The sequence below is a fragment of the Bubalus bubalis genome, chromosome 7 (assembly GCF_019923935.1).
Source record: "Bubalus bubalis isolate 160015118507 breed Murrah chromosome 7, NDDB_SH_1, whole genome shotgun sequence".
Classification (NCBI taxonomy): Eukaryota; Metazoa; Chordata; class Mammalia; order Artiodactyla; family Bovidae; genus Bubalus; species Bubalus bubalis.
Window position 1 is genome coordinate 3,079,273 of NC_059163.1, and position 128,247 is coordinate 3,207,519.

General features: G+C 55.0%; 2 protein-coding genes and 1 non-coding gene across 13 annotated transcripts; 1 reads left to right on the plus strand and 2 right to left on the minus strand.

The window, feature by feature from the left end:
* Positions 1 to 1,174: 1,174 nt before the first annotated feature.
* Positions 1,175 to 28,454, minus strand: TRMT44 (tRNA methyltransferase 44 homolog). Of its 2 annotated transcripts, XM_044945577.2 has the most exons (12): positions 28,173 to 28,453; positions 27,754 to 28,139; positions 25,497 to 25,611; positions 22,703 to 22,922; positions 20,272 to 20,340; positions 19,079 to 19,186; positions 17,969 to 18,040; positions 13,600 to 13,706; positions 12,440 to 12,623; positions 9,856 to 10,273; positions 7,512 to 7,628; positions 1,175 to 1,851 (listed from the first exon to the last, which is right to left on the minus strand). In XM_044945577.2, the coding sequence occupies exons 1-12, from the start codon at positions 28,406 to 28,408 to the stop codon at positions 1,619 to 1,621; spliced, it is 2,265 nt and encodes a 754-aa protein (XP_044801512.2). In that variant the 5' UTR covers positions 28,409 to 28,453; the 3' UTR covers positions 1,175 to 1,618. The 2 variants fall into 2 exon arrangements, with proteins under 2 accessions (XP_044801512.2, XP_006075918.3); XM_006075856.4 differs by having other exon boundaries at positions 27,754 to 28,454.
* Positions 28,455 to 45,230: 16,776 nt separating this feature from the next.
* TRNAF-AAA lies at positions 45,231 to 45,302 on the minus strand. The gene has a single exon. It is a non-coding gene; the product is annotated as a tRNA-Phe (tRNA).
* Positions 45,303 to 49,750: 4,448 nt separating this feature from the next.
* ACOX3 (acyl-CoA oxidase 3, pristanoyl) lies at positions 49,751 to 98,275 on the plus strand. Of its 10 annotated transcripts, none has more exons than XM_044945578.2 (20): positions 49,751 to 49,910; positions 50,297 to 50,510; positions 53,575 to 53,734; positions 54,037 to 54,270; positions 55,264 to 55,338; positions 55,842 to 55,931; positions 58,847 to 58,990; positions 67,079 to 67,167; positions 74,021 to 74,117; positions 76,088 to 76,270; positions 77,921 to 78,043; positions 79,608 to 79,728; positions 82,051 to 82,173; positions 82,417 to 82,530; positions 83,061 to 83,234; positions 86,967 to 87,082; positions 90,866 to 91,040; positions 92,516 to 92,583; positions 94,967 to 95,053; positions 97,606 to 98,275. In XM_044945578.2, the coding sequence occupies exons 3-20, from the start codon at positions 53,591 to 53,593 to the stop codon at positions 97,723 to 97,725; spliced, it is 2,277 nt and encodes a 758-aa protein (XP_044801513.2). In that variant the 5' UTR covers positions 49,751 to 49,910; positions 50,297 to 50,510; positions 53,575 to 53,590; the 3' UTR covers positions 97,726 to 98,275. The 10 variants fall into 10 exon arrangements, 9 of the variants coding, with proteins under 9 accessions (XP_044801513.2, XP_025146334.3, XP_025146337.3 ...); XM_044945579.2 differs by having other exon boundaries at positions 49,757 to 49,910; positions 50,229 to 50,510; XM_025290552.3 differs by lacking the exon at positions 50,297 to 50,510 and having other exon boundaries at positions 49,756 to 49,910.
* The last annotated feature ends 29,972 nt before the right edge of the window (positions 98,276 to 128,247 follow it).

A 128,247-nucleotide genomic window follows, 5' to 3' on the forward strand; every position in this document is an offset into this window, starting at 1 on the left:
CCCCTGGACAGCAAGGAGATCACTCCTGAGAGCCCCCTGGACAGCAAGGAGATCACTCCTGAGAGCCCCCTGGACAGCAAGGAGATCACTCCTGAGAGCCCCCTGGACAGCAAGGAGATCACTCCTGAGAGCCCCCTGGACAGCAAGGAGATCACTCCTGAGAGCCCCCTGGACAGCAAGGAGATCACTCCTGAGAGCCCCCTGGACAGCAAGGAGATCACTCCTGAGAGCCCCCTGGACAGCAAGATCACTCCAGCAATGAACATGAACTTGGGCGAACTCCGGGAGACGGGGAGGGGCAGGGAGGCCTGGCGTGCGGCTGCCCATGGGGTCGCCAAGAGGTGGACACGACTGGACAACACCAGGCTTACCTCCACCAGGAGTGGAGTACTGAGTCTCAGGTGGATGGAGGCTGGGCCTGCACAGGGTGGACCACGCGAGCCTCCCACCTTCACAAGGCTGGTGTTCACATTCCCATCTCACAGACAGGAAAACTGAGACTCCCTAGCCTGCCCAAGGCACAGAGCTCAGAGGAGGGGGCCCACATTCAGACCAAGGTCTGCTTGGGCCAGTTTTGTTTTCTCAACACTGAGCTGGCTGCCTTTTTGTGCCCTGAACCTGTGCCCTCTGCCTCTCTGGTGGACAGTACATCCGGCCAACGATGCCTAGGTGTAGGGCAAGAAGCAGAAAGGCCCCACACCTGGGGCAAATGCCCAGCAGCCCTCACCCGGGTAAGCTGCCTGGATGTGCCAGGAACTGCAGCTCTGTGGCTTCAAGGATGGACACCCCTCATCTCTGGCAACAACAGCTCAGAGGCTGAGCAGGGCTCAGAGGCTCCGAGGACCTGGGCTCCTCCCAGCGGCCCTCGCCCCCAACAAGCCAACTCCGCCCATTCCTGGAGCCTGGCTGGGCACCTGCTGGCTGGCCTGTCCCTGACCCGACTACCACGGTGTGGGAGGTGGGGGGCGGGACCCTGGCCTCCTGGGGGTCTTCCTTACAGCGGGGGCCTCACACCTCTCGGCAGCTCCCTCAGGCTGCCCTGAGCAGAAAGGAATGGGCTTTCTCATCCCCCATGAATGAACCCAGGGCGCCCCCAGGAGGAACCCTCCACAGGGAGAGGCCGGTGGACACATTCCTGAAAATCAGGGGGTGCAACAGAGTCATCGACAAGGCCTTCTGTGTAAAACTGTCAACAATTTACAACAGAAGCACATCATCAGGATTTTTTTTTTCTCCTGGAATCAAGAGTCAACAGTATCTGAGGGGCGAAGACCTAGCACAGGAGGAAGCCGGCCCCCAGGCGGCTAGTGGTGGGGGGTCGGGGGTCGAGAAGGGCCGGCTCAAGTCTTTCCTGCACCTGAGGCCGTGGCTCTGCGACTCTTCGCGACCCCATGGACTGCAGCCCACCAGGCTCCTCCGTCCATGGGATCTTCCAGGCGAGAGCACTGGAGTGGGGTGCCATTGCCTTCTCCGGAGGCCGTGGCTCTGCCTGCTGTAAAGACGCAGAGCAGGAGCGACGCCAGCATTGGGGCGGAGGACGGGGGAGGATCGCAGGGTCTGCAGAGCGTGGTCGGATGACCTCCACCGCGGCCAGGACGCAAGCCCCCCGCTCGGCCCCTCACAGAGCCGGCTTTTTCTTCTTGGTGCGGGGCGCCGGCCGCAGCTCCCCAGGCCCGTGGGCGAATGGGCAGCAGTCCGCAGGCAGGACGCAGCCATCGGGGTGATGAGCGAAGAACCAACAGATGCGGGTTTTGAAGGTGTCGGAGGACGGCCTCCGCTTCGCCTCCGGTTCCTCCTGCTTCCGCGGCCTCTCCTCCCTCCAGTCGCGGATGCGCACGCGCCCATGCAGAACTGGGGTTGGAACAAAGAGAAGAGACGCGGCAGAGTTAGCTGCGGGCCGTGGGCTCCCGGGGTGGGGTGGGGGGGCGTGGGGTGGGGCGGGGGTGGGAGAGGGCTCTGTGGGTGCAGGCGTCCCAGGCTGGGGGCACAGCCCCCAGGAGGCGTGGCAGGGGAGGCAGATCGAGCTCCTTACCCGCCTGAGGCCTGCAGTCCCCCCTAAAGTGGAGCCGGAGGCAGGGGTGAGGGGGAAGGAGGGCAGGGTGGAAGCGCGGGGCTGGGGGTGGTCAGGAGGAGCTGCCAGACACCCTGGGGAGAGGCGAGGAGCCTGTGCCTGAGACCCTGGTGATGACAAGACCAGAGTGACCACAGAGGGCTGGGCAGCACGGGTACCAGCTCGAGGGACGGGGCTAAGGACCGAGCGACCACGAGCATGGTCCTGATACGGGCAGGACATCGGGACATCTGCGAGGCAGCCCTGGCCCCGAGGACTCACGGCCACATCACAAACAGAAGGCGGAGTGAGACGGGGTGGGGTCCTTTCTGGCCGGTGAAGACCAGGGGAGAGGTTTACAACCAGAGAAAGTCGGGGCTCGAGGCAGCCCTGTGGCGGGCGCTGGGTGGCGGAGTGACCGCAGAGCTGGGTGGCTGAAGGGCCCTGGGGAGGGGTGCGCCCGTCAGCTGACCATTGCCTAGCAGCCTCCTGAGCTGGTGCCCCGACTCACGGAAGCTGCTCCGAGGGCTTCCACTGGCCATCACCCTGTCCCAAGTCAACATCCCCACAGAAATGGGCTGAAGTAGCCAAGCCCTGGTGGTTTCCCCTGGAAGCGCTAAAACCACGTGGAGACACAACGGCTCTGGGAGAAATAAAGGCCGCTCACTGAACAAATCTGGCTCCCCAACTTCTAAGGAAAACTTCAAAGTGGGAATGAAAGCTTGAATTTCCCCTGCAGATTGCCTCCTGTTATTGCAATAATGGGACTGCCTGTCTCTGGAGACTGATGATTTATTAAAACTGACCCTCGAAGCCAGAGGAAGGAAGCGCAGAGGCGCCTCTGTGTGTGGAGGACACAACGAGGGATTCAGCCTCGGCACGGCCGACAAGCACCTACGAAGGGCCAGGCAGGCCCCACTCTTGGCGGGGCGGAACAAACAGCTTGGCTCCCCGGCCTGAGAGCCGGGCAGGAAGCCACGGCCTTCATGGTGTGCCCACAGCAGCCCCTCCTGGTGCAGCCAGGAATGACATGGCCGGCCGGAGCAGGGTGCCCGGGGCGCCCCCTGCTCCACACACGCAGGGGGAGCCCCGGGGCGAGGCGCCCCCAAACTCCAGCAGTGTGCATCCGAAAGACGGGGGCCCCTCACTGCCTGGATGGGGTGCAAGGCACCCCCAAACTCCAGCAGTGTGCATCTGAAAGATGGGGGGCCCCTCACTGCCTGGACAGGGTGTGAGGTGCCCCCAAACTCCAGCAGTGTGCATCCAAAAGATGGGGGGCCCTCACTGCCTGGACAGGGTGCGAGACGTCCCCAAACTCCAGCCATGTGCATCCGAAAGACGGGGGCCCCTCACTGCCTGGACAGGGTGCGAGATGTCCCCAAACCCCAGCAGTGTGCATCCGAAAGATGGGGGGCCCTCACTGCCTGGACAGGGTGCGAGACGTCCCCAAACTCCAGCCATGTGCATCAGAAAGACGGGGGGCCCCTCACTGCCTGGACAGGGTGCGAGATGTCCCCAAACTCCAGCAGTGTGCATCCGAACGACGGGGGGCCCCCTCACTGCCTGGACGGGGTGCGAGGCGCCCCCAACTTCCAGCAGTGTACATCAAAGACGGAGGTCTCTCACTGCTTAGACGGGATACAAGGCACCCCCAAACTCCAGCAGTGTGCATCCGAAAGATGGGGGGCCCTCACTGCCTGGACAGGGTGCGAGACGTCCCCAAACTCCAGCAGTATGCATCCGAAAGACGGGGGGCCCTCACTGCCTGGACAGGGTGCGAGGTGCCCCCAAACTCCAGCAGTGTGCCTAAAAGACGGGGACCCCTCACTGCCTGGATGGGGTGCGAGGTGCCCCCAAACTCCAGCAGTGTGCATCCGAAAGACGGGGGCCCCTCACTGCCTAGACGGGATGCAAGGCACCCCCAAACTCCAGCAGTGTGCACCCAAAAGACGGGGGGCCCTCACTGCCTGGACGGGATGCAAGGCACCCCCAAACTCCAGCAGTGTGCATCCAAAAGGCGAGGGGCCCCTCACTGCCTGGACAGGGTGCAAGACATCCCCAAACTCCAGCAGTGTGCATCCGAAAGACGGGGGGGCCCCCTCACTGCCTGGACAGGGCGCGAGGCACCCCCAAACTCCAGCAGTGTGCATCAGAAAGACGGGGGCCCCTCACTGCCTGGACGGGGTGCAAGGGCCCCCAAACTCCAGCAGTGTGCATCCGAAAGGCAGCCTCCCGCCCCCATCCCTGGACAGGCTCAAGAGAAATTTGGGGGAAGACAGTGAGGGGTTTGCTGCAACCAAAAGTAGGGACAGACCCTGGCGTCCAGAAAGCGGCTGGTCCCCGCCCCTCAGGGCCGGCAGGCTTGCAGCAGGCCCTCCACTGACCGCGTTTCTGGAGCCGTCCCTGCAGGGTCGGGAGAAGGGGTCCAGACAGGACTCGTAAGGCTGGGAGAGTGGGTGCTCAGGACGAGGGGCGGCCCCCGAGAGGGCAGAGGCCAGAGGCCAGGGCGCCCCGGGGCCGGGATGGCTGATGGCCCCTCCATCCCCCAGGACATGGCCGCCTCTGTGCCCCCCACCCCCTGCCTGGGCAGGCCTGTGCCCTGCGTGTGTGCCCCTCCAGCCAGCTCTCGGGCCAGAAGCAGCCTTTCCCCGGGTGGAAACATGCCCTGATTTTCAGGGCGTCACAGGCAGGAAACGGGCCGTGCCAGGTCACTCTCTGCCCACCCGAGCCCATCGCCTCCCGCGAGTGCGAGCCCTGCGGACTCACGAACCCACAGCTCTGCCCCTCCACCATTTCTGACCACAGACGTCGCCTGGACCAAAATATCCTGAGGAAACGGCAGGAGGTCTCCCAGAAACTCTCTGTGGTGGTTTAGTCGCTCAGTCATGTCCGATGCTTTGCGACCCCATGGAGTGTAGCCCGCCAAGCTTCTCTGTCCATGGCATTCTCCAGACAAGAACACTGGAGTGGGTAGCCTATTCCTCCTCCAGCAGATCTTCCCGACCCAGGAATCGAATGAGGGTCTCCTGCATGGCAGGCAGATTCTTTACCAGCTGAGCTACCAGGGAAGCCCCAGAAACTCTCTGCAGAGGTAAATTTACTGGGTGCTGGGGTGCGCGCGGCAGCACCCGTTCTGGGGTCTGTCTCAGCCAAGTGACCAGCCCCGCCCCCGACTCATTGGACACCCTGGGCTGGGGACTGCCCTCCCTAGCTGGGTCCGCATCCTCAAGGCTGGGCGAGGACACCAGCCCGGCCCACGAGAGGCTCAGCGCAGGCGGAACTGAAAGGTCTGAAACTGCCTTCACCTCCTCACTCGTGTAACCGTGACTGGAAAACCAGCCATGTTAGTTAAAAAAAAAAATCTACAGAGAAAAGCCTGAGCTCAGGCATATTTATTGCGTGACTGGGAGCAGCATGTTTACTGGCACTCAACACCCAGGCCTCTGACTCAAAAGTGTTTCCAGAAATAAATGAATATGCCCCTCAATGCCAACCACACAGAAAGCAATCATGCACACGTGTATTTATGATGGGGGAAAAAAGACACGATTTCATGAAATCAAACCAAAAGTGCACCAGGAACAGCAGAGGGCAGAGTAGCGCCCGGCATGGTGATTTTTAAGCCGCTGAAGCTCTGTACAGCAGAGCCCGGCCAGCGGGGACGCCCCCGCATCTCCACTCACCAGTGGGCTGCCCGCCACAAGCACCCTGGAGCCGCAGCTCCTCCGCAGACCCCCCCACCCTTGCAGCAGGAGCGCTTAGTCCAAGTGGAGATGAAAACAGCCCCGGAAGGCCAGCCAGGCCACCCAGAGGCACCGCGGGCATGACCACCCGCGCGCTCCTCCTGGGGGTGCTTAAGGGCTGCGGGAGGAGTCGGAGGTTGTGCTCCAGCCCTGCGCCTCCCCCCACCCACCCTGGCCCCATGCTGCTGCTGCTGCTAAGTCGCTTCAGTCGTGTCCGACTCTGTGCGACCCCAAAGACGGCAGCCCACCAGGCTCCCCCGTCCCTGGGATTCTCCAGGCAAGAACACTGGAGTGGGTTGCCATTTCCTTCTCCAATGCATGAAAGTGAAAAGTGAACGTGAAGTCGCTCAGTCGTGTCCGACTCTTCACCACCCCATGGACTGCAGCCCACCAGACTCCTCCGTCCATGAGATTTTCCAGGCTAGAGTACTGGAGTGGGGTGCCATTGCCTTCTCCATCGGCCGCATGAGAGGACCACAAAGGCGGGCTGGGAGGGGCACTCGCCCACCCCTGGGGCTTGGATGGCTGCCCGTGTCCCGGCTCGGGACCCACGGGCCCTGCCCCCTCAGCTCAGGGCCCTGTGTGCAGAGGTCTCAGGAAGCCAGGCCCTCCTCCACATGGTCACAGGGGAGTCACCTCGCCCTCGCCGGTCAGAGGCCCAAGGGCCGCAGCCTGCCAGCCCCAACCACGCCCACCCCCTGCCCCTTCCCACACGCTGCTCCCTCTGCCCGAAACGCTTCTCCTTGTCCCGCTTGGCACGACCAGCGCAGACGCCGCGTCCTGAGCGCAAGTGTCCCTGACAGGCCTCCCTGGGCAGGGACGTCACCCATGACACAGGGCAGCGCAAGGAGACGCCCACTGACTTCAAAGCCACACACGAAGTACTTAGGAGTGAAGAGTACGCCAGCTGCGGTGTGCTGTAAGATACTTCCAGAAAAAAGAAAGTACACACAACCAACCACGGACCCCCTGGCGGAGGGGTCTGCAGAAGCCCCCTTGTGCGGCTGAAGGTAAACAGGCCTCCTCTGAGCCCCGGTGCCATGTACACATCTGTGACACACCCCCAGCAGACCGCAGGGAGGGCGGGGACTGCTCCCCACCCTGCAGAGCCCGCAGCCGGCGTGGAGGAGACTGCGGACCCGGGCCCTCCTGCTGCTCGCCTGGAACCGGGGGCGGCAGGGCAGGGCTGGCTGGGAGCTCAGGGTGCTTCCAGTCTACAGGCAGCCAGAGGCCAAAGCAAAGCAGGTACCCGAGCGCCACCAGAAATGCTCCAAGACAGGAGGCCCCACCAGCAGGCTCGTCCCTCCAAGGGCGAAGGGGCGCACCCTGGACAGGGTGGGGCTGAGCCTGGGGCCAAGGCAGAGGCCGGGGGCATCAGAGAGACAGCAGTGTGACCCACGCACCATCCCCACGTGAGATGTACATGAGGGAGCCACGATCTGGCTCCAGACTCCTCTAAGATGGAGTCACTTCCTCAGAAAGGGGACGGGGGCCCCCCAGGGCTGGAGCTGGGGCTGCAGGGCAGAGTCATTCCTCAGGAAGGGGACGGGGCCTCCCCAGGGCCGGAGCTAGGGGCGCAGGGCAGACAGAGTCATTCCTCAGGAAGGGGACGGGGCCCCCCCAGGGCTGGAGCTTGGGGCGCAGGGCAGACAGAGTCATTCCTCAGGAAGGGGACGGGGGCCCCAGGGCCGGCCCTGGGGTGCACAGCCGCGCCTCACCTTGGAACACCTGCGGGCTGTTCCTCAGCAGCGTCTGCAGGCCCCCGCACTCCCGCTTCAGCCTCTGCAGAGTCTCCCGGTCCAGCTCCCCGGCCACCTCCGCCAAGGACAGGCTCCCTGTGGGAGATGGGGTTGCCCCCAAACATGAGAGCCGTAATTGAGCCCGCAGCTCCTCTGCGGCACACAGCCAGTCGGCCCCTCCACGGAGCGCGGCTCCAGCACGGGCTGCCACTCAGGGCCGGGAGGGCAGGGCCACCCACCAGCGACCCCCAAGCCCCGCTGAGAGGATCAGGGGAAAATTAAATGCAGGCCCAGACAGTCCTTGCTGCCCCCGGGGCTGCCCCTCAGGGGCTCCCCGACGCAGGCTCATACACACGGCCCCGCACGCTGCCTCTGGCTAGCCCTTCCACATGTGTGTGTCCCGACCGGACCTCCGGGGCCAGCCCACTCCCTTCCACCCCATGTGCCCTTGGCCAGGCTGTGGAGGGCAGACACCAGGCCCTGGGTCAACGAGCCCTGGAGACAGACCTACTCACTGGTCATGCAGGGCTCAGACACACGGGGGTACTGGGCCCGGGGTCACCAATTCCAGTGACTAAGGTGGGGAGCCTGCAGCTCTGGGGCTAAGGGTTCCCCTGCCAGCACCAGGCAGACTTCTCACTGCTGGCCAGGCAGCCAGAGCGCCCCAGGGTGGGCCGACCCTCGAAGACCTACATGGGGAGGGGGGCTGCCTGGCTCCCTGCCATCTCCAGCAGGCGGGTGGCCTGAGACCCCATCCCTGGAGCCACCACCACCCCGTACCCCCGCACGAACCCAGGAAGAGACCCCGTGCTCACTCACTGACAGGGCGTCCCACCCCAGGCAGAGGCCAGCACCTCTTGCGCGCAATCATATAAAAGGGCCCCCAGAGGAGCGGGCCGTCCTGGGAACTAAGGGTCAAAGGCCTTACTTTCAGCGTCGCCCACAGGCCTGGAGGCTCTGGGCCCTTCGAGACCCCACGTGGAGCCCACCCCCCGATTCCTCCTTGTCCAGCCTGGCCTGCCTCTGCAGGGTGCCCCGAGGAGTGGGTGCTGAACCCCAGAACTCCTCAGAGCCCCCGGGCCTCGTCCATAATTACCTTGCGGTCAGCCACCTGAACTGGGCCCCCAAGAGGCTCTCCTGGCCAGACGGCCACAGGGTCGGGGATCCCTGGAGGGGACAGGCTTGATGGTGCTGCCACGTCGCACAGACACAGGGGATGGGAGGGGTGTTGCGGTGAAGGAAGAAACTCGGGGCTATGCCCTCCATGTCGGGGGCCGGGGGAGACCTGCTGTTCACCACCGCTGGTCTGGCCCAACCACGGGGCCAGCGGGCAGCACCCCCGACTGACGGCGGGGCCTCGGCCTCCTCCCCGAAGGGCGAGCACCCCGCTCCCGGGCAGCCTCACAGAAGCCTCCAGTGGCGACAGGCGCCTTCCATCAGCCCGTCTGAACACTCCTGATAACTAGATCCCTGGTTCTTTAAGTGAGGAAGTCAGTGTTACTCGCTCAGTCGTGCCTGACTCTTTGCGACCGAACCCAGGTCTCCTGCACTGCAGGCAGATTCTTTACCAACTGAGCTACAAAGGGAGCCCCCTGGCCCTTTCGAGAGCCACAGATTCCAGCACGCTACTCACCCTATGAGAGCAATCAGATACAAACGTCTCCCTTTCATCTCTGGCAGCCAGCAACCTGGCTTTCTGTTTGTATCATTTCAATAAATAGAAAACAAGGAGCTCTGGACCCTGAGACTTCCCCGTGACCTCAGCTTCCTCCTCTGAGGCACCAAGGTTCTGTGTGTTAATAGAACCACAAGGAAGAGGGTTTTCTAATGAGCTTGTGAGAAGCCTCACCGCTTCCTTAAAATACACTTAATTTAAAAAGACCATATGGTTTCATGGTGGCTCAGATGATAAAGAATCTGCCTGCAATGCAGGACGGAGAAGGCAATGGCACCCCACTCCAGTACTCTTGCCTGGAAAATCCCATGGACGGAGGAGCCTGGTGGGCTGCCGTCTATGGGGTCGCACAGAGTCGGACACGACTGAAGTGACTTAGCAGCAGCAGCAATGCAGGACACGTGGGTTCGATCCCTGGGTCAGGAAGACCTCTTGGAGAAGGGCAACCCCCTCTGGTATCCTTGCCTGGAGAATCCCATGGACAGAAGAGCCTGGCAGGCCACAGTCCATGGGGTTGCAAAGAGTCAGACATAGCTGAGCGACTAAGCAGATGTACACACGTACATATAGTTTCACACTCGGTCTGAAGAAGAGAAGAAGGAAGGAGTTCCTGCCTGGCACCCAGGGGAAGCTGGGGCTGGCGGTTACCTCCTCGATTCCAGGCCTGCACACTCCCGTCTGCAGGACTTCTCCTTCCCAGCAACAAGTGCGCCACTTGCAAAACCACTTGGTCCACAAACTCTCGAGGAAGGGCGGCGCAGTTCCTCAGGCGCTCGGCTTTCTCCCGGGGCTGAAATCCTGACAGCCAGAGTCCTTCTGCTGGGGCTCTGGCCCCTTGCTGGCCAGCTCCAGCCTCCGCTGTGTGTGTGGGCTGGGCGTCCAGGGCTCCATGCCCCTTGGGGCCAGGGGCGCTGCTGGGAGTGGCCTCAGGGGGCGGAGGGGCAGGACCCCCGCTGCAGGGGCTCCCGGGGCAGCCCCGCCTGCTGTTAATGTAGCGGGTCCTCTCCTCATCCACGGAAGCCTCTCTGGCAGGCGGGTATGTCCTGGACTTCCCGATGAGACAGACCTGCACGTGGAGAGCAGAGAAGGGCTTTAACAGGTCCCAGCGCTACTTCCCCACGTAATTCTCTCATCCTGGAGAACAAACTCCTCAAGGCTTAGGGACCTATGTTGACAGGAATCCTTATTTTACAAACAAATACCAGCATCAGTGACCTCAAAATAAGCAACGAACAGCAAAAGCCCACAGAAAACCTCACTACTCAGACTCCCACGGCACCTAACAAACATACAGACCAAGGTCGCCTTTACTGAGCCAACCGGTCTCGCCCCATCTTGAACACGTTGATGTGTCAGCCCTCACTGCGCACCCCCCGCCCCACACACAGAGCCTGACGGGAACCCCCAGAGCCTCGAGGGGCAGCCTCGCTGGTGGGGGGGGTGCATGTGTGCCCCCAGCAGAGCGCCGGGCACTGCGTGGATGCCCTGTTCACACTGCACGTCCCCCCCATGCGGCCAGACGCAGGCTGCCCTGGAGCAAGAGGACCGGTCTGCAGATGCCGCCACGGGGACGGTGTCTCTGGACGTCCTCCGCGGGCCTGAACCTGATGGAAGTGCCTCCGGTCACATCGGAGCCCTCACTGCTCTGCAGCCGCGCCACCCGCCGACTGTGCCGCCCCGGGCAGGTGACGAGCTCCGTGCACGTGGAGGGAGAGCGCTGGACCTGTGTTCAGTCCTTGATTAACGGCTGCTGCGTGTGGACACCGAGGCTTGCATCCAACCCCCGAACCAGCAATCTATATGAAAACTGAGGCTCCGAGAGGTTGAGCAAGGGCCTGCGGTCTCCAGCTCCCAGTAACGGCAAATGCAAACACTGGAACTGTAGGATCCCTGCACATACACAACCCAAGCTCCGTGTGCGTTGCGTGCTAAGTCGCTTCACTTGTGTCCGACTCTTTTGCAACCCCCCGGACTGTAGCCCACCAGGTTCTATCCATGGAATTCTCCAAGCAAGAACACTGCAGTGGGTGGCCATTTCCTTCTCCAGGGGATCTTTCCGACCCAGGGATCGAACCTGGGTCTCTCATGTCTCCTGCATTGCCAGGAGGGTTCTTTTACCTCTGGCGCCAACTGGGAAGCCCGAACGCTAGCCAAATTCAATTCTAACCTCAGAAGGCTGTGACTTGCCAAGATAGAGGGCATTTGACAGGATGACACGAAGGCTCTAAGGTGAGTGCTAAAGGACGTTTCCAAAACGATTCTGAGCAGCGATAGCGATGGTGTGCCTGAAGCCGACTGAGGGGCCAGCGCCGCCTGGGGCTGCCGCTCCTCCCGGCCTGGCAGCGCCGCCTGGGGCTGCCGCTCCTCCCGGCCTGGCAGCGCCGCCTGGGGCTGCCGCTCCTCCCGGCCTGGCAGCGCCTGTGCCGCCCTGAGTGCGCTTACAGCAAGTGGTGGGGCCCAGAGTTAAGCTCCATCTCCACCTCTCACCGCTGTCAGGCCGTGAAGCTGAGATCTGGATGATGGGCTTTTGTGTGTGCGTATTTTTTTAAAAGCACTGACAATCTAGAGTCTCACGGAAGAAAGTGATCAGAGGTTAACATAAATCCGATGTCAACACTTGCCCTGACTCCCAGAGGTTCAAGCCCCCTGAGTGGTGAGCAGGTCGGCCCCGACCGTCTGGCAGGATGACAGGCAGTGCAAGGGTCAATATCTCCCTGGACAAATTCATTTCAAGTAAATCTGAATTAATGAGGCTTTTAAAGAGGAAAATTTGAAATTATTCTTAAGTTTGGAAGTAATTTGAGCCCATTATTTGGGAGTCTAAGTCCATGGTGTTGCAAAGAGTCAGACACGACTGAGTGACTGAACTGAAGTCCAAACTTAAAGCATTCAGCCTCCGGCACCACTGAGCCCACAAACCAAAGCCAAGCTGACCTGACTCTGGGAGGTGCCCGAGGGCCACTCGCCGCCTTTGGGGAGGAGATGGGGACCAGGCGAGGGCTCCTGCAGGGGCCACTGGCCTGGAGACGGGGGTCCAGAATGCCTGTGCGGGAGGGACCGCAGACGCAGCGAGCCCCGGAAGCCACTGGCGCCATGCTGGGGGCCGCCGGTCAGAACCCACACCTCTGGGCATCACCGACTCGTCTACGGGTCTGTGACAAGGACGGCCTCACGCTTTCCATCTAAACGCCACACGTGCCCGCAGAGGACAGCCCCGGTGGCCGGCACACACCCGCTTGGTGGAAGGGATCCGAAGACAGTCCTCCTCCACGTGGAAGCCGCAGGCCGAGCCCACCTCGGTGATGAAGTCCAGGTACCCTCGGTACTGCGTCTTGCTGCTCTGCGTCCGCTGGAACTTCCCGACGAAGTCAAAGAAGCAGCAGGGCAGGACGAAGAAGCGGCAGTCGTAGGAAGACCTTCAGAGACAACCGGCGACACGGATGCTCAAAGTCCCGAACAGGCTCGGTGAGGAAAATGCCGCGGAGCCGCACGGCGGTGGTGTGTGCGGCAAATGCCGCGGAGAGCCACATGGCTGCGGTGGTGTGTGCGGCAAAATGCAAATGGTGCGCTACTGGCTAGCGGTGCTTTTCATATAAAAAAAGGAATCCCAGCTTTCCTCAGGTCAGATTCTACAAACAACGTGCACAGGACCTTTTCAATAGAATATGAGTGTAATTACTTTTATAAAAAATGTGATCATCAGCTGGAACCTAACACTTGCTGATGCACTTGGAGACTGCGGCTGTGGACACGGAATCTCAGAGGCAGGCACCACAAGGTTACGGCCTGCTGCTTGGCCTATGCTGCTCTTAAAAAGTCCACATTACGCTTCGTGAAATAAAGTCGGACAGAGAAAGACAAATACTGTGTACTATCACTTGTATGCCGAATCAAAAACAAACCGATAACAAAGCAGCAGAAAATAACAAAGGGGCAGACTGACAGATGTACAGAATGAAGCGGTGGTCACCATGGGGACAGCGGGGTTGGCGGGGGAGCAAGGCAGGGGTGGGGGAGAAAAGAGATCCAGACGACTCTGTAAGCTAAACGAGACACAGGATATGCTGTGCAGCACAGCATTTCATGATAGTTTATGATATAAAATATTCTATATTTATGGAGAAGGAAATGGCAACCCACTCCAGTGTTTTTGCCTGGAGAATCCCAGGGACGGAGGAGCCTGGTGGGCTGCCGCCTATGGGGTTGCACAGAGTCGGACATGACTGAAGCGACTTAGCAGTAGCAGCAATACACCATCATCTCGACAAGGTGAACTAGCCACGTTTAAGTGCTCAACAGCCACGAGCAGCCAGAAGCTATGGGTCTGGACAGCGAGACTGAGGCAACGGGACATCCCCAGCCACCACGGTGCCAAGAGGCCCACCAGCTCACCTGGCCGCGATGACTGGAATCCATGGCGTCAGCTCATCAGAATGGTTACCGATGAGCCAGTCGACATCAGGGAAAAGGGTCTTATCATTTGGTGTGATTGCACTTTCCTAAAAGAAAGACACAGAACAAGACTGAACGTCTAGTCCATGAAAGCAGAGCACGGGAGAAGACAAAGGCCACAGCCCCTGCAGAACCGCAGCTGCCCGGAGCAGGTCTCAGCCCCTCGGGGCTGTGGGTCTTCACCTGCGAAGGTAAAAAGCTGGGCCAGGAGTGAGGAAGGCATGTGCCCAGCCCAGGCTCGCCTGAGGGTATAGGAAATGGCAACTTCGAGCATCATTACCCGAGGAGCGACCACCACCCTTCTGAATGCGCATGAGCTGCTCATAATTAAAAACACCCTTTTACATGAAGGAGATGGGGGACACGTGAACTGCCTTACTTTTGGCAGAGGATGGGGGCAGGGAAGGCTTCCCAGGCGGCACTAACTGTAAAGAAGCTGCCTGCCAACCAAGAGATGGATGCCAACCAAGAGACGGGCGCCGACCAAGAGACGGGCGCCGACCAAGAGACGGACGCCGACCAAGAGACGGACGCCGACCAAGAGATGGACGCCAACCAAGAGACGGACAACATGCGGGCCTGACCCCCGGTCAGGGAGAGCCCTGGAGGAGGAAACGCGACCCCGCTGCAGCATTCTTGCTTGGACGATCCCCAGGACAGAGCAGTCTGGAGGGCTGCAGTCCACAGGGTTGCAAGAGTCGGACACGACTGAAGCGACTTAGGAGTGCGCACACGGGAGCAAGAAATGGCCTGCAGAGCGAGCAGAAAGCAGGGAGGTCTGAGGCTGACCTGATGCGTAGCCTGATGCATTTACACAACCTCGACAGTCCATCAACCCACAGTCTGAAGCGCATCAATGAAAAGAGAAAGCACAGGAAGAATTTATAGACCCAGTGTACAGCAGCCTTTGCTACTAAAATACGATCTTGTGTGAACACTCGGGCAGCAAGCTTTTACCCATGGAACAAGCATGGTCACCACTGGGATGATTTCTGTGGTTAAGCTGGGAACAGCTTGTTTTTATGATTGAAGAACTTTCAGTGAACACCTATCCCTTCTGCTAGTTAATTAGCAGGCCTTCATTAATTACTTCATTAATTACTAAAGTCAACAGTCTCAATAGTTAATCTGTCAGTAAGAACTGGAGAGACAAAAGAGTCTATACAGCCACTCAAAATCCTAATTTTAAAACTGAAGAACACAGCCCCCAAGGCAAGCAAGCAAAGCCCCACCTGTTTCAGAAAAAAGCTTTAATTGAAAATTTGAATATAGAAAACTGCAATAATTCTTTTGAAACAGAGTTTTACAAACAAAATTAAGACATTTTGTGATCATCACACTGCTGTTATCAAAAGCACATGTTTTTTCCTTAACCATCTCTAGCTTACAATCAAATGAGGCATCAGAAAAAAAAAAGCTGTATCACAGACTTGGCCTCTGAGTGTCCAGACTGCACCTGTTCATGGAGATCACTTGTTTACTAGGAAACAGACAAGCATTGAGCACTTGTGTATGGACACACACACACACAAATGGGGCATTAGCTAATAGCTAATAATAATAAAAAGACTGAAATAACGCCATTTACAGCAACATGAATGGAACTAGAAATTATCATAGTCAGTGCAGCAAGTCAGATAAAAACAAACATCAGGTGGGATCACTTACATGTAGTATCTAAAATACAACATAAATGAACTTATTTCCAGAACGGACAGAGACTCACGGACACAGCAAACGAACGTATGGTCACCAAAGGGGAACGGGGCGGGGAGCGGTAAGTGATGGGTTTGGGATTAGCGTGTACAGCCCACTGCGCACACAGCAGATAAGCAACACGCCCGCTGCACCCACACTCCACACCCCGCAGCAAGCCGTAACGGGACAGGGCGTGGAAATATACACAGCAATGACCGAATCCCTGGACTGTACAAAAGAAACTAACCCAACATTACCGTTCCCTGGACACTCAAGACAGTAAAGAATCTGCCTGCAATGCAGGAGACCCGGGTTCAATCCCTGGCTTGGGAAGATCCCCTGGAGAAGGGAGTAGCTACCCACTCCAGTATTCTTGCCTGGAGAATCCCATGGACAGAGGAGCCTGGTGGGCTACAGCCCACGGGTTGCAAAGAGTTGGACATGACTGAGCAACTAACACTTTCATACTTAAACTTGAAAAAAAAAAGGCCCCCAAAGTCAAAAAAGTAGAATCCTCTACCTGTCCTGCAAGGGGCACAGCATGCCGGCCAGCTCCCATAGAGACAGGACTTGAACAGACAGCCTACTCAACTGCTATCTGAACTTTCCACGTGAAGAAGTTATCCTGCTTCCTCACCTGGGACACATGGGATTGTGATATCAACCATGTTACTCCCTTAGCTTTGATCATCAGCCTCGTATTGCAGTTCAGAGCCCAACTTCATTACCTGTGTAAGAATATATGGTCCGTGTATGCATCTGCAGAGCCCCCCTAGCAGGAGTCCGTTCCCTGCTTTACCGGAGTTCTTCAAACCTGAGGCTTTTTAGATGTTCTCATGTGTTGTAATGTATGAACATATCCCTGTTGCTAAGTCATGTCTGATTCTTTGCGACCCCATGGACTGTAGCCTGCCAGGCTCCTCCGTCCATGGGATTCTTCAGGCAAGAATCCTGGAGTGGGTTGCCATGCCCTCCTCCAGGGGATCTTCTTGACCTTGGGGTCGAACCTTTGTCTCTTGCAGAGCAGGGAGATTCTTTACCCACTGAGCCATCAGGGAAACCCTGTTTGACTATATGAGCAAGTGCAAACCCTCGTATCATAAAGCAGAGTGTAAATATATAATGAAAACCTGAGCAAGTAAAGAGGTGTCGAGCAGCTGCAATAAATGGCACTTCCTCCAACCTTTTTAATTTTTGGCAACAGTACTCTCACCTTTACAAGAAAGGCGAAGAGAAAATACAGCCTTGAGAACTTTGTTTTCTATTCACAGGTGAAATAATATATTGGAGATTTGTTTCAAACACAGTGAGGCTAATGCTGGGGCTATGGGGGAGGGGAGATGAGACAGAAGAAGCACTGCTGAGCTGGCCCCTGAGTTTCTGGGATTTACTACAAGCTTCTCTCCACTTCTACAGGTTCCTGACGTCCTCCACACTGAAAAGTAAATGCTTCTCCCACTTGTCAGTCAGCGTCCTGTCCTCATGCAGAAGAGAGGTGGTGTCCTCGCCACAGCCACGCACCTTATCAGCTCGGGGACGAGGGTCTGGAGGCGATGTGGGTGTCTGGCAGCAGAAGCCCCCACGGCACTCCAGAGCCAAGGACGGAGCCCCAAGGCCAGGCGCTCCCCTGCTGACCTGGAGGTCTGGATGAGAAGCCAAGGCTGGGAAACGCTGGAGCCCAGACCTGCCAGGTGGGTGCTATGGGGGAGATTCCCACCTGCCTGCCCCCAAGAGACCTCCCTGTCTGACAGCTTGGACCTGCTCTGGACCTCGGTGGGGCTGACTGCAGCCCTGCGGCCACAGCTGAGACCTGGCCGCCAGACAGCTGGAAGCCATCATGCTGCCTCCACGAGACATCCGCACATCCGCAGGCCAGCCCTGCCCGCACCTCTGTGCTCCCTTCCTCTGACTCCCTGACAACTTGTCCCTACCTAGAGGCCTCTCCTGGCTACCCTGCTCAGAGCAGGACTACCCATGCTGCCCCCAGCCCTGACCCAGTCCCTGCAGGGAGGGCACCCACTGCCAAAGGAATGTTTCAGCTGCAGCCTGCGGCAGGCTCCAGAATGGATGCCCCCAAAGCAGCTGCAGAAGACCCGGGGCCAAGACAGCACCTTCACTCCGGAGGCCAGCACCCTCCCTTCAGTATAACCGGAGGCAGGGGAGTCTAAGGGGACATCCTCTCTTCAGTATAATCGGAGGCAGGGAAGGTCTAAAGTCAGTGTCCCTCTTTCAATATAACCGGAGGCAGGGGAGTCTAAGGGGGCGTCCTCCCTTCAGTATAATCGGAGGCAGGGAAGTCTAAGGGGGCGTCCTCCCTTTAGTATAATTGAAGGCAGGGAAGTCTAAGGGGGTGTCCTCCCTTCAGTATAATAGGCAGGGGAGTCTAAGGGGGCATCCTTCCTTCAATATAATCAGAGGCAGGGAAGGTCTAAAGTCAGTGTCCCTCTTTCAATATAACCGGAGGCAGGGAAGTCTCGGGGGCATCCTCCATTCAAGCCTCCGAGCAGGGAGCCGAGTGTGGACTGCTGCGTTACCGGCACCTCTGACTGGCCCCCCACACAGACTCTCTCCTGGAAACAACCACACCGGGGACCGCCTGCTGAGCCAGTACCTCCAGGCGGGTCTGGGGTCCGTACATGTCCCAGATTTTTCTTCTTCGGACGTCTATCCCTCGGCCTGGATGCTGAAACGATGAATTTCAAGAACCAAAGGTTAAGGTGGGAACGTCGTCAGGAATGAGCGAGAACAAACCAAATGCCACGGGGACGGCTCCCTGAGAGGTGCAGGGCCCCGAGCTGCTGAGAAACAGATGCTTTCGGCCCGGGGCCCAGACACAACCCTGGCTACGGCGCCTTCACGAGGTGAGGCCTGGAGACACCGCCAGGCTCACTCGCAGCCCCGGGCGACACGCCTCCCTTAAAGGGAGCTGCCGCCTCTGCGCTCAGCCAACCTCAGCTCCGGGCCCGCCTCTCGTCCAGCCCAGACAAGCCCTGCTCCGGGGTCCCGAGCACCCAATGCACCCCGACCACCCGCAGCTCTCCCCGGGCCCCACCCCCGGCTCCCAGTCACTATGCGACGTGCTAACACCACAGACAGGCTGTTCCAGGGCCCCCAGACTCTTTCTATCAAGCACCTCAGAAGGCGGCCCTAACAACCTCACCCCAAAGTCCCGCAGGCGAGGACACGCGTGTTCGTCCACAAGGCAGGACGGTACGGCCCTGGGGGCAGGGGGCAGTGGGCACTGCCACCTGTGTGCCCGGAACCTCTCCTGGGGCCAGGGCAGCTCCCGGTTCTCACAGCCTCTGCTTCACAACCAAGAAAATGGCTGCAGAACTGAGCATCACAGCTTCACACGTGTGTTCAGTTCACAGGCGCTGGCCCGTCCCCTGAGCTAGACCCCAAGCAGAGCTGCCCTCGCCCCTTCCCCTCCCCGCACCTTGAAATGCTGGGTTTTACAAAGAAAGCACCAAAAAGAACACCCCTGCTGCTGAAAGGGTGTCATTCACAGGCCGCCTGTCCCCGAGGACCCTCTTCTCGTCCAACGAGGCGGCTGCCTCACCCTCCCATGGACAGGCTACCTCCTCGACAGCGTCACCAATAGCCACTGCACCTCTGACAGCCCAGCCGCCTCCGAACCCAGGTTGCGCCGGCAGAGAAAGGCCTCGTGCTGGATGTGAAGACGCCCTAGAAAGGTCTAGAGACGGCCCCCAGCGTGCTTTACCCCCTCGCTGCTCAAGATGTGGACCAGGAGGCCGTTCCCGCAGCCGAGGTCCACGAAGGACTGCCGGGCGGTCTCTCCCCGTTCGGCTCTCTCTTCCTCCCAGAGGATCTAAAGTCAACAGGAAAAACAAGGTCAGTCTGTGGTGCGCTCTGCCCCGGAGTAATTCACACACAAGGCCACGTGGGACTGCAGTGCCCTCCCAGGAGAGGCGGAGAGGCCTCCGGGGCTGGGGCCCCACACAGGTGTCGCCCAGGTGAGCAGAGGGAGGTGGGGACGGCCCCCCGCTCACCCGAGGTGGCGCGCGCACTGGACCTCCTCGTCTCCCACCCCGAGCCCACGCGCGCGCGCAGTCAGCTCTGGGCGGGAGTTTTACAGATCACTGTTAGTTCCTTCCGGACTTCTTTAAGTTCTTCCGGTTTTGTATACTTTGAGAGGCCTTATTACTTCCAAGACTGAGAGAATTACAGTTGAAAGGAATCCAGAGATAGTCTAGACATTTCTAGACATTTCATAGATAAGGAATCCCAGACTATCAAGCTAAAGGGTGTGCCCACGTCCAGGTGGTCAGCAAGCTGGCCAGGAAGGCCATGAGCCTGAGTCACCTGATGTGAGGGTGGAGGCAGGAGCTCGTCAGATGGGCCCCCCAAGGGCTCCCCAACGCCAGCTGGTGCCTCCGTGTTGACTAGTAATTTGGAAAAAATCGAATTCCTGTTGGTTCACAATCCAAACTTGTTCTACATTCACACAAAAGCACCATGTAAAACTTAAAAAAAAATTACACGTGTATTCAACCTTGACAAGTGAAAATCACTCAGTCGTGTCCAACTCTTTATGACCCCACGGACTATACAGTCCATGGAATTCTCCATGAATACTGGAGTGGGTAGCCTTTCCCTTCTCCAGGTGAATCTTCCCAACCCAGGGATCGAACCCAGGTCTCCCGCATTGCAAGTGGATTTTTTACCAGCTGAGCCACAAGGGAAGCCCAAGAATACTGGAGTGGGTGGCCTTTCTCTTCTCCAGGGAATCTTCCCAACCCAGGGATTGAACCAGGGGTCTCCTGCATTGCAGGCAGATTCTTTACCAACCAAGCTATCAGGGAAGCCCAACCTTGACAAACAGAACTATAAAAACCCTGAGCTGCCGCAGGCAACCCTCCACCCTTCACCCACTCAGGTCACATACAGTCTTACCAGCAGGTAGGCAGCAATAGCCACATCTTCATATACAAACTTCTCAGGGTCAGTGACTTCAGGCCACACCTACAAAATTATCAAGAGCATCTGTAAATTTTCACCGTACCTGTGTACCAGGACACATGGAGAGCAATGGAGTTCAAAGCAAGATTTCAGAATAAAGACACTTAGATGAGGCCACTGGACATCAAAAGAAAAGGCTCAGCTACGTTACCTGCACCCCCCACCCTCAAAGACTGAGTCTGATAAACAAGGAATCGAGGGGTGGGGGTATCAAGGAAGCCAAGGAGCAGGGGTCATGGGGACAGGGGTCAGAGCTCCATCCTGTGGTCTGTTGGTGTCTTGCTGTCATTCGCCAGGAGTGTCCCTCAGCTGTTTTGTCCCTATCTCCCTATTTGTAAAGCAGGGATAAAGATTACGACCTAACGACCATGCAGGATGACCGTCAGGTTCCCTGAACCTAGAAAACACTGGCTGTGCAAGTGTGAGATCTCACTGTAATACCAGTAATGTGCAGATGAGAAAAAAACCAATGGCCAATGTTAAAGTTCAGATTTCTGTTTCCAGTCTAGAGGATTAGACAGCTCACACACTCCATCTCACCAAGCACAATTTAAAAAGTTGGAAGAAGAAAGGAGTGCCTCCGTGAAGGTTCTAAATAGCAGGATAATGAAGGACTACTAGGCCAGGATCTGGGAGGGAAGAGGGGGGCACAGTGAGGTCAGCCAGCCTGGGACCAGTGCGTGATCCCCCAGGAATGAGCGGGTACTGCTCAAGCCTGAGACTTGGAGATGCTTTGTTATGCAGCAACAGCATATTAAGGATAAGGCGATGGCACCCCACTCCAGTACCCTTGCCTGGAAAATCCCATGGACAGAGGAGCCTGGTAGGCTGCAGTCCCTGGGGTCGCAAAGAGTCACTGAGCAACTTCACTTTCATTTTTCAGTTTCATGCATTGGAGAAGGAAATGGCAACCCACTCCAGTGTTCTTGCCTGGAGAATCCCAGGGACGGGGGAGCCTGATGGGCTGCTGTCTATGGGGTCGCACAGAGTCGGACATGACTGAATCGACTTAGCAGCAGCAACAGCATATTAAAAAAAAAAAAAAACAAAAAAACACTGCAGTGATAAATCGTGATTACTTCTAGAAGGGAGGGAGGCACACCAGGAAGAGGACAAAGGAGGTTCAACTGTCTGCACAGGCGCCTCGGTTCCAGACCCCACAGCAGAGTGAGTCCCACAGCAAGGCGCTCTGCACATGTGCACTCAGTCATGTCCAACTCTGCGACCCCACGGACTGCAGCCCGCCAGGCTCCTCTGTCCACGGGATTCTCCAGGCAAGAAGACTGCAGTGGGTGCCATTTCCTACTCCAGGGGAAGTAAGGTGAGCCAAACAGACTTTTTGGTTTCCAAGTGCATATGAAAGTTACCTTTAAACTATAGTGTAGTGTATTAAGCATGTAATATTATTACGCAAAAAAAAAAAAGTAGGTTTTTTTTTAAAAAGTAGTAAAATACTTTACTGTTGGGACTTGTTGGCAGTCCAGTGGTTGGGACTCCATGCTTTCACTGCCGAGGGCACAGGTTCAATCCCTGGTCAGGGAACTAAGACCCCCCAAGCGGCATGGTGCAGCCAAAAAAAAAATTTTACTCCTAAAAAATGCCAACCCTCATCTAAGTCTTCAATGAGCTGTAGTACTAACTTCAAAGGTCACCATGATCACAGGTCATCATGATAGATATATTAATAGTGAACAAGTTAGAAATATTGGACAAATTATTACCAAAAACAGACCCAGACATACAAACTGAGCAAGTGCAGCTGGAAAGCAGTGCCTGCAGACCGACCGCGCACAGAGCCGCCACGGAGCTCCAGTCTGCGAAAAGCACAGGGCCTGCACAGCGCGTGCGCCGGGACACGCTCGCAGTGCTCTCTTTCTGAAGCGGGGTGTGAATACACGGAGGTTTATTGTTATCTGCCCCCCCACACATTTTAGATATAAAGTTTTAACATTTTATAAAATTGATATCCTTTTTGGAAGTATATGCTTTTGTACTTTAACTTTTCACATATTTTCTCCAAATGTCTTTTTCTTTATACTCAAGAATTATGGCAATTTAGTAATTAATTTAATATTCAATTATTTTTAACTAAAAAGACTTCCCTTTTGTTCTCTTGAAAAAAAAAAAAATAACGTGCCAAAAAAAAAAATTCTTTTCCATAACATAATTGCCAATGTTTTTATGGTTTAGTATGTCAAAGTACAGGCTGTAACGGGGAGCCACAGGTGGGTATATTTTGACTTAATATCTGTGTCTCTATGAAATTGAAAGGCACACAGGAAAAGCGACGTTAGCTGCAGTCGTCTGGTGCGTCACCTCTTTTAAATGGGGGTGGGGGGTCCCAGACGTCTTTCCCCAGAATCACCTTGACCATGTCCTTGTACTTCTCTTTAAGCGCCTGGTAAGCCGTGCTGTACTTCATGATGGAGATGAGGGACAGGGTGCTTTTGAACCCACTCTGCCTGCTCTCCACACACCACCTGGCCAATCTGGCCAGCAACTCTTCTCCAAGCCAGGTGGGTTTGGGATACACAGTGCCATCTGAATGCCATCGTTCTGGACAGAAAATTAAAACAGATATGAACCTTTGAAAAATAAGAGAAATATGAATAAGCAGAGCTGGTTTCAGGTCTTGTTTTTAAACTCTACATTTATTTACCAAAAGAAGACAGAAGTTAAGGTAGCTATCTATGACTACCAAATATTGTACCCAAAACACAAAACAATCTCCAACTAGCTACAGAATTTTCATCCTCTAGAGAAAAACACATTTAAAAAGCAAAAAGAATTCCTCCTCTCTTGCAAATGTTGTTCAACATGCATTTACATATCTTAACAAAGCCCGCTGGAAGGAGGGCTAAACAACAAGGCTCCTCTCACATCCCACTCAAATGCTAACCAGCCAGATTCTCGCGTGCCGGCGGTTTAATTTTTCTAAGTTTTATACATTTCACATGGGCAACCCAGATACACAGATCTGGTTCACCAAGTATTTCCTGGCCAGAAAGGCGATGCTCAGTCACCAAACTGAGGACATGCAGGCAGTCGCTGGAGCTCCCAGTGCATGTTGACCCCTGTGCGTCCCCACCAGGAGCGTGCAGGGCGGCTACGGCCTGCTCTGTCCAGCTCGCTGCGTGACCCGGCCCCAGCAGCACCTGGCCAGGGCACGTGCTCAATCCCGAGGACGCGGGTCAGGACAACATATCCTCTGGGGCTGTGATCCAGGCAGCACCATGCAGGGGAGAAGTGTCAGGATTTTCGGGCTACAGTAAAGGAGGTGGTGTTCAGTGGGGGCCCCCAAGAAGGAGCAGACGCACAGGCAGCTGGGTGGGGCGAGCACAGTGTAGGCCTATGGGAGGGGAGGCCGGGCAAGGGGTCCCCGGCTGGGGAGAGCTGCGCTGTCATGCAGCCCGTCTGGTGATCTGTCGTGTCAGGCTTTTGCCACCAGGCACGTCAGAGGACACAGCTCACTCTCGTAAGAACCAGGAGCCGAGTCTCCACTGAGAGTCGCAACCAGGTACGCGTCACCAGGTGGGCGGAGAGAGGCGGAGAGGGGCGGGGAGGGGCGGAGCAGGCCTGGCTGCTCCCTTCTTCCCTGCCCTTCGGAAGCGATCCTTCTGGATTCACTTGGGCCCTTTCCCTCCTCTTCCTGGGCCTCGTGCTCTCTCCCATGTGACCCCGGGGCCCCCATAATACCTGTCACCTGCTCAGGCCTCGGGGTCATCCCCTGCCCACGCTGGTACAATGGGCACAGCCCTGCCCTGGTCAACGAGGGGACTCCTCTACCTCTGCGATTGGCAGCACTGGCCTCAGCGCATCCACCTGTCTCTGGGCCTTGCTGACCCCCGGGGCCCAGTGCGACCACATGGTGGGGAGACCACAAATCCTGCTGAAACGAGGCACTGACCAGGAGTGCCGGCCCCACGAAGGCAGCCACCAAAAGTCCATCCATGCTCCACTGAGAAGGGCACACATCCAGCCCCACCGTGACCCGCGCCCAGCGGGGCAGCAACGGGAAGCATCAGCCGGTAACGGTGTGGGGTGGCCAGCCAAGCACTCAGAGCTCGTGGAGGACGGGGCCGATTTCACCACGTCAGCCACACTGGGCACCTGCCGCAGCCAGGCCCCCGGCCGGGCTTCCCCACCGGGGCCGGCGGACAGTGGGCTCCAGGGCTCACCCCCCAGCGCCTGCATCAGCACCTCCAGGCAACCCCCAGGGGCACACACGGCTCTCCCCGCGGGTCTGCCCACACTCTCCAGCGGAGAGGAAGGGGCCCTCAGGGAACATTTAATACCTGTCAGGAGGCTCCCTGCCGGGGCAGAAACTGGGCATCCCACCCAGTGTCTGACCTCCACCAGGTCCCTGGGAAGCCCGGCCCAGCCCCCTCCCCAGGGGCTCACAAAGTATTAGACCTGTTTCAGAGGTGAGAAGAGTCGGGGTCGGCCACGACACTCCCAAGGTCGCACTGCTGGGAAGGCCCACGTCTATGAGACTCCCAACCCCAGCTCTCCCACTGTGCCCTGGGCTCTTCGTGAAACCACGCGCACAGCTCATGGTTAAACAGACACGCTCCAAGGGCTGTCGGGGAAAAAGAGACCCATGCAGCTCTCCAGGCAGGAAAAGAGCAGAAGAGCAACGCGTGATCTCCCTCTCCTCTGACTTTTCCATTTAAAAAGTACCAAGTGGAAGTAAACCAAATTTCATACTTTCCGGACAGGGCCAAACACCATGTGGATTTAAGGGAACAGAGTAAACGGCTGCGTTTAGAATAAAACATCACTGAATGCTCACTACGTCTAAGACCATGTGAGCCTCAGCAGGAAACACAAAAGGATGCTTCCGCCTACCCCCGTTACCAAGGTGTGAGACGTAACAAAATAACAGAAGGATTGTGTTTATTTGAATTCGGCACTACAACCAGGTGCTGTGAAGCATCAAGACTACCCGGAAAGTAGGGGCCAAAGACTCCAGCCAGGCTGGGACCACCAGGATGTATCAGGGTAAAACATCGACCAGAAAGCAGAGCCCACAAACCCAATCTGCCTGAGGGCGAGTCCCTGTAGCTCCTTGGGGACCTAGAATCTTTCAGCTGCCCAAAGAAATCACTGCTTGAAACCAGAGATCATTGAGAAAGAGGAATCAGTTATCCGGTACTTACCATTCTCCTTCGCTATGACTGAGCTGAATTTGATACACGTTTCTCATCTTAACCTTTAAATTCCCTTCATCATCCTCTTCCAAAGGTAAAAAAGTTACAGCTCCATTGAGGATATCTGGGGAGAAAGAAGATAGGGATGATCAATTAAAACTGCTTAGTTCAGGGGCACAGGAAGTCTTAAAAGCACAGCACTGAATCCACCCCCATCATTGTGCCTTCAACCCCCAGGGCTTTTCCCCACTTGACTGACCACAGTGACTATCCTGGTCATGGCTGTATCTCCAAGCCTAGCCTGCCCCGCTCTTCACCGAGACCCACGTGAGCATGCAGACATCCACGTCTGAAGGCCTTGTGAGCATGGATGTGCTCATCCCCGCAGGCCGGGAGAATTCAGCTCAGTCTGTCAGTCGGGTCCGACTCTTTGCGACCCCATGGACTGTAGCACACCAGGCCTCCCTGTTCATCACCAACTCCCGGAGCTTGTTCAAACTCATGTTCATTGAGTCGGTGATGCCATCCAACCATCTCATCCTCTGTCATCCCCTTCTCCTCCCACTTTCAATCTCTCCCAGCATCAGGGTCTTTTCAAATGAGTCAGCTCTTCGCATTAGGTGGCCAAAGTATTGGAGTTTCAGCTTCAGCATCAGTCCTTCCAATAAATATTCAGGACTGACTTCCTTTAGGATGGACTGGTTGGATCTCCTTGCAGTCCAAGGGACTCTCAAGAGTCTTCTCCAACACCACAGTTCAAAAGCAGATCTGTAAACGGTGCTGAAAGCCGAGGGCTCCTAAACAAAGTGTGACCATGAGGATTAGAGAGGGTCTCCAGGATGAGGGGACACCTGGGAAGAGGCCAGCAGTACTGGGGGGCGGGGGTAGAGGTATGCCCACCAGCGACTCAGCATCACGGCTTCTGGACAGAGCCGCGTCCAGAGCAGCCCACACCCTAACACCCAGAACCTGTGGCCACACAGTGTTACACAGCAAAAAGGGACCTACAACGTGCCAGGGTTACGGTGCGGGCCTTCGGAGAGAAAGAGGGTACCCTGGATTGTGCGGGGGCGGGGGGTGCCAGTCTAGCCATGAGGGCGCCAGAAAGCTGAGAAGTGTGTCCAGCTAGAGGCAGAGGAGATGCAGCAGCAGGAGAGGCCACCGAGGCTCGAAGGCCGAGAAGGATCCGGCGCGGCCGCCGGCTCTGGCATGCAGGGAGGCCATTTTCCTCATCCCTTTCACTACTGGAGGCCTCCTGACCGCTCATCGTCCCGCCCTCCTTCACCTTCTCCCCCAAGCCTTCCAGACAACACTCCAGTCAACAACCCCATCCTCTGTGTTAAGGATCCACATTTCTACATGCCCCCTCCATAAACAATCTACAGCCTCCCTAGGGCATCATGAATTTGAGCAAACTCCGGGAGATGGTGGAGGTCAGAGGAGACTGGCATGCCGCAGTCCATGGGGTGGCAAAGAGTCGGACAAGCCTTAGTGACTGAAGGACAACAAGGCCGTCGTGAGGAAACAGGCAGACTAGGTGCCTTTAGTCCTTTTCACTTACTGACTGCTTTTTAACCCAACCACACCCCCTGCCAAAGATGCTCTCCTGGACCAAACTCTAGGCCTGCTCCTCTGTCTCTAGGGTTCAGCCATGGCCCATGAAGGCCAGAACAAACACTGTCACTGTTCCAAGAACCCAAGGCCACACCCCGAGCGTGACTCTGGGCCCCCTGAAGTGCCCACTTGGGAAAACTCAAGGCTGACAGAAGAACAGACTGTTCCAGCCCATACCTGAAGATGGGGTTGCTATGACCCCGGCTTCTGTGGGAGGGGAGGACCTAACTTCAGAAGGCACCAGTTAGCAAACCCCCGATGGGCTCTGCATGACCTATCCCCCACCTTTCCTGCTTTTTGTTAATGTTTAACCTCCCTCACAACACTGCCCCATTCTCTTCTTTCACTCTCCCTGTAAAATGCCCCATCACTTCTTGCACTAAGCAGAGTGGAGTTAGGTTCACGCTGGACTCTCCTCCCTGCCTTAACACGCCTGCGCCTTCTCTGAGACCCCCATGGACTGTATAGCCCGCCAGACTCCTCTGTCCACGGGGATTCCCAGGCCAAGGAGACTGGACAGGAGGTTGCCATTTCCCACTCCACCGCCTGACCTCCTATCACCAATTAAAACCCATCCCTGCCACCGTAACTTGTGCCTGCCTCTGTGGGGAATCTCTTGACAAACTGCCACTATCGGAAACACACTCTATACCTTGCACGACCATTTCTCTCCTCGGACCACGAAGCGGGCAATGCAGATTCGTTTTGGGGATGACGGTTCTGAGCACCAAGTCGAGCTCGCGCCGACCCTCCGGCGGCGATCCTGCCCCGGAGCGGGTGAGGAAGGCTAGCACCTCTCGATTGTCGCCGGCGAGGCTCTGAGCGAAGGCGTCCCAGAGAGCACCCAGGTCGGCGGCGGGGAGATCGCCCTCCAGGGCTGCAGCCTTGCCGGGTTGCCCGGGGGTCCGTGAGAGCTGAGTAGCGGCGGCGGCGGCGGCGGCGGCTTCCCCGGGCTCCTCCTCTGGCTGGCGCCGGCCCTGGGCCTCCTGGCGGCCCTGATCGGGGCCCACGCTCGGTCCAGGCCCCGGGCCCGCGTCGAGGGAACGCCAGACGGGTCCCGGCCCCGCGTCGGGCCCACATCCCCCCGACTCCGCAAGCCTCTCGGGCTCGGGGCCTGCACTGGGCCCGGGGTGGGTGTGCCCGGTGTGGGGCAAGGAGACGCTCCGCCGGGCCTCCAGGCGGACGCCACACAGCCGCTTGTTGGCCACCTGCGGCCTCTCCACCCACACGGCCACCGCCGCCCAGAAGCCGCCCGGGAGCAGCCGCGAACCCGGGTCGCTCACCGCAACCCTACCAACCTCAGCCATCACCAGCCCTAGGCCCCCCGGGCTCAAGCGGCGCGCGGCGATGACGCAATGGCCTGGCGCGGCCCTTTTGCGTCACGGGGCGGGGCGCTGGGGACCGGAAGTGAAGGGGAAGATGGCGGACCCATCGCTTCTCTTGTTTTGAGTTTCTTGGCGCGTGGTTCCGGTGGAGAGTTCTGAGCTGAGGAATATAACGTTTGCTCAAAGGTCCTCCTAGTCAAAGCTGTGGTTTTCTCAGTAACCATGTAGGGATGTGAGAGTCGGACCATAAAGAAAGCTGAGCGGCAAAGAATTGATGCTTTTTGAACTGTGGTGTTGGAGAAGACTCTTGAGAGTCCCTTGGACTGCAAGGAGATCCAACCAGTCCATCCTAAAGGAAATCAGTCCTGAATATTCATTGGAAGGACTGATGCTGAAGCTGGAGCTCTAATACTTTGGCCACCTGATGCAGAGAACTGACTCATTTGAAAAGACCTTGATGCTGGGAAAGATTGAAGGCGGGAGGAGAAGGGGACTGCAGAGGATGAAATGGTTGGATGGCATCACTGACTCACGCACATGAGTTTGAGTAACCTCTGGGAGTTGGTGATGGACAGGGAGGCCTGGTGTGCTGCAGTCCATGGGGTCTCAAAGAGTAGGACACAACTGAGTGACTGAACTGGGGGTATATTCAAGGGTGTTGGTGCCGACAGTAACATGACCCGAGTTGACTTTTGGAGAATTCTGGCTGTGGTGTATTTATGGAATCATTTAAAGCATTCCTGTGTCTGGAATCTGGTTGTGTCCGTATTGGTTCTTGATCAACGTCAAGGAGCCCATGTTTGTGAATGTTCAGCATTAGTCCTCTTATGAGAGCTCCTGCGTCTGTATTTCACTCTGGCCTTGCTTTCTTGTGTGAGAAAGTTGCAGCGGATGCATTCCTGCCTCTGATTGCTGCCCTTTGGTGTTTATTAGGACAGGTGGTCAGCTGTCACCCGCCTGTCCCCAAGTGAAAGTGTTAGTCACTCAGTTGCATCTGACTGTAACCCCATGGACTGTGGCCCTCTAGGCTCCTCTGTCTTGGAATTCTCCAGGCAAGAATACTGGAGTGGGTAGCCATTCACTTCTGCAGAGGATCTTTGCCCAGAGGTCAAACTCTGATCTCCTGTGTTGCAGGCAGATTCTTACTGTCTGAGCCACGAGGGAAACCCTGTGTCCAAGGAGGAGCAGAAAAGGACGGCTACTGCCAGTGTAGGCGAACATCACCTTCACAGTCTGTAGAATCTAGTGATACTGAAACCGTTTACCTCAGATTGGGACTTGAACCCACATGGCTGAGACTCAAACCCAGCCAAAACCCTGCTTTGGACTTGAACCCACGTGTCTGAGACTCAAACCTAGCCAAAACCCACAGTAGGTGGTTTCAGGACCTAATGAAGCTCAGGTTCTTAATGTCTCATCACAGGATGAGTTCAATGAGAGACAAAGTGATAGGTAAGAAGTGGATTTATTCAGATACAGAGAGAAGCAGACTTCACAGACAGAGTGTGGGCCATCACAGAGGGCAAAGGCGGCCATGAAATGTGGCATGGTTAGTTATTATAGGCTGGGTAATTTCATATGCTAATAAGTTGGAGGACTGTTCCAACTATTTTGGGGAAGGGGGTGGAGATTTCCTGGATTTGGGCCATCACCCACTCCTTGGTCTTTTAACAGTCATTTCACTTGCTGATTCAGGATCAAGGTCTAGTCTTGTCTGCCATCTTTGTCCCATTTGATTTTAATCAGTTTATGTTGTGTCCTTGGGGTGTGTCATTCTTTCAGAAGTTGTGCCCTGTCCCTTTCCCTCCTGTTCAGATCAGATCAGTTGCTCAGTTGTGTCCAACTCTTTGCGACCCCATAAATCGCAGCACACCAGGCCTCCCTGTCCATCACCAACTCCCGGAGTTCACTCAGACTCACGTCCATTGAGTCAATGATGCCATCCAGCCATCTCATCCTCTGTCGTCCCCTTCTCCTCTTGCCCCCAATCCCTCCCAGCATCAGAGTCTTTTCCAATGAGTCAACTCTTCGCATGAGGTGGCCAAAGTACTGGAGTTTCAGCTTTAGCATCATTCCTTCCAAAGAAATCCCAGGGCTGATCTCCTTCAGAATGGACTGGTTGGATCTCCTTGCAGTCCAAGGGACTCTCAAGAGTCTTCTCCAACACCACAGTTCAAAAGCATCAATTCTTCAGTGCTCAGCCTTCTTCACAGTCCAACTCTCACATCCACACATGACCACAGGAAAAACCATAGCCTTGACTAGACGAACCTTTGTTGACAAAGTAATGTCTCTGCTTTTGAATATGCTATCTAGGTTGGTCATAACTTTCCTTCCAAGGAGTAAGCGTCTTTTAATTTCATGGTTGTAATCACCATCTGCAGTGATTTTGTAGCCCCCCAAAATAAAGTCTGACACTGTTTCCACTGTTTCCCCCTCTATTTCCCATGAAGTGATGGGACCAGATGCCATGATCTTCGTTTTCTGAATGTTGAGCTTTAAGCCAACTTTTTCACTCTCCTCTTTCACTTTCATCAAGAGGCTTTTTAGTTCCTCTTCACTTTCTGCCATAAGGGTGATGTCACCTGCATATCTGAGGTTATTTATATCTCTCCCGGCAATCTTGATTCCAGCTTGTGTTTCTTCCAGTCCAGCGTTTCTCATGATGTACTCTGCATAGAAGTTAAATAAGCAGGGTGACAATATACAGCCTTGACGGACTCCTTTTCCTATTTGGAACCAGTCTGTTGTTCCATGTCCAGTTCTAACTGTTGCTTCCTGACCTGCATACAAATTTCTCAAGAGGCAGATCAGGTGGTCTGATATTCCCATCTCTTTCAGAATTTTCCACAGTTTATTGTGATCCACACAGTCAAAGGCTTTGGCATAGCCAATAAAGCAGAAATAGATGTTTTTCTGGAGCTCTCTTGCTTTTTTGATGATCCATCGGATGTTGGCAATTTGATCTCTGGTTCCTCTGCCTTTTCTAAAACCAGCTTGAACATCTGGAAGTTCATGGTTCACATATTGCTGAAGCCTGGCTTGGAGAATTTTGTGCATTACTTTACTAGCGTGTGAGATGAGTGCAATTGTGTGGTAGTTTGAGCATTCTTTGGCATTGCCTTTCTTTGGGATTAGAGTGAAAACTTACCTTTTCCAGTCCTGTGGCCACTGCTGAGTTTTCCTAATTTGCTGGCATATTGAGTGCAGCACTTTCACAGCATCATCTTTCAGGATTTGGAATAGCTCAACTGGAATTCCATCACCTCCACTAGCTTTGTTCGTAGTGCTGCTTACTAAGGCCCACTTGACTTCACATTCCAGGATGTCTGGCTCTGGGGCAGTGACCACACCAATGTGATTATCTGGGTTGTGAAGCTCTTTTTTGTCTGCAAAGATTCTTCAGTCTTTTTGAACATTAATCCCTCAGTTGGGATTTTTTTCTAAAGGGTCTCTATCAGAATCAAAGATTAAAAACTAACTCAAGTCATATAGTTTATCAGAGAAAAGAGCAAAGACCAATGTCTATGGAATCAAGAGATAAATGACTGCTGAACCTCATAGTCTTCACCATGTAATTGATTTTCATGCTGTTTTGGTTTTCTAGGGTCGTCGTAAGAATTTAGCACAAACGGGGTGGTTTAAAACTGTGGAGATTTGCTATCACAGGTCTGAAGGCTTGGTGGGAGGATCTATTTCTTGCCTCTCAGCTTCTGGTGACTGCCAGCAACTGTGAGTGTTCCTGGGCCTGTGGCCATATAACTCTAATCTTTTCCTCCATGGTCACTTGGCCTTCTTGTGTTTCTCTGTGTCTCTTCTCTGGCAAAGACCTGACTTCCAAGTAAGGTCACAGGTACAGTGGGTTAGGACTTTGGTATGTCTTTGGGGGGAGGCACAATTTAACCTCCAATGCTATCCAAAGATGTTTAGCCTGTGGGGCAGCCAAAAAATTAATCATTACAAACCTTGCTAGTTTCTCACATGTGAAGGGACCTGGGCTTAGCACTGAGGATGCAGAGCTAAATAAGATCCCACCCTTGAGGAACCTTGATCATGGAATATGAAATGTGCAACAGTCAAGACATATGGGATGCAGAGGTCGCAGAAGGAGGAAGTTTTTGTTTCTTTCTTTCTTTTTTTTTACACTATAAAACTCCTCCAATCTTGAAGGAAAGGCGTTGTGAAAGTAGGACTCAGTGACAGCTGAGTTAAATAGAACCAATTGTGGTCGGGGGAAAAAATTCTTCCAGGGAGTCCTGACTTTGGAAGACCCGGCTCCAAATACAGAGCGCAGAACAAAACAGAAAAGTTCACAGGGGCACAGTTTTGTTCATCCTGGGGGGTTGGGGGGTGGAGGGCAGCCTTCTCCCATGTCTCTCAGTTCTGCAAAGACCATTGCCTATCTGCAGTCATTGGTTTCACCAAAGCCAAGGGCAACGTTTTCATTAGGAACTTGGCCTGACTTGCATTAGTGGAGCTCAGGATGCCAAGTGCCATTGTTTTCTCATTCAACTTGTTATGTAATGTCCATAATCAAAACAGCATTGAGGCAAGGTGTCTACTTGGCTTCTTGTGTATAACAAGCATGCTGTTTGATTTAACTGTGGGCTCAGTTCTTCAGAAACAAAACAAAATGCCTGTTTCTCAGCCCCTGTGCTGTTAAGCTTCTGGGCCCTGAGGCTGTCGCCTTGTGGTCCTGACTGATTTGGTCCCTGCAGCCCTGGTGCATGTCACATACACAGACGAGAGTGATCTCCGAGCAGAAACCTGGAGGCCAAGGCCTTCAGATAAGAGTGAAACAGAGCAGGACCCTTAAGTCTTTCTCCTCCGTGTCCTCCACCTGCCTTTTGTCTGTAGAAAAACTTTAGCCAAAGAATAAATTAACCAGAGAAATAAGAAAATGCAGAAGCAAAGGAAAGCAGTCAAACAAGACCAGATAATAAGGGAGTTCCCCGGTGGTCCAGTGGACAGGACTCAGAGCTCTCACTGCCATGGACTGGGTTCAAAGCCTGGTTGAGGAACTAAAATGGTACAAGATGGATGGCATGGCCAAAAACACATAAAACAAAACAAAAAAACTTTAAAAATACAAAATATTAATAGTTTAGTCATTAAACAAAGTCAACGACCTTTACGTCCTCCTCAAAAGCTATAGATAATATTCTGAGCTTTATCCTTTGAGCTGTTTTGCAAATAGTGAACTCCCCACCCCCATCAAGTGGAAGAAGTTAAACTACATGATGACCAGACTATAGCCATAACATAAGCTGCCACAATTCTGAGAATTGGTCTCACGGAAATGGGAAGAAGCCAGCCTTGGAACTGGAGATGAACTGTACTTAATCAAGATGACACTGAGTAAGCGATGTGAAGTGAAAGCTGCTCGGTCGTGTCCGACTCTTGGCGACACCATGGCCTATACGGTCCATGGAATTCTCCAGGGTCGGGACCAGCCCAACAATGAACCAACCTGAGGGAGTGGTGCTGCAGAAGAAAAAGGAAACCTAAGTCTCAGAAATAAGGTGGGGATCAGGGGGCTGATGCCATTCGCAGGCAAAAGCCCATGTCCTAATCCTTGCATGCCCTTTATTGCTAACATCTCCTTCCTTGTACGTGCTCTAGAGAGATCTGTTTTTTACAATCTCGGATCAGGGATAAAGATATACAACGCACAGTCCTCAATGTCAAACCTTCAGGCCATCAGCCAGTGACGACCTTTCTCAGCAACTCCCCCAAGTCTTTGGTTATGACAACGGTCACTACTGGTTTTCCATCAGTCACATCAGTGCTTCAACATCTTGTTTGCGAGATGTTTTTCCACAATGTACTTTTTACTTGCTCCCAGCCTTTTGCCTGGGGGTGATGAGAAAGTCATTCTTATTTTTCAAAGAAGCCCTGTTAATTATAGTACAGGCCTGTGCATAGCATATTCCCTACATATCCCCCTTTTTTATTTTTTGAAGCTTATTTTTGGTGATTATTGTTGAGCATAGAAGCCCAAGCGATGGTCACTAATCGCTGTTGTTTTCCGTCGACTTTCTTGGTGATTCTCCGCCAGATGTGGTGGTTACCATAGATAACATAGCTGAGAACAAGGCAGCGAGGTCAAAGGCTGTCCCTGTCCTTTGGCCACTGTTCCCCCTTCAGCGGTCAGTGTCTTCAGTTGGCCTCAAGTGTGCGGTTGCTGATCAGCAGTCTTGTTGCCCCCGTCACTGGCGGCTCTCCGGGATGGTTGGTGTTGGCCCGTGTCCTCTTCTTTCCTTTCTTTGACAGGCCTTCCCGGTACCCAGTGGTGTTGTCTGTCATCTGAAATGACAGGAGCATAACCTCGTCCTTTCTTAAGTCTAAGGCCCTTATGCCAATCGGTCATAGCATTTTCCCACCACACCGGAGTATTATCTGCAATCATTTGACCAGGAGTGTATTTTTCACTAAGAAAGTTGTTCTGAAAATGCAGGGTTGCTGCTGGTGTTGTATGATCCAATCGTAATTCCAAAAAATTTAAATAAAGCTTGGGCTAATTTCTATTTTGGTATAATCAATATGCCATACTTTTCTCCCTCTTTCTGTTTAAATAACATATTTTTTAGAGAACAATGAGTGTGTTCCATAATAGCCTGGCCTTGAGAATTACATGAAATACGTAGAATGAGAAATATTCCAATCAGATAAGAATTTTGCAAAACCATGACTCACGTATGCGGGGCCATTATCAGTTTTAACATGTTTTGGTAGGCCCTTGTAAGAAAAGGCTTGCAAAAAATGTGAGATAACATGAGCAGATGTTTCTCCAGAATGAGCAGAAGCATAAATCATGCCCGAATAAGTATCCACAGAAACATGAATAGCTCCCAAACATCCAAAAGAAGGGACATGAGTAACATCAGTCTGTCAAATACCGTTGGGATAAAGGCCTCTGGGATTAATCCCTGTAGTAGTAGGAATGTGGTGAGTAGGAGTACATGTGGGCAGGCAGAAACAATATCTCAGGCTTCTTGTCTGGATAATTGAAATTTATTCATCAAGCCATGTGCATTTATACATGTGAGTTGATGAAATTCATAAGGAGTAAGAAAAGCAATTAACAAAGAGTCGATGGAATCATTGCCCTGTGCCAATGGTCCCAGCAAATTAGAATGAGAGCCAATATGTGTAAAGTAAAAAGGGTCAGAACGAAGTCTTACTATATTTTGTAATTGAGATAATATTGCAATAATAGATGATTTAATAGAAGCCTTTGGTAGAGATATGGTTTCAATAATTTGTGTTGTCTGTACAGCATATTGAGAATCTGATATAATATTTAATGCTGTAGAAACACCCTATAATACGGTAGCAATAGCCTCTAATTCAGCTTGCTGAACAGAGGTTAGGGTAGATTGCCAAACCTTTGTTGTGGGTCCGATATAACCAGCTTTGAGAGTTTTATTTGCATCAGTAAAATACATGGGAGCATTAACAAGAGGAATTGTTTTCGTAAGAATAGGAATTATTCATTTGTGTTTAGCAACAATAGTAATCAAAGGTGACTTTGGAAAATGGTTATGAACCTCACCTATGAAACCACCAATGGCAATTTGCCAATCGACACTGGTAACTGGTAACAATCTATGGATTTGATCCTTAGTGAAAGGAAGAACAATTTCTTATGGATCATAACCAGAAAGTTGTACACATCTGGATCTCATTTTTGAAAGAAGAAAGGAAATAAGCATTATGTAAGTAGTCATTATTTTCTTAGGAGTGTGGGATAAAAATCCCCATTCAAGGATACCCTGTGGTTGCCATAGTATTCCTGTAGGGGAGTCTAAAGTTGGAAGAATAAGTAAAGAAGTTGCCACCGTCAGATCTGCTTGTTTAAGTTGTCTTTGCTCAATAGATTGACTTACAAAATCCAACTCCTGTTTAGCCTGTTCTGTTAGTACCTGGGGGTTATTTAAATCAGTCTTCTTGTAGGATTTGAAATAGGTGTGTTAAGGAACGATTGGGAATTCCTAAAGACAGCCGTAACCAATTTATATCTCCTAATAATTTCTGAGAATCATTTAAAGTTTTCAAGGAATCAGTTCGAATTTATATTTTTTGTGGCTTAATAATATTTCTTTGTAATATATATCCTAAATAGGTATATAGTTCCTGCTCTTGTAGTTTATCAACAGCAATATATAACCCATATTCTTTTAATTTAATCTCTGTATTTAAGAAGATATGTTGAAGTTACTTGGCAGAAGGAGACACTAAAAGAATATCATCCATATAGTGGATAATATAAACATGAGGGAATTGTTTTCTAATAAATTCAAGTGATTTGGAGACGTATAATTGACATAATGTAGGGCTATTAAGCATTCCTTGTGGCAATACCTTCCAGTAATATCGAGACACTGGTTTTTTATTATTAATTGACGATACAGTAAAGGCAAAATGGATAGCATCAGATTCTTGTAGAGGAATAGGAGAGAAACAGTCTTTAAGATTAGTGATTTTTATTTTCCAGTTTTGTGGTGTCACAGAGGGTGACGGAATGCCTGGTTGTAAAGCAGCCTAGGTTTGATTAGAGCATTATTTTTTCTTAAATCAGTTACCATTCTCCATTTCCCAGATTTCTTCTTAATAACAAAGAAAGGAGAATTCCAAGGACTAGTAGTTGAGGCAATATGATTAAGAGATAACTGTTCCTCTGCTAACTGTTCAAGAGCCTGTAACTTTTCGTGTGATAGGGGCCAGTGCTCTGTCCAAATAGGCTCATCAGATTTCCATGTCAACATAAGTGCTGTTTTTTGTTGTTCAGCAGTGGCCCGCACTAAAAAGCCTGTGTATTTTGAACAGGATTATATCCCATATTTGCCATAATTTGTTTAGCTTGAGGAGATACAGTAGGAACTGCTACGTAAGCTCCCCATTGTGTCAGTAGATCTTGTCCCCATAAATTAGTAGGGATAACTGCAGCTAAAGTCTGTGAAGCTGCAGGTTGTTGTTCGGGATGTGAACAGGTCAAAATATTAGTACCTTTTTGAATATTTTGCATAGTTCCAATTCCAGTTAACACAGTAGGAACATCTGTTAAAGGCCAAGAAATTGGCCAATGCTTTTCAGATATTATAGAAACATCAGCTCCAGTATCTACAAGTCCTGAAAGCTGCTTATTATTGGTACATACATATAATGTGGGTCTAGAATCAGATACAAAAGTTTGCCAATATACCCATTTTCCTGTACTTCCAAATCCTCCAGTTCTTCTAATATGAGATTTACTAGTAGTGACATAGGTAATAATAACAATTGAGCTATACAATCTCCTTTTATTATTTGATAAGGATACTCTGTTTTCATCATAACAGAAATCTCGCCCTCATAATCTTCATCTATAATCCCTATTAGGACTTGAACTCCCTTACTTGTTAAACTACTGCGTCCTAATAATAACCCCCCACTTCCTTTAGGTATTGGACCTTTAATTGCAGTAGGGATTTTATAAATTCTCTAGTTGGTGTAAGAAGTAAATTATCAATGGCGAGGATATCTAGTGCTGCGCTCCCGGATGTTGCAGGAAGGAGGTCGGTAAGCCAGGTGTATGGTTTGGAAGGGCTGGATGAGGTTGCTGTTCGCTGGCTGGGTACACAAAAGGAACAGTGTTGCAGGTTTGTTGAGAGCTCATATTGTTTGACAGGCCCTAAGCGGGGCCCTTCTTCCAGTTTCCCGACAAAGGGGATCCATTTTTATGAAATTTAGATCTACACTGATTAGCCCAGTGATGGCCTTTATTACAGCGAGGGCATAATCCAGGTTTCTTTTCGTTTGTGGGAGTAGTCTTATTAGGTGTATTTTTACTAGTCTTGCGATTTTTCTGCACATGTCCTCTCTTACCACAACTAAAACATTTAACCTGCTGACTCGCTTGTTGTTTCAAGCCCATGATGGCTTGAGTCAACAATTGCATCTTATAGGGTTCTGATCCAATATCATGACAAGCCTTAATAAAATCCTCTAGAGGCTTTCCTTGTACTTTGCTGCTGCTGCTGCTGCTAAGTCGCTTCAGTCGTGTCCGACTCTGTGTGACCCCATAGACGGCAGCCCACAAGGCTCCCCCATCACTGGGATTCTCTAGGCAAGAACACTGGAGTGGGTTGCCATTTCCTTCTCCAATGCATGAAAGTGAAAAATGAAAATGAAGTCTCTCAGTCTTCTCCAACTCTTAGCGACCCCATGAACTGCAGCCTACCAGGCTCCTCCGCCCATGGGATTTTCCAGGCAAGAGTATTCCTTGTGCTTTAAGAGGCTGTAAAACGTTTTAACATTCTGAATTTGCATTGTCATAGGCAAGTATCGGTAATAACATATCCCTTATTTCAATTTGAGCAATAGTTCTGACCAGATTTTGTTTTAATCGGGTGATAAAATCAGTATAAGTTTCTCCATTGGATTGTTTTACATTAACAAAAGAAGGATGAGACTGTCCTGGGGGGCTAACCTTTTCCCATGCCCTAAGACAAATAAATCTAATTTGACTTATAAGCTGATCATCGAATTGTAGTTGTCTCTGAATCCCTTGATACGCCCGTGACCCCATTAATTGCTCCACAGTAATATTAAGAGGAGGATTAGCAGCGGCAGGTCTTTGAGCCTGTTGAGAGGCTTCATTTGCCACCATGTTTGGAACCGTGAAAATTCCAGAGTGGATAGGCAAGTCCTAGCAATCATTTCCAATCACATGGAATGAGTCGTTCAGACTGAGCCAGCCCCTGAATAAGACCTGTGGTGTAAGGAGATGTAGTTTCATATTGTGTGCATGCCTGTTTAATCTCCTTAACAGTTTTAAAAGAGAGAGGAGTATGCTCAAATTGTACTCCGCCTTGTGGAAGTTGAGCATCAGGGGGCACCTCAGTCACGATAACAGGCAAAATCAAGGTCACCTTCTCACCTAACTGCTCCTACAGCTTGCTGAAAAGATGAGAGAGCAGGCGCAGACGTCTTTGGAATTGTGACCGCGGCTCTAAACACCCCATCATCCCATGGTGTGTCGGGATCCAGTGGAGGGGATTCCTGAACTATGGGGGCTCCAGCTAAGGAGACAAAGACTGTGAGACTGCTGATAAAGAGAAAACTTCAGGATGTTGCTCAGTGCCATAGTTAACACAGGATTTAAGACTCAAAAACTGAGCCTCTCTCTCCCCTTCCAAATGATTATATTTCCCTTTATCCAGATTTTCATAGATATGAGGCGGCCGGAGAGGCGACTCCTGAGGTGCAGGAGCAGGAGTATCAGATTCTGAATCAGAAGAGTCAGACCGTTCAGATTGTAAAGGAGCCAAAGTGGTATAAATAAGGTTACGAAGAGACCACACACTTATAGGAATGGGTTCCCCGGGATAGGCTCCATGCAAACTGCGCATCACTTCTTTCCGCTCACTAAGACGCGAAGTCCCTTTTTCTGGATCCAACCAGCGACAGTGCTTATGAATTGCCTGAAATAGTTCCCGAAAATTCTCTTCTTTCGCTTTCACTCCAGAGCTACGTAGTAAGGTTTTTAGAAGCACAATATAGTCAGCATGCTTAGAAGGAGCTTGCCCCATGCGTCCCTGAGTGACAAACCCACAGGCGTCTGCTCACCACGCACTTTCACTGTCCTCCCATCTCTCGGCTGGAATTCCCCACATCTTCTGGTGCTGTCGAAAAAGCCTCGAAAGCTATTAACGCCCTCAGATCCCTGTTTGGGCACCAAACGTCGGGACCAGCCCAACAACGACCCAACCCGAGGGAGCGGTGCCACAGAAGAATTAACACAAATAACACTCAGAAATAAAGAGGGGTTCAGGGAGCTGATGCCATTCGAGGCAAAAGCCCAGATCCTAAGGCAATGCCAAAGAATGCTCAAACTACCGCACAATTGCATTCATCTCACACGCTAGTAAAGTAATGCTCAAAATTCTCCAAGCCAGGCTTCAGCAATATGTGAACCATGAACTTCCTGATGTTCAAGCTGGTTTTAGAAAAGGCAGAGGAACCAGAAATCAAATTGCCACCATCCATTGGATCATGCAAAAAGTAAGAGAGTTCCAGAAAAGCATCTTTTTCTGCTTTATTGACTATGCCAAAGCCTTTGACTGTGTGGATCACAATAAACTGTGGAAAATTCTGAGAGAGATGGGAATACCAGGCCACCTGACTTGCCTCTTGAGAAACCTATATGCAGGTCAGGAAGCAACAGTTAGAACTGGACATGGAACAACAGACTGGTTCCAAATAGGAAAAAGAGTTCGTCAAGGCTGTATATTGTCACCCTGCTTATTTAACTTCTATGCAGAGTACATCATGAGAAACGCTGGGCTGGAAGAAGCACAAGCTGGAATCAAGATTGTTGGGAGAAATATCAATAACCTCAGATATGCAGATGACACCACCTTTATGGCAGAAAGCGAAGAGGAACTCAAAAGCCTCTTGATGAAAGTGAAAGAGGAGAGTGAAAAAGTTGGCTTAAAGCTCAACATTCAGAAAATGAAGATCATGGCATCCAGTCCCATCACTTCATAGATGGGGAAACAGTGGAAACAGTGTCAGACTTTATTTTTCTGGGCTCCAAAATCACTACAGATGGTGACTGCAGCCATGAAATTAAAAGACACTTACTCCTTGGAAGGAAAGTTATGACCTAGACAGCATATTCAAAAGCAGAGACATTACTTTGCCAACAAAGGTTCGTCTAGTCAAGGCTATGGTTTTTCCTGTGGTCATGTATGGATGTGAGAGTTGGACTGTGAAGAAGGCTGAGCGCCGAAGAATTGATGCTTTTGAACTGTGGTATTGGAGAAGACTCTTGAGAGTCCCTTGGACTGCAAGGAGATCCAACCAGTCCATTCTGAAGGAGATCAGCCCTGGGATTTCTTTGGAAGGAATGATGCTAAAGCTGAAACTCCAGTACTTTGGCCACCTCATGCTAAGAGTTGACTCATTGGAAAAGATTCTGATGCTGGGAGGGACTGGGGGCAAGAGGAGAAGGGGACGACAGAGGATGAGATGGCTGGATGGCATCACTGACTCGATGGATGTGAGTCTGAGTGAACTCCGGGAGTTGGTGATGGACAGGGAGGCCTGGCGTGCTGCGATTCATGGGGTCGAAAAGAGTCGGACACGACTGAGCGACTGATCTGATCTGATCTGAATCCTTGTGTGCATTTTATGGCTAACATCTACTTCCTTGTACCTGCTCTAGAGATAACTGTTTTTTACAATCTCGGATCAGGGATAAAGATATACAATGCACAGTCCTCAATGTCAAACCTTCAGGCCATTCATGAGTGTGTTTAGACTTCAGCTAGTGATGACCTTCCTCAGCAGCTCCCTCAAGGCTCTGGTTACTGGTCTTCCATCAGTTAGATCAGTACTTCAACAGCTTGTTTTCAAGATGTTTTTCCACAATGTACTTTTTACTGCTCCCAGCCTTTCACCTGGGGGTAATGAGAAAGTCATTCTTATTTTTCAAAGAAGCCCTGTTAATAGTACAGGCCTGTGCATAACATATTCCCTACATTCAGGCCAGAATACTGGAGTGCCTTTCCCTTCTCCAGGGGATCTTCTCGACCCAGGGATCAAATCCAGGTCTCCCACATAGCAGGTGGATTCTTTACCAGCAGAGCCATGAGGGAAGCCAGAATAGACAATGACATGATTAATTTCAAGCAAGATGACTGTCAGAGCTGATGATCCATGTTGATGTATGGCAGAAACCAACACAATATTGTAATTATCCTACAATTAAAAATAAAGAAAAAAAAGATGACTCTCAGAGCTGACTGTGCTGTTTCTGCATGTAGCTCCTACCCACTGTGTACAGAACCCTGAAACTCCCATTTAAAAGTTCTTACGCACTGATTGGCAGTGAGGAGTTGTCCTTAGAACATGAGTCCACCTTCTTCCCTGGTTACTGGACTCCTAAATAGAGCCATTTTTCCTTTATACAAACACTTGCCTGTCGAACGTTGGCCTTCGGGTGGCAAGCAGCTGGAGCTGAATTCAGTAACAAGAGGTCATAAATCAGAGGTCAATGTTCAGAGGTGGGAGGAGAAGGGGACGACAGATGATGAGATGGTTGGATGGCATCACCCACTCAATGGACATGAACTTGAGTAAACTCTGGGAGTTGGTGATGGACAGGGAGGCCTGGTGTGCTGCAGTCCATGGGGTCATAAAGACTGGGACACGACTGAGCGGCTGAACTGAACTGAATGTTTAGAGGGGGGGGTGGAAAATTTTCAGTTCTATATGGGGTGTTATCCTTCCACAAGATCATACCAGTTCCTTGCCAGAAACCCACATGTTGAATTAGGAATACAGTTAACCTGCATCTGGGCTCCTGCCCCCAAAGTCCCATCCAGCCTGGCTCCTGCCCCCTCTCCCAACCTCATTTTCCTTCCCTCATCCCTTGAGCCCCTGCACAGGGTGTTTCTCACTCTTAGGATTTGGAAGGCCATTCCCCTCACCCCCACCCTGTTCCCTCTGCCCAGAATGCTCACCCTCTATCTTTTCCCAGTTGAAAACTCAGATTAAATGTCCCCTCCCATCGTCCAACTGAACATGGGCTTCAGGCCTGTTCATCAGCCCGCCTCCCTGTTACTTTCCAGATCCTCAGCCAGACACTCCCCTGATGCCAAGCTTCCTTCAGTATTTAAACACTTTGGATTGAATGTCTTGAGATTACAGTTTTAAAAAAATATTTTCTTGAGACTTCCCTAGTGGTCCAGTGATTAAGAATCCTCCTTGCAATGAGGGGTATGGGGCTTTGATCACTGGTTAGGGAACTAGGATCTCACATGCCTCATAGCAGTTCAGTTCAGTCGCTGAGTCATGTCCAACTCTTTGCAGTCCCATGAATTGCAGCACGCCAGGCCTCCCTGTCCATCACCAACTCCCGGAGTTCACTCAAACTCACGTCCATCGAGTCAGTGATGCCATCCTGCCATCTCATCCTCTGTCATCCCCTTCTCCTCTGCCCCCAGTCCCTCCCAGAATCCGGGTCTTTTCAAATGAGTCAACTCTTTGCATGACGTGGCCAAAGTATTGGAGTTTCAGCTTCAATATCAGTCCTTCCAATGAACACCCAGGACTGATTTCCTTTAGGATGGACTGGTTGGATCTCCTTGCAGTCCAAGGGACTCTCAACAGTCTTCTCCAACACCACAGTTCAAAAGCATCAATTCTTTGGCTCTCACCATTCTTCACAGTCCAACTCTCACATCCATACATGACCACTGGGAAAACCATAGCCTTGACTAGATGGCCCTTTGTTGGCAAAGTAATGTCTCTGCTTTTCAATATGCTGTCTAGGTTGGTCATAACTTTCCTTCCAAGGAGTAAGCGTCTTTTAATTTCATGGCTGCAATCACCATCTGCAGTGATTTTGGAGCCCCCCAAAATAAAGTCTGACACTGTTTCCACTGTTTCCCCATCTATTTGCCATGAAGTGATGGGACTGGATGCCATGATCTTCGTTTTCTGAATGTTGAGCTTTAAGCCAACTTTTTCACTCTCCTCTTCACTTTCATCAAGAGGCTTTTTAAGTCTTCTTCACTTTCTGCCATAAGGGTGGTGTCATCTGCATATCTGAGGTTATTGATATTTCTCCTGGCAATCTTGATTCCAGCTTGTGTTTCTTCCAGCCCAGCGTTTCTCATGATGTACTCTGCATATAAGTTAAATAAGCAGGGTGACAATATACAGCCTTGATGTGCTCCTTTTCCTATTTGGAACCAGTCTGTTGTTCCATGTCCAGTTCTAACTGTTGCTTCCTGACCTGCATATAGGTTTCTCAAGAGGCAAGTCAGGTGGCCTGGTATTCCCATCTCTCTCAGAATTTTCCACAGTTTATTGTGATCCACACAGTCAAAGGCTTTGGCATAGTCAATAAAACAGAAATAGATGTTTTTCTGGAACTCTCTTACTTTTTGCATGATCCAATGGATGGTGGCAATTTGATTTCTGGTTCCTCTGCCTTTTCTAAAACCAGCTTGAACATCAGGAAGTTCATGGTTCACATATTGCTGAAGCCTGGCTTGGAGAATTTTGAGCATTACTTTACTAGCATGTGAGATGAGTGCAATTGTGCAGTAGTTTGAGCATTCTTTGGCATTGCCTTTCTTTGGGATTGGAATGAAAACTGACCTTTTCCAGTCCTGTGGCCACTGCTGAGTTTTCCTAATTTGGTGGCATATTGAGTGCAGCACTTTCACAGCCTCATCTTTTAGGATTTGATATACCTCAACTGGAATTCCATCACCTCCACTAGCTTTATTCATAGTGATGTTTCCTAAGGCCCACTTGACTTCACATCAGTGCTACAAATACTGAGTCTGAGTGCTCCAGAGGCCTCATGCCACCACGAGGGAGCCCATGGGCCCCAGTGAAAGATCCCACATGACAGAACTAAGGCCTGGAGCAGCCCAAGAAAGAAAAAAAATTAAAAAAAATTTTTCTGCATTGACTCATGCCTGTAACATTTGCCAAGAAGATTAAAGCTTCAGGCCTTTGTATGTGCATCACATACAAAGCCTTACTGGAGTCTTAACTCCTTCCCATTGCCATTCTCAGCCACCTACTACTTGATGTAGTTTTACTCTGGGGAAGAAGGCTGCTGCTTGTGGTCCCGGCTCTCGTGACAGGTCCACGTAGGTGAAAGTGAAAGAAGGAAAGTGAAGTCGCTCAGTCGTGTCCGACTCTGTGTGATCCCAGGAGGCTACCAGGCTCCTCCGTCCATGGGATTTTTCCAGGCAAGAATATTGGAGTGGGTTGCCATTTCCTTCTTCAGGAGATCTTCCCAACCCAGGGATTGAACCCGGGTCTCCCGCATTTTAGGCAGACGCTTTACCGTCTGAGCCACCAGGGAAGTCATGCAGGTGAGTATGAGTGAAAGTCGCTCAGTTGGGTCCCACTCTGCAACCCCACAGACAATATAATCTGCCAGTCTCCTCTGTCCATGGAACTCTACAAGCAAGAATACTGGAATGGGTTGCCATTCCCTCCTCCAGGGACGGTCCGGACACAGGGAATAAACCCAGATCTCCCACATTGCAGGCAGATTCTTCACCGTCTGAGCCACCAGGGAAGCCGTAACAGGACCATACTTGGTACCAAGTCATTATGGTCCATCCCAACCCAGTGACTTGGTGACTCCTTCCCTACAACCCTTTTGTGGATCCTGACCCAGTGAGGGAAGTGGATGGGAGGCAAAGCAGGAAGGGGATACAGAGGGACAAGTGGCCAGAGTTTGGGAGGAGACTTTAGGGTTAATGTGTCCAAATAGCGGCAGGAACCAACACCAGCCAACAAAGCAAAGGGCTCAAAAGGAGCTGGAGACGGGTGTGCCCAATGGGGTGGAGGGGGAACAGAGGTCAAAATGAACCAAGGTAGGGGACTGACACCAGAGCCCTCACAGAGGCCTGGCAGGTGATGGCCAGCTGAGCTACTGGAAGAGTTCGCACTCTGTTCCACTGATCACACAATCCCCTGGTAGCTCAACCAGGAAGCAGCTAACAAAACCTGGACAAAACAGAATCCCCTCTCTCTTCCCCCAAGTAGCTCCTCCATGTCGGTCCCCACTGCATCTCTCCCCCACCAGGTCCCTTCAAAATAACCCCAAGAAGTGTGAGTCCGTCCTCTCTCCCTACCTCACCACCGCCCAGAAAAGTCTCCAAGTCCACTGAGTGCCACCAAGAGACATCCAAAGCACATTCACTGCCAAAGCAGGTCAAGCACTGTCGTAAATCAGGGAGGGGACAGGATCCCAGGGATTCTGATGCAGGAAGGCCCACTGGGGAGGGTCCCAAGAAGGCTGCCATTGTGGGCTTCCCTGGTGGCTCAGCTGGTAAAGCCTGCAACGCGGGAGACATGGGTTGCATCCCTGGGTTGGAAAGATTCCCTGGAGAAAGGAAAGGCTACCCACTCCAGTATTCTTGGGCTTCCCTTGTGGCTCAGCTGGTAAAGAATCTGCCTGCAATGCAGGAGACCTGGGTTCAATCCCTAGGTTGGGAAGATCCCCTGGAGAAAGGAAAGGGTACCCACTCCAGTGGGTATTAATCATGAACTCCTTTTTGCCAAATTCAGACTTAAATTGAAGAAAGTAGGGAAAACCACTAGACCATTCAGGTATGACCTAAATCAAATCCCTTATGATTATACAGTGGAACTGAGAAATAGATTTAAGGGACTAGATCTGATAGACAGAGTGCCTGATGAACTATGGACTGAGGTTCGTGACATTGTACTGGAGACAGGGATCAAAACCATCCCCAAGAAAAAGAAATGCAAAAAGCTAAATGGCTGTCTGAGGAGGCCTTACAAATAGCTCTGAAAAGAAGAGAAGTGAAAAGCAAATGAGAAAAGGAAAGATATACCCATTTGAATGCAGAGTTCCAAAGAATAGTAAGGAGGGATAAGAAAGCCTTCCTCAGTGATCAATGCAAGGAAAAAAAAAAGCAAGAAATGCAAGAAAATTAGAGATACCAAGGGAACATTTCATGCAAACGTGGGCTCAATAAAGGACAGAAGTGGTATGGACCTGAAAGGTTGTTGTTGAATCACATAAAGATGCCGGGATTCTTTGCCCCCGGAGGAGAAGAATTCAATCCGGGGCCAGAGACGAGGCTTGATCGCTCAGAGCTTTTGTGTAATTAAGTTTTATTAAAGTATAAAGGAGATAGAGAAAGCTTCTGACATAGGCATCAGAAGGGGCAGAATGAGTACCCCCCTGCTAGTCTTCAGTTGGATGTTATATAGTCACTAGCAGTCTGTTAATGAAAGAAAGGAATGTCTTAAAACTCAGAATAGCACCAGACCCCTCACCCATAAGATGCATTTTGGGATAATCTTGGCACCAAATGGTTTATCCTGGGCCATAAAATGATTAACTTGAATCTTGAAGAAGGGCAGACCACCATACAAATAGTTTCATTTACAGAGATTAGGCGAACAATATCTGAGTATAACATACTGGTTTATCAAGTAGGTTCTGAGCCAAGAGGCAGAACCGACTTGAAGACAGAGTTTGGGGTAAATGCATAGTACATTAGCATAGCTTAAGACAAACATTTCCATAAGAAAAAGGCATTGGTTATCTCTAGGTTTGAGAATAGCTAACATCAGGTGAAACCAGGTGTCATTATGGCAAAGCAGTATTTTAAGAGAAACTTCCTTTTAAATTTGTATAGAGAAGAAAAAAATACCACTAGTTTGTTTCCTCCTGCCACTTAAGAGAGATAAAAATGTCTGACACTTGCAGGCTATTTCCTCTGTTTGGAGACCCTGGCCTTCCTGCCTGTTACCATCTCAGACCTAACAGGAGCAGAAGATATTAAGAAGAAGTGGCAAGAATACACAGAAGAACTGTACAAAAAAGATCTTCATGACCCAAATGATCTCAATGGTGTGATCACTCACCTAGAGCCAGACATCCAGGAATGTGAAGTCAAGTGGGCCTTAGGAAGCATTGCTACGAACAAAGCTAGTGGAGGTGATGGAATTCCAGTTGAGGTATATCAAATCCTAAACGATGATGCTGTGAAAGTGCTGCACTCAATATGCCACCAAATTAGGAAAACTCAGCAGTGGCCACAGGACTGGAAAAGGTCAGTTTTCATTCCAATCCCAAAGAAAGGCAATGCCAAAGAATGCTCAAACTACCACACAATTGCATTCATCTCACACGCTAGTAAAGTAATGCTCAAAATTCTCCAAGCCAGGCTTCAGCAATATGTGAACCGTGAACTTCCAGATGCTCAAGCTGGTTTTAGAAAAAGCAGAGGAACCAGAGATCAAATTGCCACCATCCATTGGACCATCGAAAAAGCAAGAGAGTTCCAGAAAAACATCTATTTCTGTTTTATTGACTATGCCAAAGCCTTTGACTGTGTGGATCACAATAAACTGTGGAAAATTCTGAAAGAGATGGGAATACCAGACCACCTGACCTGCCTCTTGAGAAACCTATATGCAGCTCAGGAAGCAACAGTTAGAACTGGACATGGAACAACAGACTGGTTCCAAACAGGGAAAGAAGTATGTCAAGGCTGTATATTGTCACCCTGCTTATTTAACTTATATGCAGAGTACATCATGAGAAACACTGGGCTGGAGGAAGCACAAGCTGGAATCAAGATTGCCGGGAGAAATATCAGTAACCTCAGATATGCAGATGACACCACCCTTATGGCAGAAAGTGAAGAGGAACTCAAAAGCCTCTTGATGAAAGTGAAAGAGAAGAGTGAAGAAGTTGGCTTAAAGCTCAACATTCAGAAAACGAAGATCATGGCATCTGGTCCCATCACTTCATGGCAAATAGATGGGGAAACAGTGGAAACAGTGTCAGACTTTATTTTGGGGGGCTCCAAAATCACTGCAGATGGTGATTGCAGCCATGAAATTAAAAGACGCTTACTCCTTGGAAGGAAAGTAATGACCAACCTAGACGCATATTCAAAAGCAGAGACATTACTTTGCCAACAAAGGGCCATCTAGTCAAGGCTATGGTTTTCCCAGTGGTCATGTATGGATGTGAGAGTTGGACTGTGAAGAATGGTGAGAGCCAAAGAATTGATGCTTTTGAACTGTGGTGTTGGAGAAGACTGTTGAGAGTCCCTTGGACTGCAAGGAGATCCAACCAGTCCATCCTAAAGGAAATCAGTCCTGGGTGTTCATTGGAAGGACTGATATTGAAGCTGAAACTCCAATACTTTGGCCACGTCATGCAAAGAGTTGACTCATTTGAAAAGACCCTGATTCTGGGAGGGATTGGGGGCAGAGGAGAAGGGGATGACAGAGGATGAGATGGCTGGATGGCATCACCGACTCAATGGACATGAGCTTGAGTAAACTCCAGGAGTTGGTGATGGACAAGGAGGTCTGGTGTGCTGCAGTCCATGGGGTCACAAAGAGTGGGACAGGATTGAGCGACTGAAATGACTGAGTGACTGACCCACTTCAGTATTGTGGCCTGGAGAATTCCAGAGAATTCCTGGAGAAGGGAAAGGCTACCAGCTCCTCCAGTCTTCTTGGGTTTCCCTGCTGGCTCAGCTGGTAAAGAATCCTCCTGCAAAGCGGGAGAGCTGGGTTCCATCCCTGGGTTGGGAAAATCCCCTGGAAAAGGGAAAGGCTACCCACTCCAGTATTCTGGCCCGGAGAATTCTGGCCTGGTGGCAAAGAGTCGGAAAGGACTGAGCGACTTTCAGTTTCATTTTCCAGCAGCCTGGGCTCGCCCAGGCGTCCTGCGTTTCCCGGGTGACAGGGCGCCGCGGAGGCCGCGATGACGTCAGGTCCGGGGACGACCCGGAAGGACTGTCTGCGGCTGCGCGCGCGCGCGCCCTCCCCCTGCCTCTAGGATCTGGGTGGATCTCCACTGGACCAGCGTTGGGAGCCTGTGGTGTGTTCGCTGGGCCCTGCGGTGGTCGCGATCGTAGGGTCTTGGCGACATCTGAAGGTCCAGTCCGCCTTTGCCCAGAGGGTACGAGGGGGCGGCGCGTGCAAAGGGTGGGGTGGGGTGGGGGGGCAACCGCGTCTTCTTGCGGAACTGCTGGGCGCAGAGGCTGCGAGGGTCGGCGGCCGGGCGGGTAAACCCGCGAGATGTATCGAGGAGTTCAGACACTTGTCCCCTGAGGTCAGCGGACAGCTGTCACTTAGCGGCGGGAGCATGGTCGGGTCTGCATGTTAGGGTCCCTTCTGAAATTGTCTGAAAGCGACTGTTGCGCCCCCCAAATGGTATAGATGCCTCCCCCGCCCCAAATGGTGTAGACGTTCCCTTCCGTGCCTGGAACTGCTCTAGGTGCCCGGCGAGTGGTAACAGCCTTCTGGCCGTGCAGGATCCGCCTTGCCCGTGTTTCACCACCCCAGCCAGGTGCAGTGACTTTGCCGAGTTCGCGCCACGCCTAAGCTCTGTAGTTGGGATCTGGCGCCAGGCGTCTGGCTTCAGATGCCTGTGTGTAGCATCATGCGGTGATGTCGGCGGCTGCAGGTGGCCTTTGAAGGCTTAGGATTCTGGAGTTTGGACCGAGGTCGTTAAGGCCCTGCACAATCAACTAACACATTGACCTTCAGCACCTGGAAGGTGAGAGTACAGATTGCGCTGGGGTTCCTAGCATCTGGGAGTCCGCTGCTCCGCCCACCCTCAGTATTTGCTCAATACCTGGAGGTTGTAAGATTTCTTGGGCTCAAAGAGAAAGGATAGGATTTGTTCAGTATTAGAGAGGAGCAGTGAGGGAGAGGCTTGGTAACTAATTGGATTCTGGGACAGGGGGGAGAGAGAACTTGAGGGCTGGCACTTGGGTTTATACATCAACTAACTGTATAAAAAATGTTTTATAGTTTTCTGAGTATAAATTTTACACTTCTTTTGTTGAATTTATTTCCAAGTATTTTTATTATTTTTGATGCTGTTATAGATAGAATTGTTTTCTTAATTTCATTTTTGAGTTGTTTACCGTTAGTGTATAGAAATCAGCTGAGTTTTGCTCCCTGATCTTGTCCCCTGCAAACTGGCTAGACTGATTTATTAATTCTAATAGTTTTTTAGTGGATTCCTTAGGAATTTCTGTACAAAATCATGTCATCTGCAGAGAGAGATAGGTTTCTAATCTGGATGCCTTTTATATCATTTCTTGCTTAATTGCATTGGCTAGCACCTCCGGTACAGTGTTGACTAGAAGTGGTAGAGTGGACATCCTTGTCTTGTTCCTAATTTTAGGGGAAAGGCATTCAATCTTTTATATTTAAGGACAAGGATAGCTAGAGGGTTTTCGTAGATGTCTTTTATCAGGTTCAATAGTTTTATCAAAGTATTTCTAGTTTGTTGAGTTTTTATCATGAAAGGGTGTCTGGTTCTGTCTCATGCTTTTCTTCATCTGTTGATATGATCATGTACTTTTTGTCCATCTGTTTTGTTGATATGCTGTATTACATGAACTGATTTTCAAATGTTGAGTCAGCCTTACATTCCTGGGATATATTTCATGTGGTGGTGATATATAATCTTATAATATGTTGCTGGATTCACTTTGCAAGGTTTATTGAGAATTTTTACTTTTATATTCACGAGGGATATTAGTCTTCAGTTTTCTTGTCATACCTTTGGTTTGGTTTCAATGTAATGCTGGTTTAATGGAGTACTTTATAGGTGTGTTCCCTCCTCTTCTATTTTTTTTTTTGTAAGAGTGCATAAATTTTAGTTTTTCTTCTTTAAATATTTGGTAGAATCCACATTGGAAGCCCTCTGGCTTTTCTTTGTGGGTGTTGATTCCTAATTCAGTCTCGTCTTTATGGATCCTATCACATGTTCCATTTCTCCTTCAGTCTCATCTTTATGGATCTGATCACATGTTCCATTTCTCCGTGCGTCAGTTTTGGTAGATTGTGTCTTTCTGGGAACTTGTCAGTTTCACGGAAGTTATCTAGCTTATTGGCATACAGTTCATAGTATTCCCTTAGAATCCTTTTTATTTCTTTAAGGTTGGTAGTAATAGTCCATCTTTGGTCCCTCAAGTTAATAATTTGTGTTTTCCCTCTTTTTTTTTTTACTGGGTCAATCAAGCTAAAAGTCTGTCAATCTTGTCAGTCTTTTCAATAAACCAACGTTTGTTTTTGTCCCTTTTCTGATTTCTAGTCCATACATTTTGCTCTAATGTTTTGTCTGTTTCCTTTCTGCTTGCTCTGGATTTAGTCTGTGGTTCTTTCTCAGCATCTTTGTTTAAAAAAAATGTTTACTTGTTTTTGGCTGCGTGTCTCTTAGCTGCGGCATTTAGGATCTAGCCCCCTGACTGGGATTGGACCCGTTCCCCTCACACCAGGAGCACAGAGTCTTAGCCGCTGGGCCACCAGGGAAGTCCTCTCAGCATCTTAAAGTGGTTGCTAAAGAGCTTGCCCAGGGCTCGTGTTCTGCAGAGTTCAGATCCCTCTTCTGCCACTTCTCGGTGGTGGGAGCTTGCAAAAGACAGCGAGCTTCTCTGAACTGGGGTTCGTGCATCTTTTGAGAGGGACAGCAGTTCTTGGCCCGCAGTTTAAGGGACGAAATAAGCTGCTGTCTGTTAAGGGCACAGTCACTTTCGCACAAAGTGAACAAGTCGCTCAGTCATGTCCGACTCTTTGCGATTTCATGGACTGTCGCCTGCCAGGCTCCAGATGGAGTTCTCTAGGCCAGAATACTGGAGTGGGTGGCCATTCCCTCCTCCAGGGGATCTTCCCAACACAGGGATGGAATCCATTCCCTTCTCCAGGGGATCTTTCTAGCCCAGGGATCGAACCCAGGTCTCCTGCACTGCAGGTGGATTCGTTATTGTCTGAGCCACCAGGGAAGCCCTCTGACACACAAGCAGGTCTTCAAATGTGCCCTGCGGATCTTTCCCCTCTCGCCCAGAAGACACAAGGGTCTCACCAGCAAGAGGGACCACTTTTCCATCGTGTGCCAACAGTGTTGACCGTCAAGCTCAGAGTTCGACCTCCCAGACTATCCTAATGTTTAACTACAGGATGTAAATGTTCTCATGGACCTTACAGAGTTGCCCTGGGGGTCCAACCCAGGACTCTGCTCTCTGGGTGTCTCTCTAGGTCTTTGTTCACAAGCCCTCCCATCCCTGCCTTCATTGACCCAGACACTTGAAAAGGAGCTAGTCTGCTCAGAAAATTCCAGAATGATCCTTTGGTCAAGAGAGCTAGGTTGCTTTGTTAGTGGGAATCCAGATGCTTCTGTGTCAAGTAGAGTGACAGACTCTGCAGACGTCCCCCGTCCAGGTGGGCTCAAGGGGACTCCAGGGGTGTGGCTGGAGCAGGACGGCCAGCACTGGTTGGACTCTGGGGCGAGGCTTCCCGGGCTGTGGGGCTGGTGGCCCTGGGCCGGTGAGGCGTCCTGTGGCCACGCTGAGTGCTTCACAGCCCCGGCCACAGGGCTGCCCTTTGCCCCCGTCTGACTCCTGGTCACTTCGGTGCAGGAGCGGAACCCAGAGCACTCGCCGCACCCCCCCTCCTGGGAGAGTGGACGCCAGCTGTGCGGGGTCGTCCCAGCTGCCCTCCCTTCACGATCAGAGCTCGTCTGTCTGTCTTTCACATCCCGCGGCACGTCTGCCCTTGTTGGTGATGGCATGAGAAGGACACGCACTGACTGGGGCTGCGTGTCTGCACAGGTGGTGGCTGGGAGTGATGGCGCCCCTCAGGGAGAGGAGCGATGACCCCGTGCTGCCGGACCCGCCCCCGGGGCCCCTGCACGTGGCCCGCGCCCGCGCTTCATTCCCCTGGAAGGAGCTGGCACTGTTCTGGGAGGGCGAGGACACGCTGCGCTTCAAGGTGAGGCTGGGCTGGTGGCCGCTGGGTGCCTTGGTGGCACGCGGGGAGGGGGCTCTGCTGAGCTTCTGGTTCATCTGCAGAAAGATGGAGCCCGGAATGAATGGACACAGGCTGGGCTTCCTAAGCCTGGTGCCCTCTGCCCTCCCCTGAGAAGGCCTCTCATCTCTGTCCCTGTGTTTCTGGGTTAGACTGCCCAGCAGAGGCAGCCCATGGCCTTGAGGAAACCATATAAGCCAGAGCTCAGTGAAAAAATTCTGTATTTTGCCTCCAAATCCACTATTCCCCGCCTGCTGCGTTTCCAGAAAGCCATCTTCTCGGCTCTGGAGAACGACCCCCTCTTCGCCCATCCCCGTGGCAGCCGGCTCTCGGTGGAGAAGTACCAGGAGCTGAACTTCCTGCGCTGTAAGAGGGTCTTCGAGTACGACTTCCTCCCCGTGGGGGACATGCCGGGCAGCCTGCCGAGGGTCCTGGCACTGATCGAATGCCTGGGCATGTACGACTGGTCCCTGGCCGTCAAGTTCTTCCTGCACGTGCTGGTGAGTCACCCTGGGAGGGGGCCGCTCTCACCCCGCGCTCGGGGCTGAACACTAAGCTGTCCACTGAACCTGAGATACACTTGGCAGTTGCCTTTGTGGTTCCTGGTTGGCAGTGTTTGCCCGCTTTATGAGACTTAATGCATTTGGGAAGTGTTCATTTAAAGAGATTTCTAGAAAATGATAAAGGAAACCGAGACAGAGGGACTTCCCTGCTGGTCCAGTGGCTAAGACTCCGCGTTCTCAGTGCATGGGGCCCTGAGTCTCATGGCTGGTCAGAAACTAGATTCCCGCAAGCCACAGCTAAGAGTTTGCGTGCTGCACCGAAATAAAGAAAAAGAGAGAGAAAAAAGAAATTTTATGCAAAACAAAAGCAGAGATGAAAATATGTAGGTAGACCTTGTGACTTGTAATGAGAAGCCCAGTTTTTCTCAGCTGTTTATGCAGATTTGCATACGTCAGTCCTTGAATAACGCAGTGCAGTTAAAACTCCATAGAAATAGCAGCTCTGGGACTTTTATAAATGGAAGGAAGGGAAGGAGGGAAAATAGGTCAAAGGTGAGGCCTGGGTTTCCGCCTTTTCGATATGCAGGTGGAGATGAACTTGGGAAGGTGGTGTCGTCTACGTGCTGTCTGAAGGAAAGGTGGGCTCACCTTGCCCATCCCATACTCTCACCCCCCACCCAACTCCCACCTCCTTGCTGTTCACGGACCACCTCCTGGTCCTGTTCAGTGCATGTTAATGGCTTGCAACGAGGACCCGGGTCTCGTGACTCTGTGAGCTCAAGGCCAGGCAGCTGAATCCCAGGGGCTGTCCTGGGCCGTGGACCCCAGTGCTGCTTTGTCTTGGAAGCTGGAGCCCTTGCTGGGGGCTGGTGTGGTGCCGGGTGTGTGTGTGTGTATGTGTGTGTGTGTCGGGGTGGGGAGTGGGGTTAAGTCCCAGGGTGGCAGCAGCCTTAGCTTCCCCCTGTTTCCATGGTGATGTTGTGTTTTCAGACTTTTGGATCGGCCATTTACAGCTCTGGTTCCGAACGGCACCTCAAGTACCTTCCAAAGATCTTCAGTTTGGAGGTTAGCTGGCGCTCATGGGTGACCTCGGGTCCTCTTACGTGTTCTTCTTGGAGATATGTGGAGAGGGCACCCTGCCGCAGAGGGTCTCCAGGTGGGGGGCCGCTCCTCCTTTCATGCTGTTCTGGGGCTGCTCACCAAATAGTTCATGCTGTTCTTTCCCAAACTGGGGTGTGCCAGATTCCCAGCACGATAGGAGCTGAGCTTTTTCTTATCGAGGAAGCGCCTTTGTTTTCTTCTGACGCCTGAGAGCTGCTCTTAGCCACTGTGCTGACTTAGAGAGGCCCCCAGCAGCCCACTTGCCAACTGCCCTCCTGGGTGGGAGCCGCAGCCAGCGTCTCGCATGGCAGGCTGGCTCAGTGAGCCCGCTGGGCGTCAGGCAGGAAATGGAGACTTGGGGCTTTGCTCGGTGGTCTAGGCCGTAAAGGAAGCCTGGTGGCAGGGTCCCTCCAGGAAGGTGCAGAGAGGACCTTTTCACCTGACCTCATTTTGTGTTTCCATGCTAGATTTTTGGATGTTTTGCTCTGACGGAAGTGAGTCATGGGAGTAACACCAAGGGCATACGCACGACCGCTCACTACGACCCCAGCACCCAGGTAGGTGATACCCGCCCTTCTGTCTCCAGGCTTCGAGCATGTGAAACATGGTGTTGTCACATAATTAGACCAAGAAACCTGGCTCTTGCCTAAATGTACACCGAGATCCATCACGTTGTGAACAGTAGAGCTTAGGAGATAAAGGTTGTGAGTGGTGAAACCTGGTCATACCTAGAAGCCTGCTGTGGTTTGGATTTGGCTAGGATGTGAGAGCGGTGAGGGCACAGGCTGTCTTTTTATAAAATCTGTTTGTTTACCAGGTTTGTTTGGCATGCGATTAGTGAGCAGTGCCAGCCGCTCTTGCTTTATAGGACAAACAAGGAAGGTTCGACTTGACCCTCATCCCTCTCTAGCAGCCTGTCTGGTGCTAGGCTCTCTGGACAGCAGCCCAGCCCCTCTGGTCCTGGGGCCGCTCCTGCACCCGTGGACTCTCCGTGGCACCTGTGTGGTTGGCCCCGCTCCCCACACTGTGCACTGAAGGCTGCTCTGTGCAGGCTCGCTCCTTAGTGCCGTGGGGACCCGGCAGTCCTCGGGGAGGGAACACGTATTCTGTGAGCAGACAGGGGCGTGGTGTGTCGGCTGGTCTGTGCTGTGGAGGGCAGCGGGGGGCGGGGGAGAGGGCGGGGCGTGCGGGGGACCCATGGCTTCTGCCGCTCCCCGTCCTGCGGCCCCTCTCCCATCACTGGCGTTGGGCTCCTTGGCCCCCACCTCTCCCAGATGGCCACATCCTCCTGCCCCTTCCTCACGGGTCCAGTGTCTGCGGCCCTTCCCCCGACTGGTCCATGTGGTTTGGCCGAGTTGCGTGCAGAAGGGTGAAGCCCTGCCCCGTGCGTCTGCTCACCGTGAGTTTATTCATGGGACAGGTGAGCTGTGTGTACTGGGGGCACTGTGGGCAGGGGGCTCAAGAGGATGAACCTGAGAAGCCCCTGGAAGAACAGGGGCGGTGGGGGCGTGGGTCGCAGTGTGTGCCCTGCAGGCTGCTGGTGGTGCCTGGGAGCAGAGGCGAGGGTCCGCCACACCCCAGGGCTGAGAGCAAGGTGTGTGGCCTCTTGGTATCCTTGTTGTTCAGTCGCTCAGTCGTGTCCGACGCTGTGACCCCACGGACTGCAGCACGCCCAGCCTCCCTGTCCATCACCAACTCCTGGAGCTTACTCAAACTCACGTCCATTGAGTCAGTGATGCCATCCAACCATCTCATCCTCTGTCGTCCCCTTCTCCTCCTGCCTTGAATCTTTCCCAGCATCAGGGTCTTTTCCAATGAGTCAGCTCTTCGCATCAGGTGGCCAAAGTATTGGAGCTTCAGCTTCAGCATCAGTCCTTCCAATGAGTATTCAGGGTTGATTTCCTTTAGGGTTGACTTGCCTTGATCTCCGGAGAAGGCAATGGCACCCCACTCCAGTACTGTTGCCTGGAAAATCCCATGGACAGAGGAGCCTTATAGGCTGCAGTTCAAGGGGTCGCCAAGAGTCGGACATGACTGGGCGACTTCACTTTTACTTTTCACTTTCGTGCATTGGAGAAAGAAATGGCAACCCACTCCAGTATTCTTGCCTGGAGAATCCCTGGGATGGGGCAGCCTGGTGGGCTGCCGTCTATGGGGTCATACAGAGTCGGACACGACTGAAGTGACTTAGCAGCAGTAGCCCAGCAGCCTTGATCTCCTTGCAGTCCAAGGGACTGTTGTTTAAGCCATGAGATATCTTTATATGCACCTGAGTCTTTCTGGCTGTCAGCCTTCCTTTTCGCTCAGCTCACTGGTGTCCCTGGGCTCTCAGTGCTGGGCTGGGGGATGGGGAGGCCCTTCCTGACTCTGCAGAGGGAGGGTGGTACCTCCGTGGCCTCGGGGCCTGGGTGAAACTCAGTTACCTGCGAGGCTGTTGCTTCTGACTCTCTTCCTCTTGGCGTTGGTCCTTAAATGAAGATCAGCTGAGGTTAGGAGCCCCGAGCCTCCTGCAGGCTGTTTGCTGAGCACCCTACTGTGTACTCAGCACTGCTGCGAGAGACAGCTCCTGGCCGCTAACATGCCGGCGGGACTCTTATGCTGAAGGGGAGACGCAGTCCCGTCACCAGCACGGAACTTTTATGCTGGAGGGGAGATGCAGTCCCGTCACCAGCGGGGAGAAACTGGCTGGGCCAGGGGCTGTGCGGCAGGGATGGGATGGGACCGGCATGACCGATCCCATCTGGGAGTGTCACTACCTGATGTCACTTCTGTTGAGTGACAAGAAGGAGATGCAGCGTGTCGATGGGGAGGAGAGAGCAGTGGTGTGCGCTCGAGGGAGCCAGCTGGCTGGGTGACGCCCACAAGCAGGTGGGACCTCCCTGGGGGCGGGCCTCAGCCCTGCTTCCCTCTGCTCCCTGCTGCCTCCCCAAGCCCTGGGCCGTGTCCTCAGGGGACCTGTCCCCTCCTGTCTGTTCCTTCTTTAATTCCTGTGCGCGTCCACCCTGTGCTCCTGGACTCCCGGGGAGCTTGTTGGGGGACAAACAGGGTGGGCGAAGGAGCTGAACTTGGTGAATTGGCAGTGGGTGGGGGATTTAGGCAGGCATGAAGCCAAGGAGGGGACCCCCCCGCCCCAATCTGTGCTTGGGGAAGGCTCGCTGAATGGGTGCCCATCTGTGCTTGGGGAAGGCTCACTGAACGGGTGAACTCTACTGGGGTGTTGGCAGCTTGCAGAGTGTTTTACTATTTGCCATGTTGGTCATCATCTTCCACAGGAAGGTTGTTCTTTAAGTCGTAAGACCCAGAATATGCTTTTTTTTTTTTAAATGGGGCTCCCCTTGCCACATAGGAAATAACCTTCCATCGTTTCTTACTCATACCTCCAAGGTTTCGAACAGAGAAGACTGAATGTGTCAAAGAGATGAAGACTCCAGTGTGCGTCAGTCTCTAACGTCCATTTTTTTCCCTCGTGCAGGAATTCATCATCCATTCCCCCGATTTTGAAGCCGCCAAGTTCTGGGTTGGCAACATGGGCAAGACTGCTACCCACGCAGTGGTGTTTGCTCAGCTGTACACACCGGGGGGCCAGTGCCACGGGCTGCACCCCTTTCTCGTCCAGGTAGGGGCAGGTTTCACCCCTGGGGTGGGGAGGTCTGGCCATGTCCAGAGATGTTTTTATCACAGCTGGGGGCAGGGGTGCTTCTGGCATTTTGGGGTGCAGACGCATGGTGCATACAGGTCAACACCCCGGAGCGCACAGGACGCCCGCCCCCCACCCCCAGGAAGAATGATCAGCCCCATATGTGAGGCGCTGCCTCTGAGAAACCCCGAGTCCAAGCTCATCTCGGGGAGAGCCTCCATCCTGCTGGATGGCAATGCCCAGGCTCTGGCAGCTGGTCTGAGGGGCTGCAGAAGTTCCGAGATGAAGTCTGACTCGGGGGTTTTCGTGTAGCCCCTTCCCAGGTCACAAATAGAGCCCTGGCTGTTGGGGGTGCCTGGGACAGCCGGCTGGCCCATTCCCCGCTGCCCAGGGTGGCTGCAGCGTCCACAGACCTGGAGCCCCCAAGTTCACCCAGGACCATTGTGCCTGGGTTGACTGGATACCGAATGAAACCCGGCTCCCGCCATTCCCAAACCTGTTCTGACATTTTTATTCTCTGAGACTACTCTGACGGTGGGGAGGCTCTCGTGAGAGGAGAAGTCACGTCACATACAAAGGCTTCCCAGGTGGTGCAGCAGTAAGGGATCCGCCTGCCAGCGCAGGAGATGCAGGAGACGTGGGTTGGATCCCTGGGTCGGGAAGAAATGGCAACCCACTCCATTATTCTTGGCTGGAAAATTCCAAGGATAGAGGAGGCCTGCAGGCTATACAGTCCGTGGGGTCGCAAAGAGTCGGACATGACTCAGCGCGCACGGCTAGCCACGTGAAAGTGAACCATTCAGGGCACTGAGCATGTTCTCCATGTCCTACTGTTCTGGTTTCAGAGCGTCTCCTCTTTAGAAGACGCCCACACCCATGCCACATGCCCTCCCTGCCGCCTCCTGCCCAGGCCTGGCAGTTGCCTGGCTGCCTTCTGCCTCTGCCTCTGCCTGTGCCTCCGCCGGAACGTTCTGCATGAAAGGAGTCACGCGCTACGTGACCTTTCTGTCCGACCTCATCCCCTTCGCCTGTGTTTGAAGTTTATCCACGTTGCAGCCTGTCCCAGAGCCCCCTTCCTTTCTGAGGCCGAATGACCCACTGCGGCCGGTCCACAGTTGGTGTATCCGTTCCTCCTTTGCTGGACGCTGGGTGCGCTTCACCTTTGGGCTCTTGGGCGTGGTGTTACCGTCAGCGTTCATGAGCACTGTCTGTCTGCACGTGGGTCCTCAGTTTTTTGGGGGGCGGTTTGTACCCAGGAGAAGAATTGCAGGGTCTTATGGTCACCCTGTGTTGAACTTTTTATCGAATCCCATACTGGATGCCAGCATTTTAAACAACCCACCAGCAGGGCTGAGGGATCTGGTTTCTCCACATCCTCACCAACACAGGTTATTATCGTTTTTCTTTTTTTTTAATTTCCGTAACCACCCGAGAGGTTGTGAAGCAGTATCCGGTTGTGGTTTTGATTTGCATTTCCTTAATAACCAACGGTGTGGACCATATTTTCACATTCCAATTGGCCATTTCTGTATCTTTTTGGTAGAAATGTCTGTTCAAATCCTTTGTCCTCTGGAACCAAGCAGGGATGCTGAAAGGAAAGGCTGTTTGCTCAGAGCTGGCTGAACTTGTGCTTGGCAGAGGCTCAGAGGCAGGCGGAGGACTGCACGAGCTTCCTAGTGGAGCAGAGGGTGGCTCAGGGTGCCTCATGGGGGCTGGGGACCCGGTGGGAGCTGGGCACGGCTGCCAGAAGAAGGGGTATCCTGGGTGACTGGTCAGGTGGGGCCTTCCCCGATTGATTCTGTGTTGGAAGCAGGACGACAGTTGGGGAGGCCATCAGTTATGAGTCCCGGCCAGTTGTCTGGCCTTGCTGTGCAGCTCGCTGGGCTCTGCTGTGGGTTGAAGGTCAGAGCGCTGCTTTTCCACGTGGTCTGGTCATTGTCCACGTGTGCATTGAGTCTCTCAGTTCATTTCTAGGTCAGGCGTTTTTGTTGTTGTTGAGTCACGAGGGTTCTTCGTGCACATTCAGCCTTCTCAGACAGATGAAGCGCAAATGTCTCCTCTCCTGTAATTATCTGCACTTTCTCAGTATCGTCTTCTGTGCACTAGGGTGTGAATTCCATGACGTCCAGTTGATCCATTTCCTCCGATGCTCATGCCCTTATTTTTAGTTTATTTGGCCACACCACATGGATTGTGGGATCTCAGTTCCCTGACCGGGGATTGAACCCCGTCCCTCAGCAGGGAACGTGCAGAGTCGTAACCACTGCACCACCAGGGAATTCCTTCGTGTTCTTAGTTTTCAATTTACAGTGATCACCAGCAGACCATGTGTATTTTTTGATACCTGAGGCCACCATACCCTGCTTCTGGAGTATAGATTTGTACCTGGAAACTGGACCCGAAGGCAGCGTCTTCCGGCGTTTCTGTCTCTAGACTGTGGAGCTGCGCGTGATGTTCTGCGTTCCCTTACACGTTGCTCTTCAAACCCTCAGTGGGCGTAGTCGCCCTTCCATCCGGCCCATGCCCTCTGTGTACCTAGCATGTCTCCTGTGCGGCCCTGAGGGCAGCATGAGTCCTGTGCTCGTGGAGTTCACCGTCTACTGGGAAAGAGAGGTGGGAACAAGTCATCACAAAAACGGCGCTGATGGTAACGAACCCGCCTGCCAGCGCAGGGGATGGAGGAGACACGGTTCGATCCCTGGGTCAGGAAGGGGCCCTGGAGGAGGGCGTGGCAACCCTCTCAGTGTTCCTGCCTGGAGAGTCCCATGGACAGAGGAGCCTGGCGGGCTACAGCCCACGCGCTGGCAGAGTTGCACACGACTGAGAGACTGAACACACACACCCCCGCACACACACACATGCTGTATGTCATTAGGTGATAAGTGGAAGAGTGTAATTTTTTGAAAATGTAACAGAATTAGTTTAATACACTGTAGTGACTTATACTCTCTAGGTACTAATACTCGATTTTCTTTTTTTTTTTTTCTGTAGCAGGAGACAGATTTATTACCTTATGTCCAAGATGTCATCAATTGTAAAATACACAGTTGGTTAGAAAACAGCTTTTTGAGAGAGGGGGCAGAAAAGCAGCCTCGTTAATGGACCCATCAGTTTTAAGACATATTCTGATTGATTAAAATGGGAGCGAGTGTATGTCTTGCAGTGGAGGAAATCCATCACGATACTGCTGGTTCCCACTTGTAAAGCCTCTGCTGGGTGCCAGGCCCCTCCTGAGCTGTTTCACTAAGTCCCTGACTGTTGGCTCCCCCAGAGGCAGACGTTAGTCCCAGTTCATGTTAGGAAACGGGATGGGGAGGGGTCCAGTCACTCTCCCAAGGCCACACAGTCAGGAAGCAGGGCTGGGAAGGCAGGTCCTCTGAATTCCAAGATGCTTTCCCCTGTCAATAGCTTGTTCTACAGGCTAAGGATTCAGAAGTGAGTTCTCTCCAGAAGAACGGTTTGTGCCTGTAATACTTGGAATATACCCTGACTCTTGGCAGGGGGACCAGGAAGGGCAGTGGTAACAGAGTTGTCATCTGATCAGCCTTCAAATACTAGACCTTAGCGGTAAGATGGTAACTGGAGAGAGGCTTGCTCAACGTCCAGAGAGAGGGGAGCCAAGAAATGAGGCTGAGTCAAGCTTAACCCAGCCCCTTGCTGGGGGCGGGGGGTGGGCACCAGCCACCAGGCTCCTTCCAGGCCCGCGAACGCTGCCGCAAGCTTTCATCCTAGAGGCCATCCTGTGTCTTCCTCAAGGTCATCCTATGTCTTTGACTTTGACTCTTTGCTAAAGAAGTAGACGCCTTTGGAGAAGAATTGAGGGTTTCCCAAAGCCTTTCTTAAAGAGGGAGAGAGGCTCTGATGCATCGTCATGAGCCAGCTAGCAGTCACTTAGTGCTGGAACAAGTCATAAGGCAACGAGTCGGGTGTTTGGTTAATAGTCCAGGAGAGTTCCCCCGTGCCTGACTGTGGGGTTGAACATTTTGCTCTGTGAACTGTGGATGTGGCCCTTCCTCTGCGGTCACCCCAGGGCAGCCCCTCTCAGGAGCCTGTCTTGACCCCTGACTCCTGACCAGGAGGCTCCCCGGCTGTCTGTCTGCCTGCCTACTCGTCTGTCTAGCTGTTGTGTTTGGGGGAGACAGTCAAACCCATATCAGTGGATTCCCAACATAGCACAGCTTTCTGGAAGGGTGGTGGCAGGGATATGGACAAAGCAGGGGTGCGGCCAGGCAGGATGGGGCTGGGGGGTGGGTTTGTGAAAGAGATGCCCTCCCTGGACCTAACTGGAAGGAGCTCACAGAAACTGCCAGAGGAGGACTGTGCTTGGTCTTGACCGAAAGCTGTTTGGACAGTGGCCAAGACAGCATCGCAGGGGTGGGTGGGGCGGCGGTGGGCCGAGTCCCCACCTGGATGTCTGCAGGGCTGAAGGTCGCGGCGGCGGGTGCCGGCTGCTATGGCTTTTGGGGCCCAGGGCAGGAGGGGCGGCTGGCTCGGGGCCCAGGGGCTCCAGCCCCCGTCTCACCCTCGTTGTCCTGCTGCGCCTCTTCGGCAGGATCAGAACCTCAGTGGCGATGATGACGGGCCACCACGATGGCGGCAGCAATGCTCCAGAAGTCGCGCACAGTCCTCTCCCCTAGTGGTCATGGTCCGTGGGAATAAGGTGCTACACCCCGCTGTGCGCCCTGCAGGGGATGGCTGTGGTCATCCTGACCCACTGCTCAGGGGAGCCGTGCACACCAGCTGCCTCCCACAAGCACCACGAGGTTAATCGATTTACAGTGTTTTATTGTTATAGCCATGTTAGTTTCGGTGTATGACACAGTGGTTCAAAATTTATAGATTATCCTCCATTTAAAGTTATTCAATGTCGTGGGCTTCCCTGATAGCTCAGGTGGTAAAGAATCCACCCGCAATGCAGGAGACCCGGGTTCGATTCCTGGGTCGGGAAGATGCGCTGGAGAAGGGATAGGCTGTCCACACCAGTATTCTTGGACTTCCCTGGTGGCTCAGCTGATAAAGAATCTGCCTGCAAATGAGGGAGACCTGGGTTCGATCCCTGGGTTGTGAAGATCCCATGGAGAAGGGAAAGGATACGTGCTCCAGTATTCTGGCCTGGAGAATCCCGTGGACTTATGTATAGTCCACGGGGTCTCGAAGAGTCAGACACGACTGAGCGACTTTCACAAAGTTATTATAAAACACCGGCTCTGTGCCCTGTGCTGTGTGGCATCTCCCTGTAGCCTTTGTACTTTCTATGGAGCAGCGTGTACCCGAGGGCATACTTTACTGCAGGTATGTTGTATCTTATGAGATTGACAGTCTCCAATTATTATGGGAAATGTTATATGTACATCAGCTCAGTTCAGTTCAGTCACTCAGTTGTGTCCAACTCTTTGTGCCCCATGAACCGCAGCATACCATGCCTTCCTGTGCATCACTAACTCCCAGAGTCCGCCCAAACCCATGTCCATCGAGTCAGTGATGCCATCCAACCATCTCATTCTCTTCCATCCCCTTCTCCTGCCCTCAATTTTCCCCAGCATCAGGGTCCTTTCAAATGAATCAGCTCTTTGCATCAGGTGGCCAAAGTATTGGAGTTTCAGCTTCAACATCAGTCCTTCCAATGAACACCCAGGACTGATCTCTTTTAGGACTGCTTGGATCTCCTTGCAGTCTAAGGGACTCTCAAGAGTCTTCTCCAACACCACAGTTCAAAAGCATCAATTCTTCAGCACTCAGCTTTCTTCACAGTCCAACTCCCACATCCATACATGACCACTGGAAAAACCATAGCCTTGACTAGATGGACCTTTGTTGGCAAAGTAATGTCTTTTGAATATGCTGTCTAGGTTGGTCATAACTTTCCTTCCAAGGAGTAAGTGTCTTTTAATTTCATGGCTGCAATCACCATCTTCAGTGATTTTGGAGCCCAGAAAAATAAAGTCTGACACTGTTTCCACTGTTTCCCCATCTATTTGCCATGAAGTGATGGGACCAGATGCCATGACCTTAGTTTTCTGAATGTTGAGCTTTAAGCCAACTTTTTCACTCTCCTCTTTCACGTTCATCAAGAGGCTCTTTAAGTCTTCTTCACTTTCTGCCATAAGGGTGGTGTCATCTGCATATCTGAGGTTATGGATATTTCTCCCGGCAGTCTTGATTCCAGCTTGTGCTTCCTCCAGCCCAGCGTTTCTCATGATGTACTCTGCATATAAGTTAAATATATGTACATTGATACAATTAAATATGTTTGAGAGGAGGATACAGTTACCTAATTCTGCTTTTGACTTTAGTGAGGATCCTTTCCTTGGTTCCGGAAGTTAACATGAAGTCTGTAAGGACTTTGTTATTTATTTGTAGATGAACTGAAAACCGGCATCAGCAGTAGTTTTCTGTTTGATTCCTTAAAAATCAGTGGCTGATTTTTAAAATTCGGTGTCTATCTTTTTAAAACTATTGTCTACTTTATAAGGGTTTTAAAAATAATTTTTACCTTTTTTTTTTCTTTTTTTTAGCTGTCTGCACTGTTTGCCCTTAATTCCCCAACCAGGGATATAACCCATGCCCTGTCCAGTGAGAGCATGGAGTCCCGGCACTGTACCCCCAGGGAATTCGCAAGATTTTTTTTTATGAGCTTTTATCTGAATCTTTCCTGAGCCTTATTGTTTGTCACTAGCATTCTATTTCATTTTAATTATCAGGATTATAAAGTTCAAGGATGATAACTAACTGTTCTGCTGAAGTCAACAAAAACTAGCAATTCATACAAATAGCTAAACTCCAAACAGTACAAACTCAGTGCTTCTTTAACGCAGATTTTTTCCCAGCCTTGGTGCTTTTGACATTGGGAACAGGTTAATTCCACGCTGCGGGGCTGTCCTGTGCCCTGTGAGGTGTGGGCGGTGTAGCTGGCCTTCACCCAGTAGCTTCTGTGGTAACCCCACTTGTGACAACCAGAAACGCTGGCTGATGGCCCTTGGTCGGGAGGGGAGGGTGATGGAGTTGGGCCTGGTTGGGAATCACTAAGGGTCTCTGAGAAGGGCGTTGCATCCCGTCCGCAGAAGGGTCACGCAGTGAGGACCGACTGGCTAGCCGTCTCTGTGTGTTTCAGTAACTGTCTTTGTTGGCAGCTCATTTGGGGCTTCCCTGGTGGCTCAGTTGGTAAGGAATCCGCCTGCAATGCAGGAGACCCCGGTTCGATTCTTGGGTCAGGAAGATCCACGGAAGAAGGGAAAGGCTACCCACTCCAGTATTCTTGGGCTTCCCTGGTGGCTCAGCTGATAAAGAATCTGCCTGCAATGTGGGAGACCTGGGTTCGATTCCTGGGTTGTGAAGATCCCCTGGAGCAGGGAACAGCGGCCCACTCCAGTGTTCTGGCCTGGAGAATTCCGGGTTGCCAAGAGTCAGGCACCATTGTGCGACTTTCACCTTTGGGGCAGCGGAAATTTACAAAAATAATCCACACACACATGTGCACGGCCCTTTTGTCATTGCCTTAACACCCAGTGGAAAGTCCTGCGTCTAAATTGTGAATAGGAAGTGCCTGGTGTCCTGACACACACTGACCTGTGTCCTGGGGCCACGGTGACCAACCACAGTACCACAGGCTAGGGGCCCAGTCAAGGTGTCAGAAAGGTCACACACTGCCCAGAGGCTGCAAGGGAGGGTCCCTCCTGCCTCTGCTAGCTTCCGCTGACTCCCGATGCTGCGCTGTGGCCGATTCCAACCAGTCTCCACCTCCATCCGCCCGTGGCCCCCTCTACCCATGTCCTCTCCTCTGACCTTTGGAGGACATGGGCCATGGGATTCAGGCCCCTGCGGGTAACCAGGGCGGTCTCCCCTCCAGATCCTAAGTCAATATCTGCAAGGACCCTGCATCCCAACAGGGCCACGTTTCAGGAGGTCAGTTTAACCCACAGCAGCTGCACGCAGGGACGCCGTGACTTGGTCGCGGGGGGCGGGGGGGGGGGGCGGGTCTTGGACATTTTCATCTGCTTTTCCACGTGTCCCTCACCGCTGCCTTCTGTCTTTTTTTTTTTTTTTTTTTTTTTTTTGTGGTCTGTGCAGATTCGGGACCCGAAGACCCTTCTTCCCATGCCGGGGGTGATGGTCGGCGACATTGGGAAGAAGCTGGGGCAGAACGGCCTGGACAATGGGTGAGTCCGGCCCTTGAACTTGATGGTCATTCCTCTGGGGCCCGTACCGCGAGGCTGCCCACTCAGCACCGCCCACCCCGGAGCCCACTGGCCCCCTCAGTGCCTCCCCGCGCCCTGCAGGACGCGCCGCACCTCTGCACGCAGGACCGTGTTGGGAAGGGTCGGGTTCTGCTCCAAGCCCAGCCTCAGGAGCTGTTAAGTGGCCCTGCGTGCTGAGCAGCTAACTTGTCCCTGGCAGGTGGCCACTCCCGCTCTCAGTCCAGAATCAGGGGCTGAGCCCCAGGGTCCTCAGCCCGAGACCCCGGCGTGCTCCCCTGGACTGGAGCTCAGGCACCCAGCCCGCGCCCACGCTGTTCTGCGGGTGAAGCTGGGCTCTGGGTAGTGGAGGCAGTGTGGTGTGAGATGAGACCTGGGTTTGGGGAGCTGGAGGGAGCAGGTGGGCAGGAGAGCCACGTTAGGAGGGGCCTTGCAGCCTCCAGGCGGGATTCTCCGGCTCATTCAGGGCACAAATTTGGGAGTGAGACGATTTGGGTTCAGATCCTGGGTCCAGCCCTGCCTCTTGGTCTGAACTTCAGCAGCTTTCCCGGCCTGTCCCCTCGCCTGTCTGCTCGTCCGTGATGTCCCCGTGATGGGCCCCTCACATAGCCCTGCCTGGGGGCTGGGCGTGTCTTCCCAGCTGTGAGCCACCCGTCGGTGCCCCCTCACCTGAGCGTTCAGGCAGGACTCACCTGCCGTCTCCCAGAAATTCTGGCTGAGACGCTTGGCGCTCCTCTGTTCTGCTGAGATGCTTCCCATGTGGGGAAGCAGAGCTGGGAGGTTCCTTAGTCCTGTATGCCACACTGCATCTTAGGAACGTCTGTGTACCTGCCGCTTCACAGGGAGCCAGAGAACAGAGAAGCATGCCCGGCCGTAGTTGGAACCCTCTGGTTACGCTGACTCTGGTCGTTTTGAATGTAAATCAGGAGGCAGGTCTTCTCCGAGACAGAAGCCGGAGCAGGCGGTCGGCCTCCCAGCACCCGGAGGGTCCTTTCCGCTGTCCCTCCCTGTAAGTTGGGGAGCTGGTGGCCTGGAGAGTGTCTCAAATCTCCGCTCAGACCCTCAGAACAGGTGAGGCCCCAGCCTGTGCCCGAGAAGGGGAGAACCATCAATTTTTTTACTCTGTAGCTTGAGGAGAAGACGGCAGGACGTTGTTAAAAAGCAAAACCAGGCCTGCACACGCACAAGCCTCCTAACTAATCGCCATCGAGAGTTCTGAGTGCCCCTCTTGCTGGCCTGTGAGAAGACCTGTTAGTTACCTGGTGGGGAGGGGGCGTAGTTCCGTCCATCGCGGCTTGGTGCGGGTGCATGGGGCCCCTGGTCCTCTGGGCAATCAGCGGCATCGCCGGGGCCATGAGAGCGGTGCGGGTGGAAGGCCCTGTCGCCTTTTTAGATCCGCGTGCCCTAGCATGGGGCCCAGAAAGCTTGTGTGTGGCGGCGTGTCCGTGCTGGGTCTGTGAGCCCATGTGCAGCCTGGAGGCTGGTGACCCTCCAGCCGTGAATGAGTGCTACCGGGTCACTGCAGTCTGCAGGCGGCACCAGGCGGGCTCACGAGTCCCAGCCCCCATACGTTTTGGTTTTTACAAGTTAGAACCTTTAAGCTTGTTTGGGGACATCAGTGAAAGGCTCTGCACTTGGTTCCCCCCTCAGTCAGCTCCTGTTTTAAAGACTTGAGTACTGTGTCTAACTACAACGCCCCGCCCAGGAGACACAGTCACACCATCATAGCAAAAAAAAAGTGAGAGTGTTAGTTGCTCAGTCGTGTCCGACTCTGCGACCCCGTGGCCTGTAGCTCACCAGGCTCCTCTGTCCATGGGATTCTCCAGGCAAGAATACTGGAGTGGGTTGCTGTGCCGTCCTCCAGGGGATCTTCCCGACCCAGGGACTGAGCCCCGGTGTCCCACACTACAGGCAGAAGCTTCTCTGGACCACTAAGGCCCTCCTCCAAGTACGCGTGTCACGTGGCGGGAGCACAGCTCTTGTAAGTCTCCGCCGTGCCAGCCTGGGGAGCCGCCAGGGGGCAGCATGGTGACCACCCTGAAGCCAGGCCCAGAGCGGCTCCCCGAGATCAGAGGCACCGTTCCGAGAGGATGCTCCATGGACGGGACGTGGAAGCAGCCTCACTAGGTCCCTGAGCCTTTGAAGGTTCTGTAGCGCCTGGGGCCCCTCCGCCCCCTGCCCCAGGCTGGGGCTCGGATAGGGGCCAGGGGCCCGACTTGCTGGACATGCCGCTGTCCCTGCTGGCCGCGGGGCACATGCCCAGCAGAGGGCGCACGGGATGGATTTGAGTCCCTGCTTCCCCCACTTGCCTGCCACTTGCAGGGCAGTGTTGTGATGGAGTGACTTTTTGTCCAGAGACCTCTTGTATTTTAAAAAAAAGCAGTAACGATGTGTAGGTAGATCACATGAGTGCCTGAGTCTGCAGGAAGGCTGTCTAGAAATCAGCAAAGTGAAATTTGCCCAGTTGTGTCCGACTCTTTGCAATCTCATGGACTATAGAGTCCATGGTGATTCTCCAGGCCAGAATACTGGAGTGGGTAGCCTTTCCCTTCTCCAGGGGATCTTCCCAACCCAGAGATCGAACCCAGGTCTCCAGCATTGCAGGTGGATTCTTTTTTTTCTTTTTAATTTATTTATTTATTTTAATCGGAGGCTAATTACAATATTGTGGTTTTTGCCACACATTGACATGAATCAGGCATGGGTGTACATGTGTCCCCCATCCTGAACCCCCCCATCTCCCTCCCTGTCCCATCCCTCTGGGTCGTCCCAGTGCACTGGCTTTGAGTGCCCTGTTTCAGGCATCAAACTTGGACTGGCAATCTGTTTCGCATATGGTAATATACATGTTTCAATGCTATTCTCTCAAATTATCCCACCCTCCCCTTCTCCCACAGAGTCCAAAAGTCTGTTCTTTACATCTGGGTCTCTTTTGCTGTCTTGCATGTAGGGTCATCATTACCCTCTTTCTAAATTCCATAGATATGCATTAGTATACTGTATTGGTAATATACTGGCTTACTTCACTCTGTATAACAGGCTCCAGTTTCATCCACATCATTACAACTGACTCAAATGCAGGTGGCTTCTTTACCAGCTGAGCCACAGCAGAAGCCCAAGAATACTGGAGGGGGTAGCCTATCCCTTCGCCAGGGGATCTTCCCGACCCAGGAACCGAACTGGGGTCTCCCTCATTGCAGGCGGATTCTTTACCAGCTGAGCCACCAGGCAAGCCCGTCTAGAAATCAGAGGCAGATGTAAATTACGTGGATTACTTTTAGTCAAATAACTCTGAAAGCAAGATAGTAAAGAGCCCTCAGGTGAGCTGTTGAGCCTCACCTTCAAGATGGGCTGCAGGCATCCTCGCACCTGCTCAGTGGCCCCTCGGGAAGCGTCTGGTGGTGGGCGGGGCGGGGGTATGTGCTGAGACCTGCTGAGTGTCTTTGGTCCCAGGTGGGGCTGGGATGGCGGTGGTGGGAGGCCTCAAGGAGCAAGGAAATTGTTAGGACCTGACGTGGGGGGCCCAGGAGGGAAGGGGTGCAGGGCCGGGGAGCCAGACACACTGCCTGTTCACATCCCCGTGTCACACCCGGTGCCCCCCAGCACACGCAGGCGCACACACACACACACCTGTGTCCTCCACAGACCCGGGATTCTGGCCTGCAGGCTGGGCGGCATTCACTGTCGGTGACTCAGAAAAGAATGTGTGAAATTCTGATTTCAGTTAAACCCCAAGCGACTACTTTTCCAAGTATAAATACGTTCAGCTTGGTTCCATCCCCTGTGTGGCAGGGGCGGGTGAAGATTTTCCACTCCTTAAAAAGGGTGCTCCGTGTCTACAGCAGCAGACTTGGAAGAGCATCCGGCGGCGTCCAGTCACGGGCTGGACCACACGGGGTCGTCGGCACTGCCCTAGGCATTCTCAGAACGCAGGGGTCCGAGGCCCACGGACGCCTGCTGCATGGCCACCTCCAGGCCAGCGCTTTCAGACGCCCAGACCTGACCTGTGTTTTGTACACCGGAGGGAGACCCCTCACCTGGACGCTGGTGGAGGCCTCGCGGCCTGACGTGCAGAATCCTAGTCGATTCCGAGGCATCTGGGAGCGGCCTCCAGTTGCCCCGCCCCCGGGCCTCGACTCTTCCCCAGGGGCACCGGCTGTGTCAGCCCCAGGCCGTCCCTGGACTTGGGGGTCCGTGCAGACTGTACCAGCTCCCAGGGGATGAAGTCTCACTCCTGGCTGGCTCATCCCCGGCCCTAACTGTCTGCTCAGTTCCGGGCAATGGCCCCTTATTATTAATAACAGGATGGCTTAGCTCCCATTGAGAGGCAGGATGACTCAGCGAGCGACGTGGATGGGACCACTGTCTCGTGCTGCTGTGGGACCACCCGGTGCTTGTCACGGGGAGGGGCGGGCAGGCGTGGCAGGCCTCTCAGAGGAGGTGGCAGAGCTCAGAGGAGCCACCTGCCAGTCTGGAGAGGGCCTGGCCGGCTTGAAGGTCGCACGCAGATGTAACGCGGCGGGGAGCCACAAGGAGCAGGCAGTCGTCCCGTCGGAGGGCTTACTGCATCCTCCTGCGGGTTTCGATTCTGTTGGTCCCTGGGATCCAGAGTTCTCGTGCCAGGCGTGACCATTCCGAGCTGAAGTGTGCAGAGGCCTCTGCCCCTGTGTGCAGGACGGGGAGCGGTGGAGGGGGGACGAGGTGGGGTTTGGAGAGCCCAAGGTGGAGACTGCAGAAGATGCGCAGACCGTGAGGATGCTGGGTCGGAGGTGGAGGTGAGCGTGCTGACTCTGGACGGTGGTGGGTGCCGAGCGCGGCCTGGGGATCCGGGGAGGGGCCGGGGGCGGGCTGGGGGCGAGGAGCCATCCCCCTTCTCTGAAGGGCGCTGCTCTCCCTCACAGAGCTGCTTCCTGTGGTTTAGTAAGAAGGGTTCCACATGGCGCTGAAAATGCTTAGAAACCCGATAAGGCTCTATGCTTGAGTGCCTTAAGTCATGTCCACTTTAGTCGCATCCAGCTATTTGTGACGCTGTGGACTGCAGCCCGCCAGGCTCCTCGGTCCATGGGATTCTCCAGGCAAGAATACTGCAGTGGGTAGCCATGCCCTCCTCCAGGGGATCTTCCCGACCCAGGGATCAAGCCTGTGTCTTTTATGAGTCCTGTATTGGGCTTCTCTTGTGGCTCAGCTGGTAAAGAATCTGCCCGCAATGCGGAAGACCTGGGTTCGATTCCTGGGTTGGGAAGATCCCCTGGAGAAGGGAAAGGCTACCCACTCCAGTATCACAGCCCGGAGAATTCCATGGACTGTATAGTCCATGGGGTCGTAAAGAGTTGGATATAACTGAGTGACTTTCACTTCACAATGGTCAATGATGCTAAGTGTATTTGGGCTTCCCTTGTGGCTCAGCTGGTAAAGAACCCACCTGCAATGTAGGAGACCTGGGTTCGATCCCTGGGTTGCGAAGATCCCCTGGAGAAGGGAAAGGCTACCCACTCCAGTCTTCTGGCCTGGAGAATTCCATGGAGTCCATGGGATTGCAAAGAGTCCAGCACGAATTAGTGACTTTCACTTTCCTAGATCACTCTGGGCTCCCCTGGTGGCTCAGAGGTAAAGCATCTGCCTGCAATGCGGGAGACCTGGGTTCGATCCCTGGGTCGGGAAGATCCCCTGGAGAAGGAAATGGCAACGCACTCCAGTATTCTTACTGGAGAATCCCATGGATGGAGAAGCCTGGTAGGGTTGCAGAGTCGGACATGACTGAGTGGCTTCACTGTCTTGGAGGCGCGTTCTTTCCCACTAGCACCACTTGGGGAGCCTACGGTGCTCCAGCAACCGTTGACATAGATGGTCTGGGGTTTTTGTTTGGCAGTTTCTCACCACCTGGTACTTTGTACAGCCTTGTCCCCCGGACGACTGTGAGTTAGATTTTCCTTCCCGACAACCATAGAAAACACCTTTGATCACTGACACATGCGCATGATCCCTGGGGATGTGTGGGCAGGCGTGTTCTCCAGCTGCTCAGGGGAGCTGACCCCTGCGTCTGGAGCCCCGATGGGACGCCTCGTCCTCCTGCTTGACTCGGGAGGTCTGAAGCCCAGTTTGCGGGCTCTGTCGCCCCATGTGGGAGACTCTGGTGCAGGGTCCAAGTGTAAGAGTCAGAGATCCTCACGTTTAGGAAGGGCTGTGTTTCCTGCTGAAGGGCCTCATCTGGGCTTGTCCAGCCACATCGAGGGCGTTCCCTCCCAGCGTAGGAGGAGCCTGTGTGCAGCCCTGAGGCCTGAGCCTGGGGGGCAGTGGGGGCGGGGATTCCCTCCCAGCATAGGAGGAGCCTGTGTGCAGCCCCGAGGCCTGAGCCTGGGGGGCAGTGGGGGGCGGGGGTCTCCAACATTACCAACTACCGATTTGTTTCATGCAGAACCCGCCACTCGCACCACATCTTTTGTTTAAGCTTTCTTTGGGCAGGCTAGGCTGTCCAGTGGTTAGGACTCCACGTTCTCACTGCCGAGGGCCTGGTGGGTTCAACCCCTGGTCCAGGAAGTAAGATCCCTCAAGCCATGCAGTGCAGCAAACAACAGCAACAACAAATGCAAAAAATAAAACAGTGAATAAAGCCCGCTTTTACAGATAGAAGGATGTGTTGAGATGCCCCGTCTCCCACTGTCTTCCCTCCTGCGTCTGCTCTCGGGGTTTTCCGGTCTCTAGGGGGTTACCTCCCCTTCTGATCTGTCCTCCGCTTTGATTTGACCAGGTTTCAGGAGGGGGAAGTGAGCCCTAGGGCCGTCCCCGCTGTTTAACCAGAAGCCGTGTCCCCACACAGGTTCGCCATGTTCCACAAGGTCAGGATTCCCCGCCAGGACCTGCTGAACCGCTCGGGAGACGTCACCCCTGAGGGCGCCTACGTCACCCACGTCAAGGTACCAGAGCCTCCAGGGTAGGGGGGTGTCTGTGGGTGAGGAAGCCGTCCCCTCCAGGTCCGCAGGACATGCACCCCGCTGCGGGGGGAGGAGAGTTTCCAGGGGAGCCGGAGGCCTATGTGAACCTCTCCAGGCTCAGGTTCTGGAGCCTCCACCAAGGAGGGGGTTGCCTGGGTCCAAGCATGACATTTCCCCCTCCCCAATCCTCACCAGCCGCCTGGGGTTACAGATGGGGAGGCTGTCCCTACCAGCGCTGTCCCCCACAGTGGGGAGAGGAAAGGGTTGCTGGGCCGGGCACCCACGGGGCGACCACGTCCTCCGGCGTCTGGGACTGACCTTGCCTGGAAGTTCACTGAGGGTGGACACGTAGGGGCCCGGCCCTGGGCCCTTTCCAGGCCTGGCCAGGTCAGGGTGGCTGAGCCCTCCCAGTCCTGAACCCACAGCCAGGATGACCCAATGCCACACGTAGGCTGCTCGGACCCGAGAGCAGGGCTTCAACAAATGTGACAAGTGCCTTCCGATCAGGAGAGAGGCTGGAGGTGACACAGGAGGCCATTCAGAAAAGGAAACAGTGATATGAAACCCAGGAGTACGGAGGCAGATGAGAGAACCCGGTGGAGGGGGTCGATCCAGCAGGGTTGAATATCAGTGAAGCAGGCGGCATGCGGGGATGGAGAGAGCCCAGAGACGGTTTGTAGAAACAGCGGAGACAGAGGTCTCTAAATTACGGAAGGAAGACTGCCTCGACTCAGGGGGCCCCACACAGTGGGTCAGGGGCTGTTTCCCCAGGCTCACTGTCAAGAAATACCAGAAGCTCAGAGAGAAGACCCTGAGTCCTCCCCGGGACAGGAGGCAGAGCAGCTCCCGTGGGATCCAAGCCCCTTTACCTCTGATTTTCCCCGCACGGTGCTGCCTGAAAGCAGTCAGGGAAAGGACATTTCTTACCACGGATGGAAAACAACTGTACACGTGCTTTTTCCAAGCGCAGCTAAGATGCCACTCGTGCGCGAGAACGCATGGCCAGGGGCCTGGAAGGCGGCCGCACAAACACCAGAGTGGACATAGTTTTGGAAGAAAAGCCTGAATAATAAAATAAATGAAGCGGGAGAAGCAGCAGGGGGTGAGGGAGGTGCACGTGATCACGTCACTTGGCGAGACTGTCAGGCCGATGTACCCAAGCGCCGCCGATGGGCCTGAAAGCCGAGCTGCTACTAGGGACCATGGTAAGCACCTTGGAACTTGCAACAGACTGAAAACAGATGCACACAGGCAGTTACCTAGTTTTAAACCCTGGTGCTGGGAAAGATTGAGGGCAGGAGGAGAAGGGGCCGATGGAGGATGAGATGGTTGGATGGCATCACTGTCTCAATGGACTTGAGTTTGAGTAAACTCTGGGAGTTGGTGATGGACAGGGGGGCCTGGCGTGCTGCAGTCCATGGGGTCGCAGAGTCAGACACGACTGAGAGACTTAACAGCAACAACAAAAGATCACAGAGAGTAACGGATGACCATTCCAATGACCACCCAGCCCTTGGGATGGTGGCTCAACGGGGAGGCAGGAATCCCGGATTCCGGGGAGAGGGCACCCTTTTTATGTACAAGATGTTGGTGCCAGCTCTGTTCTCTGCCCTCACCTCCAGCCTCGCTCTTGGCACAGCCGCATCTGCTCCTCAGTGAGGTCAAGAGCAGGGCTTCCTGCCTCTATGTGGCAGCTCGTAGGTCTGCACAGATCGTGTGTCTGCCCAGGGCCCCTTCCCTCGTGTGGGCTGGGTGTCCCCCATACCGTCCCTTGATGGGCACACTGGCCCCCCTGCTACTCAGCCCTCCTGGCTCCAGGACCCTGTGTCTGGGGTGCCCTGGGGGCTGGGCCTGGGGTGTTGAACGAGGACAGGCACGCCCCTCCAGCCCTGTGCCCATCCCCGAGGTGGCCCACGGTCCCGGGTCCGCTGCCACCTGCTCTCCTCCCACAGGACGTGGGGCAGCGCTTCAGCGAGTCCCTGGGTAGCCTGTCGTCTGGCCGGGTCGCCATCGTGGGCATGTCCGTCGTGAACCTGAAGCTGGCCGTGTCCATTGCTGTGCGTTTCTCGGCCACCAGGCGTCAGTTTGGGCCGACGGACAAGGAGGAAGTCCCGGTGCTGCAGTACCCGATGCAGGTAGAGCGTCTGCGGGCGTGGGTTCGCTGGCTTTCCATCCATGTGCAAACACACCGCCTCTCTCAGGTCTCTACAGCTGGGTCACGGGGAGCTGACAGGGCCTCTTCTGGAGTTACGGTGCGACGCCAGGCCCCAGGAAGGGGTGCAGCCTCGCAGGCCACAGATGGGCTCCACGATGGTCTTTACTTGAAAGGAAATGAGGGGCCTGGAGGGTGCGCTCTGCTGAGGCGGGGGTGGGGGGCAGGTATACACGCTGCACGCTTACCCTGTCTCGGGCCCTGCGCATCCAGGCTGCGCTCTGGCACACCCCTTCATCCCGGGACACAGTGGCTGAGTGGGCAGCGGTGTTCATGGTGGCGTCCTTTAGCAGAGGGGACACTCCCCTCTCCAGGCCCTCCACGGTCGAGGCAGCCTCGGATGGCAGGGGTGTGCCGCAAGCCAAGCATCACCTGGTCAGCTGGCCGGGGTGGGGCCGGGCGTGGCATTGGATCGCAGTACGCCTCCACCAGCGCCTCTGCATCCCCAGCACTTCCGTGCCCACCACGCAGCTGCCCTGCGCACCAGGTGGGCTGCTGGTGGTCCCCAGGTCACCTCTGTATCCCCAGCACTTCTGTGCCCACCACGCAGCTGCCCTGCGCACCAGGTGGGCTGCTGGTGGTCCCCAGGTCACAGGTGGGGCCCCAGAGGCAGCAGGTGGACGAGCCCCAGTCTTGGGCCCAGTGATGCGTGAGCAAAGGCGCATTTGAGTGAGAGTTTCAGGATGTTGTAACTGGATCGAATGTGTTTAACCCTTAGGACCACGAACCTGGTTTAACACCAAATGAGCAAGCGAGGAAGAGCCTCGTGCCTAGTTTGTGCCTGGCTGACACGCAGCGTCCACCGCACCACTGGACCCCGTGGTCCTCGTGAGGTCACAGCATGCCCCGCTGCCTGGGCTTGAGGCCTGGCCTCAGCGGTCAGCTGAGCCCACCCGAGCCCCACGTGTGGGCTTCCGGCCGCAGTCCACCCAGCCTTGCTGTGCACCCCTGGGCGAGGCACTAAGCCTCTCTGTGCTTGGTTTTCTCCTTTGCACGTTGGAGCGGTGATCACACCCCTCTGTGGGTGGTTGCAAGGCTGAGCCATGTTAGGGCGGCGGCACGGCGACCACACGCGGGGATCTCTGGCGGTGGCGGTGGTGACTGTCTTCCGGGTCCTCTCAGCCACCCCCTCCCCATCCACGAAGCAGCAGATGCGCTGGTGAAATGGACGCGCTCCCTCAGCCTCCGGGAGCCTGTTTCCCCTTCTGGCCCAGGGGCAATCGCTGTCTTCCTCCTAGGGTCACAAAGGGCAAGGCGTTGCCAGATTGGCCCTGTGCTCGGGCACGGTGACCTGGCTGTCTCAGTTGTATTCTGGTTCAGTGTTTACTCTGGCTGAGGGATCACATGGCCAGGACGGCAGAGAGAGCAGTGCAGGGCGGTGCCCGTGGGCGCCTTTCCTTGAGCGGGCCTGTCGGGGTGGCCGGGCATCAGGGGGCAGGTGCCGTGGTGGGGGGGTGGGGCGTCCGGGAGAGGTGAAGGGCCTTGTGCACTATCGGGACCGTGGGGGTGGGTTCCGGCCGCCCCCGCCCTGCTGAGGACGTGCGGTGTTCAGGCGGGAATTTGTCCATTTCAGCAATGGCGCTTACTGCCGTACCTGGCCGCCGCCTACGCCTTGGACCACTTTTTCAAATCGCTCTTCCTGGATCTGGGGGAGCTTCAGCAAGGCCTCCTGGGGAAAGACCAGAGCGTCAGGCAGGTGAGAGCCCCCTGCTTTTTCTCTGCAGCGTTCATTCTCATTTAAATCTCAACGGGTTTGAACAGGGCAGTCTCAGCCTTTCTTTCAAAACAACATGGGTGGGTGGATCTGCAGGGATGACGCAGGCTCGTCCGACTTGACCCCTGGGCCGTGTCCTCCCGGAGCCCGTCTCGGGTATGGGGGCCTTTTCGGCACGTGTCTGCATCCCCCGTTCTCAAGGACATGCTGACACGGCTCCTGGTTCCCGTCTGTGAGTTCAGCTGTTGTTCTCTTCTGGAGAACAGGATGCTTTTGCAAAATCCACATTACCGGCCCCCTCCATGGATTTCACGGTTCTGATCCTTTGGTAAACAACCCCACAAAAGGTCTGCGTCCAGCTGACTGGATGTGAGCTGACAGGCGTGGCTTTTTGCCAGATGCGAGCGTGCAGACCTGCTGAGATCAGCCCCTGTGCACAGAAAGGGTCTTCTGCTCATTTCTGTGTGTGGATGCCTCACGTGTTGATTTTTTTTTTTGCTTCACACTGCCTCCTGGGCATTGCGAAAAGGCACAGCGCAAGTGCCTCTGAAAACTCATCAGAAATGCTACAGAGGGCGGGCTTACCAACCACGCCCTGAAAAGCCTGTATTGAATTAGCACATTTTGGAATATCCAGCATAGACACCCAGGCGTCAGGAGGCGGAGGGTGAGGGGGTGGGGGGCTGGCAGGGTGCAGCCGCGCAGTCAGGCTAACGTGAGCCCAAGGACCGTTTCATCAGGAATGTGGAGCTGATGCATTTTTTTTCCCCTCAAACATGAGCCACTGATGCTTTGCCAGCTGACAATGGGATTGTCCTGTAACAATGTTTTCAAGTGTCACCACGATCTATTTTTTTTTCCCTGAAGCTCAGAAAAAGTAGTTCAACCCAGGCATGGGTTACAAGGTAGCGCTTCTGTGAAGCTGAAAATGCTGGAAAAGCAGGCCACCCTATGTAGCAGGTGTGTGTGCGCGGGCGTGTCTTTCTTGTAACAGTTGTTACTGACGATCACGTTGAAGTGAAAGAATGCTTACTAGATGTGTTAAAGCTAGGGACCCTGAGCCGGGCCTGCACAGGGGGCCCTGAATGGCCAGGGCTTTGTAGCCCTCTGGGGCTGCCCCCCACCTCTCCCCTGGGGGCAGCGTGTTGGCGCCGTGTCAGTCCCATCCCTTGGGGTTCCTCCTCGTCTCCCCGTGAACGACGGGAGCTTGAACAGCCGTCGCTCAGGCTCGCGCTGTGAACTTCATATAAACGGAGTCATGACGCGTGTTCCTCCGCGATCAGCCTCCGCACCAGGATTCACCCGCTGAGCCGCCGCGGCGGTTTATCTCCGGCGCGAGGAAGCGGTGTGGCTAGACCGCAGGGTGTCCCTGAGTAGCTGAGTCCTGCTTCTTAAGCTAAAGCCGGGCTCCTGCTATTGCACTTTTCAGCCACCTGGGGTCAGACTGGAGGGGTGTAGGTCTTTGAGGCTGAGCTTGGACTGTCCCCTGCCCTCCGGGGTCGGAGCCTCTCTTCCCCTGATCTTGTGGGCTTCTCTCCCTCCCAAGGCCGAGCTGGAACGTGAGATCCACGCCTTGTCGTCCGCCGGCAAGCCCCTGGCCTCGTGGACGGCCCAGCGGGGGATCCAGGAGTGCCGCGAGGCATGTGGAGGACACGGCTACCTGGCCAGTAGGTCTCAGAGATACGTGGGCTGGTTTCTGTCCTCATCCCTACCATGTGACTCATACCTGACCAGGGGCCAGCGCACGACCAACCAGGAGTTAGCACACAGCAGCCTTTGGGCCAAAGGCTTTTTCTGTGGATAAAGGTTTCTGTAAATAGTGATTTATCGGCGCCCGGCCGTGACCATTCGTTTACACACTTCCTGTGGCCGTGTTCCTGCTCCCCCCGCAGAGCTGAGATGTCTCGGCAGAGCCTAAAACATTTACCGTCTGGAGCTTTCCAGAGCAGGTTGGCCGGGCCCTGCCCTCGTCTCATCCCTCGGTTCCCTGCCACCTGATGTTCCTTGGCCGAAACCTGGGGGTCACGAGGCAGCGTGGAGACTGAAAACCAGAACGGAAGGGAGCTTATCACGCATTCATCTGAGTTGGAACTTTCTGGTTGATGACTTGGCAGTACCCTGGCGCGTTTTGTTCTGATGAAGCACTCTGAGACTGGCGTTCACTTCTGTTGGCACTGGCGGCTGTTTGAGCAGCTGGTGGGTGGTGCACAGGGCAGGTGACCCACAGGCCAGGCCCAGGTCCTGTGTCCTCTGTCTCTGCCTCTGCTGGCCACTGGTTGCGTATCTGAGGGCAAGCTGACCCCACACACCGCTCCTTGGTGTTCTTCTCCATAAGATGGGGCTGATGAGAGCATGGCACGACAGAGGTTCTTGCAGCAAGTGAGTGAATGAATACGCTTGAAGGGTTTAGACAATGTGGGGCAGGTGGCCTGTGCCCCGTTACTCTGATCTATTATTATTATGAAAGTGAAAGTGTTAGTCAATCCGTCGTGTCCAACTCTTGGACTGTAGCCTGCCAGGCTCCTCTGTCCAAGAGATTCTCCAGGCAAGAATACCGGAGTGGGTTTCCATGCTCTTCTCCAGGGGGTTTTCCCAATGCAGGGATCAAACCCAGTCTCCTGCATGGCAGGCAGGTTCTTTGCCATCTGAGCCATCAGAAAAGCCCATTATTATTATAGTCCTGCTTATTATTTGCAGCTTACCTGCCTAACTTCCCATGTGCTGACCTTCAGTCACCGATGGGTAAAGTCTGGTGACTCAGGCGAGACGCCAGTGGAATTGGCAGAGACCTGCCCTGACGGCTTATTCCTCTGGAGCCTTTTAGCCCCTGGTTGAGTCTGAGCATCTTGGTGACACTCTGTAGATAGCCGTGAGCTTTTGGTGAAGATGCATCCCAGTTCCTCCTCGTGTGGTGGGGGGCGGGGGGGTGGGGGGGTGGTGGGGGGGGGCCCTCAGTTTCTCCGCTCTCTGTTCCTGATGTGTGGGTAACCACGGCGCCACAGAAGTTCCTCACCCGTGTGTTTTGTCTTCTGTGCACTGTTCTTCGTAGTTTTTGTTTGTTGTTATAGCTCATAGAGACGCTATAAATAGTTTAGAATGAGAAGCTTGAATCATGCAGCCCGCAGACAGCAGAAATGACTGAATCAAGTATCATCACATAATTCCTTCTGGGCTGAAGCCAGTGTGGCCAAACTCAGGGATAAATGTAAAGCCCTTTAATCTAGATTTAAATATCAGTTTCTGGTCGTCTGTCTAAGGCCGCTCTCAGGTGTTCACGTTTAGGGCCCTAACTGTGGCATGGGCAGCCAGTCAGCGGAAGACGGTCAGGCTGTCACCGGCGGCCACAAGCCTCAGCCCTGCTACAGGGCACCTTCACACCCTCCTGGGCTGTTCACAGCAATATGAGAGTGTGAGAAGTTGGGGGTTCTACCCAGTCTCCCATCTCAGCCTCACATCTGGAGAACATTCTATTAATACGCCGGAGACCTAGGTGGGGAGGGTCTGGGAAGAATCCTTTATGAACTCTGCGAAGGAATTGGGTTATTTCACTGGTAGGAAAGGCAAGAGAAAAAGAAGCGTTGTCTTCAGATATTTGACGTCTTGTATAAAGAGAAGGGTGCCTCTAGTTGTACGGGGAAGGAGGGCACCCGCCCAGATGGTCCGCGCTGTCCGTGGCCTCCCAGAGGGCGCCCTGCAGGTGACCCGTGAGACTCGTGGGGGTGATGCGTCGCTGGTGGCGGTGGGTGCTTCCCGAGTGCAGCACAGGGCTTCCCGGGAACCTTGCGGGTGCTCCCAGTCTGTCCTTGAAGAGGCAGCAGCCGGATGGGTAGGGCACACCGCTGGCTGGGGGTGGAGCTGCACCTGGAGAGGGCAGGAAGTGCTTCGTCCCGTCAGACTGGGCCTGGGACCTGACCTCAGAGTCCCAGATGGCAGGGGGTGGGGGCATCTCTCCCGCCCGCACCCCCAGTGATGCGCACACCCCCTCGCAGTGAACCGTCTGGGCGACCTCAGAGACGACAACGACCCCAACTGCACGTACGAAGGCGACAACAGCGTCCTGCTGCGGCAGACCAGCAGCTACCTGCTCGGCCTGCGGGCTCGCCGGGGCCCAGGTGAGGCGGCCGCAGCCCCGCAGCCCTGCGGCGCGAGGCCGTTCCCCGGGCCCGAGCCGGCTCTTCCGTCAGGATGGCGTCTGTGTTTACGGGCAGGAAACACGCCATCAGATGGGGCTGCACCAGCTTCTGAAGTGATGGGCCGGGGCAGGTGGCGGTGTGGGGGAGGGGGATTCGTCTTCCAGACACGCCCTGGGGTGGGGAGTCCTTGGCTCTCCCTAGAGTCACCGGCTGTGCCCCTAGGTGGTGCCCGCATCGAGAGCCCCCTGAAGACCGTGGACTTTCTGGATGGCTATGCAGACATCCTTGACAGGAGGTTCGAGGGCTCCAGCCCCGAGGACTTGTTGGACTCCTCAGGTAAATACATGCCCTTCCCTGTCTCCAGGTGCGCTGTGCCCGGCGGGAAGCAGCCTGTTGCTTTGCCACCTCATTCATTCAATGATGATTCATCCACAGACACCTCCCTGTGTCCGGCGCTAACTCGGGTGCTGACGCCAGCAATGGAGAGAGGGGAGCTTGCTCCCTGCTCCCTGGAGTCCCGGCTCCCACCTGCCCCCTCTCCCGGCTTCACAGTGAGTGGTCAAGCAGAGACGTCACAGAAAGAGCAGGGGTGGTTACAGCCCCTCCCCTCCCTACTGCGTGTGAATGACGTCTGAAGGATGCACCTTCCTCCCCCAAGGGCCCACGCGTCTTTCTGTCAAATCCTGTGTCCACAGCAGCAGCTTCACGCACAGCGGAGCCTTGCACAGTCCTCGCCACCCGCTCTGCGGGGTTCAGTGACCGTGCGTCCCTCTGCCCCCCCAGAAGCCCTGTGGCCAAGCACCTCGGGGCCCTCTTCTGTAGTCCCACCCAACCCCCAGGCACACGCTGCCCTCCCTCCCCCATAGGTGGGCAGAAGCTGACCCTCTGGCCGGTCACCCAGGAGCTGGAAAGTCAGCCCAGCTGCCAGAGATGGAGGGTGCTGGGCCCGCTGCTGGACCCGCACCAGCTGCGGGGCTTTGGGCGCGTCCCCCATCATCCTGCCTCGCCGCGGATTGGGACGGCACCGCCTCTGCTGGCTGGTGAGGCAGGTGGGGACACACGGGTGTACCCGGCCCAGCGCTCGGCTCCGCACGGGGCTCGGGACCGGCCTGCAACATGCAGGCACCCCACCCTGTTCCAGCCGCAGTTTTCATCACAGAAATCGCTGTCGAGACACCGTTACATCCCCCCGAACACTGTTAGCAAAGAGCCTTTGGCGTGGCAGGAGGGCACCTGGCTTGCAGAGTGCGCGTCCCCCGCGGTCCTCTGGATGAAGGAGCAGCCTGCATGTACCTGTAGGGCACGCGACCCATCACAGCATCCCCGGCTGTGGGCTGTGGGCAGTGTGTGTGTGTGGCCCTGCCAAGCCGCGCCGCCGCCCAGATCCCCAGGAGAGGAGCTTCGGCCGCCCAGTCCACGTCCACGGCCGGAGCAAGCGTCGGACGCGGGCCGGGCCCACTGGCCAGCGGGTCGCTCCTCCATTTTCACCTACAGCAGCAAGCAGAGGCGTTTCTGCTCGTCACTGCTTCGGCTCCCTCACCACCCTTTGTCACAGCTTTTCTGACAGTACACCTTCTTCACCTCTCTTTTTAAAGAGCTGGGAAGATGCTGGGACACCCCCAAAGGTCTTTCTGATGGTTCCGGAGCCCCCAGATGTTGCTCCAGGAAGCCCAGGAAATGACCTCATCATCCTAGTAGCGTCCACCCCACCGGAATTTCCTCCCTCCCCAAAGCCGTCCCCCATGGTAAAATCAGAGTGTAAACACGTGGTCGGCCAGCTCTTGGACGTGTCACAGGGCCTGCCGTGCCCCCCGGGCCTGCTGTGTCCACCCCCCACCCCCACCTAGGCCTGCCGCACACACCCGCCCCCCACCCTGCTCGTCGGCGCTGTGAACGCAGAAGCTGCTGCGTGCACAGCGACAGGAAGGGTGCCAGGGCGGCGTCATCTGTTTTTCCTGCGAGTGCTCTAATTTTCACTCGTTCCAACCAAGTGAAAACATCTTCTGGAGGGAAGAGCGCAAGCAAAACTCATCTGGCAGAAGAGCCTTGGCGTGGAAGCAACCCTGATGACGTTCTCCACGGGGAGAAGGGAGCCCGAAGCTCGCGGCCCTCCCTTCATCCTCAGGGTGCTCGATCATTTAAACCCAAGACCTCGGGGCTGGGCCTCAGCTGCATCTTTGGTAGAAGTTCCACGAGTGACATGTGACCCTGGGGCTCTGCAGGATGGGACACTCGGGACCTTTCCAGGGTTGAGCGAGACCTGTTTGCAAGGTCAGGAGATTTTTTTTTTTTCCCTTCAGGAATTAGAAGGTTTATTTGGAGCGGGAGGGGCAGGGCGGCTCTCCGCCCGCTGCCTCTGATTTATGTGTTGTGGGTGCGTGTGTGCCGAGGATGCGTTGAACAAATGGGCCTGAGCGCTGGGGAGCCGCACATCACGTGATCACATGAGACCCAGTTCTTCCCTCTCGTTGGCTCCTCACTCACAAAAATATTAGATAATTGGAGTGCTGGGCTCTCCTGGCGGCTAAGACAGTGAAGAATCTGCCTACAGTTCCGAAGACTGGGGTCCAATCCCTGGGTTGGGAAGAGCCCCTGGAGAAGGAAATGGCAACCCACCGCAGCATGCTTGCCTGAAGAATCCCCATGGACGGAGGAGCCTGGTGGACCACAGCCTATGGGGTCGCAAAGAGTTGGACACCACTGAGCCACTAACACTCAGTGGGCTGGCTGCTCTGACCGCTGTGTGGGTCAGAGGGTCACAGGGCAGTGGGCGTGTGTTGCATCATGTGTTCAGAGAAACGGCTCAGGCTCTGGAGTCAGCTGTGTGACCTTGGACTAGATGCTTACCCTCTCTGATCCTCCATTTCCCCGTACAGTATTAGGAGGAAGTGCCCTCTCTGCAGAAGGCAATGGCACCCCACTCCAGTACTCTTGCCTGGAAAATCCCATGGACAGAGGAGCCTGGTGGGCTGCAGTCCATGGGGTCAAGAAGAGTTGGACACGACTGAGCGACTTCACTTTCACTTTTCACTTTCATGCATTGGAGAAGGAAATGGCAACCCACTCCAGTGTTCTTGCCTGGAGAATCCCAGGGACAGGGGAGCCTGGTGGGCTGCCGTCTATGGGGTTGTACAGAGTCGGACACGACTGAAGCGACTTAGCAGCAGCAGCAGCAGCAGCCCTCTCTGCAAAGACACTTTGTCCAAGTGAGAGCACATTCACAGGTTCAGGGGATCGGGACATGGATGTGACTTTGGGGGCCCCATTCCAGCCACCATACTTGGCAGAACTCTGGGACGGGTGCCCTGTGTCAGCTTCCGCACCTCCCAGCCTGCCTTGCTAGGCTCACACACACATGCTGTGTGAGCTGGTCAGGCTGCTTGCATCCTCTGAGCCCTTGACTCCTCAGGCCTGAGATGGAGCGTGTGCTCATTAATGAAAAGCTCAGCTGCGCTGTGCGGTTTGTTAACAGATACGGCAGCAGGAAACGGTTGGAGGTCTGCATCAGTGGGTACCAGGGGATGTCCTCCCAGGGAACAGGCTGTGCCACACGGAGGGAAATCCCAGGGCCCCTGCGTCCAGCCTTTGGGTCCAGGCCCAGTGCCCCCAGGTCGGTCCTGGGGGTCCAGAGCCCAGAGCAGCTGCGGGTCCCTCAGGCATGGGCCCTCTGCCTGGGGAGGGGATGAGAGTGTGGACCCAGAGCCTCGCGGCCACCCCCTGCTCCCTCGCCGTGTGCCTGGGTGCCTCCTTTTCCCCTGGTCCTCACTGGAGGGCGCAGGAACAGCCCTGCCGGGCTGGGTGTTCTCAGTCACCCAAGCCCTCGGAACCAGTGAGACGTGAAGACAGAAGGACCCACAGATGCAGGCACAGCGCTGGGCCGGGCCGGGAAGATGGGGGTCTCCCTTCAGCCCCTTCCAGCCGGTCCCTGTCCATCCACACCCTGTCAGCAGCTTCCTCTCCTCTCCCCTTAAGAGCCGGAGGAGGGGGTGAGGTCTCAGGAGGCCTGAGGTGAGGCCCAGGGCCCAGGGCCTGGCCCCCCAGGTGGACGGGGCACCACTCGTCCACCGCCTGCCAGAAAGTCGCCCTGATATCGTGCAGGTCCAAGTTTCATCCGGACTCTGTATCCTCATCGTGGATGAGGTGGTTACCCTCAAAGGACCACAAAGAAGGCTGAGCGTCGAAGAATTGCTGCTTTCGAACTGTGGTGCTGGAGAAGACTCTTGAGAGTCCCTTGCACGTCAAGGAGATCAGTCCTGAATTTTCATTGGAAGGACTGATGCTGAAGTTGAAGCTCCAATACTTTGGCCACCTGATGCAAAGAGCTGACTAATTTGAAAAGACCCTGATGCTGGGAAAGATGGAAGGCAGGAGGAGAAGTGGGTGACAGAGGATGAGATGGTTGGATGGCATCACCGACTGGATGGACATGAGTTTGAGTCAACTCCGGGAGACAATGGAGGATGGAGGAGCCACGGGGACGTAAAGAATTAGACACAACTTACAGACTGAACAGCAACAACCCCAGAAGGGGCTCCATGACCTCGTGGACTCTGGTTGCTAGAACCGTGTAGAACTAGGGCCGGCCTCACAGCAGAGCCAGGAAACGCCCTCCCCCTTTGCCTGTCTCAGCCTGACCACCATGGAGGGGTGGGAGGCGGGTGGGCGCAGATTCCGGGTCTGTGAACTGGACCCGTCTCACTCTGCATGAGGGCTGGGCCACGGCAGGGGGAGACGCCCTGCACTCACGTGTCTCTCCGTCTCTCACTTTGAAGTCCCGCTGGCGGCATACGAGTGGCTGGTCTGCTACCTGCTCCGTGAGAGTCACCAGAAGCTCAGTCAAGAGAAGCGCTCAGGGAAAAGCGACTTTGAAGCCATAAACAACTGTCAGGTACGTGTTTGTTTCAGAAGTTGCTTTTCTCAGGAGTTGCTCCTGATTCCCGCACCGCCGCATCCTCTCAGGCTCTCTGCTGCCGGGACCAGCGATACACCCGAGCCAGCCGAGCCCTGAGCCCATCCCTTTCCCCTACCCCATGTGGCTGGTGTCCAGACTTGGACAGCTCAGAGCTCGTCTCTGCCTGAGGTATTCGTAACTTAGGTTTCCCTGGTGGCTAAGCTGGTAAAGAATCCGCCTGCAAGGCGGGAGACCAGGTTCGATCCCTGGGTCGGGAAGATCCCCGGAGAAGGGAAAGGCTAACTCACTCCAGTATTCTGGCCTGGAGAATTCTGTGGACAGAGGGCCCTGGTGGGTCACGGTACATGGGGTTGCAGAGTCGGACGCTACTCAGCTACTGACACTTAGTCGTAACTTGTTAAAATGCAAACATACTCGGAATCAGAGCACACCAGAAATTGATATCTGGGTCGGAATGTTTTTCCTGGGCCTGGAGGTTTATCGGGGATGAGGATTCGTGAGAGAGGGACCTGTGCGGGGAGCGGGGGGCGGGCCTTCCTGGCCTGCAGCATCTAGCTGCCGGCGTCTCTCGGGAGTTCTTCATGATCACGGAGCGGTAGAAACACTGGTTATGGAGCAGCTTGGGCTGTGCAGGCTAGGACTGCCCCCGAGAGTTCCTGTTCTGTGCCCCCCACCACGGCCCCAGTGCAGGCACCTCATAGGACCCCTCACGGGTGCTGGCCCAGGTCTGTTAATACTGTGGGCAGATCTCTGATGGCAAGGAAGGCCATCCACGAGAAGTCAAGGGTGGGCGCTGAGTGTGAGGATTCGGGAGGGAAGCAGAGGGTGCAGGAGCTGGAACAAGGCTCTCCCTTGTGGCTGTTAGAACTGTGTGATTTGGGGGGGCCCAGCAGCACCCAGGCCTCTGTTCACTAAGATGCCAACAGCACCCCTGAATTGTGACGACCCCAGACTATCTCCTGACGGTGCCAGACACCCTGGTGGGGCAAACTGGGCCTGACCGAGAACCCCTGAGCCAGTGGGGCCTCCAGTCCAGGGAGCAGGTCCACTCTCTGTGGCTCTGGGAATCTGTGTCCTAACGCGTCTCCCTTCAGACACTTCCTGCGTGCCCCTGGCCTAGTATGGCTGCCTTCCTGGGTCCCTGTGACCCTCCATGCCCCCCACGCCCCACCTTCCTGGGTCCCTGTGACCCTCTAGGCCCCCACGCCCCACCTTCCTGGGTCCCTGTGACCGTGCAGGCCCCCATGCCCTGCCTTCCTGGGTCCCTATGACCCTCTAGGCCCCCACGCCCCACCTTCCTGGGTCCCTGTCCTGGGCCTCCAGGCCCCCCATGTGCTACCCACACACCATGTCCTCCACAGCTGTTCATTGGGATTCTCAGACAGCAGCTTGGTGGCCCGAGAAGCCAGGAGAGCCATCCAGCCTGCCCTTGGTGCCGTCATTGGGGTCAGCTGTGGACACGGTCTACACCTGAGCATGCTCCTGGCCTGGGCAAGGAGGTTGTGGAGGGCAGACCCGCAGGGCCCGTGTCCCCAGGCAGCTGATGGCCTCCTCTGAACTTCTCCCAGAAGGAACACACAGCAGCCTGTGCGTGTCCGATTCCAGGGATTGAGACTGGGGAGAGGAGCTCGTGGGGCACGGTGCAAGCACTGGACCCATGAGGTCCGTCGCTGCTTCTCACAGCAGCGCCCGCGGGCCGGCTCCCTCCTGCTCCCTCTTCACAGCCCTGGATGGGAGCCATTTGCCCGTGCGCACATGCTCGTAAAAGCCGAGTGGATTTGGAAGCTGGCCCCTCCACTCCAAGGACTGGGCCCTGAGCTGGCCCACAGAGACTCAGAGCCCGGTGGGACTCAGGGTGCGTTTTTAGGGTGGCCACGCCAGAGGTGGGGCCGCCTTTCCAGGCCTGCACCAACCGATGCCATGGCCGCAACTGACCTGTGTGCTGCTTTCACGGAAAGATAGGATGAACACAGTGTGACTGACTCTAGAAAACCCACATAGTTGAGAAGGAGCGAGTAGAGAAGAGCAGAGTTTGGACTCAGTCCTCAGCTGGGACTTGGCAGGGAGAATCTCCCCAAGTGGAGAGGAGCCCATGGCATGTGAGCACATCGGGGGGTGGGGATTAATTCAGGGACACCCGCTCTCACAGAGATTGAGGGCGCACACGGGGGCCGGCCTCCCTGCGCCAAGTGTGTCTCCACCAGTCGCCAATGGCTTGACCTTGTTACACCCTCAGGGTCCAGGGCGGATTGAGGTGATGCCCTGGGGGGCTCTTAGCTTAGTGCCTGGCCCGGGTTGGGGGGAGCACTCCCCGCCCACCTCCATTATCAGCTTCGTCAGCTTCCCTCCTGTGAGCACGCTCCCCTCTCTGCGTCTCTCTCCCTCCAAAGTCAAGGGTACCCACGACATGGTGTGCACGAGAGGGCAGCTGCCCTGAGGGCCCAGCTGGCTGTGAAGCCAGGACACACAGACACGGGCCGTGTGACCTGGTGGCGTCAGAGGCGCAGTGGGGTCTTCGGATCAGACCACGCAGACTGGCCTGGGGAACATCCTCAGGCCGTCCCTGGGAGAGCCTTGGCCTCAGAAGTGAGGACCCACTGCTTGCCCTGAAAGTCAAGAGGAGGCCTTGAGCTCAGAGCCATGCCTCCTTGGTGACCATGACCCATGGCCTCCCCGGAGCGTATTCTGGACCCTGTTCTTTGGATTCTGGCTGATGCACATGTGTGCCCAGCCGCTTCAGTTGTGTCCGACCCTTTGCAACCCCATGGACTGTAGCCCGCCAGGCTCCTCTGTCCATGGGGTTCTCCAGGCAAGAATACTGGAGTGGGTGGCCATTCCCTTCTCCAGGGGATCTTCCCAACCCAAGGACTGAACCCAGGTCTCCTGCACTGCAGGCGGATTCTTTACTGTCTGAGCCACGAAGGAATTCTGGGGCAAAGTTATACAGGCATTGAATAGGGATCTCTTTCCTCCCCCATCCCAGGTTACCTCTTTGCTTTATTTACTTTATTTATTTGGATTATTTAATTTCAAAAGCAACGCATGCTCATTATAACAAATGAGAAATGCATGTGTAATTGTTCTAATTAAAAAAAAACCCAGTAAACTGATAAACTAGAGAAGGGGAAAGAAAAGCTGGCAAGCAAAGCTAATGATGAGCAGATGTGTTGGCTATTGGTTAAAAAAGAAAAAGCCGGGGCCAGAAGACCCGTGGTGACTTCCTGCTTCCACAAACCCAGCCAGCATCAGGACTCACACGCAAGTGCAACCCGGCTGGCCCTCTGTGGAGCCCTTCCCTTAGTTCTGGACATGATGGGAGTGGGAGAGAGGGGCTGTTTCCTTGAGAAACTTGGGCGGCAGGGGCGGGGCCAGGCCCCAGGAGGGGCTGATGTCGCTTTCAGGTGAGTCCAGGGATCGTGTGGAAAACCTTCTCCGTGGTTCCCAGTGCAAGAGAACCGACCTGTGCCCTCAGGGAGCCCACCTCCCAGGGGACGCGCCCGTCCCTAGTGCCAGGACGACCTGGGCGAGCTCCTGGTGGCTGTGTCAGCTGTGGGGTCACACAGGTCCCAGGTAGCGCTGAGCTGAGCGGGGTCGCTGGGCCCGAGGTCCAGAGCAGCTGCTGCAGGCGGGCTTGTGTTCCTGCCGGCCTTTCCCCAGGGGCGCTGCCCAGCCGCGGCTGGCTGTGCCCTCTCCCCCGGGTGCTGCCGGCGCGCAGGCCCCGGTGTGCCCTCCCCGAACGCGCACACTGTGCCGTTGCAGGTGTACCACTGCCGGCCCTTGGCCCTGGCGTTCCTGGAGCTCACGGTCGTGCGCAGGTTCCACGAGCACACGCACCAGCCGCACGTGCCACCCCCGCTGCGGGCCGTGCTCCGGCGGCTCAGCGCCCTCTACGCCCTGTGGTCCCTCAGCCAGCACACCGCCCTGCTCTACCGAGGTGAGACCCCGCCCCGGAGCCACGTGGGGCGCTCCTTTCGCGTGGCTTACTGAGCGCTCGTCACAGGGAGCAGATGAGCCCAGAGGCCATGGCGGGGGGCAACCGCCAGGAGCACAGCAGCGCCAGGGTGGTGCCCGTAGGGCTGAGCCATGGCGGGCAACCCAGGAGGGCTTCCTGGAGGAGGTGACGAAGGGCTGATTCCTGGAAGATGGGTGGAAACAGGATAAACCTGAGTTTTTTTGAAACTTTGTTTTCATTATCCTTCTAAGGAGCATTTTTTAGACGTTTTTGCAAAGCATCCCCATGGCATGTTAATACTAGAGCTGTCCTGGGTACTTGCTCATGCCCCAGGTGCATATCTGTGCTGTCTGAGGGGTACGTTTTCCCCTCCCCTTGCAAAGAACCCACATTTTCCTCCTTGGGGCTGGTGTTGCCCATCCCCTTTTTTTTTAAGTTGCTCAGTCGTGTCCGACTCTTTGCGACCTGATGGACTTTACAGTCCATGGAATTCTCCAGGTCAGAATACTGGAGTGGGTAGCCATTTCCTTCTCCAGGGGATCTTCCCAACCCAAGGATCAAACCCACGTCCCCTGCACTGCAGGCAGATTCTTTACCAGTTGAGGTATACAGGGCTCCCTGGTGGGAGCAGTGGGGTGCGGGGAAAGGAGCCCACCCTCTGTGAGTGAAGCGGGCTCTGTTCTCTATGGCAAAGATGAGACAGCAGCCAGTTCTGCAGCAGACTCAGGGCTCCCTCATGTGAGACACCTATGAGACAGCACAGCATGGCCTGCCTGGGTGTGGGAGGCGAGGCCAAGGGGGCGGGTCTCCAGCCCATTGCCTGGTGGCTGCAGATGCCCCTGCATGCCCCTGGACACCACTTTGAGCCTGCAGGCCCCTGCCACCCCGCCCAGCCTCCCCGCCCAGTGCTCTACTTGGGGTCTTGTCCACTCTCGTGGACCCCCGCCTGCCGGCCCTGCCTCCTCCTCCACCCCGGCCCCCTGCGGCCGCCCTTCCTGGGCTTCAGCATCCCCAGCTCCTGGCCGTGACCGCCCCCCGCCCTCCCACCAGCGCCTGCTCAGTGAACTGGCCGGGAGAAGGACACAGACCCCAGGCCCGGCCTCACCTTTCTGGAAAGGGGTCGCAGCGGGACCCGGGCAGCAGGAGCGAGACATCTTCACACAGAATGGGCTGTTTCACGATGTGTGTGCTATTTGTGGGTAACTTGGGGGTTTGGGCTTCACCAGTGGCTCAGATGGTAAAGAATGTGCCTGCTGTGCAGGAGACCCGGGTTCCATCCTGGGTCAGGAAGATCACCTGGAAATGGGAATTGTAACCCACTCCAGTATTGTTGGCTGGAGGACTCCATGGACAGAGGGGCCTGGAGGGCTACAGTCCAAAGACTCGGGCACGGCTGAGCGACTGACGCTTGGGGGTGAGGGTACCAGACCCCAGAGTCACCCATGCTGTGCTTTCAGGCGGCTACTTCTCTGGTGAGCGTGCGGGTAAAGTGCTGGAGAGCGCCATCCTGGCCCTGTGTGCACAGGTGAGTCGTGAGCCCTTCTGTCCGTATATGACTTCCATGTGATCACACGTGTGTTAATATCTGGTGACCTTGGCTTCCCACTCATTCCTGTGTGTGCCACCATTCGGCTCAGTCGCTCAGCCGTGTCCGACTCCTTGCGACCCCATGGACTGCAGCACGCCAGGCCTCCCTGCCCATCGCCAGCTCCCAGAGTCCACCCCAACCCATGTCCATTGAGCCAAAGTAGTGCCACTGTTCGCACACCCAAGAAAACGACAGAGAATGTGCTTATGTCGGAACAGTCAGGAAGCACCACCCTGAGGGACTCATGCACACCCAGCTCACCCTGATGCTTTCTACAGCGACATCGGCCTTTCAAGTTAGCCTCCAATTTAAATTCATTTCATGGCATTTTCTTTTTTTTTTTTATTGCGTCCTTCTGCCCTCGTCACCCAGAGGAGTCAGGTGGCCCCACATCCTGTCCTGGTGGTGCTCTGTCCGCTGGAGCTTGGTACAGGGAGGGACAGGTTCCAGGGCCAAGCTGTCCCGTGTGGTCAGCACCGGCCACCTGGGGCTGCCAGGGGTAGAACCGCGTGACCGAGGCTGGGGTTCTCTAGTTTTAGCTCCGCCGTCACGTGTGTCCTGGCTGCTGTATTAAGCAGTGCATTTGGAGGCAGTTCTCTGCTGTGGATGATCAGACATGAGCCAAAGCCCCCCAGCGCTCCGTCCGTGGTATCGTCTGTAGGATACATGGCAGATATACGTACACAAGTGTCTCAGTTATGGGTGAGAGGCCGCTCGGCTCCTCTCCGTGCTTCTGAGCTGAGGCAGCTCAGGTGATGTCCTTGTTGGCATCAAGCCCCTCTCCCCCAGGCTCCTTTCTAAGTGCCTCTCTCCCCACATGGGTTCTGGGCAAGGGTGTCTCTGGGGTCACTCTGTCTGCTTGGGCCACGTCAACTTAAACGGGAGGGGAGTTTACCCTCTTGTGTTTTGTGGGCTGAGTTGCCTTTATAAAAAATAACAGCAGTCGTTTCCCTTGCTGCGCAACGTGACACTTGGATTGTGGAGCTGGCGGCTGGGGTAGGTGGAGGGGCAGTACCTGGGCCCAAGCTGCCTGGCGGACCTGAGTCCTGGTCCCACCTCGGGGGTGGGGCGGGGGCTGCCGGCTCCTTCCCTGCTCCAGTCTGGGCCTGGAGCAGCATCGTCTGTCGGGGTGTCCTCACTGTCTCACGCTCAGCTCTGCTGAGAGTGGCCCCCACGGCCTGCAAAGACGGGCTCTTTCCCGCGGGCCCCCTGCATGAAACGCTGGCTTACCCCCGATCTAGGGCAGGACCCACCTCTGCTGTTGTTTCTCCCTGAAGCGACCCCCTGGGACCCTGGTGCCGAGGGCGTGTGGGACTGTGGAGCAGCGCCTGAACCCCGAAGCTGGGCTCCTCTCCTCTCATGACTCTTTGCCCAACGATCGCTTTAATCGGCCTTGTTCCAATCGCCCTGGCGCCAGCGTTCTGCTCAGTTCAGCTGTGGGGCCTGGTTAGCTCAGTCAGTGGAGCACCAGACTTTTAACCTGAGAGTCCAGGGTTCCAGTCCCCGTTCAGGCATGCCGTCCTGTTTTATCTTTGGGCTTCCCCGGTGGCTCAGGCGGTAAAGAATCTGCCTGTGATGCAGCAGACCCCAGTTCGATCCCTGGGTCGGGAAGATGCCTTGGAGAGAGGAATGGGTGCCCACTGTGGAATGCTTGTCTGGAGAATTCTGTGCGCCAGGGCAGCCTGGCGGGCTGTTAGTCCCCGGGCTCACAGAGAGTCGGACGCGGCGTGACTAAGCGCACATACTGCGTATGGCATCTCGCAATTATTTTAAGTAAAAAATGTTTTTTTGCATTTCAAGAAAATTCTTAGGAGTCTACTCATATAAATTCCACTTGTCATATTGTAGAATAATTTGTGTAACGGGGTGGGAGAGTAATAAAACTACCGCAAACCAAAGCACTTTGGGGTGATGGCTTTTCCAGGGGCTTATAAATGCTTTTTCTCTTACATTTTTTTTTTCTGGACATATTTTCCTCTGTTGGAACAGTCATTGCCCTGATCCGTCAGGGTTCAGAGACAAACCTCTGAAGACAGTTGCCAGTTAGTGAGCCACAGAATCATCAGTTTTACGAGCAGTCCCTACCTTGTTGGAAAAAAAAGAAAACGTTGGAAGTCTTGAGTGGATAGCAGCATGGTGAAAATATTCAGACGCACACTCGGGGAGCCTGTAACCCAGGCCAATGAAAAGACGGTGCCTGAGGAATGGAGCCTCGTGCCTGCTGGGGTTACCATTGCTCGTGGGTTGCAGGCTGTGTTACTCGGTGGTTGCCATGGAGATGCCGGGCGTTGCCAAGTGTCCGGACTTTGTTTTCTAACAGCTGAAAGATGATGCTGTTGCCCTGGTGGACGTCATCGCCCCTCCGGACTTCATCCTGGACTCACCGATTGGCAGAGCAGACGGCGAGGTATGAAGAGCGGCCTTCGTCCCGCGGGCGGCGGGAGGCGCTCCGGGCCCCGGGGCAGTTGTGGCAGAGCTGAGATGGTGACAGGGCTCGGGGCAAGGCGGGGGGGCGGGGGGGGCGTCTCCAGCATCACGTGGGCGGCAGGGAGGGGGAGCGGCTGGGAGAAGTTGGGGTGGTCGTGGATGGGTCAGCTGCCCCCCAGCCTGCCCTTCCCTGAGAAACAGGGTGGCCCTGCCACTCTCTTAGGCCGTGACGCCGAGATCAGCGTGGGCCTGTGCGAAGCTGTGGTCTTTGCACACTCTCCTGAGGGCCCACCCCACTCCTGGGCCTTCTGACCCTCTCGCCCCTCTGCCTGGGCTTCCGGGGCAGCCCCAGGTGGCTTCCCAAGCTCCTCCCTTGCCCCCACCCCTCCCCATGCTCCAGAACGATTGCTTCTAAAGTAGACCTGCTCCTAAAGCTGCCCTGAAGTCCCCCACACCAAAGTGGTACCAGATCCCTCCCCACTCCCGCCCGCCGCCAGGCTGGCCTCTGCCTGGTTCTCCAGGGTCGTCGCACACCCCCTCCCGCCCTGCAGATTCCAGCCTCACTGTCCTTCCGTTTCTCTGTGGTTCTGGGCTCACTCCCACCCCAGGGCCTTTGCACCTGCGTTCCACTTCCATTCTAAGTGGAATGCCGTTCTTCTAAGAGGTCTCCTCCAGCTTCTAGGTGAAGCGTCCCCCCTCTTCCCCCGGCAGGTGGGTCCCCCACTTTGTCCTGCAGTGTGACCCTCGCAGCACTCCTTCCTGAGCCCACAGGCAGCCCTGTGTGACCTCCACCACGTGGAGAGGCCTGTGCGAGACGACGCCCACGGGCCTGCTCACTGCTCCCCGGCTCCGCACCACCCATGGGCGGTTGTCCCTGTGTTTCCATGGAGACGTGGCATTTCAGTGTTAAAGTCACGTGGCGAGGGCCCATGGCCATTGTGTTGTTTCTCCTGAGGCTTATCTTGCCGACCCAGGAGACTGAACGCTGGGGGACAGGCACCTTTTCTCTGTCACCAGGGAACATTCCAAGGGGACAGGAGCCCTCTGTCCTCAGGGGACACTGCTGTTGGTCCAGGGGACAGGTACCTGGACCTCTGCCCAGCCCAAGCCATACCCAGGGTTGGGATGGAAGTGCAGGCGCTGGGGTGGGCAGGTCAGAAGAGCCCCCCGTCGAGTCAGAAAGGCGGAGACCGCACGTCTGGGGACAGCTGGCTGTCCTCTGGCTGTCGAGCTGGGCCAGGCGTCCTCCCTTGAGGCGGCCACTCTGCCAGGGAGAGACCCAGCCTCTGGAGGGAACAGGCAGGTTCGCCTGAGTTGGCCCAGCTGGGAGGCAACAAAGATGGGCTCCTTGGAGGGAAGGCAGGAGAGTATGAACCTTGGTCCCTGGTGTGGCCGGGGCCCAGCGGGAGCATGAGGAGGGCGTGCTGACCGGCCCCCGGGCGGGGAGCTGGCCTCTGTGACGCGGGCTCCCGGCAGCGCTAGCCCCGTACGGGCGGCGGGGTGCTTCTGCAGGCGGCAGCCCTGACTCGCTGGCGGGTGGGCTACTGCGGAGTAGGGGAGGCCGTGCCATCCTGTCCTGGCCTGAGGTGGGGCCCTAGACTCCACACTGAGACCAGAGCACCCCAGGGCCTCGCCCGGCAGAAGGCTTTACGCGGCGCATGTCTCTCCCAGTGTTACGGGCTGCGGTCCACACCGGGTGCTGTACGAGATAGGAAATCCATCTTAGACGGACAAACAGCTGTCGGAGGCCGAGGCTCCGTCTTTAAGGGAAGCGCCACATCCAGGTCGTGTGGTGTCACCCGGATTACGACCCGCCGGGAGAGAGCCTTGTCTGTGTCTCCCTGGGAGCCAGGAATAGCAGCACGTGGGAGGAATCGCTGAGCGCGTTTACCAGGTGCAGAGAGAGGGCAGCTTCTTGAAAATAACATCTGTCAACGTCAGCCAGATGTAAGACTGGCCCCTTTCCTGCCTCCACGGACCTCGGCCTGGACGCTGGCCGTGCTGGGAGCAGGGACGGGTCAGGCGACTGCCTGCACACTCACGGCCTTCCTCTAGGGTGACTAATGAGACCAGTCCCGCCTGGGGGCCCAGAGGCGGCAGCTGGCTGGCTTAGGGGGCTCAGTCTGGCGGGGTGGGCAGAGAGGGGACCGGGCCTGCCCAGGCCTGGGGGCCCAGAGGACCAGCCGCCAGCCTGCTGCTTGGCCGTGCCACCACCCGCCAGCCGCGTGGCTGCCAAAGGACAGATTTCAGAGCAAATGATCAATGTCGACTTGCAGAATCCACCTTCCATGAGAATTTCCAAAGAGAAGGCCAAGCAGGATGTTTTCATCATAAGTGTACATTAGGGACCTTAATAGTTTGTGTTTTCCCAATTTTCCTCTACTGACAAAGAAAGGGCTTATGCAAATTGAATTTAAATCGTCTTAAAATGCTTCCAGGAAGTGACGGAGCTTCCTGTGTAATGCACAGTTGCATTGACACGCTCAGTCTTTCTTATTCCATCCGTGTGTATCATGTATGTATTTTTTACAGCTCTATAAAAACCTCTGGACTGCCGTCCTTCAGGAAAACAAGGTGCTGGAGCGGGCATCTTGGTGGGCGGAATTCGCGGTCAACAAGCCCGTCGTAGGACGTTTGAAGCCAAAGCTGTGATGGTACCGGCTCAGTCTGGCGAAGCCATGAACACCTGGGCCTCACGTTCGCCTCTGGAAGCCCCAGCCCTGCAGTTCTACCTGGCTGCTTGTCCTGTCGAGTCCAGGGCTGGAGCAGCTTATCCTGGCCTGGCCCCGCCCCCCGCCCCAAGTCCCACCAGGACGGGTCACGTCCAAAGGCAGGACTGCTTTGGGTCATCCCTATTTGCTGGGTGAAAAGAAAGTTTATACATAGAATCATGTCTTCCTGAGAGACTGAACACTTTTGGATAATTAGAGCTTTAGCATACTTCTATTTTCATATGCTGATTATGAAGCTGACTGCTTGTAATTTGGGATTTTTCTGGCCGGGTGATCTTTTGCCTTCATCTGAGATTTCTTCCAAGGCTTTGCGTCACTAACCCCTGAACGATGCCAGTCCGATTCTTTGTTCACCCAAGTTTGACTTTCTCACGTCATCAAATCATATCATAACTTTACTAATTTGCACCGTGGACCACCCGAATGGCATAGTTGAAGATTTTGAAGGAAAATAAAATCAGTTTTATTACTTTCTTGTGTGGAACTAGAAGTTTCCATCAAAGAAGTGTTTCCAAAGGATAAAAAATGCATAATGATTTGAAGATCTAGTCATCCTTACGTCCTGACCTCCCTGTTGTATGCACATTACGTTGTCACTTTGTTACTTGAAAGAGTTTCTTTCTACAGGCAGTGGAGCTCCCAGGCTGCCTGGGCCCGTGGGGGGTTTGCCCCACGCTTCTGCACACTGTCCACCCTCAGGCCCAAGCGCCCTGCGGACAGCGGGGGCTGATGGAGGAGGCTGATGGCCATCTCCACCCATGATTCCTTCGTCCCAGGTCAGGACGACGGTGGGTGGGTTCTGACTCTCCGCCCTGTCTCGTCCTCCGCTCTCCCTCAGCTTCCGATCTCTCCAGAAGGTTCAGGACCTCTGACATCAGCAGCCCCGTGCCCTCCCCACCCTGCCGTGGTGCCCACGGAGCACACTGGTACTGAACAAAGGTAGCTCTTATTTTCCAAAAGAGTCCAGAAAAACCTCTGAGCACTGAAGGGCCTGAGAAAGCATTATTTTGGGGGACCTTCCGTGGTGGTCCAGTGGTTAAGACTCCATCTTCCAATGCTGGGCAGCGGGTACAAGTTCAACCCCTGGTCAGGGAGATAAGATCCCACATGCCTCGTAGCCAAAAAACCAAAACATAAAATGAAAGTCATATTGTATTGAGGTTGGTGCGGAAGTAACTGGTTTTGCATTGTTGAGCTCAGCTGTTTGATGCTGGAATACTTTCTTAAATAAACATGGTTATGTTGTGGTGGTGTTCAGTCGCTAAGTCACGTCTGACTCACTGGAGCGGATCCTCCTACAACTACACGGGACGTTGTCGGAGACCTCGGTGTCAATGAGTCGATGTCAATGTCAACTCAGTGCCACTCTACGGCATGCGGCATTGGAAGCAAATTGGAAAGGTGAGAAAGCTCAGTAAGTGGGTGCCTCGTGAGCTGACCGCAAATCAAAAAAACAGGTTTTGAGGTGTTGTCTTCTCTTTTCTATGCAACGACAATGAACCATTTCTCTACTGGGTTGTGATATATGATGAAAAGTGGATTTTATACAACCGGCGACAACCAGCTTAAGTGGTTGGACCAAGAAGAAACTCCAAAGCACTTCCCTAAACCAAACTCACACCTAAATAAGGTCATGGTCACTGTGTGGTGGTCTGCTGCCGGTCTGATCCACTACAGCTTTCTGAATCCTGGTGAAAACATTACATCTGAGACGTATGCTCGGCGAGTCTGTGAAAAACCGCAGTGCCTGCAGCCGGCATTGGTCCACAGAAAGGGCCCAGGTCCTCCCCACGACAACACCTGACCGCACATCGCACAGCTGAGGCTTCGGAAGCTGAACAAGTTGGGCTACGAAGTCTTGCCTCATCTGCCGTATTCACCTGGCCTCTCGCCAGCGCACTTCCTCTTCTTCAAGCATCTCGACAACTTTTTGCAGGGAAAACACTTCCACAACCAGCCGGAGGCAGGAAATGCTTTTGGTTCATCCAGTCCTGAAGCACGGACTTTTATGCTACAGGAATTAAAAAACTTATTTCTCATTGGCAAAAATATGTTGATTGTAATGGTTCCTATTAATGATTAATTAAGATGTGTTTGAACCTAGTTATGACTTAAAATTCATGGTTCAAAATTGCGGCTACTTTTTCACCAAACTCCTTAACAAATGTAATAAAGACTTTAAAGATAGTCCACATCAAAAAAACTCCAAAAAAACTTAAAAAAAAAAAAAAAAGAATTGGCTTTTGAGGACTGAATTACATGGGTGGAATCATGTGGGTGGTTCCTTAACTTCCCGGCCTCAGTCTTCATGCCCAGAAAAGGGGTGCACACACCCCCACCAGGAGCGTCTGAGTGGGTGCCAGGGTTAAGGGTTAAGGTTAAGGAGCGTATGGCCTGTCCCTCGCCCTGTTGAACTGTCACTCATCTGCCAGAAGTCATTACAGGACACACTGCCATCCACATGTGAATAGCCCAGGGCTCTGGACACAGTGACTCGTTTGTAGACAGTCTTCCCACTGCTCTGGAAGCTCTTTGAGGTCAGGGACTAGGTCTGAATCATCTGTTTCCAGCTCCCTGCTCAAGGCCAGGCCACACACAGGGGACGTGTTTGGCAAGCCCTGGAGGGAAGGTATGGATGGTGGGTGGGGGAGAGTGTGGGTGGGTGGTGGGTGGGGGATGGATGGCTGGGTGGGTGGGTAGGTGGGGGATTGGATGACTGGGGGATGGGTAGGTGGGTGGGTGGATGGGTGGGGGATGGGTGGGTGTGGGATGGACGGATGGGGGATGGGTAGGTGGATGGGCGGGTAGATGGATGAATGAATGAGTGAATGACTTGCGTGATGAACGAATGAATGAACAAAAGAAAGAATGACGCAAAGGGGGATTCGGGTGGCTCTGGATGCTGCTGAAGGAGGGCCTGTGGGCCAGTGCCCAGTGGTGGCGTATACAGCTGTGGTCCCTGTCGCTCCAGCAAGTGGGGCTGCTCCCCCTTCCTGTATGAGACGTGGGCCATCCATCCTGTCTCCACCCTGGGCTTGTGCTGTTGCTCTGAGCCCACGCCGACCCCCACCCGCCTTTCCAGCTCTGCTTCTGGCTGCCTGCCACTCCTGGTCAGCCCCGTTCCACAGCAGGAGCCAGGGATTTCTACCCTGGATGGGGCTGCCTCCCTCCTGGATCCCTGTGACCAGGGATGGTCTCCTAGCTCAGCTTCTCACAGGGCCCTGCCCATGAGGTGCTCCGGCGGGTGAGAGGTGAGTGGAGGAGTGGACACATCCCTCACACTGAGGACCAAAGCATCCTGTCTACAGCAGGCAGGGTGTGTGAACCACCGTGAGAACAGTGCTGGAATACAGTATGGCGTGACAGAGCCCACTCACCAGTGTAAAATCCATTTTTCATCTTGCAATATCCTTGCGGTTGAAATTCTTTAAAAATCATCACACAGGAAAGAAAAGCCAAAGCCGCTGCTCCCCTCCGGCCCTATTAAATGAACAGATGCTGTTTCCAGAGCTACTCGCTTGTCAGCCTCAGTAACAGGGTTTTTTCAGGGTGTGCATTTCTACTCCCATGTAGAAAATCCTGCCTCTAACGACAGAACACTGGATACGGCTTCGCGAACATAAACTCTGACCTTGGCCAAGGAAGCAGCGGTGGTCATGCTCAACCCTGGCCATTCAGGGAGCAGATGCCGGCCTTCCATGGGAGCTTACAGGAGGGGATATGCAGGAGGGAGTCGGCGTGCGAAGGGCGGCACGTGGGGAGGGGGTTCCTCTGTGTCCTTTGAAGAGGGGGGTGCTCGGCAAGGAAGACTTGGGGTCCTGGGGCTCCCTTGCGGCCAGAATGCTCCTGCATCTCAGATTTGATGTCCTCTTTCCCTAGAGGAGGGCTTCCCTGGTGGCTCAGACAGTAAAGAATCTGCCTGCAATGCAGGAGACCTGGGTTCGATCTCTGGGTCGGGAAGATCCCCTGGAGAATGAAAGGGCAACCCACTCCAGTATTCCTGCCTGGAGAATCCCATGGACAGAGGAGCCCGGCGGGCTGCAGTCCATGGGGTCACAAAGAGTTGGACACAACTGAGTGACTTAACACTTTTCTTTTTCCTAAAGTTGTATTTCCCTGGTGGCTCAGATGGTAAAGAATCCACCTGCAATGTGGGAGATCTGAGTTCGGTCCCTGGGTTGGGAAGATCCCCTGGAGAAGGAAATGGCAACCCACTCCAGTATGCTTGCCTGGAGAATCCCATGGACAGAAGAGCCTGGCGGGCTACAGTCCACGGGGTCACAAAGAGTCAGACATGGGTGAGCGACTAACACTTTCAGTTTCACTTCCCTAAAGACCACACAAGGTGTTAGGCTTGAATTGTGCACCCCTCCCTGAAATCCATGCACCAGAGCCCCACCCCAGCACTCAGATGTGACCGTACTTGGAGATGAGCCTTTACCCAGGTGATTAAGGTAAAATGAGGTCACGCACGTGGTCCTGCTCAGACTGCTGTCCTCATGAGAAGAGGGAATCAGGACACAGACACACACAGAGGGTTGACCGCATGAGGACCTGGGAGAAGACAGCTTTCTACACACCGAGAGAGAGGCCTCGGAAGACATCCTCACCTTGATCTTGGACTTCAGCCTCCAGGGCTGTGGGGAGTCAGTCTCTGTGGTTTGGAAGCCCAGACAAGCTAGCACACAGGACCCATTCCCAAGAGATGTCTGTGAGCCCAGCCAGCGGCCAGGTGGTTCCACCCATTTCAGAGGGTGGTTGGGTGGCTGGCCCAAGGTCCCTCTGACTGTGGGCACTCTGCATCCAGAGTGTGCAGTTTTCCACTTCTGTTAGCGTTGTCCAGAGGGAAGAGGCTGAGGGGACAGGGTTGATGCGTGTCCAGGGAATTCCCGGGTGTGCGGATGCTGGCCAATGGGGACATTGAAAGGGGAGCCAGGAAGAGGTGTGTGTGAAGCTTGCTTGGGGACGGGGCCCAGGTGGTGCCTGACCTATAGTCAGCGTCCCCTGCCTGCAGCCGGGGGTGGGGGTGGTGGCCAGACCGAGGAAGTGGGCTCTGGGGTCAGCAGTCCACGGTCAGGGCCAGGGGTGCAGACTCAGGTCCCCTGGTCCACAACGTGCCAGGCTGCCTCTGGGGAGAAATGCAGCCACCCAATTCCAGGGGTGGTTTGTCCCCACTTTCCAGGTGAGGATGTGGCTCCTTGAGAGCTCAGGTGGCCCGCCTATAGCCCCAGGTGCTTCCACAGCCCCCGCCGGGGGAGGGGGTAGGTTCCCGGCTGGGGGCTGAGCCCCTCCCTTGAGGGCTAATGTTTGTGAGTCCAAAGGAGGCTGCAGGCCCGCTGCCCGTGTGCTAAAAGGGTGTGAGAGAGGAGACCGGCTGCCTGGTGTTCTGTCTGGGTGGTCTGCTGTGAAATCATCTTTCCAGAAGTTTCCTTTCTCCTCCCTCTCCAGGCGATGGAGATAGCAGGGGCCTCCACCAGTGTGGAAGTTCTGTCCAGAGCGCTGTGTGGGTGGGTGGGTGTTAGGAGTGGAAAGGACGAGAAGCTGGGGTGACAGTCCTCCCCAGGAGCGCGAGGAACCACGGGCATCCGGCCAGCCCCCAGGGCATGTTCCAGGCCCGAGGTTGGGAGAGTCTCCCCAGGATCCCGGGTTGGGGGCCAGGGATGGCATCACCAACACGATGGAGATGAGTTTGAGCAAGCTCTGGGAGCTGGTGATGGACAGGGAGGCCTGGTGTGCCATAGTCCACGGGATCGCACAGAGTCAGACATGACTGAGTGACTGAACTGAACTGAACTGAGGCTTCCTCCCAGAGGGTGGGCTCTTCCAGGAAAGCACCCTGTGTCCCAGGGATGTCCTGGAGGGGTGAGGACTGCAGGCTTGCTGGCACCTCTGCAGGACCCTCACTCACCTCTCCACGTGCAGCCTCGAAGGCGGTGACCACTCTGCAGACCGGGCCACCCCACCCCACTGGGGCCACAGGCACCAGAGACAACACTGCTCAGAGCTGAGACATGGGTCCAGCTGGGGGGACACAGGGCCCTTTGTGGGGACGGGAGGGAAGCAGGTGCGGGCGTCCTGCCCAGCCGCCGGCCTCAGACACTGTCTGGTCTGTGTTTGCTTCATGTCTTCCCTCAGCTAGGCTGCAGAAGCGCCCCACCGCGGTCTGGCCACCGGGGAGAGGTTTCCTCTTCCCACTGTGCTCCAGGACCACAGGGGTTTCAACAACCCTTAGCCTTGGACCCGGTGCCACTCTTCCCTGAAGCAACCTCGAAAACTCCAGGGTGATAAGCTCTGTCTCAGAGGCATGAAAATCACTGCAGATGGTGACTTCAGCCTTGAAATTAAAAGATGCTTACTCCTTGGAATGAAAGTTATGACCAACCTAGACAGCATATTAAAAAGCAGAGACGTTACTTTGCCAATAAAGGTCTGTCTAGTCAAAGTTTTGGTTTTTCCAGTAGTCATGTAGGGATGTGAGAGCTGGACTATAAAGAAAGCTAAACACTGAAGAATTGATACTTTTGAACTGTTGTGTTGGAGAATTCTCTTGAGAGTCCCTTGGACCACAAGGAGATACAACCAGTCCATCCTGAAGGAAATCAGTCCTGAGTATTCATTGAAAGGACTGATGCTGAAGCTGAAACTCCAATACGCTGGCCACCTGATGCGAAGAACTGACTCATTTGAAAAGAGCCTGATGCTGGGAAAGATTGAAAGCGGGAGGAGAAGGGGACAATAAAGAGTGAGATGGTTGATGGCATCACCGATTCAATGGACATGAGTTTGGGTAAACTCCGGGAGTTGGTGATGGACAGGGAGGCCTGGTGTGTTGCAGTCCATGGGGTCGCAAAGAGTTGGACACGGCTGAGCAACTGAACTGAACTGAGAGGCAGGAAAAGGACGAGCACCCCATCCTCCAGCCCCCACCTTTGTCTGGCTCCACCCAGTCCCGCCTACAGTCATCCGGCCCCTCCCCACCCTGCCCCCAATTCACTCAGCCCCGCCCCCACTTCCACCCAGCCCCGCCCACAACCAGGCGGCCCTGCCTAGCCACGCCCCCAAGTCACTCAGCCCCGCCCCACTTCCATGAAAGCCTCGTCCCACTCCAAGCACCGCCCTCACCACTCGGTCCCGCCTCTTGCGCCAGCAACCACTTATTCAACAAACACCTACTAAGCATTTTTTGGGCTTTGCTTGTAGGTCAGCTGGTAAAGACTGCAATAGGGGAGACCTGAATTCGATCCCTGGGTTGGAAAGATCCCCTGGGGAAGGGAGCAGCTTCCCACTCCAGTATTCTGGCCTGGAAAATCCCATGGACGGAGGAACCTGGCAGGCTGTAACCCATAGGGTCGCAGAGAGACAAGACTGAAGCGACTTAGCATGCAGGCATGCACTAAGCCTCTGCTGTGTGGTCTCTGCACAGGTGAGTACGTGGGGGTGCTGGCCGGTCACTGCGCTCGGAGCCACCCCGCAGAGAGAGGGCTGGCCGCCCTGGTGCTCTTTGCTGCAGCCCGTCACCCGTCCTCACGCTCTCAGGCGCTGTGGGGACGGTCTGGGACGCAGAGCAGTCCGAGTGCCACCAGCAGGTGGCCGGGCCCAGCAGAGCTGCGAGGGCCAGGGCAGGCTGCTGCTGAGTGCGTGGCTCCCCGCATTGCTGCGGGTGGCGCCCTCCAGCGCCAGCGGCTCCTGAACCCCTTGACCTTGGGCGCCCGGGGGAGGCCGGGTCTGCCTGCCTTCCTGCCCCCCGCCCCGCCGCCCCCAGCCCCTGCACTTCTCACACCCGCGCTCTGGCGGCTCATCTCTGAGGCCCTGCTCTTGGTGGTCCTGGCGCTCACGGCTGTCCCCCACAAACAGGGCCGACTCTCCACGGCGGCTGATCCATCCCAGACGCGGGGTCCTGGCCGTCCCTTATCACCGAGCCTGGGCGTTGTGCGGAGCCGCCCTTGTGAGGCCACGACTGTCCAGTTAATCAGCCTGCTTGTGAGTCAGGCCCAGGCCTGGGAGGCAGGCGGGCTTCTGAGACGGCCCAGGCCCACGGGAGAATGTCTTGGGACAAAAAGCCCCTGGTGAACTCTTGACAGCACTCCTTTGGCAAACTCCCTGCCTCTCACCAGGCGGCACGTTAACCACTCGGGTCCCCCGAGCTCGGTGTCACAGGTGAGCTGCAGGAGTCAGTCTGCCTCTTGGTGAGCGCCGACTGTATACTGCACCCTGAGGCTGGGCCCGGCCCCTCAGCTAATGACCTGTTGAATCTCCCGCTTCCCCAGATTTCGAAAGCTGGGCTCAGCAAGGTCATGAGCCTCACCCAGGTCACGTGACAAGGCAGTGGGTCCCGTCAGACCTGCTCTCTCGGGCCCCCTTCAGTGGCCTGGGCAGACCTGTGGGTGCTCAGTCCAGAGCCAGGATGGGGTGGAGGAGGGATGGTGTGCAGAGCCGGGTGACGTGGGACCACGAGGAGGATGGATGACCATGGTGAGTGGGCACGTGTGCGCCCCACCCCCAAAGCCTGCAGAAGCAGAGGGCCCCAGGCAGGATTGGGACTGTGGGGGTGAGGGGCGGGGAGGTCCATTGCCCTGCTGGGCTGGCAAACTGGGGGGCTCTTAAAGCAATTTTTAAAAATATAAGCAACAATGACTGTGTGCCACTGATGCCACCCATGTAAGTGGCGTGTCCTCTGGGTGTGTCGTCCCTGCCCCCCATCTCACTCCAGCTGCTCATGGTTCTTGCCTAGTATCTCTGATCTCAGCCTCAGGCCTTCACTCCCCACAGTCCCTCCGTTCAGACCTTGTCCCTCCCCCCACCTACTCCTGCCTCCCCAGGGCTGCCCCTGCCCACCGGCCCACACCTGAGCTTCCAGCCCTGTCTGCTGCTGCCTGCAGCCCATCTGCAGGTGGCTGGGGCTTGGAACGGTCTGCTCCCTCTGCCTGGGACACCCTTCCCTCTGCCCTCTGGACAGTGGCTCCACAGGAAAGGCACTCCGGGGGCCCCTGCTCTGTGCTCCCAGTGCTGCTGCCATGCCAGGCACACGCTAGGGTGCTGTCGGTGCCAGCAGAGCTGCAGAAGCCCTGGCCGTGGAGGAAGCTGGTGGGCTTTCCCACCTTGCTACCTTTGTGCAAACGTCCCGTCGCGGCAGAGCGCGTGCATATTGTCCAGCTGAAACAGCCGCAGGAAACAGCCCAAACAAGTCAGCAGTCAGGAGTGGAAGGTCTCATGGCCGTGTGGGGGTTGGGGGCTCTGTGACCTTCCTGCTTCCCGTGTGCCCTTCACCAGCCTCGGGGCAGGCGGCAGGCCCGCGTGCGTGTGGCCTGCAGCCGTTTCCTCCTCTGTGCGGCTGGGCCTGACCGGCCTGCTTTCCCAGCCTCCCTTGCAGCTAGGGGCAGCCGTGTGTTACAGGCTGGATGGTGTTCCCAAATTCAGCCCCTAAGCCCAGTACCTCGGAGTGTGCCTGGCTTTTGGGGTTAGGGCCTCTAAAGAGGTGATTAAGGTAAAACAGGGTTCTGAGCATGAGCCTCCATCCAGTATGATGTGTCCTTTCAAGAAGAGATGACCACAGAGGCATGGACCGCGAGATGAGCCATGAGCAAGGTGGCTGTCTTCAGGCCGAGGACAGAGGCCTTGGAAGGAACAGCCCTGCCCGCATCTTAGACCTGCAGCCTCCAGGACTGAGGAGATGAACTGCAGCCTGGTCCTTTGCTCCAGGGGCCCCAGGACCACTCAGCACAGATGGAGCTTGCCTGTCTCCTCTCGATGGGAATGGAAACACGGAGTGTGCCTGGTGACTGGCCCCCTTCGCCAGGTGCTGCATTTGAGCATCGCCTGCTAATGTGCCTGGTTGTGGATGGCTCGTCCTGTTGCCGTGCTGTTTTTCCATCATGTGGTTATCATGTGGTTGGTCCATGCTCCCGATGATGGGCATCTGCGCTGTGTCCACTCTGGGGTCATTGTGAGCAGAGCTGCTCCGAATGTGTCTCATATCTGCTGCATGTTCACCAAGGGGACCAGCATCTGCAGGTGACCCTGCTGGACAGTCTCCAGAGTGGCTAGACTGATTTCTGCTCCCACAGCCTCACCCACACACAGCCCCATCCTTGCACTCCATCCCCCGTGATGGTCCAGAGGAGCGGCTGGCTGGGGGTCCAGTCTGCATTCCCTGGTGGCCCCGGGGAGAGGGGCGGGGGGAGCGCCTCTCCATGTGGACGTTGGGACATCTGCCTGTGTGGAGCGCTTGTCCGCGTCCTGGTCTCTGCAGCGGTTCTGTCCCATGGCCCATTGTGCTCTTCCCATCGGGCTGACAGCGTCTGCACTGGGGTACTCGACCCACTTTCCTTAAGGATTTCAAGATGTAGACTTTTGTCCCTGGAGACCCCAGCTTGTGGCGATGGGCTGGAGGAGGAGGAAGTCTCTAGCTTCATTAGTATTGGGGAAGTGCATGGTTCCAAGTTGTGGAGAGCAGGTTCCCAGGAGCGCTCATCTCTACCCTGGGGGCCTGTCTCCTAGTCCGCCCCCCAACCCTGTCCCTGCCTCAGAGTCAGACCCCCTGGAGCCCTCACAGCTCCTGGTCCAGCAGGGGTCACCTGGGCTTGACGGACCTCACCTCGCCTTTTGCACACCAGCTTCCCCAGGGACCATATGTGTGTGTTCAGTCACTTCAGTCCTGTCCAACTTTTTCCCACCCCATGGACTGCAGCCCGCCAGGCTCCTCTGTCCATGGGATTCTCCAGGCAAGAATACTGGAGCAGGTTGCCCTGCCCTCCTCCAGGGGATCTTCCTGACCCAGGGATTGAACCCGTGTCTCATGCATTAGCTAGCTGTACCTGGGAGGCACGTGTGAACTCAAAGCTCCGTCTTGAGCATTCGAGCTGACATCATCTCTCTCCACTTAGGGATTTTAAAATCAGGAATACAATATAAACACATTGCATAAAATTTTCAGCTCAAGGAAGAGTCAGTCGCCTGGAGCCCTAGTCACTCACCTCCAAACAGCAAATCCTTCATCATAGGACATTCCACTCCACACCTAATTTTCTGAACATAGTTATGCTCCTGGGCTCACCTGGTTTTTTCCTCATTTCCTCTGTAAATATTCAATACTCAGTATTCCCCGTGGCTCCATGCAGCACCCACATCCGTCTTTTTAAAGAGCTGCATCGTATTCCGTCCAGCGAGGGGGGCCGTGGTTGCCATTGCCATTTCCCCGCGGTTGGACAGGAGGCTGTTTCCTGGTTCCTGCTGCAGCTGCTGGCCCAGACAGGGGTGGACAAAGCTGTGTATGTGTCCTCCCCTCTGTGTTTGGGATTATTTCTTTAGGGTGCCCTCCCAGAGTGGGAGGTCTGGGTTGAGGTTGGCATACATGATTGATGTTTTAATGGCTTGTATGACTTTGCTTTTCACACCCGTTACCCCAGTCTGTAAAGTCAACAGTGAGGCTTGGGGATGCGGCTGCCAGCTCACTCCCCGGCATGGGTGATGCTGCTTCAGGGCATTTAACTTTAATAGGTGGGAAGAGACAAACCACCCCACCCCGCCCCCCGCCATGGCTCTAACGTGCTCTGTTTCTTGGCGGCTCAGAGGATCCACACTGAAGGTAGGTTTTATTCTGCACTCTCTAGTGACTGACCCTCGTTCCCATGGCATAGCCAGGACTCGGGGGAGGTAGGCTGGACACAGAGAGCTCAGGGCAGGCCGGCAGCCCGGTCCCCATCTCTCCCCCAACGACTGCGGTCGGTTTACCCCTCTGTTCCCCAGGTCTCCCTCCAGGAAAGGGCACGGCGTGGGAACCCCCAGCCAGACACCCCGGGGTCACCGTCGGCCCCTAGGGCCTGGTTCTGACGAGGCCCTGGGGGGCCCCTTCCCTTGGAAGGCCCTTCGCCATGCCCACCCACACCCCTCCCCAACAGCACTCATTACCTGGGCCTGAGGCAGAGGCCACGTTCTGCTCCCCACCCCTCCGGGTCAGGTGGACGGTCCTTGGACTGGCGTGCAGGGCCCTTCATGGCAGTCTGTGGACTCCCACCCTTCACCTTGTCCCCCCCTCGCCCCCACCCAGCACCAGCCATCCCAGGACACTCACCACCCCCTTGGCCAGCTCCACGTGGACCCTCTCTGGAGCACCGCCTGCCTCGCCCACCCAGGGAGGCTCTGCTTAACCTCTGAGGCATGTGGGGACCCTCCTTCCTGCCCTGGGCATGGGAGGGCAGCAAGTGGAGGGTGGAGAGAGGTGGGGGCCCCACCCTAAACCTCTCTGGGGGGCACTGATGTGGGAGCCCGGCTGGCAATGCCAGCCTCTGTTCCCAGGCCTGCACTGTTGCCCGAATCCTGCTGCTTCTCGCCCCTTGTCTAGGCTGGACCCACACCCCGGAGGGGAGAAAACTTGTGCATCGGCGTCAGAGGTGCCGACCCCCTCTCCGGGGTGCAGGCAAGCGACACAAACTGCTGGTGCCTCAGTTGCCATACCTGTAAAGTGGGCAGCGCCGCCTACCCAGCCCGGCTTCTGTAAAGACTAGGGGAGCGAGTGGGCCTGGCTCCTAGGACATGTCTAGGAGGCGGTGACCGGCCGCCACTGTGCAGGGTCACAGCAGGGTGCACGGTGTTGTCTGGGGCTCTGGGGGCATGGAGGGTGGTCCCAGGTCCCGCAGATGTTCAGGGTGGAGCCCCAGGTTGGGCAGCTGAGGACTCAGACCTGGGCTCAGCCTGGCCAGGATGAGCTGGGCTCCCAAGAGTGTGGGAGACACCCCGAGCGGCTCTGCCTGGAGGGAGACCCTTGCTTTGAGGCCAGTGTCATGCCGGCCTGAGTCTGAGGCCTGCGTGGGCGGGTCTGTCACCCTGCCTGGCGGGGCAGTGGGCCAGCCCTCCCGGGTAGCCCTGTGTCCAGGCCCGCGGGAGTCGGTGGGGGAACCAGCGCTGGCTGGGCCCGTGGCCTCAGGAATCTCTCCAAATGTCCATGCTCTCCTGGCCTCCCAGCTGTTTCTCCTTAAAAAGAAAACACAAGCCCAAACCCAAACAATGAAGCAGGGTTTCAGCGGCACGTTTGCCAGGCCGCTGGCGGCCACATGAGCAACACCAACAGCTATGCTGGAGAAAGTCTGCTTGAAAGGGCCCTGCACACACTCATGCCCTCTGGCTGGAACTGCTGTCCACCCCATCATCCCACCACGTCCCTCCGAGGACAGAGGGGCAGCCGGGGCCTTCTGCTCAGAGCCTTTGCACGGGCTGTTCCCTCTGCCTCCAACACTGTTCCCCTCATTGTCCTCCCAGCAGCTTCTCTTCCCCAGACCTACCTTTACCGCATCTCTGCATCCCAGGTGGCCTGCCTGTGTTCCACGGATATTCTCTGTTGCAGAAGTGGGCTCTGTGGTCCCCCCTCCAGGCCCCTCAAGCCTCACACCTATACGACAGGGTCCTGTCAATACTTGCTGGATGGACGCCTCACCGCATGGATGCCGGTAGCTCCTAAGGCCCAAGGCCGCATGGCAGGGCCTCATCCGATGCTCCTTCAAAGCTGCGTCCTGAAGAGCAGAGCTGAGGCGCCTTCCTGAGAGCCCTTGCCAATATGAGCCACTGAGTGTGGGCGACGAAGCCCACGTAGCTGAGCACCACCTCTCCAGGAAGCCCTCCTGGGCCCCTGGGTCAGCGCCTTTCCTTTCTCCATCAGAACACCGCGCTCTGGGTGGGCCTCCCTGCCCATGCCTGCCCTCTGATGTCTTTCTGGAAAAGGCGTGCATGCGTAGGGAGGAAACAGAGAGCGCTACCCCTGGGGGACTGACGTCCCGTGGGGAGAGGTCGACTGAAGCACAGGAAGCACAGACCACCGGCCGCATGCTACGGGGAGAATAAAGGCAGGATGGGGCCGGGCTGTGGGTCGTGAGGGCAGGAGCAGGGAGACAGACACCAGCTGACGGTGGCTCCAAGCCGCCAGGGAGGTGGGCAGGTTCTAGGTCTGCTGGAGGTGGAGCCTTTGGGACTTGTTGGTCAGATGCTTGAGATGGTCGGAGAAAGAGGGGTGATGGCCAGTCTCCTGAACGCCGAGCCTGAGTGGGTAGATTGATTTTTAAGGTGGCGGGGAGGCGGATTCTGATGGGCCTGAACCCAGCCCTTTGACCCTGTGACTTGGGACAAGTGGCAGGGCTTGAATTTGCTTCCCGATGGCAGAGGGGACACCCGCCACTGGGCAGGTCTGGACGCAGCCCCTGCCCCGAGAGCGTCCGACCCGCGGGTCTATGTTTGGGGCCGTTCCCGTGAAGGCTGGTCCTCTGCCCCGGCCCCAGGCCTTGCTTCTAGGAGGGCTCCGGGCTCTGCCTCCATGGGCCCGCTGGGCTGCTGCACAGCCTCCCTGTCCCTGTCTGGCCCGGAGCCTGTGGCCCTGGACCCAGGTCCCACTCTGAGCGGCATGCCCGGGGGGCCCAGCAGAGGGTCCCGCACGTGGAGCCCTTGAGCCACACCCATTACGCTCCGCAGCCCTGCCTGGTACGTGGCACGGGGCTGGGGCAGGACGCAGCCCTTTGTGAGGCCCCGGGGCTCACGGGCGTGAGCAGAGTGTTCCCAGCTGTTGTCACAACTGGAGGGTTTGCCAGAAGCCAGCCCGAAGCCTGAAGGACACATGGGGCCTAGAGTGTGATTCTGTGTGTGCGTGCACACAGACACACACACACACACACACACACACACACACACATGCTTCGAGGGTTGTTTGTTCCCACGCTCGGGACAGAGGGACCAGATATTATATTTTTCTCAGAATACAAAGGCACCTCGGCCCTCATTCCCGTATCCTCCAAAGGGCAACAACCCAGTGTTGACTTTGCATCTGGTGGAAGCAGGAGGGCAGAGTCCCCGTGGCCCCGGGGGTGGCCGAGTCAGCTCAGCGACGGACGCCAGCAATTGCCCAGGCCCATGTCACCCCCCACCCCGACCCCGAGGGTCTCCAGTTAGGACAGAAGGGCAGGCGGGACCAGAGGGGGAAGACCTGGGTCCCATCCCTCACGGTCGGTCTTGCTGTGACTCCTTGAAGGCCTCTGGGCCCCTCAGCCGAGGGTCTTCTCCTGAGCTGCGATGGGAGGGGGACACCCCCCCCCACCGGAGAAGGTGCCCCACACCGCCTGGTGGTCTCTGGGACTTCCATCTCCACCAGGGAACCTCCCTCCCACCTGCCGCTCAGGTGAGGCAGGGTCTGCACCCACCTCCGGGAGCCGAACGCTCTCTAGCTGCAGTGAGCGCCCCTTCCGTTGTTCACAGAAAAACCTTGTCTTTACGGGCTTTAAAATCTAAGTTGTATGTGTGCATAATCTGATGAGCTAAGTAATTCCCAGGGCTTTTGTAAAAACAGCCATCCCCTGCCCCCCACCACAGTTATTCTTCCCCAGAGGCAGCCACTTCCCCTTTCTCAAAAAAAAAAAAAAAAAAGCATTTCTTTTGGTATTTATGTCTGTATTCCTAAATAACATTCTCCTATTTCTCAATCTCGTTTTTATCAGCTTATGTGGCATCTACTGACATGCCTTATGGGGGAGAGGCATAAATTTCCTCTTATCCACTGCCCCTCCCTCACCACCTCCCTCCCATCGCCAGCCCTGCAATGCAAAGAATGTGGCTAGATTTACATGATGGTGGAAATGGAACTGACAGCAGAGCCAGGTAATATACTAAGACTACTTGTCCTGCCTTATCTTTTTCCCCTGAAGTTATCCATGGCTAACTGGATAGTTGTTTGTTCTGTTCTTCCCCGCTCCCTGTTCTGTGCTTATTGTTAATCCAACTTCAAATCCTCTGCCTCTTGTCTAAATCTCCAGGCCTCAGACACATGGGGTGTGTCCTCCTTGGTCTGGATTTGTTCCCTTTTCTGAGGAGCTTGTACTCTGCAGGCTTTCCAACAGGACAGCTGGGGAGAGTCCGACTGCGTGAAAAGCCTCGTCCTGCCCTACACTGACCAGGAGTTTTGGTCCCAGGATGTCTGTGGTGCTGCAGCAGAATGCCCCCGGGTGGCTTGGAAACAACGGGCACGTATCTCTGACGGTTTGGAGGCTGGAAGTCCAAGATCAAGACCCCAGCAGACTCAGCATCTGGCAAGTGAGACCAGCTTCCCGCTTCACAGATGCCACTGTCTTGCCGTGTCCTCACATGGAGCAGGGGTCAGCGAGCTCTCTGGGTCTCTTTGTATAAGACCTCCAGTCCTGCTCACAGGGGCTGCACCCTCACGACCCAGTGACACACCAGCACACAGGAGGTTAGGATTCCAGCGTGTGAATTTGGGGGTAGGGGACACTCCCAAACAGCATCCAGTCTATTGCACTGGGTATAAAATTCTAGTTTGGAAAGCATTTTCCTACAGGAAAGGGTGGGTGGACAGAGGCCCATTTTGCAGAGGTTTCGCCATCATCTTCTGGTTGCCAGCATAGCCGCTGTCAAGTCCAGAGCCATCCTGATTCCGAATTCTTTATGTGTGACCTTTCCCTTTTGTATTCAGTTCAGTTCAGTTTGGTAACTCAGTCATGTCCGACTCTTTGCGACCACATGGACTGCAGCACGCCACGCCTCCCTGTCCATCACCAACTCCTGGAATTGACTCAAACTCATGCCCATTGAGTCGGTGATGTATTACAAGAGTCCTTCTTGTATTACTTATTCAAAAATGAAAATAAAGTCATTTTTAGGAAATAAAGTAATTTTGAATAGTCTCACTGGGCCCTCACTCCTGCATCTTTCAAACAGGCAGAAGCAAGACTTGGTTTCCCGTGTGGTCATAGGAGTCGATTTCGTGTTCCAGAGAAATCTTAGGAGTAAGTCTTGGCTTTGTCTTCCATCTAGTGTGGAGCCACTGGGCACTGTGATGGGAGGGGGGTAAACCTTTTCCTCAGAAATCTTATTCCTGGGTCTGTATGCTGCAGAACTGGCCACAGATGCCATGTGGAGGGCCTGACATGCAGTGGGCCCTCATCGGGGGAGCAACATCAGGCCATCCCCTGCACCTTCTCCCATCCCCCTGCAGGAACACCCACCTCTGCACCAGCCCCCGCCTGCATCCCTGTGGCCCTTCAGGGAGCTGACTGTGGGCATCTCTCCCAACTCAGGGTGGAGTCAGGGGCATGTGAGACCCCCAGTGCTGCAGGTGACCCTCTGAGGCAGGCAGACTCTGTCCCCTCCTCCTGTCTACCTTGAGTTTGAGTGGAATCGCCCTGGCTTGAGAACCTCTTGGACAGCAAGGAGATCAAACCAGTCAATCCTAAAGGATATCAACTCTGAATATTCATTGAAAGGACTGAGGTTGAAGCTGAAGCTCCAACACTTTGGCCACATGATTCGAAGAGCTGACTCACCCTGATGCTGGGAAGGATTGAAGGCAGGAGGAGAAGGGGGCGACAGAGGATGAGACGGTTGGATGGTGTCACTGACTCAATGGACATTAGTTTGAGTAAGCTCCAGGAGATGGTGAAGGACAGGGAAGCCTGGCGTGCTGTAGACCATGGGGTCGCAAAGAGTTGGACACAATCGAGCGACTGAACAACAACAATGAGCATGGATTAGAAGGTTAAAATGACAGGGCTGGGACTTTCTGATGGTCCAGTGGCTAAGAATCTGCCTTACAATGCAGGGCATGTGGGTTCGATCCCTGATCAGGGAACTAAGATCCCTCAAGCCACAAAGCAACTATATCTCCATGCCATAGCTGGAGAGTCTGTGCTGCAATGCCCCTGCATGATACAATTAAGACCCCAAATTGCCTAATAAATACATAAAATAAATATATTTTAAATAAAAAATAAAATCACAGGGCTGCCATCGTATCATGTAAACCAACATTAGGGGCTTGATCCCTTGGGCATTGATTTCCATACCTACAAGTTGGTGAGAAGAGAGTATTTTGAAAATTGAAGCAGTAACGAGGTGAGGTTTGATGAGTACCGAGCGGCACCCAGCAGGTCCTCGCACCCAGGGTTGGACTGTCTGCCCAGGAAAAACGGGCCCTTGCTGGGCCCAACACTGCTGAGCACACAGACCGCCTTGGGGCTTTACCCAGACAGGGTCCAGGCTGGTCCCCAAGGAGAGGGTGTCTAATGCAGACCACAGCCCCCATGTCCCCAGCCCAGAGCTGTACGTACAATTCTGGGATGCGGGGGCTCCCTCCAGGAAGGGCCAGGCACCAGCTCCCTCGGTTCCCATCAGGACCTGTCACCTCTCCGGCCCTCCCTGCTGAGCTGTAGTCTGCTCAGAGCCCCCCTTGGACCGTCAGAGCCCAAATCCTGGTGGCTCTGCAGGGTCAAGTCCGGGGACCCGCACATTCCAGAGAGGAGGTGGCCTGCTGGGGACTCAGGATCTGTGAACAGGGCTGGGCTGGGCCCCGTGCCAAGCCTGTGGGCCTTCCACACATGACTGAGAACCACTTCTGAAGCCCCTGTTGTGAGCAGGTGAGTGTGGCTGGAGAGGGCAGCCCGAGGGCAAGCAGCTAGTTCCGCGGGTGGGCCGCCCGCTCCCTTTGGACTCACTGCCTCCCGACAGCCACAGGCAAGGGGTCAGCTGAGGGCGGCCCCCTTGGTTCTGACAGCTTCCGGGCGGGAGGTGTCTGTGCGTGGCCGCAGCGGTGAGGACAGGTCCCAAGGCCCGGCTGAAGTGGGCTTGGTGTGCTCCCTCCCTTCCTCGGGACGGCGGAAGCTCAGAGGCTGCGTGTGGGACTCAGGGCCAGCTGGAGGCTCCCTGGTGACCTGAGATGTGGGGACTGCCCACGCCTTCCTGGGGCTGGGACCGCATGGGTATGCATGTGCACGCACACATGCATATATGCACATGTGTGTGCATGCGTGTGCACGCGTGTTCGTGCGTGTGTGTTCATGCCTGTGTGAGCACGCGTGTACGTGAGCACGTGTGCCCATATGTGTGTGTGTGTGTGCCTATGTGTGCTAGTGCGAGGGCACGTGTGTGTGTGTGAACATGAGTTCAGTGGTTGAGAACTTGTGAGTCTGCTGAGTACAGATGCGAAGTTCAGTAGAGGGGGAGTGTCACCTCCTGGCTGGCAACCTCCTCGCTGCCGACCCCTGCAGACCCCAGACTCAGCAGCCCACCCCTCTGCCCGGGCTGCCAGGCGGCCCAGGCCCCAGACCAGGCGTCCTGGTCACCCCCACTCGCACCTAACATACTTCAGTGGCTCCTGCCTTAAGACAGGAGGGGTGGGGAATTCCCTGATGGCCCGGTGGTTAGGACTCTGCACCTTTGCTGCCCAGGGCCTGGGTTCATTCCCTGGTAGGAGCAATAAGATACTGAAAGCCACGTGGCATAGCCAAAGAAGTGAAAACAAAACAAGCCCGGAGGGGTTGGTGCCTCTGTGGTCTGGTGTCCTGGTCGCCCGGGGAGACTGAGGCCTATGGTCCCTCTGAGAACTTCAGGGTCCACTGGGCCGAGCGGCTGACACCCTGATAGCCCACTGCTCACAGGTGGGGCATGTCGCCTCCTTGCTGTCCAGAGAAGCCACGGGCTGACCACTGAGGCCCCGCCTGCCCGGTCCTCTCTGCCCAGGGCTGCCCGTCCACAGGCCTGTGCGTGCGGCTCCCCAGTGTCTCTGGCTGTGGGTGTCTGACTATAAACAAGTGACGTTCTCTTTCCCCATGACCTCATCTTCCTGCCCTCGTCCCCCTGTCCCCTGGGCAGGAGGCCCGCTCAGTTCTTTCTCCTGCCGCCCAGGTGGAGGCTGGGGTCCATGTGGGGAAGGGGCTGGGGGCTCACTGCACCTTTGTTTCCCCAAAAGGCCCACTCTCTGCATCGCCCAGCCCACTCCTGTGCCCACACCATGCCCACAGGAGCCAGGCCGACACAGACACTATCTCACCCGCCCGGAGCTGCCAGCTGCAGGACCGTGGCCATGGCCAGCTGCTGAGAGGGGACAGAAGATCCTGCGTCTGCTTGGAGCTGGCTGTGGGATCCGGGGGTGCTCCCTTCACGTCTCAGACTCATCCTGCTGCTCACAGCCTGAGGACAGAGGGGCAGGAGGTGTGTGCAGCCCTGGACCGCTTGCCCAAGGGTGCTCTCAGACACTCTCCACAGTGACCCTGTGGGGTGGAGCCTGTACCCATTTAACAGATGAGAAAACGGAGGCCAGAGAAGTAAACGGACTTATTCAGGGTCTCAGGGCTGTGGGTGGAGGAGTCAGGCTGCACCTCTCTCTGCCTGGCGATGACGGGAGGCCCAACCACCTCCTGAAACACCACCCGCAAGCCTCAGGCTGAGTGTGGAGCCTGCCAGGACCTTTCCCGCCATCAGGAGGGGACAGGTCGCTGTCTTCTGCGGTCTAGAAGTCCAGGGTCGAGGCCTGCGCCAGGGTGGGGCCGGGGTGAGGAGGGAGAGGGTCCAGGGCGACATCTGAGGGAGCCCCGCTCTCTCTCGGGTGTCAGCCTGAGAGTGCCACCTCTTCCAGCCCTGCTCCGGGCACCTCAATTTCCTTGTCTGGACACTGCCAGGCAGGGGGTGAGGGTGGGGCTGGAGGCATGGTTTGGGCAACAAGGACCTGCCTAGAATGTGAGGACGGGGAGCTTCCCTGGAGGTCCGGTGGTCAGGGCTCCACGCTTCCACTGCAGGGGGCTCAGCTTCAATCCCGCATGCTGCATGGCACGGCCAAAATAATAATGATAATGAACAGAGTTCATGGGCAGGACGAGGTGTCCGACTCCTGGAGTCGATGCTGCAGAGATGGTCCAGTCTCACTCTGGAGAGTCTGATCTCTGGTTCTTGGGGCGATTCTCCCTGGAAGGCTGCGCTGCTAAAAACATTCTCATATTTTAGTTTTTGGTTGAATGCGATTTATTTCTTCCTGGTTTGAAGACGAATGTGGTCTCTTCAAACATGCTGCCTTCAGGCTGTGAGAAACAGCTGCCGTTCCGTTCGGCCTCCCTGGCTGATGGGGACGGGGCCTGGGACCACCCCCACCCCCCACCCCCACCCTCAGTCGCAGCCCATCAGCTCCCTCTGGCTTCGGGGGAGACACCGACGCCCTGGAAGCTCCCAGGTGTCCCCACCACCTGACTCCCTCACGTGCCAGCTCTGTCAGGGCCCCGTCCTGCTGGGCCTGATGCTCGGGAGGTGGGCGATGGGTGAGGCCCTGCCCAGGGCGCCCCACATGCCTACCTACGGGTCCCTGTGCCCAGAGGCTCACGTGGGGCTGGTCTAGGGTGGGTGCCCAGGGCACAGGTTACCCAGGTGCCTGCTCCAGGAGGGTGGGGCGTGCAAGCCCAGGAATCCAATCTGGGCATCATAGGTGCAGCCTGATGCCAGTTCAACTGCTGGGTACCCCAGGGGCCATGGGGCTTGGAGAGGACAGAGCCACCTGGCCTGGGCTGCCAGGCAGCCTCCAACCTACCAGCAGTGTGGATGGCGGTGGGCGGGGTTACCTGATGCCAGGGACCCAGCCAGGGGGTCCTGCTGATCAGCTAGCTGCACCTGGGCTCAGAGAGGCTCCAGGTTCCCTTCTCTCCCCCAGACCCTGTGTGCCTGCCTGGCCCCTGTTCGCAGCACCTTCCCCCAGGGCTGTTGTCTGGCCTCCAGCTTCCCTGAGGGGTCACTGCCTTCCGCTTTCTCCCAGTCTGCCCAGTTCCGGCCTCCTCCCAGACTGGCCCACCTCCCACCCCTCCCTCCCTCCGGCTGCTTGCTCCCCAGCTGCTGTCCTCCTGTTTCCTGGTTGGGCTCAGTGCTAGGGGTCTTGGGGGCGCAGGCCTCCTGGGTCCATGTCTGGGGTGCCCGGCAAGGGAGAGTCCCTGCTGGGGTTTCTCCACCACCTCTCCTCCGCTGGGGTGTCCTGTTCCTCACAGAGGCCTGGGGCAGGGTGTCTCTCCTCTCCTCTAGAACCTGACTTGGGGGCCTGCCTGGTGCCAGGGCCCTTCAAAGGTGGGACCCTGGTGAGCATTCTCTCGACAGCCACCATGCCTTCAGTCACCTGTCCCTGACCTCTGAGTCAGGCACCACTCTGAGTCTGGGTTGGGGAGGCGGGACCCCCACTCAGGCAGGGTGTGATCAGAGTCTGGGCTCAGTGACTGGGGAGGCGGGACCCCCGCTCAGGCAGGGTGTGATCAGAGTCTGGGCTCAGTGACTGGGGAGGACAGAAGGGACAGAGGGGAATGGTGACCCGACTCGAGGAAGACCCAATTGAGCCAGGGTTGGTTGTTGGATCAGTAAATCATCCTCCTGCAATGCCGGAGACCTGGGTTTGATCCCTGGGTCGGGAAGATCCCCTGAAGAAGGGAATGGCAACCTGCTCCAGTATTCTTGCCTGGCTTAGCTACTAACACCAACCAGAACCAGTCTATCCAGTTAGAAATTAGGATAGACCGGAGCGGGGTTTCCCAGCCCCAGCACTGCGGTCACTGGGGGCTGGGTAGCCCTCCATTTGGGGGCCAACCTGTGCAGAGATGGGTGTTGAACTGCATCCCTGCCCACTCGATGCCAACAGCACCCTCTCAGCGGTGACAGTCAAGTGTCTGCACCCACCGCCAGGACGTGCCCTGGGGGCAGCCCTGTCCCAGGCACGAGCCTCTGGACCAGACGTGCCCGCGGGCATTCCTGGCACTGTCCCCTCTCTCTCTGAGCTGGTCTGAGTGCACGGCACGGTCAGCCTGTGAAAAGCCACGAGCTGTGCCCTGGGGATGAGAGCTGCTGTGCACATACACGACAGCCAGGAAAAGGTTCCCTAACAAAGCAAGCACAGAGAACTAGGGTGAGGGACGTGGGGTAAGGGTCCTGGGTCTTCATCACTTCATTAACAACGAGCTCTGAGGGTGTCTGAGGTGTGTAGAGTCTCCAAGAGCCCCCAGGGACTCAGTCTGGGGCACTTAGGAAGCAGAAGGGTCTAGGCCCAGGAGGAGGCGAGTCCCGGCCGCAGGCTGGCGGATGGGGCTCCGGTCCTGACCACGCGCTCTTAGGACATTCCTGCTCGCTGAAGGCCCTGGGCCTGCACACACCAGGTCTCAGCATGGACATGGGGGTGGGGGGTGCCGCTTGCAGAGTGAGAGGGCAGCTGACTGAGCACGCGTGAGCTGTTTGCTGAGCTTTTTTCTGAACTGCTTCCAAGTGTTAGTGAACAGAGGCATTTCTTCACGGCTGCTGTTGTTCAGTCGCTCAGTCGCGTCCAACTCTTGCGACCCCATGGACTGCAGCACACCAGGCTTCCCTGTCCTTCACTACCTCCCACAGTTTGCTCAAATTCATGTCCATTGCATCGGTGATGCCATCCAGCCATCTTCTCCTCTGTCGTCCCCTTCTGCTCGTGCCTTCAATCTTTCCCAGCATCAGGGTCTTTTCCATTGAGTCGGCTCTTCCCATCAGGTGGCCAAAGTATTGGAGCTTCAGCATCAGTCGTTCCAACAAATATTCAGGACTGATTTCCTTTAGGATGGACTGGTTGGATCTCCTTGCTCTCCAAGGGACTCTCAAGAGTCTTCTCTAGTACCACAGCTTGAAAGCATCAATTCCTTGGTGCTTAGTCTTCTTTATGGACCAGCTCTCACATCCGTGCATGACTACTGGAAAAACCATAGCTTTGACTAGACAGACCTTTGTCAACAAAGTGATATCTGCGCCTTTTAATATGCTGTCTAGGTTTGTCATAGCTTTTCTTCCGAGCAAGTGTCTTTTAATTTCATGGCTGCGATCACTATCCATAGTGATTTTAGAGCCCAAGAAAATAAAGTCTGTCACTGTTTCCATTGTTTCCCTGACTCTTTGCCATGAAGTGATGGGACTGGATGCCATGATCTTCATTTTTCTGAATGTTGAGTTTTAAGCCAGCTTTTTCACTCTCCTCTTTCACCTTCATCAAGAGGCTCTTTACTTTCAGCTGTTAGAGTGGTATCGTCTGCATATCTGAGGTTGTTATTTCTCCCGGTGATCTTGATTCCAGCTTCATTACTATTTTTTTAGCTCAAAACAAGCCTGGAAACAAGCTAGAGCTGCCATTTTTAACCTAAGAGGCGTGATCATAGGGGATGACGGGGGCGCTACTGTGTCTCCTCGTGTCAGAAAATAAGGCGAGAATTAGCATCTGTGCTCGGAGAAGGCCCAACACTAAATAATGTGAAGTGGGAGGGCAGGGCTGACCTTAACCTACAGTGTGATCTCAGTGCAACAAGGTTTAGAAGAAAGTTGAACATCAGAGAAGAAAGAGAGCTATAATCCATGTTCATGGAAGAGAAGCCTCAATAATGCCCAGATGTCAGTTCCCCAACTTGATCTATAGATTCAAGGCAGCCTAAACAAAATCTCAACCTGTTTTCTCGTGTGTGTGTGGACGTTAATCAGACTTGGAAAGACACGCAAACGCCGGCTGGTATTGCCGCTGCATCCTGACATTAAAAGTGGTTTTAAAAAAGGTTTTTTGTTTTAATTTTTACAGTGTTGTGTTGGCTTCTGCCGTAGAACAATGCGAAGCAGTCATAATTGTATGACTGATTTTAGTTTCTTTTTCTTGTGTTTTTCTGGGTTTACAAGAGTGAGCGTGTACTACTCTTAACATGAGAAAAGAGCATTGAAGTTTTGTATGTATATATATATACGTATTTAATTGGAGGATAATTGCTTTAAATTGTGCTGACTTCTGCTGTGCAACAGAGTGCGTCAGCCTTCCCACCTGCCACCCGCTGCCAGCGCTCTGGGTCGTCGCGGAGCAGCGGGCTGGGCTCCCCGTGTCACGCGGCAGCTCCCCGCTGGCGCTCTGCTTTACACACAGCGGTGTTCGCGCTCCGGTGCTTCGCTTTCAGTCTGCCCCGCCCTCTCCTCGTCCTCTGTGCCACAGGTCTGGCCTCCGCCGCCTCTGTCTCCTCTCTCTCCCTGTCCTGCAAGCAGCTTCATCAGGACCAGTCTTCTAGATTCTGTGTCTATGAGTTAATATGAGATATTTGTTTTCCCCCTTCTGACTTACTGAAGAAATATTTCAAAGAAATAAACGCAGAAAGAAGAGTATGCAGAGAGGGGCCGGGCAGATGAGTTAAGCAGCAGAGCCTTTTGGAGTGGGCTGGACGGCACCCAGGAGCGTCACGGGGCGGCTGTCATAAGTCTCCTTCCCAGTGCCTGGGGCCCCGCCCCATCCCGCCCCGTCCGAGGGCTTTGCTGGGGAGACTCCCACATGCCGGCCTGGGGTCTGGGCCTCCCTGCATTTTATATCTGCGGAGATGGAACACCTGGGAGGCATCCATTTTCGATGCTCTGGATGGGCCAAGAGGGGATTACTTCTCCAGCTGGGGTCCTTTCTTTTAAAATGGATGATGGAGCAGATCCTGTCGAAAAGGCCAACTGCAGCTCCTCACGATTAAATCCCCCGCCCCAGAGCCCACAGTGGAGGGGCCCCAAGGAGGCCCAAAGTCTGTCAGGGGCTGGCTCCTCTGACTCTGCTCAGCCTGTAAGGCCTTTCTCCGGTGCCACCTCCTCCAGGAAGCCCGCCCTGGTTTCCCAGGTCCACAGAGCTTGCTCCTTTGCCTGGAGTCCTAATGCATGTGACCAGCGTGTCTTGGGTCACTGAAGTCTTTCTCCTTGTGGAGGAGCCTGGTGAGAGGGATCAAGCCTTGGCATGGAGTGGGAGAAGGAGGGTACATCAAGCATCATGGCTGCGGGCTCGGGGCTCCGTCCCAGTGGGGTCCCTGGGAGCCTGTGGAGCACACCCCCACCAGGCCATGGTGACGGTGGGGGTTATGTTGATGATGGCTCCTAACATCTGGGGGACACCTACTCGGTCTTAGGCAGGGTTTTAATTTTACTTGATTTATCTCATTTATCTCAGGAACCTTCCCTAAACGTACATTATTATATTTCCATCATGGGTCCTCTGTCCTCCTTGCTCCAAGTGAAAGAGCAGCTCATGTAGGCCTGAAAAAGTCCAAGGGCAGCGTGGAAGGCGGCGCCTGGAGAGTCTGAACCTCACAAGAAGCCCTTCGAGGAGGAAATGCTCTCTGCCTCCCAGGTGCAGACAATGAGACCCAGAATGGGAGAGCCTTGGCCTGAGGTCACAGAGCTGGAGACGCAGAAACAAGATGAACACTCACGTGGGCTCGGCCCGAAGCTTTCACTGAACACCTAGACAAAGTGCTAGGAAGGGAAAGAAGAAGCAGACAGACTCGGCCCTGCCGCCTTGGAGCCCACATTCTTGTGGGGAAGACGGTAAGCCGATCACAGAGGGTGAAGAAAGGAGGCCACCCCAGCTGACGGGCCAGGAAAGCTTCCTGGAGGAGGCGGCTCTCGGCCCTGGGAAGATGGAGAGGCGTGCTCAGATGGTGCCAGGGGAGACCAGCAGGCAGGGTCTTGTAAGCGCTCCCCTCACATTCTCCCTCCCGAGCCCCCAGGCCTGTCTCGGGCTGTGCAGAACCCCGGCCTCAGCAGCCATCTCTCCCAGACCTATTTTTAGACCCAATCCAGCTCTAAATGCAAACACATTGTCAAGACAGTGGCCAAGTTGGACCCCGTCCACAGAGCCTTCTCTGTGACACCAAAATAGAAAATGGCTCTATCTGCGGATAAGCTGAGCTGTTGGCGGAGGCTTAGCCTGAAGCAACGCAGCCAGACCGTGGCCCAGCCCTTGGATGACCCGGACACATCGATGCTTCCTACCCAAATACAGTATAAAAATGCTCGTAGAAACGTGCTACGGTTAGCCTCACAGAGAGGCGACGCCTTCCTGAGGCCGATCTTGGGGCCAGGCGTGTGGGAACAGGCAGACCTCGGCGAGAGAGTGGGTCCTCCTCACTAAAGGGAGCGTGCTCAGGGTCGTTTACCATCATCACGGCTTCCCAGAGTTAGAAAGCCGTTGGAGGTGGAAACAGGGAGTTTGGACCATCTCAGGAACACACAATCATGATGGCCCCTAGTTACTGCATCCCACTGTGGGCTGGCTGCTGCTCCACCTGCAGCCTCTCTCAAGCCACATAACCACCTCATGAGACGGACATAACGATCCTATTTCACAGACGAGAAAACGGAGGCTCAGACAGGAGCCTCCCCCTCCTCCTTCCCCTTCCCCCTCCTCCCCCAGTAGGATCGCACCCCAGGTGCCCCCGAAATCACCAGCTTCTTGGCTTTTTCCTGTCCTGACCTGTCTCAAGTCCGCACTCCCTGCAGTGCTCCCGGGGGTCACCTGCACCTCAATCCGGGGCTCAGGCTCAGCCCCTGGGGGACCCAGCCTCAGACCCCATGTGTGTAAACGCTTCCACTTGGGTATGCTTGACCCTATAGTGTGCACATATGGGAGCCTGCGTTCTGACAATGGGGAAAGAATTGCCTTTTATGGGACGGTGATATCTCCAGATGTCCAGATGGAAAAAGTCAACTTGACTTGACCCCTCCTTTGCATCACACACGAAAGGCAGTTCCAGCTGGGTTATGCATTTAAATGTAAGATAATAAACTTCAGGAAGGTAGAGATCCCAAGGTAGGAAGATTCTTTCTAAATCAGGCATTAAAAAGTACTAGCTAGGGGAAGATCCCACATGCGGTGGATCAACTAAGCCCGAGTGCCACGACTGCTGAGCCCGTGTGCCTGGAGCCTGTGCCCTGCAACAGGAGACGTCAACGCCGTGGGAAGTCGTGGACCACAACCAAGGGCAGCCCCTGCTCGCTGCAACTGGGAAAAACCTGCATGTAGCCAAGTAGATGTCAGTTCAGTTCAGTCGCTCAGTCGTGTTCGACTCTGCAACCCCATGGACTGCAGCACGCCAGGCTTCCCAGTCCATCACCAACTCCTAGAGTTTACTCAAACTCATGTCCACTGAGTTGGTGATGCCATCCAACCTTCTCATCCTCTGTCGTCCCCTTCTCCCGCCTTCAATCTTTCCCAGCATCAGGATCTATTTCAAATGAGTCAGCTCTTCGCATCAGGTGGCCAAAGTATTGGAGTTTCAGCTTCAACATCAGTCCTTCCAATGAACACCCGGGACTGACTTCCTTTACGATGGACTGGTTGGATCTCCTTGCAGTCCAAGGGACTCTCCAGTGTCTTCTCCAACACCACAGTTCAAAAGCATCAGTTCTTCTGCGCTCAGCTTTCTTTATTGTCCAACACTTACCTCCATACATGACTACTGGAAAAACCATAGCCTCGACTAGACGGACCTTTGTTGGAAAAATAATGTCTCTGCTTTTTAATATGCTGTCTAGGTTGGTCATAACTTTTCTTCCAAAGACCTAGTGAAGCCAATAAATAAATAGGCACAGAGACAATAAGTGCCAGTAGCTAGGAAGGAAAAGATGGGTAAATTGGGCTATTAAAACAAAGCCTTCTCTTTATCAAAGCACACCATTTCAAGAGTGGAAATGCAAACTACAGAGACGGGGAAGGTATTTTCAGCACAAAAAAGACAAACGAGCTCGTTTCTAAGGGGCGTAAAGGAACCACCAAGCGATGAGGAAAAGGCCATTCTAGAGACTACCAGGCAGGAAGAGACAGGCCCTGCACCAGAGAGGACTCTAATCGACCAGCCATGCTGGCAGAGCTGCCCTGCCTCCCAGGACTCTCGAAGTCACAGGCGGAAACCCACAGCCATGGCTCCGTGGCCACAGAATACCTCCCATTCAAAGCTGACCACATCAAGCGCCTCTGAGGGTGTGAAGCAGCAGGAACCCTCGTACACACGGTGGGGGAGCGCAAGTTAGTAAAACCACTTTGAAAAGCTTGTATTTCTACCCAGAGGGGATATCTATGCACCCAAAGACCTTGAAGTTTTTACTCCTAGAAATGCACCCAACAGAAACGAATGCCAAGTCATCAGAGACACACACTCACACAGATGCTCAGGGCTGCGTGGCCTGGGGCCGGGGGTGGGCACGCCTCTGAGCTGTGAGCAGCCTGGGTGTCCATCACCAGGAGGCCGGAACTCATGGACCAGACACTCTACAACGATGAGCATCGGTAGCTACTGTGGAGGAAACTCACAACACAATATTCCGCTGAAGACACCAGTGGGGACACGTGGTGGGATCCCATTTGAATAGTGAAAGGTGCAGGCAAAACTCACCTCGCGCTGAGTGACGCAGACGGAGGAGGTAAGACTTTAAAGCAAGGGGTGGAAACAGTGGCCACAACGTGAGGGGAGGAGGGGGCATCAAGCAGGGGGCTGCAGGCGGTCTGGGGCTGGCGGGGTTCTGCTCTTGACTCGGCCGTGGGAGGGTGGTGTGGCTTTGTCTTCGGATGGTACACTCCACCGTGGGCGTGGGCCCTTTCCTGTCTGTGTCACACTTCACGGGGAAAAAATTTTTGAAAAAATTAAAACATTTCAAGCATGTCAGCTCTCCTTTCACACCTTGTGCTTCTTTCAGAAAACATTCACTTGAGGAAACATTTCAAAGAAAATGAAAAAGAAATGATAAAGGAAGACGACATTGAATCCAAGAAAGGTGGGCGTAAGATGACGTGTGGTATGAAAGGAGTTGTGTACAGCAGCACGGCACGCCGGCGGGCAGGGCAACGGGGAGAAGGGTGGGCTGCGCGCGCGCACACACATGTGTGTACTCACGTGTGCACTGTACGCATAGTCATGTGTGCTGTGTGCACACACACACATGTGTGTATTCACCTGTGTGCTGTGTGCATAGTCATGTGGCTGTGTGTGCACACACACGTGTGTGTATTCACCTGTGTGCCATGTGCATAGTAATGTGTGCAGTGAGTGTGTGCTGTGTGTGCTCATATATGTGGTTGTGTGTGTATTCATGTGTGTATGCACAGTCATGTGTGCTGTGTGTGCAAACACACCTGTGTATTCACGTGTGTGCTGTGTGCAGTCATGTGTGCTATGTGTGCACACACACGTGCCCGTGTGTGTATTCACATGTGTGCTGTGTGCAAGGTCACGCATGCAGTGGGCACGTTCTGTACCTCCTGGCTGTGTTTGCCTGGGCTTGGAGAGCCCAGGGGTACAGGGGGTCAGGACGTCTGAGAGGACTTGGGCAATCAGTGGGTGAGGGCCCAGAGTGGGGGTCTCCTTTGAAGCGGGGGGAGGGAACGGGGCAGAGGCTGGGGCTGGCGGGGGTGAGGAGGAGGGTCCGTTCCCCCTGGAGGCTCGCCTGGCCAGGGGGTGTCCCTGGAGGCTGCGGCGGGTATCGGGCCTGGCTTGGTGATAAAGGGACAGCACGTGGCCTTCTCCCTGTGCAACGACGCCTGCGGTGGGGGGAGCGGTGCTTGCTCCTGGGGTTCAGAGAAATGTGCGGCAAAGAGGAAGGCGGTGCCCTCCCCTCCCCAGGTGCCGCCCCTGGCACCTAGTCTTCCTTGGTGTGGAACTGGGGGTCTGGTCTGCAGTGATGCGGCAAGCGTGGGCCCAGGAGGGTTCTCCCCAAGCACCTGCTCTGCTGTGGGCACTGAACTTCAGAGACGTTCACGGTTCACCTGATCCTGGAGCCGGCCTTCCGGGGTAGGAAGCGGTAGGCGTGGAGCTGATCAATGGACAGGCGGGATGCAGGAGAGGTGGATGGGCTTCCAGGATGCTTTGGGGTTCCTGCC

What these genes read in the sequence shown, in the direction of transcription:
- TRMT44 (XM_006075856.4), bottom strand. Translation starts at nt 28,408, where the DNA reads ATGGCTGAGGTTGGTAGGGTTGCGGTGAGCGACCCGGGTTCGCGGCTG. An exon ending in AGTCATAGCGAAGGAGAATG is followed by an intron (nt 22,923 to 25,496) that starts GTAAGTACCGGA and finishes TATTTTTCAAAG; the next exon opens with GTTCATATCTGTTTTAATTT. An exon ending in AGTACAAGGACATGGTCAAG is followed by an intron (nt 20,341 to 22,702) that starts GTGATTCTGGGG and finishes ATAATTTTGTAG; the next exon opens with GTGTGGCCTGAAGTCACTGA.
- ACOX3 (XM_044945578.2), top strand. Translation starts at nt 53,591, where the DNA reads ATGGCGCCCCTCAGGGAGAGGAGCGATGACCCCGTGCTGCCGGACCCG. An exon ending in AGGACACGGCTACCTGGCCA is followed by an intron (nt 79,729 to 82,050) that starts GTAGGTCTCAGA and finishes ACCCCCTCGCAG; the next exon opens with TGAACCGTCTGGGCGACCTC. An exon ending in CACCGCCCTGCTCTACCGAG is followed by an intron (nt 91,041 to 92,515) that starts GTGAGACCCCGC and finishes CTGTGCTTTCAG; the next exon opens with GCGGCTACTTCTCTGGTGAG.